At 39.5% G+C, this 144,179-nt stretch overlaps 2 protein-coding genes across 8 annotated transcripts; one reads left to right on the forward strand and one right to left on the reverse strand.

The window, feature by feature from the left end:
* Positions 1-17,098: 17,098 nt before the first annotated feature.
* Positions 17,099-103,778, reverse strand: kat7b (K(lysine) acetyltransferase 7b). Of its 5 annotated transcripts, none has more exons than XM_073071670.1 (16): positions 103,369-103,469; positions 88,817-88,880; positions 76,194-76,341; positions 69,170-69,346; positions 56,518-56,757; positions 50,089-50,171; positions 46,869-46,958; positions 45,091-45,189; positions 44,036-44,146; positions 42,746-42,937; positions 29,500-29,589; positions 27,124-27,264; positions 24,123-24,216; positions 23,145-23,291; positions 21,193-21,299; positions 17,099-18,626 (listed from the first exon to the last, which is right to left on the reverse strand). In XM_073071670.1, the coding sequence occupies exons 2-16, from the start codon at positions 88,838-88,840 to the stop codon at positions 18,525-18,527; spliced, it is 1,845 nt and encodes a 614-aa protein (XP_072927771.1). In that variant the 5' UTR covers positions 88,841-88,880; positions 103,369-103,469; the 3' UTR covers positions 17,099-18,524. The 5 variants fall into 5 exon arrangements, with proteins under 5 accessions (XP_072927771.1, XP_072927772.1, XP_072927773.1 ...); XM_073071671.1 differs by lacking the exon at positions 103,369-103,469 and adding an exon at positions 102,781-102,956; XM_073071672.1 differs by lacking the exon at positions 88,817-88,880 and having other exon boundaries at positions 103,369-103,471.
* A 19,324-nt stretch (positions 103,779-123,102) lies between these two features.
* Positions 123,103-138,863, forward strand: LOC140741457 (glycoprotein-N-acetylgalactosamine 3-beta-galactosyltransferase 1-like). 3 transcript variants are annotated; one of them, XM_073071675.1, is made up of 4 exons: positions 123,103-123,175; positions 128,892-129,087; positions 131,025-131,692; positions 136,978-138,863. In XM_073071675.1, exons 2-4 carry the CDS (start codon positions 128,898-128,900, stop codon positions 137,164-137,166), a joined length of 1,047 nt encoding a protein of 348 aa, XP_072927776.1. In that variant the 5' UTR covers positions 123,103-123,175; positions 128,892-128,897; the 3' UTR covers positions 137,167-138,863. The 3 variants fall into 3 exon arrangements, with proteins under 3 accessions (XP_072927776.1, XP_072927778.1, XP_072927777.1); XM_073071677.1 differs by lacking the exon at positions 136,978-138,863 and adding an exon at positions 136,314-136,915; XM_073071676.1 differs by lacking the exon at positions 123,103-123,175 and adding an exon at positions 125,994-126,123.
* Positions 138,864-144,179: the final 5,316 nt, after the last annotated feature.

Here is a 144,179-nt window from a genome sequence, read left to right on the forward strand (position 1 = left end):
GCTTCCTCACGCCTGTAGGGAAGGAGTAGGGCATGGACAGAGTAAGATCAATGTGAAAGTCTACTGCAAGCAAAACATAATCTGTTGGTAAAATTCAGCAGATTGAGCAGCAGCTATGGAGACAAAGAGCTGGCTGCATTTTGGGTCAAGTCCCTGCATCTTGATTAAGAGTGCAAAGGGAAGAGAGCCAGCATGTAGAAGTGGGAGGGAAGAATGAAACTGGGGCTGGTAGGTGGAAACAGATGGGGGGGGGGGGCAGCAGTGGAGTTGGAGAATACGCAGATGGAGCCAAGTGGGGAAAGGGCAGAAGAAGTTTTGAATCAGAGGCTGGTAGGTGATAGTGGAATCAGAAGAAAAGAAGAAGAAACATATATACAGATGGAAACAAGTGGGAGAATGTTACGAGTAAAGGTAACAAGGAGGAGAGACATGGAAAAATGAACAAAGGGAGGGAGGGAGTAGACCAGTGGGTGTAGGGAGGAACACCGGAGGAGTGGTCTTATTGTCTGTTTACTTGCTCTGTCCATCAGTTACAGAGAGAGAAACTTGCAGCATTCGGGGTAAGTTGGGATGGGGGTTAGTTAGGAACTGGGCTGATGAGAGAGCTCCAGTAGAAGCTAGTCTACAGCCAAATGACCTCCACCTATGATTCTATGACTCAAAGAGTTTGACGAACAGTTTCAACTGGCTTGGTTTCACCTTAGGCAATAATTGCAATTCAGAGCAGCTGACTCTTTCACTCAGTTCAATTTCATTCAGCATTTCGAACCTGAGCCTGAGTCTACAGAGGGTTCCTGTGCTGTGGAAGACGCCGCGCCCCAATGGCTCCAATGACTACAGACCAGTGGCATTGACCTCCCACATCATGAAGACCCTGGAGAGACTTGTTCTAGAGCAGCTCCGGCCTATGGTTAGGCCACACTTAGACACCCTCCAGTTCGCCTTTCAGCCCCGACTAGAAGTTGAGGATGCCATCGTCTACTTGCTAAACCGTGTCTACGCCCACCTGGACAAGCCAGCGAGCACTGTGAGGGTCATGTTTTTTGACTTCTCCAGTGCGTTCAACACCATCCGCCCTGCTCTGCTGGGTGAGAAGCTGACAGTGATGCAGGTGGATGCTTCCCTGGTGTCATGGATTATTGATTACCTGACTGGCAGACCACAGTACGTGCGCTTGCAACACTGTGTGTCAGACAGAGTGGTCAGCAGCACTGGGGCTCCACAGGGGACTGACCTGTCTCCCTTTCTCTTCACCATCTACACCTCGGACTTCAACTACAACACAGAGTCTTGCCATCTTCAGAAGTTCTCTGATGACTCTGCCATAGTTGGATGCATCAGCAAGGGAGATGAGGCTGAATACAGGGCTACGGTGGGAAACTTTGTCACATGATGCAAGCAGAATCATCTGCAGCTTAATGTGAAAAAGATTAAGGAGCTGGTGGTGGACCTGAGGAGGGCTAAGACCCCTGTTTCCATCCAAGGGGTCAGTGTGGACATGGTGGAGGATTACAAATACCTGGGGATATGAATGGACAATAAAATGGACTGGTCAAAGAACACTGAGGCTGTCTACAAGAAGGGTCAGAGCCGTCTCTATTTCCTGAGGAGACTGAGGTCTTTTAACATCTGCCGGATGATGCTGAGGATGTTCTACGAGTCTGTGGTGGCCAGTGCTATCATGTTTGCTGTTGTGTGCTGGGGCAGCAGGCTGAGGGTAGCAGACACCAACAGAATCAACAAACTCATTTGTAAGGCCAGTGATGTTGTGGGGGTGGAACTGGACTCTCTGACAGTGGTGTCTGAAAAGAGGATGCTGCCAAGTTGTATGCCATCTTGGATAATGACTCCCATCCACTCCATAATGTACTGGTTAGACACAGGAGTACATTCAGCCAGAGACTCATTCCACCAAAATGTAACACTGAGCGTCATAGGAAGTCATTCCTACCTGTGGCCATCAAACTTTACAACTCCTCCCTCGGACTGTCAGACACCCTGAGCCAATAGGCTGGTCCTGGACTTATTTTTTTCCACTTGGCATGATTAACTTATTATTATTTAATTATTTATGGCTTTATATTGCTATATTTCTTCACTATTCTTGGTGGTGCGGCTGTAACGAAACCCAATTTCCCTCGGGATCAATAAAGTATGTCTGTCTGTCTGCTTACACTTTTCTAGTTCCCTAGAACATGTCAGATTTTGATCTATCATTCCATGCAGTCACAAGTTATCTATGTGTGTCTTCTTTGGCAAACGTATTGGACAGGGGTATCATGTGGTATGAAAAAGCTGCAGATGATTGAAATCTGAAATAAAACAGACATTGTTGCAAGTCAGCAGCATTTGTTGAGGGGAGAAACACACTTAACATTTCAGGCATTGACATTCAATAGAAATGGAAAATGAGAAAACAAGTGAATTGTGAAGAGGGGGAAATTGATGGAGAGAACAGAAAGAAGCTTGAGGTGCTATCAAAATGAAGAGAGGAATAAGTGCAATTAGAGAGAGGAAAAAGCAAAAGAACTTTCAGAATCTGTGAGATACAGGTGCAGAGCACAGCAGCTGCTAAAATCCAAAAGAAAAACTCCACTGATCAGGTAGCACTTGTGAAGGGAGGAACAAAGTTATTGTAACAAGAGATATTGAGGTCCTGATTAAGAGCAAAAAAGGTGTATAGTAGGTAGGGACAAATGAGGTGTTTATGGAGTACAAGAAATGCAAGAGAACACTTAAGGAAGAAATCAGGAAGGTTAAAAGAAGGCATAAGGTTGCTCTAGCAGACAGGGTGAAGGAGAATCCTAAGGGATTCTACAGGTACTGTATGTTAAGAGCAAAAGGATTGCAAGGGACAAAATTGGTCCTCTGGAAGACCAGAATGGTAATCCATGTGTGGAGACAAAACAGATGGGGGAGATCTGAAATGAATTCTTTGCATCTGTATTTACTCAGGAGATGGACACAGAGTCTATAGAAGTGAGGCAAAGCAGCATCAACTTCATGGACCCTGTACAGATTACAGAGGAGGAGGTGTTTGCTCCCCTGAGGCAAATCAGGGTGGATAAATCCCCAGGGCCTGACACACTGTTTCCTTGGGCCCTACGGGAGGCAAGTGCAGAAACTGCCAGGGCCCTAGCAGAGATATTTAAATCTTCCTCACTGACCAGGTACCAGAGGATTGGAGGATAGCTAATGTTGTTCCGCTATTTAAAAAAAGGCTCTAAACAGAAACCAGGAAATTATAGACCAGTGAGTCTGACATCAGTTGTGAAAAAGTTATTGGAGTGTATTCTAAGGAACCAGATATATGAGTATTTGGATAAACATGGACTGATTAAGGATAGCCAGCATGGCTTTGTGTGTGCAAGATCACATCTAACCAATCTTATAGAGTTTTTCAAGAAGTTACCAGGACAGTGGATGAAGGCAATGCAGTGGATGTTGTCTACATGGACTTTAGCAAGGCCTTTGACAAGGTCCCACATGGGAGATTGGTCAAGAAGTTTCAGTCACTCGCATTCAAGATGAGGTAGCAAATTGGTTTAGACATTGGCTTTGTGGGAGAAGCCAGGGAGTGGTAGTAGGTGGTTACCTCTCTGACTGGGGACCTGTGACTAATAGAGTGCTGCAGGGATCGATACTGGGTCCTTTGTTGCTTGTCATCTATAATCAATGATCTGAATAATAATGTGGTTAACTGGATCAGCAAATTTGCAGATGACACTGAGATTTGGGGTGTCGTTGTCAGCAAGGAAGGCTATTGAAGTTGGATCTGCATCAGCTGTAAAAATGGGCTGAAAAATGGCAGATGGAATTTAATGCAGACAAGGTGAGGTTTTCCACTTTGGTAGGACCAACCAGGGGAGGTTTTACACAGCGAGTGGTAGGGCACTGAAGAGTGTGGTAAAACAAAGAGATCTGGGAATACCAGTCCATAATTCATTGACTTGTGACACCACCTTCAATAGGGTCATAAAGAAAGCATTTGGCACATTGATCTTCATAAATCAATGTACTGAGTATAGGAGATGGGACGTTATGTTGAAGTTGTATAAGATGTTGGTGAAGCCTAATTTGAACTATCTTGTGCAACTTTGGCCACCTACCTACAGGAAAAATGTAAACAAGGTTAAAAAAGTGCAGAGAAAATTTACAAGGATGTTGCCAGGTCTGGAGGACCTGAGTTATAAGGAAAGATTGAGTAGGTTAGGATTGTATTCTTTAGAACGCAGAAGATTGAGAGGAGAATTGATAGATTGATAGATTTTCCACTGAAGTTGGGTGGGACTACAACCAGAGGTCATAGGTTAAGGGTGAAAGATGAGCAGTTTAAAGGGAACATGAGGGGAAAAATTATCATTCAGAGGGTAATGTGGAAAGATCTGCCAGCACAATTGTATGTGAGCTTGATTTCAATGTTTAAGAAAAGTTTGGATTGGTTCATGGATAGTAAGGATTTGAAGGGCTATGGTCCCAGTTCAGGTTAATGGGAGTAGACAGTTTAAATTGTTTCAGCATGGACTAGGTGGGCCAAAGGGCCTGTACTTCTCTATGACTCTCGGGGTGTATGACCTTACATCAGGATTGGACAAGTCTGAAACAAACAGAAAAGGCAACATTTCTGCTGAAATTGTCAAATTCAATACTGGGTCGCAAGAATTGCAACGTGCCCAAATGGATAATGAGCTGCTGTTCCACATGTTCACACGATCTCATGTGGTGCATCTAATTTACAGAAATGTGATAATGTCACAGTTAATCTGGTATATTCAGCCTGTCAGTTGAGTATCTCAACAAAGAGTTTTAAGTATGTTGCATAACATCTCTAAGATTCTAAGGTACTTCACGATCTGTTGAAACATAACTATTATGCTAATTATTGACATTGTTTTGAAGGCAAATAAAAATAATGTCAGATTCTAAACTTTCTTTAGCAATGCAAGGAAAAATATTTGTAAATAATTTCTCAATCAACAACTAGATATCTGAAAGGATTTGAATATTTTGTGCTAACATTAAAATAGCAATTTGTACAAAAGCTTTTCAATCTGATGGAATGTAAACTTATTCAGTTATCATTGACTCCAGGTTGCAGTGTTCTAGATATTGTTCCAGCTGTTGTTTCAATCATGATATGGAAAGTTTCTTTTATTGCATTCATTATAAAGAATTTTAATGATTATATTTTTGAGATTTGGTGATAGCCACAACTAGTGTCTATCAATCCAAATATCAATCTTTGCGGAATTCAATATAATCACTGTAGTCATCCTAACCTCACCCACCCAATACTCTTTCAAGGTAGTAATCAAGTTTTATTTCTACTCATCTCCAGACCTTTCTTTTAATAACAAATCTGTGATTTTTTTGTTACTCTGCATCCAAGTATACAGAGCCCAATTAATCCATGCCATTCACAAGCTTTCTTAGCAATATAGGCCATCTCCTGAAACAAACTGGTTCTGTTTTTAAGAGATGTTCATAAAGTGATTTTGTTCGGATTGGAAAATACACAATAAATCATGCAATATGGTGACCATACCTCTAGTATTGTAGTGAATGACAAGAAAAGCACTCAGGGTGATGTGGGAGAGGAGGGAGAAGATCTTTTTGATGAAGTGTCTTCAGCTTGAAATATTAATGCTTATTCCTATTTTCACAGATGCTAGAGATGTTCTCCTTAAGCTGTATAATGTGCTTGTGAGGCCATATTTTGAGTACTGTGTACCATTTTGGTCTCCATGTTTTATGAGGATGTGAAGGCACTGGAGAGAGCTCAGAGAAGGGTGATGAGATTCATTCCTGATCTGCAGGGTATGAGCTATGAGGAAAGATTGAAATAATTATTTTTTTTTAGTTTAAGTAGATGTAGAATGGGAGGAGACATAATAGAAGTGCTCAAAAATCATTAAGGGCATAATTAAGGTGGATACCAGCTGCTACTTCAAAATTAATCCATCGTCAAGGACACAGGGCCACAGGTGGAGACTGGTTAAACGGAGATTTCAGACTAACATTAGGAAGCACTTCTTTATACAGCAAGTTGTGGACTCATGGAACAAACTACCTAGTTGTGTAGTTGAGAATAGTAACTGAGAGACTTTCAAATCTAAACTCAATTGTTATTTCAACACACAATGTGAATAGGAATTTGGCAAGCTTCATTGGGCCAAATGGTCTGCCCTTGTCAAAAAACTTTCTAATGTTCTATTAGTTATTGGATATTCTCAGCTTTTCCAACAAACATAAAGATAAAAATGGCATTTAATAGGCACATTTATTGAACTTTTTTTTCACATGATAACATGGCCAATGTACCTCACAGAAAAACGAGACAAATTTAATATTTTTAATATAGTTAGTTGTCTATTATTCTGGCCACTCAAGAACTGCAATTATTTTAAGATTTGCATTTAAATTTATGCAGACCTGCTTAAAAATGTGGAAATTTGGGGATTCCAATTCTTCTTTTTAATTACTCTAAGATTTTAAGAGCATTAAAACACTGGCGTTATGGTCATTAGAAAATTGAAGGAGTGGACTCTTATTGGAAAGGCAGCAATTTGGCACTCACAACTTCAATGCAAAAATCAACTGCGGGTTTAATTTTGTCTACAAAAAAATGTCTTTACTGTTCCATTTTTGTCATTCCTTATCTCCATCAGGCCACATCGTGCCTAATTCATTAAGCCTTTTCAGTATCCAAAAGAATACTTAGAGATGGACCTTGAATTTAAAGCAGGGGTTCCCAAACTTTTTCAGGTCATGGACTCCTACCATTAACCGAGGGGTCTGTGGACCTCAGGTTGCGAACCCCTGACTTAAACTCAATATTAAGCATAAAAAACGCTTTAAGACCTGATCTAACCCATCAAAGACTTTTCCACTCAGAAGTAGCTTAATCGTGACCAGCAACTCACAGCTTGTTTCTCAACTTCGCTTTTATAATCTAAAATAAAATCAGCATGCAATTTATGTTTTATTTGTTTAATGACACCAGGTTATTTCCTGGTAAATTCCTCAGAAGCTTTGAAGACCAGGCAATAGCTCAGTTAGATTAAATGCAGCAAAATGAACAAAGTAACTATAACAAAACTTCGAGCATTGTTCTTCTGTGTAAGGAAAGCGTGGTGAGGAATGATACATTTGTGGAAATGTGCTGCATTAGAGTGAGAATACTGCTGAAAAGGAAAAGTATGGATGAATTAGATACACACAATTCATCCTGTATCAACTGCATCTTCAGAGAAGTGTTAAATGTGCCACTTCTACTTTCTGCACATTTATCTTGTAGTCTACATCGTGTTTCCGAATCACAACAGCAAATTTACAATTTAAGCTTAGCTTTGGCTGTTTTGATATATTCTGATCGCATTGTGGTTAGCATAACAGCACCAACGACCTGGGTTCAATTCACACTGCCATCTGTGAGGAGTCTGTACATTCTCCTCTCGGCCACAGGTGTTCCGGTTCCCCCCCCCTCCACCTTTCAAAGATATATGGGCTTGTGGGTTAATTGGTCACCTGGGTGTAATTGGGCAGTGCAGGCTCGTTGAGCTGAAAGGACCTGTTACCATGCTGTATCTCTAAATTAAATAAAATAAAATGTCATTGCAATTTACAAATAATGGTAAACTACATAATTGAAAGGACAAGATAATGATTTAGCATTATTCAGTACTTTGAATGGCATATTATTTAATACAGCAGGGGTTCATCTCTAATCTCTTATTCTGTATCTTAAAGGATCTGAAACCTTTTATGTTCCAGATTGATGGGTAGACTAGAGCTTTTTGGGTAACTCCTGCAGCCAAAGGTCACAGATCACCTTAGCTAATGGAAAGATCACATGATAACCACAGCTGAGAAAGGTTATTTGGCAAATCCATTCAGAATGACAGTATACATAGTTCTCTATTAAAACATCATCTTGCTCTTCAGTGATTCCATTGCTTGCATTTTTACCAAATCTAAGAATTCATTTCATCTGCTATTGATCTTTGGAAATTTATTTTTAATTAGTTTGAACATAATATCCGCTATGTTCCACCATCAAGTTAATTTTCTGGATTTATTTTTCCACTCCATTTGCAATATTGTACATGCCTTTAAATTTATTTTTGAGAAGACTATTCAAGATTAGAATCAGAATTTCTCCAGTTCTTTCTCAGAATTCAAAACTCAAAGCTATGAATCAGGTTTTGATGCACTTTTCAATGAGCATGACCAAAATATAATTCAATGACGTTGAATTTAATCTCCATATATCCTTCCTCAGTACCTGACAGCCTTCTAACTCCACTCCCACACGTCTCCTACCTAGTACTATTTGCCTGTCATCTTTCATTCCTTCACAGCACACCTTGAAATCCTTCCTTGCCACTCCCCTTCTCTTCTCTTTGTTGGTGACATCACTCTCTCAGTCCTAACGTAAGGTTTCAAGCCAAAATACCAGTTTCCTTCTTTGGTGGGAACATCAAGTCCCACAACCCCAGGTTCAAGAACAGTTACTACCCCTCAGCCAACTAGAGGAGATAACTTCACTCACCCCAACACTGAACTGATTCCACAACCTATAGATTCACTTTTAAGGACTCTTCATCTCATGTCCTCTATATTTATTGCTTATTTATTTACTAGACAATAAGACATAGAAGCAGAATTAGACCATTCAGCCTATCGAGTCTGATCTGCCATTCCATCACGGCTAATTTATTATTCCTCTCACCCCCAATCTCCTGATATCTCCCAGCAACTTTTGATGTCTTGACTGATCAGGAATCTATCAGTCTCCACTTTCAATATACCCAATGACTCTGCCTCTACAGCTGACTGTGGCAATTCCATAGATTCAATACTCTCTGGGCTAAAGAATTTCTTCCTCATCTCTGTTCTAAATGATGTTCTTCTATTCTGAGGCTGTGCTCTCTGGTCTCAGACTATACCACTAGACAAAACATTTTCTCCACCTCCACTCTATCTAGGCCTTTCAATATTTAGTAGGCTTCTATTAAATCCTCCTCATTCTTCTAAACTCCAGCAAGTACAGGCCCACAGTCTTCAAACACTCCTCATATGTTAACCCTTGCATTCCCAGAATCATTCTTGTGAACCTCTTCTGGACTCTCTCCAATGCCAGCCTTTATTGTCTATACCTTTATTCCTTCTACCAATGTGCATGACCATGTACTTCCTTCACTACATTTGATCTGCCACTTCCTTCCCCATTCTCCCAACCTGTCTAAATCCTTCTGCATACTCCCTGCTTCGTCAACAGTACTTGCCCCTCCACCTAGTATCTTCGTATCGCCCGCAAACCTGAACACAAATCCATCAATTTCATCATCCAAATCATTGACATCTAACATAAAAAGAAGCTGTCCCAACACCGACCCCTGCGGAACACCACTAGTCACGGAAGCCAAGCAGAAAAGGTTCCCTTTATTCCCACTCTTTGCCTCCAGTCAATCTTTTATCCATGCTAGTACCTTTCCTGTAATACCATGGGCTCTATCTTGTTAAGCAGCCTCATGTATGGCACCTTGTCAAAGGCCTTTCAAAAATCTAAGTAAACAACGTCACTGACTCTCCTTTCTTTATCCTGCTTGTTATTTCCAACATAATATTATTTTGTTTTTGTTGTTTATTTGTATTTCCAGTTTGCTGTCTTTTGCATATTGGTTGTTTGTCTGTCATTGTTGTGTGCAGTTTTTCATTGATTATATTATGCTTCTTTATATTCACTGTGAATGCCATAAGAAAATAAATCTCAGGGTACTATATGGTGACAATAGCCTGATAATAAATTTACATTGAACTTGCTACAAATGATGTTTGACCCACTGAGCTCTCCAGCAGATTGTTGTTGCTCCAAATTCCAGCATCTGCAATCTGTGTCTCTATTGTACTAGTCCACTTCAAGGCATGCCAATTTGGAATGTGTTTTCCTTGTCTCACCTACGGGAGTTCTGTGAGACCCTCTTTCACTGATCCCTATCTGTTTTAACTGCTCTGACCATATTCTTACCAAGACATGCTACTGTAGTCATGTATCCTTCCTCAGTACCCAAAAGTCTTCGCATTCCTGACTAGGCACTACTTGCCTATAACATTATACTTCTCCTCAGTTCACTAATTACCTCGGAATCCTTTCTTGCCATTCTCCTTCCCCTCTATGCTAGTTATCTAACTTCTGCCCTGATGCAAGGTTGCCCCAAAAATGCCAACAATTTCCTTCTTCCCACAAATGTTGTTTGACCTGATTTCCTTCTGCAGATTACTTTTGTTCCAGATTCCAGCATCTTGCCTATAATTTTTTTTATTATTAGTTTTTCTATACATTTTACAAATTAAAAAACCCCAAATCACAATGAGGAACATTAATACAGTGCAAAATTAAGCATACAATGACAATATGCTACAAAGGAAGAGAATTTAACAAAAAAGCACCTAATTGAAGACAAGTAAACTTAGTATCCTCCCCAAGCCCCACAACACAAAAAAAAAACTCCAGACCAACCACAACACAATATAGAGAGTATAAATCAGGACAATCAAACTCCCAGACTGTGAACACACTTAGCAACAGAGGATAATAATGCCTACTACCAGAAAAAAAAGGGAGCTGAAAGCAAGGGACCGAAAAGAAAAAAAAACCCTAGTCAAGAGGAAGGTTATGAAAGTACTCGATAAAAGGTCCCCAGACCTTATGGAACTTTAGATCCAAATTAAGAACTGAATAATGAATTTTTTCGAGGTCCAAGCAGGCCATAATGTTGTTAAGCCATTGAGCATGAGTGGGCGGGGCAACATCTCTCCATCTAAGGAGGATCAAGCGTCTAGCCAGGAGAGAGGCAAAGGATAATATTCGGCATTTGGTCGGACTCAGACATAAATCTGTCTCACTCCAGAAACCGAACAAAGCAATTAAGGGGTTTGGTTCTAGGTGCTGATTCAGAATATACGATAACGTAGTGAAGACATCTTTCCAAAATTTCTCCAAGCTAGAACAGAACCAGTACATATGAATGAGAGAGGCCTCGCCCCTCTTGCATTTATCACAGAGCGGACTAATGTTAGGGTAGAATCGAGATAGTTTAGATTTAGACATATGGGCTCTATGAACAATCTTAAACTGTAAAAGGCAATGGCGAGCACAAAGAGAGGTTGAGTTAACCGATTTGAGAATCGAGTCCCAGCTCTCATCAGATAAGGAGGTATTTAAATCCTGCTCCCAGGCCATTTTAATTTTATCCACAGGGGCCCGTCGTAAGGCTGCTAATTTATCTCGAATAATTGATATTAAACCTTTACCTAGTGGATTAATGGAAAGAAATAAGTCCATAGCATTTTTCGCAAGCATTTCAGGAAAGTTAGGAATTAAAGGAGCAATAAAGTGTCTAATTTGGAGATATCTAAAAAAGTGAGCATTGGGCAGATTGAACTTAACAGAGAGCTGCTGAAAAGAAGCGAAGCGATTATCAATGAAAAGATCTTCAAAATGTCTAATGCCCTTCCTATACCAAACATGGAATGCTGAATCGTACGTAGTAGGTGAAAAAAGGTGATTATGTACGACAGGGCTGGAAACGGAAAAACCATGGAAACCATAGCATTTCCTAAACTGAGCCCATATACGCAAAGTGTGTCTAACAAGAGGATTAGCTATTAATCTGGACAGACTACTAGGGAGTGCAGAGCCAAGAAGTGCAGAGATAGATAATTCTTTAGTGGAGCTCAACTCCATTGCCACCCAGTTAGGGCACTCGGGTTGGCCATGGAAGAAAGACCAAAAGGTAGCACAACGTATATTAGCTGCCCAATAATATAAACGTAAGTTAGGTAAAGCCATGCCACCCTCTTTTTTAGATTTTTGGAGATGAATTTTATTAATTCTAGAGCGCTTATTCTTCCACAGATATGACAAAATAATAGAGTCTAAGGAATCAAAAAAAGATTTAGGAATAAAAATTGGGATAGATTGAAATAAGTATAAAAATTTGGGGAGAACATACATTTTAACAACATTAATATGACCTACCAAAGACATAGATAGAGGTGACCATTGTACCAGACTCTGTTTTATAGTATATGAAAGATTTGCAAAGTTTTCACGAAAGAGATCTTTAAACTTCCTTGTGACTGTAATTCCAAGATAAGTAAATTGATTATGGACTACTTTAAAAGGGAGATCACGAAATGTTAGTTCTTGTGCTTCTTTATTAATTGGGAAAAGTTCACTCTTATGTAAATTAAGTTTATAGCCAGAGATCTGGCTAATGCCTATAAAATTTAATATTCTGATTTATAACTACACTTCTGAATTAGCTAAATAATTGGAAACCGAAGATTATTAGATTTTTCAATGACATTCTTCACTATTTCAGTATCTCAGAGGTACATAGAACAGTACCGCACGGTATAGCCCTTCAGATCAACCTAACTCTTCCATCTTACATAGCCCTCCATTTTTTCTTACAACCAGGTGCCTACTTAAGTCTCTTAAATGATCCTAATGCATCTGCTTCTACCATCACCCACAGCAGTACATTCATGCATTTACCACTCTGTCTAAAATCCTACCTCTGGCATCCTCCCTACACTTCCCTCCAATCACCTTAAAATTATGCCCTTGTGTATTAGCCACTGCCATCCTGAGAAAAAAGGTGCTACCTGTCTACTCTATCTATGCCTCTTATACAAGTCACCCCTCATCCTCCATCACTCTAAAGAGTAAAGCCCCAGCTTTCTCAACTTTTCCTCATAAAACATGCTAATCCAGACAGCATCCCGGTAAATCTCCTCTGCACCCTCTCGGAAACTTCCACATCCTTCCTATAATGAGGCATCCAGAACTGAACACATGCTTAGAAATTTTATCCAACACAAATTCAAAGTATATTTATTAAAGTACATCTAGGTCACCAAATACAACCCTGAGATTTATTTCCTTATGTGTGTACTCAACAAATCCATAGAATAATAACCACAACAGAATCAATTAAAGACCACAGGAGTGAATCTGCAGATGCTGGAAATAAATAAAAAACACAAAATGCTGGCAGAACTCAGCAGGCCAGACGGCATCTATGGGAGGAGGTAGTGACGACGTTTCGGGCCGAAACCCTTCATCAGGATATACTGCAACTAAAATGTAATTATTCATAAATAGGGTTCAAAAGTAATAAATTGTAAGGTTTGAATGTCTGTTTTCCCAGCGTGCTTGAAGGAATAGTTAAAAGTAAAATGAGGTATTGTTTGTAATCATTGTAAGCTTGCTGGGATACAGAGGGGCAATGGTAAATTAAATATCATTTTAGAGTGATGAACTCTACATGGCCAATACAATTTGTTATATCAGGGGTTCCCACCTTGGGGTCCACGGACCCTCCTGATGAAGGGTTTCGGCCCAAAACGTCATCACTACCTCCTACCATAGATGCTGTCTGGCCTGCTGAGTTCTGCCAGCATTTTGTGTTTTTCAGTTAAAGACCACACTAACTTGGGCATTCAGTATGCAAAAGACAAACTGTGCAAATACAAAAGGAAAGAAATAATAATTAACAAGCAATAAATATCAAGAACATGAGATGAAGAGTCCTTGAAAGTGAGTCAGTGAAAATTAGTCCATAGGTTGTGGGAACAGTTCAGTGTTGGGTTGAGTGAAGTTATCCCCTCTGACCTGGTGGTATGGGTCCTGAGGCTCCTGTACTCTCTTCGTGATGGCAGCAGTAAGAAGAGAGCATGTCCTGGATGGTGGGGTCCCTAATGATGGGTGCTGCTTTCTTATGTCAGTGTTCTAAGTAGATGTACTCAATGTTGGGGAGGGCTTGTAATTGCACTTGCGTTTTGGGTCCAGGACAGGTCCTCCTAAATAATAACAGAGGAATTTAAAGTTGCTGACCCTCTCCACCTAATTTGCCGATGAGGAATGGCTCAAGGACATCTTGTTTCCTTCTCCTGAAGTCAATAATCATCTGAAATTGAGTAGGAGGTTATTATGGCACCAGTCAGATTTTCAATCTCCCTTCTATATGCTGAGTCATCGCCATCTTTGATTCAGCCTTCTTACAATGGTGTCATCAGCAAACTTGAATATGGCATTAGAGCTTTGCTTAGCCACGTAGTCAAAAGTGCAACTTCAGTAAAGCTAAGTACACAGATAATTCCATTGTCCTGTCCAATAATTGCACTGTCGTTTGTAATTTACCTAATTGCTAATATCTCTGAATTTAATGAATAATCTAACGTGCCTAACAATTAAAAGTCTTCAATTTTTTTTTAAATTATAGAGCCATACAGTACAGAAACAGACTCTTTGGCTCAACTGATCCATGCCAACTTGTAGTCTTGCCATGCCAAGCAGGGTATGGTTTACTCAAAGAAATCAAGGCTGGTGAACCAGTATCATCATCTTCTGAACTAGTGCAAATTAACACATTTAGAAACAACTTAAGGTTCCCAACCTTTTTTAAAAAAATGCCATGGACCCCTACCATTAACCAAGGGGTCCGTGGACCCCAAGGTGGGAACCCCTGATATAACAAGTTGTATTGGCCATGTAGAGTTCATCACACTAAAATATTTAATTTACCATTGCCCCTCTGTATCCCAGCAAGCTTACAATGATTACAAACAATACCTCATTTTACTTTTAACTATTCCTTCAAGCACGCTGGGAAAACAGACATTCAAACCCTACAATTTATTACTTTTGAACCCTGTTTATGAATAAATACATTTTAGTTGAAGAATATCCATTAATTTTGCAACAAAGTGACACATCACCTAGTATTTTCCTTTCTTCTAACTCAATGAAAATAAAACTTTTGATTTTTACATGTCTCCTCTTTCAATGCCATTAATATACATTATAGCTCACTAAATTGCTGTTAAAATACTGCTAAATATGACAGTAACTAAACTCGCATTATTTCATATCTTTTATTAATATTGTTCAATTTTCTTAACATTTGCATGTTTTATGTACCCAAATGAACCTCATTCCTATTTTAAATCCAGGAATCAAAGAATATTTTTTCTACCTATTAATTTAATACATTACTCTATTTAGAGCTCTGCCAGCTCATTCCCTCACTCAGCTGGAAGAAAACTAAACCCTGCAAATAACTCACTATTTGAGACTGATGAAATGTCATGGCTGGACTTCAAATGTAAACACACGACTTTCACTCTACATCATACAGAAGTACCCAAATCTAAAAAAAAACTTATGGGATTGCATGCAACAATTCATATTATGGATATAACTGCATAATTATGTATTTTATCAACTTACCCAAAAGCATAATATTTCCAATAAATGAAGGGGTTTGGTACTTTACAGTGACTTATTGTTCCAAGATTCTATTTTAAACAAATCCTCAATACACACAGCAACCAGTTAAGTTCACTTAATGCCAATATCCTCACCTCTCTAGCTAATCAATTAAATACAAGTTATCTTGCATAATATTTCCATCCATCATCCTTTGCTCCTCTGTGATTGAACTATTGCTTGGGTGCTATTCAATCTGCTTCTATAATTTTTTCCACAACTTTCTATACTCTTCTTTCCTATGGCATTTTGTCTCCATATAATAAATTGTGCGACTGAATTCATTATCTAGACATGGGGAGGGAGGGGTGGAAATCGCATATTTACTGACAGCTCAGCCACTCTAAATCATGTCTGAGGCACAGGGATCTAGTAGGGAAACTGGTAACTGGCCAGGCGAAGCTGGGCTTTTTCCCTTCACCGCGCTCCAACAACACCCAGGGCACAAACACAGACACAAACTGGCCCAGAAAGAGGTGCAAGCAGCTGTTGAGGAAGTACTTACCACCAGGATGGTAGGAAGGGTGTACTGAAGCAGAACTTCTGGTCCAACATCTGGCATGCAGAACCTCAGGTTGTGTATGGTATCTTGCCTTGCCTAGTGAATCTTTTTGCTTGGGGGCATCATATCCTCTCTGCCTTGGCAGAGGCATCCTAGAACATATCCTCAGTAGCTGTGCAAAAGCCCTAGAAGGATGCCAATGATCAAGTGCTGAAGGCAGTGGTAGCAAGCATCTCCACAGCCATTAACAGTAAACACATCTGCAAACCCAGAAAGCCCATAGCCTTTGTCAAAGCTGAAGACAAACCACAGCCTGTGCCCAAATTTCCAAGAGGTTTGCTTGCCATGGTGTCTGACTGGCAACTGAAAGTCAATCTTAGCAAGCAATTAAAAGTTCTCTGACTTCATCCCATCATCACCAAGGCCTGACATGGTCATTCTGTCAAAACCTTGAAGCAGGCTGTCATAGCAAGACCAGGTTGAGGTGTTGGAGCATAAGAAAGTCAAAGACCAGTAGCTGATAGAGCAGTTCCAGAGACAGGGTTGGGGGGCATGATGTAAGCCTATAGAGATGAGGTGCAGAAGTTTTGCTGGCTGCTTACTGTGCAGAACCTATTCTCTTGGCATTACAGAAACTGCAAAGAAGAGAGCCTTCAGGACCATTGGATCCTGCTCAGCAAACCTTCAGATGGCTATGGATCAGAGCTATGACCCATGGATCAATGCTGCTGGGACCTGATCAACCTTGGCCGGTCGTCAGGGCGAAGGTGTCTGATGCTGAAAGGCTCAGAACACCCAATAACCCCAGGTTATATCACTGATGATTTGTCCCAGTACATCCTGGGATGTATCTCAGCATAATGTTCCTTCTTTTGTCCTGGTTGGTAGCTATTTCTTTCTGCCTTCATTTATGGCTTTCAAGTTGTTTTAATGCAATGTATTCCTGCTGCTACCTGTAAAGTTTGCATGTTCTCCTGTGACTGTGTGGGTTTCCTTCGAGTGCTCCAGTTTCCTCCCACAATCAAGAGACAGTTAGTAGGTTAATTGGTCAATATAAATTCTCCCATGATCAGGCTAGCATTTTTGTAAATTGGGGTATTTTTGGGCGGCACAGTTTGAAGGACCGGAAGGAAGGGCAGCCACTAAATATTTGAATCAATCTGTTGAAAACTAGTGAACTTGGCAATAACATCTAACTTTCATTTCAATTTATAGGTTATTTCCATACAACATAAAGTCATTAACTCTTGAAAACACACTGTACAACATGCTTTATTTATAAGCAGGTACAGAAGGCATTACATCACATTTGGTACAACAAGTAATTAAGCAATGTTCCTCAACTCTAACTTTGGCACAGCAATGTCAGCTGACTAATTGCGTACCCTGGTTCAATTCTAAAGGGCAAAACAGGTTCCCTTCTATTCACACCAAACAAGGCTCCATTTACAAAGATGTCAAGCTTTTGTTTAGAGCTAAGTTAGCTGCCACTGATATAACTTTTAAAGAGTGTTAAGACACCACGTGACAACTGTGCGTACTACATACCAAATACAGCTTCACTTGAAAGTTTATATCTTTTAAGAGTAAGATGGGCCAGTTTTATTGAAATCATGAACCATTCAATACCTTCACCAGCAAAGTATTATTGTCTGTAACAATATTTTTCCATTATAAAGTTTCACATATATAACATGCATTCCCTCATTTGGATTAAGATTTGTTTTCATTACTTAAAGATTTTAATATACATATTCAAGTAAGGAACCATGATTTTTTTTAAACAATAGCCAACCTTTCAATTTTTCTTTCCTTCCCATGGATGTTAAGATGACCACTCTGGTATTGCATCAGTTTACCAAGGGCTTTGAAAGAGTCGAATTATTCAGGTGTTTGAGTTTTGAACACAAAGTTATTAAATTGTGCTTTTTACTGTAATATGATACAAGGCAAATTTTGGGGGAAATTAGTAAGTACAGTTCCCACCTTGAAAACATGATTTTACTTTACAATTCAAATAATTGAAAATAAACAATTTGACAAGTAGCCTCCATACAAATTTGAATGATATTTACAGTACATCAGTTGAAGGTGAGAGCCATGTTGATGTAGCTCCTCTGGTTGATGAAAGGAGTGAACATTATTGTTTTCCAACCATTCAGAAATGTACCAATTCATGAAACCCATTATTTTTTAAACAGCAATCCAAACTTTTAAAACAGACAGCAAATTAAGAACATTTTTATTTAAAATACTAGTAAAAACTTGAAGTGACACAGACACTCTCTCAAAATCCAAAAAGGGATTGCACCACTCTTATTTATTCACCTTTGACATAAAAATCATTTACTTCCATCATTAAAGCTGAACATTTCAGAGAAAACTTTAAAAACACCAACGTTTAAACAAACAGAACTGATTGTTTTGATACATTTCAGATTGTACAACTAAAAAATTCACGCCCATTTGTTTCTCCTAACATGTGTCAAGCTGCATTGTTGGAAGTGCTACCACAAACAACAAATAGGAAAAAAAGCACAATTCTATATTTGCTGGGGTAGTACGCTTTACTATGCCCTCTGCAGGATAAACAGAGGTAAGGCTAAAGATTTGCTATTGGATCTTCTGCTTTGCATTCACTAGCTGTTAGGTGCCTTTTGCTGAGATAGAGCTAATATCCAACTAAGTTCCTTTCGGTGGTGTCCACTTCAAACAGCTGGAATCTATGGTTTTGTTTCCATTCGTTCGCTTTGCTTCTTTGGCCAGCCATTCATCTATTAGATCCTAAAGTGAAACAAAAAAATGTGAAAACTGAAGCAGCAATTATTATCATAGAGGGTTGTTGTATGGCAAGCAACAAGTCAAAAAAATATTAATTATTATGAAAATCAAGTATACTGCACAGTTATCTGCATCCAAGATTCTCGCCTAGCAAGCCTAGAGCACACAAAGTGACTAGATATTGCTCTTCTCCAAATTGAAAATGTGCTGCTTGAGACTCAGTTCAGGTCTTTTGGTGCTCCTGGGGAAGAGAGCAAGGCAAGAGATAGGGAGAGTGGCCAAGGAATTGAAGACCAGCAGGGTTTTAAGACTAAGACCAGTAGTTTTTTTTTTGGGGGGGGGCAATTCTAGGCAACAGATTAACCTCACCAACATCCTTGGCACAACCATGCTATCACCATGGTTTATATATCATTGGTGTCTGTTCCCAAATATGTTAAGTTAAAGTTCATTCAAAAATGCTTCAAAATAAAACTTTTGATATTAAAGTTTGATATTTAAAAAGCTATCAAGTGCACAAGGATGTGCCCAGGTGCTGAGAGTGATGTTAATTACTGGGAAATGTTTGTTATTACATTTTCCAATATTTCAACATTGTAAACAATGTGCAGTGCAATTAAAACCAGACATCTATGCTTAATAGTATTCCATTGGGCATTTTAAAGGTTTGCTCAAAAAAACTAGAAAAATTAACATTATGCAGAATAAAATATGAAACCTATCATTTTGGCATCACTCTAGAAATTCAACTTAGCATTAGTGCAGCAAATCATATAATACATCATTCAGCCGACAAGGCTCTCTGTTAAGCACTGTAGCTAAACTCAGGTCACCTTGGTTGAGGAACCACAATTGTTGGGGATTAATGATTTAGATTTTAGTAATATAATACTAGATTGGAACTGTTGTAAAGCAATTCCTCCCCACACCATCACCCACTCCCTTTATTACACAGAACACTGTTGTCGTTGATGCCACCCCAAACCTAAAAAGACCAAGGCTTGAGCCCATTCCCTTCCCCAGTTATACCAGGCACCTTTCTCAAACCTCAGACATTGCTCACACTTGGATTAGTGGGCACGCAACAAAAACCAATGGCCAAATATTTTACTTGCTTGAAGATTTTTTTTTTGTCTAAGTTTGTTTTGGGCTGGATTCTGAATCAGAATATTGAGTTCAACATCATTCTATAACCTGGTCACCCAAGCCCATGCAGTACCATTCCTGAATTAACCTTTCAAACAAAACTTTAAATTATGGATCCCTGTTACGTACTCGTGACACGTGACAGTGGTACCCTTGTCACGTGACTGGGGTTGAAGCTATACTGGACTTGAGGTAATGGTCTTGTGATGGTGGAGTGACATCATTTTCCCGCCAGTAGAGATCATGTGACAGTTAAAAAAAAATTTTTTTTTTTTTTTTAAACAGGGTATAAGAGGAGAACCCCACCCTGTGGGGAGGGGCAGTTCGTGGCTGGATTTGCCAAGTTGACTTCATGCCACTGCGTGATTTAATGGTATGACGCAGTTTAGTTGAAAAATGAAGTTTTATCTAATGCCTAAAGTTTAAAAGGTCATTGCCAGCAGTTTCTTTACTGTGGAGAGTGAAGATAAAAGTTCGGGAGTTAAAGATCGAGGAGAATCGAATTTCGACGGTGGAATGGTTTCGACCTTGTGTGATCCTCATTCGGAAGGATTTCGTTGACTGTTCTCGTGTTAATCTCTGCGGGATAGCAGGAGATTGAGGACAGTGTGGAAGAAAAGGTCAGTGCCTTTAAGCCGTTACGTTTCATAAAATTTCTTCGTGGGAAGAGTTCGACGCCGGGGATCGAAGGAAACCGACGTGGAAGAGAATTTAAATCGCCTTAAAAAGTCTCTCCTTTTAAATGGACTGAGCATTTTGAACTGTTTTTGCAACATCGCTTTAAGAACTGTTAAGCTGCCGCACAGCAGCTGTTTTTCCGATTACGTTAGTGTTTGTTTACTTTTGGGGGGTTTGTTTTCAGTGTTTAATAAACGTGTTATTTGTTATAAAAACCCTTGCCTAACTCATATATATTTATTGTTGCCTGAATACGTAACATCCCATTTAACAAATTAAGCAAATCTTAGACAAAACACAATATTTAAGAAAACTGTAGGGGCATTCTTTTGATCTCCTGGCCAACAAATCTAATTAAAAATAAAAGTTTAACAGAAAACCATTATCTCACTGCTCTTTACAGGAAATTGACTGCTATATTTGCTTACAATGAAGTGTTTACTTTGGGGCATCTGCAAAAGGCACAAAATAAATGCAAATTCAATCTTTCTTGATAAGCATTTTAACACTAAATATTAATATAAAGTACTTAATTTGCTATCAGAGTTTACTCTAAGGAGAAGCAGAGAAGAGGTAGAGGGAGTTACCAAATCATAAATTTGTTAATATCCATCATTTATGTTCAATTAAAATTTAGTCTGCTGTTTATCAAAATATCAGTGATAAAAATGCCATATTTCAGCATTGCAATTGATAAGAAAAAACTAAGATGAATGTATTCTATTAACAGAACTTCTTTAATTACCTGCCGTTTTAAAACCAAATGTTTTCCTTTCCAGTACTTCAGCATCTGTAATGCCTGAAGGGTGCTGACAATGTCCACAGGATTGACAGCTGTTTCTTGACTTATTTCTGGAAGAATATTGTTTAGTAATTAGAGTAAATCATTGCATTATAAAAGTGGTACTTTTACTATGTATAAACCTTGTTGTATAGATTGTGTGCAAGTTCAATGTAACCTGCTGAAAGAAAATGCTACTCTAATAGCATCTGCCAGCAGCTACACCTTCCAGATGTGTCTTTGTGCTCTGCAATGAAAACGGATTTGCATTGACTCAATACTTAAATTGCCAAGGTAAATTAACTTGCATTGAATATGTATTTTAAATGCATGATTATTTACATTAGCGGGAGGATTAATTTCCTTCCAATTCAACAAAATAGATCTTCTAGCCGTCAAAGTGAGAAATACAATCATTCGACAGGCGGAAGAAGATAAATGAAGTGAGTCCATCATTGGTAAACCAAAAATTGCGGTAATAGGATGGGGTTGTAAATCAATGTTCAATACCGCAGAGATAATATCAAAAATATCTTTCCAATATTTTTTCAAAAGCGGACATGACCAAAACATATGAGTTAAAGACGCGATTTCAAATGGACATCTATCACAAATAGGGTTTATATAAGAATAAAAATGAGCTAATTTATCCTTGGACATATGGGCCCTATGTACGACCTTAAATTGTATTAATGAATGTTTGGCACATATAGATGATGTATTAACTAATTGACTATATTTCATTGGCTTTCTCAAACTATGTTATGTTTAAATTTAGAAAAAATTAGAAGTGATGTATTCGATACTTCTATTAAATTTGAAGAGATATGGAGACCATTTATTCAATATTTTCATATGATGTAATATGACCCTGTTTCAAGCTTATTGGATTTTCCAGCTTTAATCTTATTTATGTTGAGAGGATCGGAGTTGACGACACTGATGATTATGTATTCTTGTGAGATATTATAAACAGCCCTTTTTTTTCCTTTTCCTTTTTAGTTTTTCTTTTTTTTTCTTCATTAGCTATTAGATTAGTAGTTTAGTCAATTTTGCAATTTTTTTTCTTCTTTGTTTTTTTTATATCATATATTATGAAATACCTAGATTTACCTTGTTCATACATATACTGTATGGTCCATGTTTTGGGAAAACTCATTTATACTGTAATCATTGCTTATGTATTCTTTCATGTGTAATGGGAATTTGTATGTTTGTAATCCCTTTATTAATATATCAATTGTATTTTGTTCATAATATTATTAATAATAATAGAGATTGGAAAAGATTATTTACATTAGCAAATTTCTGTTCAGTTTTTTGAGAATGCAGTACATGAAGCTCTATTCACTGAGACAAAAACAAAATATTACAGACGTTGAAATCTGAAGCAAAACAGAAAATGCTAGAAATATTCACATCATACAGAAAACATTTGAGGTTCTGCAGTGTTTTCTATCTTCAAAGATGTTGCCTCTTCACTGAAAACTGTTTCACTAATCTGAAATGAAACATCTACCTTTATCAAATATATTTTCTAAAAACATTCACATTTTAAGATTTACACAAACAAAATTCCTGAAGAACATAGACAATTCAACACATCCAAAAAATGGACAAAGGCAATAAAACAATTGCAAATATACTGCCTGTTCATAAGTTTCTAAGTTTCCCTTATTGATAAAGGGCCAATCAATGAATCATATTTGATATCAATGTAAATCAGTTAGCTAATTTCAAGTAAGGAACTACAATTATCTGCAGTGTTGCTGGACTAAGTATGGATCCAGATGGGGGCAGTTGTGTCACAAGGCACCAAGAAAATTATTTTGTTGTCTTCAGCAGAAAAAAGGAAACAAGACCTAAAACAACAAAACACAATATCCTGTTTAAAAATGTCCACAGATAATATTCACCTTTGATAGAAATTTCTTTGCCCTGGAAGTTATGCAAATAACGTAGTAACACTTCCTTCCAATAGCTGCGGTAGCTGATGAGTCCCAGGTCCGACAGTGGGCGCTCAGGGGAACCAACCTTTTCTTCTACCTTAGACAACAAATAGCCTTTTTCAAGAAAGAAAAATATAACTGAATTAAAAGGATGCATTCATTTTGTAAAATGTGCAGTACTTTTCAAATTCACATGCATTGTACCACGAGTAATTAATCCCCACCTCATATTTAAAGAATCAATGTTCTTTAATAACAATGACTGGCATTAAAAAGTCATGCATCCTTAAAAGCAAGTTTATTTTTGTTATGTATGTGCGTAAAACATGTGGAACTTTTGACAATCTAAGGAATTGTCAGCCTCTACCACATGAAACATAATCTGAATTCATTTCTGATTTCACTGAAAAAAAATCATCCTTGAAATAAACAAGAGAATGGTTCAGATACTTCATCCAGAAAAATCAAAGGTATATCTCCAATCTCGCAATGGTTGGAAAGGGCAAATCAGGACCAAAATACCTGGCTCATATATTGCAACCAATCTATAATAACTTGCACAACATATTCTAATGACACAACAAAAAAAAAAGCATTTCCCCACTTTAGAGTCAACATTCGTTGGACAAAATGGTTGAATCAACCAATACAGCACGAAGTACATCAAATCACTGAACTTAGGAAGAAACCCATGAAATAATTCAATACTACTTGCAGTTATTGGCATATTGGTACAACGGAAAATAGTAGAAATGAACTGAGCCTGCAACTAAACAATTTATTCCCTACTCCAGAGGTGAGTGTGCTCATTGTAGTCACAAAGCTAGATAAAATATCGATTTACATTATGCTTTTGCATCAAACAATGCATCTATAATTGGAGTATAAATCAGAACATTTAACTAATAGTCCAAATAGTTATTGTTATTATACTTCAATACATACTGAAGTCAATAAGCATTTTTCCAAATCCTTGTCTCATATACTGTGGCATTGTCAAAATGCATGACACATTATAGTTGAGGAATGAGTTCTTCTCCTGAAATGAAAATCAAACACACCAGATACTGGTTACTTGAATATTTTCATAGCAGTATTCTTCCAACTTCAATCTGTTAATGGGAACATGTGTGAAAACAACCAATTTAATGATTCAACACTACAGCAAAATTGTTTCCTTTTATCAATATCTCATTCAGATATATGGTATTGATGAATCTTTCTTTTGGCAGCTTAATAGTTTTTAAATTTTAAGAGCAGCAGAACCGACTAAAGCTCTTGCCTTGTTTTGAAAGTGTATTTCACACTCATGGTAAAAAAAAAAACACCATCTCTACCAAGTTTCTGGTTATTGAATTCAGCACAAGAATAACTGTAGTCCCAGATGCCTGTAGTGTTGCAGATCAAGACTTCCTGGAAAAAGGCTAGCATGAATTGAAAAAATAACTGCAACGTTCTGATAAAATAGCATGGTTAGAAGGCGGCCCTAAAACATGGTAAGCTTTATGAAATGAAAACCTTGAAACAAAAGCAGAGATTGGAGATATCAGGAGGTCAGGCAGAATTGCTTGAGAGAGTAAGAGTTTCAAGTCAATAACCCTTAACGTGATAAAACCTTGACGGGGTAGATGCAGGACTCATTTCTCCTGGCTGGGACCTCAATAACAATAGTTATTTTCTTAAGAATGGCATCAGCCATTTTGTACAAACATGAAAAGAAATGTCTTCACTCAGTGTGGTGAACCTTTGGAATTCACTAACCAAGATAGCAATGGAGGCTGTTGCTCCCTATATTCAAGATAGTTTGGTATTGAGATATTGGGAGAATCTATGGATATAGATTTAACATAGTAAAGTAATGCTGAGGCAAAAGAGCAGCCACAATGGTATAAAATGAAAGAACAGCACAAAGGGTTGAATGGCCTATTCCTGGTACTATTTGTTATGTCTTTACTGCATCAATTATCCTGAGAATGCAAATCTAAATCCCACTGAAGCTACTAAATAAGTACTTTTTCACATAAATAGTGCCATTAATAATGACAAAGCTACTGGATTGCAAGTAATAATTTCTTCTTTATCCAGTTAGCCAATATATAACTACAGCTCCATAACACAGATGACTTTTAGCTGCCTTTTAAATCATGTCCAGCAAGACACTCAGTTACACAAAAATAAACAAGACTACAGCTCAGCATAATTCCAACAGCACAGCAAGAGTTATGCAATCATTCCATTCTTCCCATTTTCAAGAAAGAGTTCTTAAAGCTGTCAGATCTACAACAGTCCAGATGTATTCAAAATAATGCAATAAATTTATGAAGGATACTCAAACAAAAATACATTTGTTACAATGACAGAACTAAGATAATTGATGGATGAACTATGATAAGCAGGACTTCCTGCTCTTTATTCCTTTCTTCAGAAATTTCAAAGCTGAAATAAACCACTATTTTTGCTGTCAGTGATGACAGAGTAGAAATAATGCACTGGATTCTTTCAGAATACAAAGCCTATACTGGCTTTAGGCATAACATTCATGCTATTATTTCCCAAATGGCTTGAATAAAATGTGCAGAATCCATTCATGTGAAATGTTTACTCCATTTGCACAAGGTCTCCTGGGTTAGATGTGCTCTGTATGAATCCCCTGATTATGAATCTGAGATACTGTGAATGCACTGACAACAAAAAAAAACATCTCTGAATGAGCTTGGATAGATTTATTCAACATAAATTAAATTCTCTTAGAGATCCTTAAGCTCAACTGTCCTGAGGGGGTCTGACAGTTGTTTCAATTGCTTATGAATTTTATGCTAATATTACAAACACTAAAAACTATTTGAATATATCAAAATGCTTATTTAGATGTTCCCTTGGTAAATAAACCTATTATGCTTGGATATCTTATCTTCCAAATTGCAGATTAATTTTATTATTTATTGTGAAAGCTGGGTAAGATGCAGTAAAGAAACAAAATGAGTTATGAGGCAGTATAATTTCCTCACACAAATCACCACATAGTACATTTTTTAGATAGTTATATAATCTAGGTAGCAGATGCTTTAATATCGATATAATATTAATCTACCTAGTGTGTTCTTCAGCCCAAGATCCATCAATATTCATGTATAACCATAAACATTGCATCAATAACCAAACTTAAGTGAAAGGCTGGCATTAAAATAATGCACAGAAACAACACATCTTACAAACATTTCCTGGAAGGAAGCATTACATGGCTGTCTGATTAGATTCCCCCCCCCACCCCCATCTCTTAAATATTTAGTTGCTTAAATTACTGAGAATGAGCTCACAGCAGGGAAAGTGGATTCAGAAGCAACATTAGGGCCAATAGTCTCAGTGACAGAATTAAAAGATGGAAAAGAATCAGAACTGTATTATGAGACAGAAACAGAAATAAAGGGAGCCGGTGAACGAGATTGTGATTTTAAAAGGATATCAAGAAAATATGCACATTAAAAGAGAAATTCTGAAAATCTCCAAGACTAACATGGTACATAATGGAATGAAATAGAACAATTTTCAATAGCACCCCTATGCTAGAAAGATCAAGTGGCATTGCTGATACACTGTAGAAGTCTTGATTTACATAAGTAGCATTATAACTTATTACAGGTCATTTCATGTGTTTTATTTCATTAAACATAGGGAGATTGATCTGAAGGTGTCACTTTCATGAGGTCAGCAACTAAGCAATTTGGAACAATTTATGATTTATGGGGTGCTTCTGTTTTGTCTCAGACTTGAATGATTTTATGCATTAATAATGATATGGAGATTCAAACTCATCATGATCACTACCAAATTTCCAGCACATTATTTATCCAAAATTTCATTAGCAGTATGCCCAAGTCTTCAACATTTTCTGCAAGTTCATTCAAATTGATAAAATAAAGACACAAAAACTATTAACATCCTCTACCTTGGAGAAATATCCAACAAGATGACATCCTGTATTATCAGCTTCTGTCATCACATAAAACAAGAAAGGCTCTACATCATAATATAATGTCTTGTGGTCCAAAAATAGCTTCGCCAGAAGGCACAGGTTCTGGCAGTAGATCTAGAATAAATAGAAAAAAAATCATTATAACATTTCATTTAAAATTCAAAAAGGCCTACAAGAGACCAAAACTTTCTTCAGCAAGACAGCAATAAGTAAGTTTACTTAGAGGAAGTTCACTGTAGAGGAATTAAAAGCAGATCACTTTAAGTTAAAGGAAATGAAGACAAATGCAGGGATCCTACTATTATCAGATCATTCAAAACTTGCAATCTTTCATACAGGACTTTGCCTTTGCCCAAAGAGCAGTTGTGAAGAGAGAACACAACAATTTTTTGAAATTTTTATTGGATGGAAAGAAAGGTTTAAAGTTCCAACAAGAAAAATACTTAGACACTCTTACCAGCTCCTAATCAAAGAAAACTTCCGCTCCTGTTTATTCAAAGAAAGATGTTCAACTGTAAAAATATCATAGGCTTGAAACTACATTTTGCCCAAACAATCAAGAGCAAAAAGGCGAGTTTATGGGCTAAAAGAAAAAAAAAAGTGATTTTCTTTCAATGCATGTTGTAAAAGGGAATACAGATCAAGTGATAATTCATATCTGATCTGACAACTGAAGGCTGTGAGCTGTGTTGTTATTACTGGAGTTTTTGTTCCCCCCGGTGCAGAAAAGCCAAAAGAAGATGCATCAACAATGTTGCTGGGTTGGTCTTGTGAAGGGCCTGGTGCTGCTCTTAAAATTTAAAAACTATTAAGCTGCTATGGAATTCCCACAGAATTCCAAAGAAATCATTACCTGGTCCCTAGGTGAGTCAAACAAAAATGTTTTTCATTGGATGTTGAGACATAGTAAAACTAGAAGGTGCATAGGTTATATAGCAAAAACATGATTTGTTGATAATTAGCTGAATGAAGTTATTTGTCATCGTTTGATAAAGTATCATGTAATAGGCTCATAAGCAAGGTTGAAGCCCCTAGCACAAAAGGAGTAGGAGGAGGAGTAGTAGGGATAAGAAATTGGCTTAGCTACAGAACAACATGGTAAATAGTTTTTTATGGATTGAAAATAAATAGTGGCATTCTGCAAGAATCAGCTCTGAAAAGAAATACTGGTGTATATCAATCTCCAGGATTTGGGCACAATTTCAACATTTGCAGTCAGCACAAAACATGTATACATAATTGCTGGGATTGCTCCAAATAGTATACATCAATTACCAATAGTTTTTGAAATTAATACTTGGTTGTTGTAAAATAATTTGAAATATTACCGTAGATGTCGGATTATAAGCCGCTACTTTTTTCCCACATTTTGAACAGCTTTGAACACTGCGGCCTTTACTACGGTGCGGCTAATGCATGATTTTTTTTCATGCCGCCAAAAACATTTTGCCTCGTAACAGTAGACCAATAAAATTGATGAGTAGTTCACAGAGGTCCAATGAAATTGTACGATAAATCAAGCGCACTTTCACAATTAAATTATTGTAAATCAGTCATTTGTACTCACCCTCATCAACATGGAAAACACTCGAAGAAAAGCATTGTGCTGCCTTTATGGCAGTTATTTAGTTTATAATATTTTCGCTTAGTAATTCATTTGTTAGTAATTTCTAGTTAAAGTTAGAAGTGTTTTAACTATATTTGTTTTCTGTACTACATCCCGGGATGCTATGACATCACACCCGGTTTCGCTGCGTCTTGTGGGAAATACCGGTTTGCGATAAACGGGAAGGTGGGGGCGAGCGGCATTAGATCTGAGCAAACGCTGCTTTTAAGTTAAAGGCGATCAATAACTTTTCCTGGTAGGCTGCAGTATATATATTTTTTACCAGTCGTTAGGAGATATTGGAATGTTGTTCAGTAAAAAAGTATACGCAACGTAATTTGTGTGTTACCGATACGTATGTATATTTAAAAGTAGCCGCGTTACAGGCACGGTTCGGAAAAAAGCATTTGCAATATGTATTTGTTTATGTTACCATATGGATTTAATTAAAAGTTAAAAAATCCTCACGTGTAATATCTTTCTGTGTAAATATCTCATATTACAACGTGGGACACCTGCGGCCGAAAATCCGGTGCGGCCTAAAATCCGGTGCGGCTTGTACAAGTACAAAATTGATTTTCTTTCTAAAATTAGAGCCAGTAGCTTTTAATCAGGTGCGCTCTGTAGTGCGAAATCTACGGTACTTGATAGAAAAAGTTTTCAATAGATTCAAATATGAAGTAAAATGAACACAATCATTCACTTGCTGAAACTTTCATTTTATTTTTAAAAAAGCACAGTACCTTATTTTTCTTTCCATCCACTTCAAACACCGATATATTTCCTTTTCTATAGATTTCATCCCCTGGAGGATGCTTCCATACACATTTTGCCTGGAAGAAATAAAAAAAAAGAGCAATTAAGGCTAGACACAGAATAATATATTTTTCCAGAGAGAAATGAATTAATTTTATATTTTTAAATACTTTCTGCCTAACACAAAACCCAATGTGAAATTCGATGTTTAGAGACCAGGATTCAAACCTACTTTCATTTTCAGTAATATTCAGAGTACATAACTTTCCCAAAATGAATGAAGTAAATATTTTCAGAATAGAGTACAATTCACCAGAAGTGTTCAAACTACTCAAAATTTGGCTACATAAAGCTACAGGTATTTGTGGAAAGACTGTATAGTTCTACAGACAGATGCATAAAAAAAGTAGTAAAATCATCCAGAAAAAGGCTGACAACTTTAACTTAATTGAAATACGATGCCCCATGACAGGCTTAAAAATAAAATTCAAGAACCAAGTTCCTTTTGTTCAAGGGTAAAATATTAGGACAGGTAAAGGTCAAGATACTTTAAAATAACTAAAATAAAACTCAATGACAGACCACACCACGGAAGCAAGTGCAAGAGCAACCAAGAGCAAAGTTATACAGCACAGAACAGACTCCTCAAACAACCAACAAGCACTCAAATTACATTAATCCTATTTAATTTTCCCTACACTCCATCAACATCCACCAATTTCCATCATTCACCTACACAATGGAGGCAATTTACGGTGAACAACTGATACACCAATCTGCACATTATTAATAGGTGGGAAGAAACTGGAGTAGTCAGAAATCCATGTAATTACAGGGATAGTGTACAAAACCCACACAAATGCAGCAAAGAGATCGGAACTAAGTCTGGGTAACTGGAATCGTGAGGCAACAGTTATACTAGTTATATCACTCTTGCAGCTAAACAAGAACAGAAGAGCAGTAGGCCTCAGGCTCTTCAAGCCTGCTCACCATTTAACACTATAATGGCAAATCTATGCTGACCTCAACTACACTTCTGTGCCATTTCTCCATAACCCTCTATTCCAGGGGTCCTCAACCTTTTTTGCACTGCGGACCGGTTTAATATTAACAATAAGATTAAGATTATTAAGGGATTGGACGTGCTAGAGGCAGGAAACATGTTCCCGATGTTGGGGAGTCCAGAACCAGAGGCCACAGTTTAAGAATAAGGAGTAGGCCATTTAGAACGGAGTTGAGGAAAAATTTTTTCACCCAGAGAGTTGTGGATCTATGGAATGCTCTGCCTCAGAAGGCAGTGGAGGCCAATTCTCTGGATGCTCTCAAGAAAGAGTTAGAGCTCTTAAAGATAGCGGAGTCAAGGGATATGGGGAGAAGGCAGGAATGGAGTATTGATTGTGGATGATCAGCCATGATCACATTGAATGGCGGTGCTGGCTCGAAGGGCCGAATGGCTTACTCCTGCAACTATTATCTATAATATTCTTGCGGACCGGCCGACAGGGGGCCGGGGGGTGTTAATCACGACCAGAATATAGGTGATAAGTCAACTACAAGTGGATAATACACTCAATTTCGTTTCTAAAAGGGTTTATCTAATGAATTTAATATTAAACACACAGCACATATTTTACTCGCATGAATATAGTGTTAAGTCAATTCTATGTCACTTATAAGTCAATAGCATCATAACATTTTAAGTAACGTTTGGATATTAAACACAGCGCATATTTTGAACATATAAAATCATTGCAACACACCAATATAGCTGAATCAGTGGGAGCCCTGGGCAAGACAGTCCCATCGAGGGGTGATGGGAGACAGCAATACTCAAAGGGGGTTCCTTATGTCCAGTCTATTCCGCAATTTAGTTTTCGTTGCATTCATTGCAGAAAACCCTACTTCGCAGAGATATGATGTTGGAAATGGAAGCAATGTTTTCAGTGCTTTCGTGGCCATCTCAGGATATTCAGCCTCGACTTTGATCCAGAATGCCGGCAGAGATGTCAAACATACTTTTCAGCCCACCGTCATCTGCAAGCTCGAGGAGTTGATCTTCTTCCCGCGCTGACATGGATGACTCAGCGGGCACATTCACAAATGGGTCACAGACCCATTCCTTTACACGTCTTGAATCATTTGCGGTTGGGAAGTAACGCTTGAATTCTGTTGACGGCGAAGATAGGTGATTGCGCACCAACTGTGAGAAGGACGGTGCAGTCTCAGTCTCTCCCAGAATCCCAGCTAATGTTGGGAACATGTCAAATATGCCCCCGTCCACTCGCTGTCCCCACAGTTCCAGTTTGGCTTTGAAAGCAGACACCTTATCTGCCAACTAGAAGACAGTTGTCATTCACCCCTGAAGTGACAAATTGAGTTCATTGAGCAGGTTGAAGGTGTCACACAGATAAGCGAGTTTTGCTATCCACTCCTTGTCACATGGTGACTCGTTAACCATTCCAAAAGCTGTGCTTCGATGTCCTCCGCTATGTCATCGATTCTCCTTGAAACTGCGGTAGCTGAAAGAGAAACCTGTGCCATCTTGTTAGCTGCAGCTCTCCCAACAGTTCATGGCACACGTCCTTGGCAGCAGGCAGAATCAATTCTTCAACAGTGAAAGGCTTCTTAGCCTTAGCAATACGGCTAGCCACTAAGTACGATGCTCTCAGAGCAGCAGCATTTGTGGAGGTGGTGGCTCTCAGCACTTGCTCCTGTCCCACTTGCTGTATCCAGAGATACCGGCCACGTGACAGACGCACTGCCACCTGGCTGGTCGGAGGACACACCACATGCCAATCAACATTTGGTCCCTCCCAACTAATCAATGCACACCTAAATTATTGGTCACCTTAATTGGATTATCTCGCACAGCCCCATGCTATAATAGGTGAGACTTGTCCCTGGCTCGCTCTCTCTTACAGACCACCTCATTGAAGGTAAGTGCATTGATTTATGTTTGGGAAGGTCTATCGTTTGTCCTGGTAAGGGAGCCGCAGCTATCCAAGATCAAGGGGGATAGCTGTTGTAGTGCTTTTCCCTTGTTCTTTGTATGTGCAACTGTACCCTGTCCCCATACCGCTTCCTGTGTATTGTAGTTGCTTGTGTTGACCCGACTTCCCCTTGTAAATAAATTCCTTATTATTAAAACTGTGTGTGTCCAGGCCTCTACTGTTGAGACTCAAAGAACCAGTTATTTTCCATCACAACACTTGCTCACGTTTTTTTCCGCTCAAAAAAACTCAACAGGCTTGTCTTTAAATGCAGGGTGCTTGGACTCAAGGTGCCGAAGCAGTTTTGAGGGCTTCACTGCCTCATTAGACAGCTTGTCTCCACATATCACAGGGGGCTTGGAATGTGAGAGTCACCGGTTGCATTAAAGCCATATTTTATGTATGACTCGTCACATTTCCTGTTGAAGGAAGCTTTCTTTTTTTTTTGCAGTCTCGGCCTCAGCTGTCTCTGCGTTATCATCATCATTAGGCCTTTTATATCCCCTACCACCTCTTCCAAAGAAACTCTCAAGAGAAGTTTGTTTTTTACTCATTGAGTAGTTGTAGGTTAATAACCGACTGATGATCTCGCGTGCATTCAAGTTCAACAGGGAATGAGGAAAGGTGCAGCTGACTCACGTCGTTTCATATAACCAAATCATATCATTCCCTCGCGGCCCGGTAGCACATGCTTTGCGGCCTGGTACCAGTCCGTGGCCCGGTGGTTGGGGACCACTGCTCTATTCCTCTCTCTGAAAAATTTATCCAAATCCACTTTAAATACTGCTAATAATTCAGCTTCCATCATTCATTCCAACACAACCCATTTTCAAGTTAATATAAAATTTAAGAAAGTATTTAAGATAATTTTCTATTTATTTCTACTAGCAGTCAATTGTGAAATATATTCTACAAAAGAATAAACTCTTCTCGGGCTTTGAGTTTATTTGTCATACATGCCAGGGAAGCACTTGATCCGTTTTCATATTCTGCAGAATATAAAATGAAATAAATTCCTAAGGTTCAACTTCGTACATTACAACTCTACTTCCTTTACTGATGTTTAATTCAACACAAACTTTTTATGACAGATGAACAAATGCAAAACTTGACTGTTTCTCTTTCCATAGATGCTGACTGACTTGCAAGGTGTTTTCAGCATTTTCAGTTATTATTTTACATTTCCAATTTGCTATTTTCTTTAAATTTTCATTTACTGTTGAATTACTGCTACTTCTCTTCCAGGAAAGACAACCTTTCAGAAGTTTTGCTCTGCTCTGCTGGGATTTCCATCTGTCCAGTTCATTTTGTGTTCTTAAGGTTCACAGACTAAGATGATGACCATCTCTTTTCACAGATGCTGCCCGATCTGCTGAGTTCTTTCAACATTTCGGTTTATTTTATATTAAGTGTTTCTTTTTTTTGTAATTTATTTTTTATTGAAGTTCATCAAACAAACATTTCCATAAGATGCATTTCAGACATTGTACATATATATCATATAAATCACAAAATCTCCATAAAGTATTTATCTGGGGTATACACTTATAGGAAAGAGTGGAAAGAAAAAACAAGCAAAAGGAAAGAACTATGTACAAGTAGGGAGTGATTTTTTTTTTAAACAACAGATTCATTGATTTGTGAGAATAAAATCAGGCCTATGAGGCATTATGTAGTTAAACCATTTTTCCCAGTATGAATCAAATTGTTCCAGCTAATGATTAACAGATGCTGTTATCTGCTCCATTTTGTAAATGTCCATTGTAATTTCCATCCATGTATTTAAAGTTGGGCTCTCCTGTGATAACCATTTCCTAGTAAGTCTTTTTACCAGCCACCAACAATATATTCATTAAATATTAATCTCTTTTCAACCATTCTTGAGGTATATATCCAAAATATATGGTCTTACTCTCCAAGGGTATTTCACATTTAAAGATGTCTTGTAGGGCATTGTGTATCCCCCTCCAATAGTTTTTGATAACAGGGCAGTCCCAAAAAATATGACAATGATTTGCATTTTGATTTCCACAATTTCTCCAGCAAACAGGGAGGTTACTATCATAATGGGATTTCTGAGAGGGTGTAATAAAATATCTTATCAAGTTTTTCCATCCAAACTCCCTCCATTTCTGTGAATTGGTACACTTCCATTGATATCTCCATATTGTTGTCCATTCTTCCTCAGATATAATTATCCCTCCTTCCTTCTCCCATTTTGTTTTAATGTATGAAGTCAAATGTGTTTTAAGATTTGACAACCCCTTATACATGCTTGAAATTATTCTACTACCATCATCTGAATGATATGCTTTTCTAAAGAGCTCTATCAAGCTTGTATTACACTTTTAAGCGTCTTATAGATAGATAGATAGATAGATACTTTATTCATCCCCATGGGGAAATTCAACTTTTTTTTCCAGTGTCCCATACACTTGCTGTAGCAAAACTAATTACATACAATACTTAACTCAGTAAAAAAAAATATGATATGCATCTAAATCACCATCTCAAAAAGCATTAATAATAGCTTTAAAAAGTTCTTAAGTCCTGGCGGTAGAATTGTAAAGCCTAATGGCATTGGGGAGTATTGACCTCTTCATCCTGTCTGAGGAGCATTGCATCGATAGTAACCTGTCGCTGAAACTGCTTCTCTGTCTCTGGATGGTGCTATGTAGAGGATGTTCAGAGTTATCCATAATTGACCGTAGCCTACTCAGCGCCCTTCGCTCAGCTACCGATGTTAAACTCTCCAGTACTTTGCCCACGACAGAGCCCGCCTTCCTTACCAGCTTATTAAGACGTGAGGCATCCCTCTTCTTAATGCTTCCTCCCCAACACGCCACCACAAAGAAGAGGGCGCTCTCCACAACTGACCTATAGAACATCTTCAGCATCTCACTGCAGACATTAAATGACGCCAACCTTCTTAGGAAGTACATTCGACTCTGTGCCTTCCTGCACAAGGCATCTGTGTTGGCAGTCCAGTCAAGCTTCTCGTCTAACTGTACTCCCAGATACTTGTAGGTCTTAACCTGCTCCACACGTTCTCCATTAATGATCTCTGGCTCCATATGGGGCCTAGATCTCCTAAAGTCCACCACCATCTCCTTGGTCTTGGTGACATTGAGACGCAGGTAGTTTGAGTTGCACCATATCACAAAGTCCTGTATCAGTTTCCTATACTCCTCCTCCTGTCCATTCCTGACACACCCCACTATGGCCGTGTCATCAGCGAACTTCTGCACATGGCAATATTAACATATTGTCGCATCTGTAAATACCGATAAAAATCTTGTTTTTCTAATAAGTGTTTCTCTTTAAGCATTTCAAAACTGATCAGTGTTCCTTCTTTCAATATGCTGCAAAGAACTGTTATTCCTTTAGCTGTCCAGTCCTTAAATCTAGCATCCAATTTATTTGGTGTAAAATCAGAGTCATATGCACACCATTTAAGAATTGCAATATCTCCCTCTAGATTATATTCTTTTATAGTGGTTTTCCATATTTTGAGAGTCAATTTCACCCATGGGTTATCAATAGTATTTATGTACCTTTGCAGGTTGTTATCAGCCAAAATTGCTTGTATGGGGATGGGAAGTACCCGCTCCTCAATGTTTTTCCATTGAGCGTCATATGATGGGTTGCACCAACATATCACAGCTCTCAACTGTGCTGCAAAATAATAATCTCTAAGAGAAGGCAAGCCCCATCCCCCCTTTTCCTTTGCTAATTGCAAAGTTTGAGACGAACTCTAGGCCTTTTACCCTGCCAAATATACCTTGATAGCATCTTGTTCCATTCATTGAATTGATTTTGATTAATCTCTATTGGTCGAGTCTGAAAGAGATATAACAGTCTGGGCAGTATATTCATTTTAATAGACTCAATCCTTGAACTGAGACTGAAAAAAGGAATCGGGCTCCATCTTGCCACATCTTCCTTAATTTTTTTATATAGAGGCTGATGATTACATTCTGATAATTTTGCCAAATCTTTTGGCATAATGATGCCCAAATATTTGAAAGACTGTGAGCCATGCCCAGGGGTATCGACTTTCAATTTCTCTTGGTGGGCTATAGTAATATGAAAGTAATTGGGTTTTATCTATGTTGATCTTGTATCCTGATAATTGACCATATTGTTCAAAGGATTGCATCAAGTTAGGTAAAGAGCATGTTGGTTGCCCTAGGTAGATCAAAATGTCTTCCGCATAACAAGCCAATTTATGCTCTGTCCCTTTAATAGTAATTCCCCTGATACCTTCATTTTGTCTGATGTATTGAGCTAATGGTTCCAGATATAACACGAAGAGTAGTGGTGACCATGCACAACCCTGTCTCGTGTCCCTTTCTAAGGTAAGACTATCTGATAAATATCCAATGATTTTAATCCTAGCAGTAGGATTGTCATATAGTGTCTGTATAGTTTTAATAATCGTCTTGGAAACCAAATCTATGTAAAACTCTGTAAAGAAAATTCCAATTAACTGAATCAAATGCTTTTTCAGCGTCCACACTTATCACTATTGCTTCGATTTTATTTTTTTGTACATGATCCATAATGTGAAGTGTCCTTCGTATATTGTCTTGAGCCTGGCGTTGTCGTATAAAACCTGTCTGATCATTACGTATTAATATGGGTAGAAACTCCTCTAATCGTTTGGCCACGATGGAGGTAAATAACCTATAATCTACATTAAGAACGGATATTGGTCTAAATGACCCGCATTCCATTTTATCCTTGCCTTCTTTTGGTATAGCTGAGATTATCACTTCCTTCCAACTGGGTGGCATTTGTGCCTTTTTTAGAGCCCAGTTCAGTGTGGGGAGTAAAACAGGAATTAACTCATTTTTAAAATCTTTGTACCACTCTGCTGTATACCCATCTGATCCTGGTGACTTGCTTAAGTTAAGCCTACTAATTGCAGCTTTTAATTCAACTTCAGTTATGTCAGTAGCCATCCTTCTATTTTGTTCTTCGCTTAAAGTGAGTAACTCTACAGAATTCAAGGTGGTGTCAATTTGGGTTATGCTTCCCCCTGGAACTTTGGAATATAGCGTTTTGTAAAACACTTCAAAAGCTTCTTGAATTTCACTTAGCTTATTTTTTATCATTTTCGTTCTTGGGTCCCTAATTCTATGAATTGTATTTTATGCTATCTTTTTTTTCCCCAGTTTCCACACCAGTATTTTCATAGATTTCGATCCACTTTCATAATGTCTGTTTCAGAAACATTAAGTTTTTCCTGATTTCTTGCGTAGGCAAATTATTTATTTCATTCCTAATTCTTTTAATTTCCCCTAATGTATCCTGTGCCAAATTCAATTTTTATATTAAGTGTTTCATGTGTCTTTTCTATGCTTTGCCAACTGTAAACAGCAAGTTCCATATTTATAAGATATCAAAATTACAGCAGGCTCAGACACTCCAGTTAACTTTTTTTGACCAGGGTAGCAGTGGTGTAGCTGGAGCTTTCTGTGTAGTAACTTGAGCACGACCAGGTTCAATCTTGACTATTTGTGCTGCATGTGTGCGTCTAAGTGCTCTACTTTCCTTCCAGATCTCAGGGCCTTGAAATTTAATTAGTTAACTGTCATTGTACAGGTAGTCCCCGAGTTACGAACGTCCGACTTACAGACAACTTGTACTTACGAACCGAGGAAAGAGAACACCATCCACCATTTTAAGTCGGATCACGACGCCGTCCGCCATTTTAAGTCGTTGCCATTGACACTGTGTTGAGTGTTTAACTTTGTATTTGGCTTAAATTTTTCTTAGTAAGATTCACCCTGACCCTGCCCCCCACTCCCCGTTCCGGTTGGCTGGTGAGATCAGCGAGTTAGATCCAGTGACAGACCACTCCCGTGCCAGGTTGATGTCGAGCTTGCAACTCGACCTCGTAAAAAAAAACCACTGCCACCTCCAGTTTAAATTCCCACGCGGAATATTGTGGAGGAACAAATACCCAAAACCAGCACAGCCCCCACTTGTCCCATTTAGCCTGTCTCGGTGCGGTGGTCCTTAGGACCCAGTGGATATCGGGAGCTGGCGCAGCTCGGGACCTGCCGTCCACAGTGCTTCTGTTCCATTGACGGGAAGCAATCGTGATTGAAAATAAAGTGGAAATAATAAAGCGTTTGGAAAGAGGTGAAACTTCATCGGTCATTGGAAAAGCGTTAGGCTATAGTCGGTCAACGATCGGAACTATTTTAAAGGATAACGGATAAAGTGAGAATAATGGAGCATGTGAAACGCCCTGCCCCGATGAAAACTACAAATATTACTAAGTAACAATGGTTTAATTATTGGAATACATATGTTTCTTAAGTGTTTTATATGCATAGAAAGGTAAAATGTATACTGTATACTAAGACAAACGTTTGATGAACTAACGCTAAATAATACCGGATGTACTTGTTCTGACTTGCGTACAAATCCGCCTTAAAGACGGTCTCGGGAACAGAACTCGTACGTAACCCGGGGATTGCCTGTAGTGTGTATGCAACATAGCGACAATAGACTACAAAGAAAATTAGAAGGGAAGTGGGATTACTTTGTTAGCTGATATGTACCTAGAAACATACAAAACCTGCAGCACAATACAGGCCCTTCAGCCCATAATGCTTTAGAGATTACCTAGGGTTACCCACAGCCCTCTATTTTTCTAAGCTCCATGTACCTATCCAGGAGTCTCTCAAAAGACCCTATTGTATCCGCCTCCACCACCGTCGCTGGCAGCCCATTCCACGCATTTATCACTTTCTGTGTAAAAAAAACTTACCCCTGACATCTCCTCTGCACCTACTTCCAAGCACCTTAAAACTGTGCCCTCTCGTGTAAGCCATTTCAGCCCTGGCTATCCACACGATCAATGCCTCTCATCATCTTATACACCTCTATAAGGTTACCTCCCATCCTCCATCACTCCATGGAAAAAAGGCCGAGTTCACTCAACCTATTCTCATAAGGTATGCTCCCCAATCCAGGCAACATCCTTGTAAATCATCTCTGCACCCTTACTATAGTTTCCACATCTTTCCTGCAGTGAAGTGATCAGAACTGAACACAGAACTCCAAGTGGGGTCTGACCTGGATCCTATATAGCTGTAACATTGCCTCTCGGCTCTTGAACTCAATCCCACTGTTAATGAAGGGCAATGCACAAAGTCAACCTGTGCAGCAGCTTTGAGTGTCTGTCCTATGGACTCTGATCCCAAGATCCGTCTGATCCTCCACACTGCCAAGAGTCTTACCATTAATACCATATTCTGCTATCATATTTGACCTAACAAAATTAACCACCTCACACTTATCTGGGTTGAACTCCATCTGCCACTTCTCAGCCCAGTTTTGCATCCTATTGATGTTCGGCTGTAATATCTGACAGCTCTCCACACTATCCACAATGCCCCCAACCTTTGTGTCAGCAAATTTACTAACCCATCCCTCCACCTCCTCATCCAGGTCATTTATAAAAATCACCAAGAGAAGGGGTCCGAGAAGAGATCCCTGAGGAACACCACTGGTGACCAACCTCCATGCAGAATATGTCTACAACCATTCTTTGCCTTCTGTGGGCAAGCCAATTCTGGATTCACAAAGCAATGTCCCATGGACCCTGGCTTTTTACCTGATGGCTTTTTCGGTCATAAGGAAATAAACTTCAGAAATTCTTAATCAAATAAGCAATGGAACTTTCACATTAAAAATCATTTATGAAACGGACTCCATGGTAGTGCAGCAATTAGCTTGACTCGATTACAGCTCGGGGCAAAGTTCAAACTTCAATTCCAGCACCGTCTGCAAGGAATTTGTTTGTCCTCCCCGTGGAATGCATGAATTTTCCCCAGGTGCGCTGATTTCCTCCCTCAGTCCAAAGACATATTGGGTAGGTTAATTGGTCATTGTAAATTGTCCTGCAGTTAGGTTAGGGTTATTCGGGCTTGATGAGTGTTGCAGGATGGCGAGGCTTGAAAGGGCCAGAAGAGCCTACTCCACACTATATCACTAAATATAAATAAATAAATCTCACTTGTCACTGCAATCTTTCCAATGGCAAGTTCAAATTTACCTCCTTTACATCGAACCCACATTTCTCAAATGAATAGGAATTTTTAATAGGAGATTTGTCCAATAGGATAGTTAACTCCAAGCCATTGCACTGAAGTATTAAGGATAAAGCAATTGGCTTGTACCACAGCAGAGGCTGATAAGAGCATTTCTCACACTAATGCCCACAAAAAGATCCTATGAAAGTCTAAACAGTTGTGACTAAGCCGAGAGATTTAGAGCTCAAGCTTACACAAAATTCTGTGTTACAGGTTTCCCCTGCTATCCGAAGGTAGAACGCTCCTATGAAATGGTTCATAAGCCGGAATGTCGTAAAGTGAATAAGCAATTACCATCTATTTATATGGGGAAAACTTGTGAGCGTTCCCAGACCCAAAAAATAACCTACAAATTCATGCCAAATAACACATAAAACCCAAAATAACAGTAACATATAGTAAAAGCAGGAATGCTCTGATAAATACACAGCCTATATAAAGTAAAAATACTTTTCTGCAATCATTGCAGCACTGTCTAAAGTAGCGTATAATCTCACCACGTAGTGGAAGCAGTCTCTCCAGTAACCTTTAAGCTATGAAGCTGCCAAATCAAACCAAATAACACATAAAAATACACAGCCTATATTAAGTAGAAATATGTACGGTATATTTTCACTTACCGGAATCGGGAAGACAGCAAACACATTGATGATGTGTGTTAGGCTGAGTTGTCGGAGGTGGGGTGCTCGGCAATTTATTTTCCAATAAATTGCAGTTCCGTCACAGTTAAACACTTGCTTATACAAATAACCACCTTCTGTAATTATATTCTTCAGTTCTGCTGGGAACTTTTTGGCAGCTTCAGTATCAGCCGAAGCACTCTCTCCAGTAAACTTTAAGCTATGAAGCTGCCCTCAACTCAGAAACCGATCAAACCATTCGTGACTACGTTTAAATTCCACTTTCACATCACCATCGTCCAGTGCTTTTTGTTTCAGCTTATTAAAAAGACTGACTGATTTCTCCTTGGGTATAAGATAACTTAATGGAACACCACGCTTTGTACACCCATCAATCCACTCAAGCTATAGATTTTCCATTTTATCCATTATTGGATGCCGACTAAGAGAGGACATTTTGCTACGAGCAGAACCAACAGTAACATCGGCGGCTTTCCAGATTCTTTCCCTCCGTGGATAAATAGTGCGAATGGTTCAACGTGCGGACAATGTCCTTACTTCATTCACCACGATCGAAACGCTTAATTATGTCTAGTTTTACGCTAAGTGTAATACTCTTACAGGCTCTTTTTAGGCTTTTCCGATACCTTAGAACTCATCTTGCTAATGGATGCACAAAATAAATCGACATAAAGCACAGATGCTCAGAGGCAGGTGTTTAAGCAATGGCAGCTAGAATTCAGTTCCAGGGAGGAGCTTGGCTGCTCAGTGCGCGCTGCCTTTTCTCGTAACAGTGAAAACACCTTCTGTTAGCGAAAACAGGTAACTAATGTAGGTCTTTCGTAACAGCGAGGTGTCATAAAGCGAATGTTCGAAAAACAGGGGCCACCTGTATTTACACTAGAGATTGCTACAATAGGGGGAAAATTCTGCATTTGTACGATGCTTGCGTCCAAATCTATAGCCCAAGGAGTGGGGCTGTCGAAGTCACTCTGCCAATGTTGTCATGTGCTGCCCAAGTCCAAGAAACAACCTCAATGAAATACCAACCATACCCACAGTGCAGCTAATTTTATTAAATTCTACCCTACCTATATGAGTTATTTGCAATAACCAAATTGAAATAACATTTAAAAAAAATTGAGATGGCATGTTTTTTTGAAAATCTACACTTTTAAAGACTGACATGACATCTAGAGATAGTGCTCAATGTAAACGAGAAAGTTACATGAAGATAGAATATTAAAAATATAACTACCATATTACATAAATCAACCATCACATTTAGTTACATACAAAAACTCATTTATACTGAGACTAGGTTGTAATGAAAGTCAACATCTTAGGATACAAGTAATTTCCGAATTGCTTACTGAATTGTATTCCGTTTCATTCAGATTTTATTTTCATGCAGTTTTTATAACTGCAGCAAAACTTCAAATTATCAAAAAATTATCTAATAATTAATCACTTGATGAACTTTAAAAGCATTTTTGCTACCAAATGACCTACCATATGCCGCCGAAGGATGGTCTGACTTTTCATGTACTTAAGACAGAACTCACACATGTATAGCCTCCCTAGACGAGCATATTCTTCAGGATATGGAGAATGGTACCAGGTATCCAGTTCATATCGGCCAAACACAATGGTCTTAATCATGTTACTGCCTTCTGTAATTTGCCCTTGCAACCTCAGTTTCTCCTACAGGATAAAGAGACAATTGAAGCAGTATAATAATACTCAAGTGATCAGAGTGATCTACAACATTGGTTTCATATTTTATTTGAAAAAGAACAAAGCCTAATGTCATTTATTCATTATATTGCAGCAACAATTATTAATAATTTTTAATTTTTACAACATTTTAACTCCTTTGTGATTTCAATTTCAGCCTTGTTTTTTTTTTCTAGGAATAAAGAGCAGCGTTCAACCAACTAAATACGGACCAACATATATTATTACATCAAATACAATTGTTCAGCCCAGAAACAAAGAAAACTACTGTTCACATTTGTCTTTTCATCAATGCTGCCATCCAGTGGTAGTATCAAACTCTCAGGCTAAAAACACTTGGAGACCAGGCCCAAAGTGCAACTTTGTGTATGTCACATCTTTATCATGAATCATTTTTGATTTTGAGCATCATTAATTTAAAACCAACCAGTGTCATATTATGGGCACCCATAGTGGCTAGGAACTGGGCAAAAAAATTTAAACAGTTTACAAAAAGTAATGACAGCACTAAATGTCATTAGATGCAAATCATAGTCCAGAGGGTAAAAGGACACCTGTTTTTGTGATCATGCTCTGAAATTTCTAAGAATAAATTTTAATATATGTGCGAATACGAGGTCCACATTGTTGCAACATTAACAGCATAAGTAACCTTCAACAGGCATTACATCTGTTACTGCTGAAATTATATTTTTCTCAGCTTTGACTTGTTATTTTGTATAATTTAAACTAAAACACTTTTTAAAAAAATAAACTTATAAAAATAATCTTACTCAATTGTTTTGTTGTTAACTCTTCACCCCAACTCAGATCACTAATATCCCCCCACCCACCCCCGGAATAACTCTTAAATTAAGATTTTTGAAAACTGAAGTCCGCAATATCAGAATAGTTTCAATTTTTTGCATTTTAAGAATAAATTTAAGCATCAAACTAAAATTCAAACATTGAAATGATTCTAAATATATTTCAAATGCACAATACTACAGTTATTTTTATTTATGTTGTTATTCTACTTCAATATACCACAGGTAAAGTGCAAAATAAACTAGAATCACATCATACCAGATCCTCTGAGGCGCGTGCTTGAGCTTTACGGAATAATTCCAAATCAAAATCAGATGTAAGATTGTCCAAAAGGGGCTCTCTTGTATTTCCATGTAACTGCCGGTGCTCCTGTAGAATTAAAAATAAACATTTGCAAATAAAATAGTCATTAGACCAAATCAGATATACTACTGCATGTAAAGAAAATAAAAACAAAGCTGAAATTACACAAATATTTCTACAAAGTAACATACAGTACATAATCTTGAAAGTATATTCTACAATTAAGGTAGCATCTTTGATTTCCTTGGGAGCTGTACATAAAAAGTTGCCCCTCTCTAGCACCATTTTGAGATAATGAAGTATAAAACACGACCAAGGAATTCTGCAAGTATATAAAACCTTTCAAGTTAATGTACATGTGCTTGTCTAACAAGAGTGAAACTTGTGATGGACATCAAAGGTAAAAGGGCAATTCACAAAGGATGCCACTAAAACCTCTTCTTTCTTGTGATTTCAGAAAGCAGACATGTTCCAGCATAGGCTTTTTTTTCCAGTGCTGAAGCCCAGACTGTTCTCTGGTGCCCAAGTCCAGGCTAGCTTCTGTCAGCTTGTGTAATTGGCTGCAAATCTCCAAAAGAGAACTGCCTAGGTCCTGGTCAGAAATCAGGAGTATCAAAATGTATCCTCATTCGCTCTGGTTAAGAATGCAATTCAAGAGTGGCTGCACAATAGATGTAGAATACCAATTTTTAAATAATTTACTGGTTGAGGTAAAAATAACAGGGTAGAGCAAAACAATAAAAAGGAAAAACCATCAAAGCCATACATAAACAAATTAAATTAGTCCAGTTCATTCTGAGTATGATTAATGTTATATAGTATTTAACTTTTGCATATAATTATCTCAACCACACCAGAAACATACCCAGGTCTCATATATAGAAACAAATGTGACCCTGCATCAGTCCTGATGGATGGTTTCATTTTGCTTCAGTGTGCTGCCTAGCCCTCTTACACCTTTCAGTAGCTTGCTTTTTTTTCGCTGTATAAGTTTGGAACAGTAATTTTACCATATATTTTTCTTTTTGCTCTTTGGTTAATCCTGAATTTCGTTTCTTCCTAAGTTCTGCCACCTTTTCTTTGTATCTCAATTGTTTCTCTGTCGGAGCCTGTAGACAAGAAGCAAAATTGAGAATAATATTTATCTAAGCCTACCTTCAATATTTAGTGCATCAACACAAGGTGAAATTCAATTTCTAGACACCATATGTACATGGATGTACAAGAGTCATAAAGCACTACAGTACAGAAACAGTCTCTTTAGCCCATTAGTTTATGCCAAACTGTTAAGCTATCTAGTCCCATCGACCCATGCTTGGACAATAGTCCTCACCTCTTTATATTTAACTTTGGATCGTTGGAATAATGAAATATATAGCTGTATTCCACTTGAAAAAATTACATACAATCTAAGAAATGAATATGATATATGTTTGAAAATATGGCTCCCATACCTACAAAAGATAGGATTAAATACATAGGTCCTTTGAAGATAAAATTATAAAGTAATTGGGGAAAGTAAAAATAAATATTAAAATTATTTTGAACTCCATGGAGCATGTGGGAATCCTCCGATATCCAGGCAATCTTTCTCTCTTTTTTTTCTTTCTTTAGATAAGGGTTGGGGGGGGGGGGTTAAGGGGAGGGGGGAGGGTTAATATTATTTTTCTCACTATTTTATCATCACATTTATTCTTTGTAATTTTCTAAAATTTAATAAATAAATATTTAAAAAAATAGTCCTCACCTCCCATCCATGTACTTATCCAAACTTCTTTTCATTGTTGTAATTTAACCTGCACCCACCACTTCCGCTGGCAGTTTGTTCTGCACTCACAGCATCCTCTGAGTGAAGTTACTCTTCAGGTTCCCCTTAAATACTTCACCTTTCAACCTTAACCTATGAACTCTAGTGTTGGTCTCACTCAACCTCGGGGGAGAAAGCCAGCATGCAGCTACCCTATATATATACCCTTCATAATTTTATATACTTTCAGATCTACCCTCATTCTCTCCCAGCCAGCAAAGATCAGATTTTTATTCCAACTTCTAATCCTGTCCCCTTGACACACCTTTCTTTCAAACCAAGATCAAACACACATCACCCATCCTTTACTGTCTGTTCCCTCTGCAAATTCCCCCACAGATATATTCTCTTTCTCTCCAACCATTTTATTTGCATTTGTTTCAATTTCTAGTTCAGTCTCAACTAAACCTAATTTTCAATCATGACATTGTTTTCCTATTTTCAATCCTACGGTCTGAAATTTACAAATTCTGAACTGAAAATACCCCCAACTCATCTCAGCAAAAACTTCCACCCCTTCATAAATATCCTGACAACACCAATCCCCATATTAGCAGTATTTCCCAACACCCAGCTAGGTCATCCTTCCATTCTTCATCACAGTATATGGATTTTCCATTAATTACATCTATTTGTCTGGACTTCAATAATTATTTATTTAACTCTTGCCTTTTCACTCTATTACTGCCTACTTGTGTTTTTTTACCATTTGCTCTTCCCACCTAAGTTTGTTTCCCAAAACTTGAACCCCCTAGTTGTTCCTCCTTATCCAAGCTTCTCTGATCTCATTCACCTTTAACTCAAGTTGCTTACAAATATTTCCTCTCCTTTTCTTCCTAATCTTTCCTCCTTGTAGAGAAATCACCAACTAAGGAGAGGAGTTCTTAATTGTAACTTCCTGATTACAAATATCCAGATTTGTAAATTTGTTGCCATATTTTCCATACATGTCTAAATGTAGTGATCACAATGAAAACTTACCTGATGTCTGGTTGCATGTCTGTTATTTTCATCTTGTCTTTGTGATAATGCTCTGTCATCAATCTGCCTTTCACGCTGCTGAGCTCTAACCTAAAAAGGAGAGTTAACACCAGAACGTAAACAATTAGATAAATATTGAACTTATTGAATGGGCTAAAACAGCTTGATTCAAATTTAATAGGCACAGTCTATTCTACTATCTACAGTTGCAAGTAAAAAGTTTGTGAGCCCTTTGTAATTACCTGGTTTTCTACATTATTTACTCAAAATGTGGTCTGATCCTCATCCAAGTCTCAATAATAGACAAACACAACCTGGCTAAACTAATAACACAGAGACAATTGTACTTCTTGTCAACACTGAGTACACCATTTAAACAATCACAGTCTAAGTTCAAAAATGTATGTGAACCTTTGGGGAGACGCCTTCTACAAAAGCTACTGGAGTCAGGTGTTCCAATCAATGAGATGAGATTGGAGGTATGGGTTGTAGAGGTGCCCTGCCCTATAAAGACACACAAAGTCAAGTTACTGACAGAGCCTGCCCTTCTCAAGAAAGATTTGTTTATGTGCACCATTCCTCGATCAAAACAACTTTCAGAGGACCTTAGAAAAATTGTAGAGATGTATGAAGCTGGAAAAGGCTACAAAAGCATTTCTAAAGACCTGAGCGTTCATCAGTCCACAGTAAGAGAAGTTGTCTACAAATGGAGCAAACTCAGTACTGTTGCTACTCTCCCTATGAGTGGGCGTCCTGCAAAGATCACACCAAGAGCACAACGTGCAACGCTGAAGGAGGTGAAAAAGAACCCAAGGGTAACAGCAAAAGACCTGCAGAAATCTCTAGAACTTGCTAAAGTTTCTGTTTATGTATCCACTATAAGAAAAACACTGAACAGGAATGGTGTTCATGCAAGGACATCACAGAACTAATCAATGCTCTCCAAAATAAAAAACAATTGCTACACGTGTCAAGCTTGCAAAAGACCACCCTGGATGTTCCACAATGCTTCTAGGACAATGCCCTGTGGACAGAAGAGACAAGAGTTGAACTTTTTGGCAGAAATGTATACCACTATGTTGAGGAAAAAGAGCACTGCACAGCAACATCTCATCCCAATTGTAAAGCATGGTGGAAGGAGCATCATTGTTTGGGGCTGTTTTGCTGCCTCAGAGCCTGGACAGCTTGCAAGCACTAAAGAACAATGAATTCAAAGTTGTATCAAGACATTTTATAGGAGAATGTCAGGGTCACGGTCCTTCACCAGAAGCTTAATAGAAGTTGGATAATGCAACGAGACAATGATTCAAAACATAAGAGTAAATCAACAACAAAATGGTTTAAAGAAGAAAATTGTGTTTTGGAATGGCCAAGTCAGAGTCCAGACCTTAATCAATTGAGATGCTGTGGCATGAACTGAAGAGCATTCCAGAAATACTGATGAACTGAAACAGTTTTGTATGGAGGAATGGTCTAAAATTCCTCCTTGCTGTTATGCAAGTCTGACAAACAGCTTCAGGAAACGTTTGGTGGAGGTTATTGCTGCTAAAGATTGTTCTACCACTTATTAAGTGCAAGGGTTCACATACTTTTTCCACCCTGGACTGTGAATGATTAAACAATCTCCAATCTTCCAGCCAACTTTCCACACCCATGCTTTTTCTCCATCCTGCCTCTTCCTCATTAAATAATTACTCCCCTGAAAACACCTGTTCTCCCATTTTCACCCATTCTTTTTTTTCTGGAGAGGTTTGGAGGGATGACCAACTATGAATTACGGGGATAAATACAATATTGAATCTACAATACTCAGCACTTATCTTCAGCCAGATTAAGGTACATTAGCCTACATTCATAGAACATAGAATAGTACAGCACATTACAGGCCCTTCGGCCCACAATGTTGTGCCGACCTTAAAACCCTGCCTCCCATATAACCCCCCACCTTAAATTCCTCCATATACCTGTCTAGTAGGTCTCTTAAACTTCACTAGTGTATCTGCCTCCACCACTGACTCAGGCAGTGTATTCCACGCACCAACCACTCTGAGTGAAAAACCTTCCTCTAATATCCCCCTTGAACTTCCCTCCCCTTACCTTAAAGCCATGTCCTCTTGTACTAAGCAGTGGTGCCCTGGAGAAGAGGTGCTGGCTGTCCACTCTGTCTATTCCTCTTAATATCTTGTACACCTCTATCATGTCCCCTCTCATCCTCCTTCTCTCCAAAGAGTAAAGCCCTAGCTCCCTTAATCTCTGATCATAATCCATACTCTCTAAACCAGGCAGCATCCTGGCAAATCTCCTCTGTACCCTTTCCGATGCTTCCACATCCTTCCTATAGTGAGGTGACCAGAACTGGACACAGTACTCCAAGCGTGGCCCAACTAGAGTTTTATAGAGCTGCAAACGTGAAAAGAGATCATAAGGTCAAACTAATAGGAAGAATCTTCAATAACTAAAGGAAAATCACTAATGCAGACATAACTGCAACTGTTGTAAACCATACAACAGTTAAGTGGACCCAACAAACTTCTGCTTTGTTTCTACAAATGGTTGCTACAAAAAGCAGCAAAGTTTTAGCCCTCCCACATAAGAATCCTGAGTTTGTTTTGGCAGTAATTTTCTAGTTCTGAGAAAATGGAATCCAAATAATGCTAGCATCGTTTCTACCACTGACTCAAACATTTTGGATTAGCTGAACTGTTCATATTCTTGAAGTCAGCCTGATACTCTACCTTATAGATGCATAATTTATTAACTGCAGATGTCCCAGCAAATAGTTTCCTTAAAAAATATTGTAACATACCACTTGCAGAACTAAAGAAGCTCAGATCATTCTTCAGCATTTGCAAAACTAGCCATTATACACTCCATAGAACTTTAAATATTACACACAAATTTTAAAAACAAAGCCATTTCCTAAAAGACAAAAAAAGGACCTGTTCAAAATTTTCATTGCGCAACACAGATCTCACAGAACTTAGTTTTGGCATTAAACTTCACTAGACTGCTTAAACTCCAGATATTTTTTAAAAAACTGTCAGCCAGTATGCCAGATGAAGTGCGATCATAATACAAACCAGGAGCAAAGGAATTAGAAAAACGTCAAAGTTACTGAAATGAATTATCTCAACACCCCCTTGTTACCAATCAAAAAGCAGTATTTTCTTTAAGCAGAATTATCTGAATGTTTCACAATATAATGTAGAATCTACATTACCTTACATTCATCTGCAGATAAATTATGGTACAATGGACAGCCAGATATGGAGAAGTGTCTTTCATGTTTTCCAGTCAAATGGCCTACGTTTAACCAAATGAGCAAAATGAAAATCATATACAAGAATGTACTTCAAACTACATTTTCAGATTTTAAAATCACCTACAAATTAAAAAGCATTTGCCTTCCTATTAAAATTACACCTGCAGATATATATAATCAGGAATATTGTCAGTTTCAGATCAACACCTGTGCAGAATTCTCTTCCAAAACATTAAAGAGAATGATTCCCATCCACTCCCCAATTTGTTTGTCAACTTCATTTTATTTTCGAATTACACTCGTATCGAAATCAAACATTAAGTGGCTACAATATTTGAGCACATAATCTAGACCAATACTTCCATGTCATGCAGAGCTGAAGAGGAGATATTCTGGAAGCAATATTCAACAGCTGCCTCTTGGAATAACTGCAAGAGGCCTTATGATTATATTAGAAATGCAAAGGAGTTCTCATTTTGTCCTTTCTCAACTTCAATAGAATAAATTACTTGATCAAATATTGCTTTTTCCCATTTATTGCACATTGTCAAATGTCACAAGTAATTTGACTACACCAGTAATTACACTGCAAAAGTAATTATTTGTTACAAAATAGTTTGAGATACCTCAAAGATTGGAGAATGTTATTTTAATATTCAAAAATAGAACTATTCCTAATCCAGAATGTAATGTTCAGGAAAATTAAATCACTATATTCAATTCTCCCAGATCATCTATTGGAAAACATCCTGTGTGGGCTTGTTCCAAAGTTGCATAACTTTACATATATAATCAACTGTACTGAAACTGACATCAAACAAGAAATGAAAACATAGCTGAGGCTCCACCAGGTGTCAGTATAGACATTAATACAGATTGCAGGCTACAAAACTCAACTGGAAAGGAAATTTTCATTAATTACTTGCATTCATTTCAAACACATCATCTTTGCCATTAGTCACACTAAATGCATAGCCAGACTTAGTACACTGCTTTTAAACATAAACAAATCCAAAAATCTGGGAGCAATTCAAAGGCACAGGATAGATACCCCCTAAATTAGAATTCTAAAGGCAGAATTACACGACTGTGGCCGACAGGAGAAGTCAAAGTCAACATAAAAGCCAAAGAAAGGGCATAATTGAGAAAAAATTAGTGGGAAGTTAGAGGATTGGGAAGCTTTTAAAAACCAATAGAAGGCAACTAAAAAAAAGTCATAAAAGGTAAAAGATGGAATACGAAGATACACTAACCAATAATATTAAAGAGGATACCCATAGTTTCTTCAGGTATATAAAGTGCAAAAGAGAGGAGACAGTAGTTATCAGACTGCTAAAAATGTGGGAGAGGTAGAAACAGGGGACAAAGAAATAGTGTACAAACTGAATAAGTATTTTGCACCAGTCTTCCCTGTGGAAGACACTAGTGGTATGCCAGAATTTCAAGTGTGTCCGGGGACAGAAGTGTGTGAAGTTGCCATTATTAGGGAGAAAGTGCTTGGGAAGCTGAAAGGTCTGAAGGTAGTTAAATCACCTGGACCAGATAGTTTATACCCCAGGGTTCTGAAAGAAGTGGCTTAAGAGATTGTGGAGGCATTAATAATGATCTTTCAAGAATCACTGGATTCTGGAGGACTTGAAGAGTGTAGTGACATTTGCAATTTTCAAGGAAAAGAGGCTAAAATTATATGCCAGTTGGTCTGACCTCAGTGGTTGGGAAGATGTTGGAGTCAATTGTTAAGGATGTGGTTTTGGACACTTAGAGGCACATGAGAAAATCGGCCAAAGTCAGCATGGTTTCCTTAAAGGAAAATCTTGCCTGAAAAATCTGTTGGAATTCTTTGAAGAAATGACAAGCATTTTCAGAAGACCTTTGACAAAGTATCACATGAGGCTGCTTGACAAATTAAGAGTTCATGGTATTACAGGAAAGATAATAGCATGGATAAAGCAGTGGCTGACTGGCAGGAGGCAAAGAGTGGGAATAAAGAGAGCCTTTTCCGGTTGGCTGCCAGTGACTAGTGGTCTATGTTGGGAACGTTTCTTTTTACATTATATGTCAATGATTTGGATGACGGAATCTATGACTTTGTGGCTACGTTTATGGACAATATGAAGATTTCTGGAGGGGCAGGTAGTGTTGAGGAAGCAGAGAGGCTGCAGAAGGACTTAGATTAGAAAAACGGGCAAAAAAGTGGCAGATGGAACACAGTGTCGGGAAGTGTAAAGTCATGCTCTTTGGTAGAAGAAATTAAAGCATAGACTATTTTCAAAATGGAGAAATTTAAAAATCTGAGATACAAAGGAATTTGGGAGTCCTTGTACAGGATTGGTTAATTTTCAGGTTGAGTCGGTGGAGAGGAAGACAAATGCAATGTTAGCATTCACTTCAAGAGGACTAGAATATAAAAGTAAGGATAGAACGTTGAGGCCTTACAAGGCACTGGTGAAGCCTCTCTTGGAGTACTGAGAGTAGTTTTGGGCCACTTATCTAAGAAAGGATGTGCTGACATTGGGGAGGGTCAAAGGAGGTTCATGAAAGTGATTCCAGGATTGAAAGGCTTGTCATATGAGAAGCGTTTGATGGTCCTATACCTGTACTCACTGGAATTCAGAAGAATGAGGGGGGAATCTCATTGAAACCTATTGAATGCTGAAAGGTCTCGATAGAGTTGATGTGGAGAGGATGTTTCCTATGGTGGGCGAGTCTAGGACCAGAGGGTACAGCCTCAGAATAGAGGAACATCCATTTAGAATGGAGTTGAGGAGGAATTTCTTTAGCCAGAGTGGTGAATCTGTGCAATTCATTGCCACAGGTGGCTGTGGAGGCCAAGTCATTGGTTGACAGATTCTTGATTAGGTAGGGCATGAAGAGTTATAGGGAGAAGGCAGGAATTTGAGGCTGAGAGGGAAATGTATCAGCTGTGATGAAATGGCATAGCAGATGATGGGCCGAAAAGCCTAATTCTGCTCCTATATCTTATGGTCTTATAGTCTAATATTTTTACTGAATAAAACAATGTGTAAATCTTTCTTATCATGGGACATAGAGAAATAAGCTGAAAGACAGTTTAATCACATCCACTCATTGTTGCTGCCAGAAATCTGAGGAGATCCGAGGTGCACTATATTTGATAGACTAATTTAAAGTCGGCTAGTTAAAACAGGAACAACAAAACTTTTAAATTAAACAAAGATTTTATTCTTGGCCTGGCTGGTGGTGGCAAGAGAAAGGACTCTACAATGGCAGAGGGGGCCTTAAAACCATGCAATGTGAGTGCAAGTGCTCAAGACCTTAAATTGACTGAATAAAATTTCCTTGTTAATATTCCAACAGTGATCTTACTTCATGAATTGAATGATTGACATTAACAATCTAGAAAGGTCCAGTTATAACTATAGCTAAGCTGAAACAATTGACAACTAGGCCCATAGACAATAAAATTAAGGAATAATTACTGGGTTTGACTTCCACCCAGTATCTGGCTATCAACATTGGAAGTATTCAAATAGAAATATCAGATAATGAAGAATTAAATAAACATACAGTGGATTCAGTTAATTGGGAGTTATCAGGATCAGTACATTTTGGCCGAATTAAGCGGCTGCCTCAATTAGCTGAAGTTTCATGGAAATAATTAAAGGTATAAAAACTACAAACCATTGTTTAACTGAGTAATGAATTATGTATTTAAATGAAATACAGAATAAATTAGAACACTATCAATACTTGTTCATTCGTGATGTGCCATGTTGTATGATGTGGGGTTTCCATGACCATGATTGTTCTTGGCAATTTTTTCTGCAGAAGTGGTTTGCCATTGCCTTCTTCTGGACAGTCTTTACAAGACAGGTGACCCCCAGCCATTATCAATATTCTTCAGAGTTTGCCTGGTGTCAGTGGTCACTTAAACAGGACACGTGATATGCACCAGTTGCTCATACAATTATTCATCACCTGCTCCCATGGCTTCACATGACCCAGATTTTTGGGGGAGGAAGGTGCTAAGTAGGTGTACACCCAGCCGAAGGATGACCAGCAGAATAGCAGAGGGAAGGAGCATCTTGCACTTCATTTGGTACAGATGTATCTCCACCCCACCACCCAGTAATACAAGACTGCATTAGTTATTGAAGAGAGGAATTCATACAGTGTGTGCTGCCATGCTCCTTTGATTGATTGTAAATAAACAAAATCAGCACAAACACCTAGTGCAGATAATGGACTGCCTTCGTACAATGCTATAGAATGCATCCTCCAAACCTTCACTTTCATTGTAACAATCAAGATGATCGTCAATGCCTTTAAATTCTTTGTCATTCCTAACTTGCTGAAGTAGTGAAATTGTTTCAATTTTCACTCCAGGCTTTTTGAACACAAGTACATGCAGCTTGTGCTATTTAAAAACTGTTCACTCTAAGCATGGTGTAGAGTCTAATGGCCACACAAGTGCATGCGTTTGGCACAAGTTAGAAACCGTTCAGCAACAGTAAGCTGCCCCAATTAAGCAGCAGTGTCCCAAATAAATAAAGGGCATCTAGATTGCTATTTGTTCTGTAAGAGTTGTTCCAAATAAGTGGCTGCCCCAATTAACCGGAATTCAGTGTATGGATTTGGTTAATTGGGACACATCAGGGTCAGTACATTTTGGCCAAATTGAGCAGCTGCTCCAATTAGCCAACATTTAATTGAAATGGTTAAAAAAGTATTAAAAAAAACAAAGTATCGCTTAACTGAGTAACAAATTATATATTTAAATGACAAACGGAACAAATTAGAACACTACCAATACCACTAAACTACTATAAAATCGTATTTGTTCCTAATAGGCGAATTCATCTCATGTACGCTGCACTGTTCTTTTGATTGACTGCAAATGAACAAAATTAGCACAGACGCCTACTGCAGATAATAGATTGCCTTCATACAGTGCTATCAATTGCATCCTCCAAATTTTCATTTTCATTATAACATTTAAGATGATTGTTGATACCTTCAAATTCTTAATAGTTCCTAACTCTCTGAAGTAGTGAAATCACTTTATTTTCACTTCCGACCATTTCTGGTATCTCCAAGCCTGAATGCTTGAAACCACAGTGAGCAGTTCTCAATTGCTATGCTGCTTATTTCTCGTAAACTATCAGTGCCAAACAGACGCAACTGGCGGTATTTAAAAACTGTTCACTTCAAGCACGGTGTCATGCCTAACAGCCACAGAGGTGCACATCACTGACGCTTGTCAGAAATTGTTCAGGAACACTCTCCTGTCCCAATTAAGTGACATAGCGCCCCAAATGAAGGGAAACCTGGCTAGTTTCTTGATTAACACACACAAAATGCTGGTGGAATGCAGCAGGCCAGGCAGCATCTATAGGGAGAAGATCTATACGGAGTGCTTCTCCCTTGAATTTCCAGCATCTGCAGATTTCCTTGTGTTTAGTTTCTTGATTACGGTAGTTATTTTTCCTTTAAAAAGATTTGTCCCAAATAGCAGTTGTCCTGATTAACTGATAGTCCAATTAACCAGAATCCACTATACTTAAAAGGTGCATTCCCAAAGTATCAGCGAACCACACCTACCAATAATTGACACCAGCTTAAGTAACAAATATTGGATAGGGAAGCACAATTGGAAATCAGTTATACAGTACAGAAACAGACCCTTTGGCTCACCAAATCTGAGACAGCATTCAAGCACCCACTTACACTAATCCCATTTTTATTCTTCCCACAAGTTTAAAAAAAAATCTATGAAAGATTTTAAAATCAATGTTATATGGGCCTGTATTAAAGATAAATTAACATCAAGTATATATCCTCACAATGGCAACCCAATATCCTTTACTTGAAACAAATTGAAAACAGATGACAGATCAAATGAAATATATATTTGGAATACAAAACATTTATATCTAACCAATTCTATCTCATTATAATCTAACCAATATTCACTTCTGAGGCTGGAGTTTACAAATAGCAGTAGTTATATTTGCATTAAGCAGTGATGTTTCAACAATTTAACATAAGCTCATAGACCTTATAAATATCAAACACGACAATTGGAGGAGAATGCCCAAACTGTGTTGCAGGATTCCAAAAGTGGGTAAGAAACAGATCAGAGAGTAGATATTAAAATTTCACAACCATCCTTCCAAGAGTGGGGAAAATGTCATTTGAATTAGTTATCCATCTAAAGTGAGAAAACATTTATGAATAAGCCTCTTGTGAATGAAGCTTAAAATGGGAGCAGATAAACATTTCACAGTTACACAACAGAAGATGTTATCCACTCACTATTTGTAACCCAGTTATTCCATTCATGGAGTTTTCAATCAATGCATTGGGAATATTGTTTAAACACTCAATATACAATGGAAGATTTCTTACCTAATGAATTACAACCTGGAGTAGGACACTTCATATTGAAATTATAACTCTCATGAAAACGCCGGCGCTTCGGTCTATGTGAAAGGTCACTTCCAGAGTCTTTCATAGAAGCATCTTTTGCTATGCTTTCATCATGCGATGCATTTGGACTTGAAATATCAATATCGGACTCAGATGATGGAGCATTTCCTGTAGGTGTACGTGGGGGAGATTCATCGTGGTCAACTGCAGTTTTGGTATCTAAAATAGCAGTTTCAAAAAACACAAATTAATAAGAAGTCTCTAATATTTCATGCATCCAATTTTGAAAAGCGCTGGACTAATATCAATATAAATCTTTAAAATTATTTTAGAAAAATAACATCAGGGTATTAAGACATTATCGAGACTAGTAAGTGTAAAAGAGGGGAAAAAAATGTAATATGGAGGTAATATCCTGCTTGTCATCTAAAAGCTATTCTAAAGGATATACTGAGAAGGGAAAAGCAGTTCCACAATTCAGAAAAAACTCAGGGCAGAGAAAAATATACAGAATATTTTTTAAGAACTGCGACAGCGAGATAAAACTTCTAAAAAAAATTAGAGCAGAAGTTATGCAATTTGGAAGCAACAAGATGAATAATTAAAGGAACACGAACTATAACATTAAAAGAATAAGGTATTAACGTTTCAATGAGAGTTTAGATACTTTCTAGCTTGTGTTCACCACTTCAACGTTTTTGCTTCAAGCTGTGTAACTTTTATGAATATTCCTGGAACACAACATTCCTACCTCAGGGAATTTCATTCAAGTTTTAGTTATCAGACCAGCAAGTTCAGTTCAGTACAGTACCGTAGATTCCGGATTTTAAGCCGCTACTTTTTTCCCACATTTTGAACAGCTTTGAACTCTGCGGCCTTTAATACGGTGCGGCTAATACATGATTTTTTCATGCCGCCAAAAACATTTTGCCTCGTAACAGTAGACCAATAAAATTGATGAGTAGTTCACAGAGGTCCAATGAAATTGTACGATAAATCAAGCGCACTTTCACAATTAAATTATTGTAAATCAGTCATTTGTACTCACCCTCATCAACATGGAAAACACTCCAAGAAAAGCACTGTGCTGCCTTTATGGCAGTTATTTAGTTTATAATATTTTCGCTTAGTAATTCATTTGTTAGTTAAAGTTAGAAGTGTTTTAACTATATTTGTTTTCTGTACTACATCGCGGGATGCTATGACGTCACACCCGGTTTTGCCGCGTCTTGTGGGAAAAATGCCGGTTTGCGATAAACGGGAAGGCAGGGGGCGAGCGGCGGAGCCAAAACGCTGCTTTTAAGTTAAAGGCGATCAATAACTTTTCCTGGTAGGCTGCAGTATATATATTTTTTACCAGTCATTAGGAGATATTGGAATGTTGTTCAGTAAAAAAGTATACGCAACGTATATTTAAAAGTAGCCGCGTTACAGGCACGGTTCGAAAAAAAGCATTTGCAATATGTATTTGTTTATGTTACCATATGGATTTAATTAAAAGTTAAAAAATCCTCACGTGTAATATCTTTCTGTGTAAATATCTCATATTACAACGTGGGACACCTGCGGCCGAAAATCCGGTGCGGCCTGTACAAGTAAAAAATTGATTTTCTTTCTAAAATTAGAGCCAGCGGCTTTTAATCAGGTGCGCTCTGTAGTCCGGAATCTACGGTACATTCTTAAGTGGGATGGTGAGCAGCCAGAAGTTGTGGTACACGTTGGTATTAACAACGTAGATAGAAAAAGGGATGAAGTCTTGAAGAGAAAATATAGAGAGCCATGTAGGAAGCTGAAATTATTTTGTGAAGGTATTGTGCTTTAGTGTAACTATATGTGCTGTATTGTAACTACACTCAGTGGCCATGTTATTAGGTACAGGAGTGGAACCCGGTGAGGTGTTCTGCTGCTGGAGTTCATCCACCTCGAGGTTCAACACATTCTGCATTCAAAGATGCTCTTCTGCACAGCACTGTCATGAAATGTGGTTATTTTAGTTGCTGATGCCTCCCTGTCAGCTTGAACCAGTCTGATGGTTCTCCTCTGATTTCTCTCATTAATGAGGCATTTTTGGCCCACAGAACTGGCGCTCACTGGAAGTTTGTTTTGTTTTTCATACCATTCTCTGTAAACTCTAGAGACTTGTGTGTGAAAATCCAAGGAGATCAGCAACTTGAGATACAGGTGTCCCCCGCTTTATAAATGTTCGCTTTACACCACTTCGCTTTTACAAAAGACCTACATTAGTAACCTGTTTTCGCGTTACAAAGAGGATTTTCGCTTTTACAAAAATTTTTCCCATATAAATTAATGGTTTTTCACTTTACGCCATTGCGGCTTAAGAAAGGTTTCATAGGCACGCTCTACCCTTGTGGGGGGGGGGGGGGGGGGGAAGAGAAGACACCTATACTCAAATCACTCCGCCCGACATCTATCATTCCACAGTTAAAGTTACTAAGATCCCACTTCTTCCCCATTCTGATGCTTGGTCTGAAAAACAACAGAACCCACTGTCTGCATGCTTTTATGTATTGAGCTGATGCCATAATATTAGCTGATTAGATATTTGCATTAACAAGGTGCACATGTACCACAAACTGACCACAATGCATGCGTGTTGTAAGTAACTTCACACAGCACATATACACGGTCTTCTGCACCTTGGCCCGAGAGGAACCATGTTTCATTTAGCTGTGTATACGTGTATGGGTTGAATGACTATAAACTTGAACTTGAAAAGTAGGGTAGTAACTTCTGGATTGCTTGGTTTGCTGCCCATGCCATGCGTTTGAGGGCAAGAATCAGATGTCCTGGCATTTGAAAAATTGGTGCAAGGGGGCAGAGGTTCAGATTTGTGGATACTGGCATCTCTGATGAAGCCATGACCTGTTCAAAAGAGTTGGGTTACACCTAAACTTGAGGGGAACTAATACCCTTGCAGGCAGATCTGCTCGAGCTGTTGGGGAGAGTTTAAACTAGTTTGGCAGGGGAATTGGAACTAGAGTGATAGGTTTAGAGGATGGAGTAGCTGGTGTAGAGGTAGCCAGTGGGTAGAGAGACTGTGGAAAATATAGGCAGAGGATAGCAGAGAAATTGCAGTCAAGTTAGAAGGGTTAAAATGTATCAACTTGAATGCCAGAAGTATCAGGAACTAGGGTGTTGAACATGGATCAGTATTTGGAACCTCGACACCATGACCATTAGAGACACAAGGGCAGGAATGGCTGCTGGATTTAATAGAGCTTAGATATTTCAAAAGGGACAGAGAGAGAGAGGTAAAAGTAGTAGGAAAATTACATTGCTAATCACAGTACCACAGCTGCAGAAAGGGAAGATGCCATTGAGGACTGTCCACTGAGTCAGTGTGGGTGGACATCAGAAACAGTAAGGGAGCAATCACTTTATTAAGAGTATACTACAGATCTTCCAACATAACAGAGACACTGAGGAGCAGATCAGGAGGCATATTCTGAAAAGGTGGTAAAATAACAGGGTTGTTGCCATGAGCAACTTCAACTTCCCCAATATTGATTAGCACCTCCTTACTAAAAAAAAGTATAGATGGAGTAGAAGTTGTTGGCTGTGTCCAGAAAGGATTCCTGACACAATGTGTAGGCAGGCTGACTAGAGGAAGTAGCCATACTGGATATGGTACGAGGCAATGAACTTGATAGGGTGACAAGAAATCAATCTAGAAAAAAGTATGAAGTGATACACTTTGGAAAGTCAAATTTGAAGGGAGAATACAGAATATAGTTAATGGCAGGATTTTTAGCAATGTGATGGAAACCAAGGGATCTTGAGTTCACGTCCTTAAATCTCTCAAAAGTTGCCTCACAGGTTGACAGGGTAGTTAATAAGGCAAATGGAGTGTTGGCCTTCAATAGTCAGGGGACTGAGTTCAAGAGCCATGAGGTAAATGGTGCAGCTCTAAAAAACTCTGGTTGGATCACACTTGGGAATTTAGCATTGAGATCTAGTCCACTCATTAAAGGAAGGATAAAGAAGCTTCAGAGAGTGTGCACAGATTTACCAAGATGCTGCCTGGATTAGAGAGCGCGTTCTGTTAGGATAGATTGAGTGATCTAGCATTGTCTCTTTGGAGACAAGGATGACGACAGGTGACTTGATAGAGGTGTAGAAGTGGCTAATATGAAGGGACATAATTTTAATGTGATTGAAGGAAAGAAAGGGGGATGTCACTGGTGAGGTTTTAAAAAAAAGTGGTGAGTGCGTGGAACTGTCAGGAGTGGTGGGTGGTTGTAGAGGCAAATATATTAGGTTCATTTAAGAGACTCCTGAGCACATAGATGAAATATAAAATGGAGGACTATGTAGGAGTGAAGGGCAAGATTGACCTTGGGGTAGGTTAAAAGGCTGGCACTACATCATGGGCAAAAGTGCCTGTACTGTACTGTTCTAAGTAAAACAAGGAACTGAAAATAAAAGTATTTGGAAAGAGAAAAGTATGGTTGCTCTTGGCATGTGCTGGCTAAATTTGAGACACCAATGGACTGAAATTTTAAAAGAACTTTAAAAGGTTCTGCACATGGAACCTGTACTAGTTTGGCGCAAGAGTCCCTTTCAGTAAAATTGAATTGTGTACAACACCAAAGCACTAAACACAATGGACCAGAATTACCAGATGTGAAAATATCAGAAGTGAAAATGCCATGAAGGCATTTCCTTCTGCCATTCCAAATAGTAGTCATACACAAATGAGTGACCAGGCTGGGTTTAGGTTAAGAGGCCCAAGGAATTTTTTGTGAGGTGCTGAGTGAGTCTTCTCATCAATACTTAGTACATCATTTATACAATCACAGTCTAGGTTCAAAAAAGTATGTGAACCTTTGGGGAGACGCCTTCTACAAAAAGTACTGGAGTCAGGTGTTCCACTCAATGAGATGAGATTGGAGGTGTAGGTTGTAGAGGTGCCCTGCCCTATAAAGACACACAAAGTTGGGTTATTGACAGAGCCTGCACTTCTCAAGAAAGATCCACTAACGTACACCATGCCTCAATCAAAACATCAATCAGAGGACCTCAGAAGAATTGTAGAGTTGCATGAAGCTGGAAAAAGCTACAAAAGCATTTCTAAAGAACTGAGTATTCATCAGTCCACAGTAAGAGAAATTGTCTACAAATGGAGGAAATTCAGTACTGTGGCTACTCTCCCTGGGAGTGCGCACCCTACAAAGATCACACCAAAAGCAGAATATGCAATGCTGAAGGAGGTGAAAAAGAACCCAAGAGTACCAGCAGAAGACCTGCAGAAATATCTAGAACTTGCGAAAGTTTCTGTTTACGTATCCACAAGAAAAACTGAACAAGAATGGTGTTCATGGAAGGACATCACTGCTCTCCAAAAAAAGAAAAACAATTGCTACACGTGTCAAGTTTGCAAAAGAGCACCTGGATGTTGCACAATGCTTCTGGGACAATGTCCTGAGGACAGATGAGACAAAGGTTGAACTTTTTTGGCAGAAATGCATACCACTATGTTTGGAGGGAAAAACAGCACTGCACAGCAACATCTCATCCCAACTGTAAAGCATGGTGGAAGGAGCATCATTGTTTGGGGCTGTTTTGCTGCCTCAGAGCCTGGACAGCTTGCAAGCATTGAAGAACAATCAATTCAAAATTGTATCAAGACATTTTATAAGAGAATGTCAGAGTCACGATCTGGCACCAGAAGCTTAATAGAAGTCGAATAATGCAACAAGACAATGATCCGAAACAGAAGAGTAAATCAAGAACAGAATGGTTTAAAAAGAAGAAAATTCGTGTTTTGGAATGACCAAGTCAGAGTCCAGACCTTAATCAATTGAGATGCTGTGGCATGACCTGAAGAGGGCTGCTCATGCCAAGTATGAGCACGCCAGAGTCACGGTGTTCCTTACAGAAAGCAGAAAAGGGTTGTGCGGGGAAAGATGTGACTGCTGACGGGATCACATAGCTGATGAAAATTACAAACAGATGGAATAGCCTTTTTTATTTCTTCCAGAGATATTAGTAAAGTAAATTAATGCAGTAGACAAGTTTCAAAAGATCTAGCTGGACCAGTGGCTTAATCAATACAAGCCAATGTGGGGAAAGTACAGCACGAATACAGCATTTTTAAATCAACATGGAGCACTAGATGATTTGGACAAATATGGTTACCATGACACCATGAACCTTTTCTACACAATGAAAGCATAAGTTAGATGGTTAGATATATGCTGCAGGCAGAACAATAAGCTACATAAACCGTTACAGTGAAAGCACAAAAGAACAAAACATTTCTTTGACAAGGATGGTGACTCTTAAAATAAGTTTTTAATTCTCAGATAAGCCAAGTGTAAACAACTCTCTGAAAAGGTAAGATCTGAATTTGTTGGCAGCTGAATTAATGGAACCTTTTCCTATTGAAATTACAGTACAAAAAGCTATTCCTCTCACTGCATTGCCTTGATTACAAAAGGCAGTACATTTTAAAGTGAGCCTGAAACAAGATTAAACATTTCAATCCACCTACAATAGGAGCAGAACAGAGGAAGAAAACAAAAAGAGGTACAATGGATCTGCATGCTAAGTATTTTAATAAAATTATTTTATGTTCACCTGCAATTCAAAAATTATATCCTTGATATACAGGTAGTTCCCGAGTTACGAACATCCGACTTATGGACAACTCGTACTTACGAACTGAGGAAGAACGCTGTCCGCCATTTTAAGTCGGATCGCAACGCCGTCTGCCATTTTAAGTCGTTGCTGTTGACACTGTGTTGAGTGTGTAACTTTGTATTTGGCTTAAAGTTTTCTTAGCAGGATTCACCCTGACCCCGTCCCACCCCCCCACCCCCATTCCGGTCGGCTGGTGGCGCTGGGAGATCAGCGCCAGGCTTGAGAACAGAGGTTCCTGAGTTCAATTTAGTGACAGACCGCTCCCGTGCCGGGTTGATGTCGATCCAGTGACTCTCATACCATCTGTGCTGGGTTGATATCGAGCACGCAACTCAACCTCATAAAAAAAACACTGCCACCTCCAGTTTAAATTCCCACGTGAAATATTGTGGAGGATCAAATACCCAAATCCAGCACAGTCCCCACTTGTCCCATTTAACCTGGTCAGTGCGGTGGACTTTAGGACCTGGGGAATTCAGTGCGGTGGTCCTTAGGACCCAGTGGACCTTGGGAGCCGGCGGAGGTCGGAACCCGCCGCCTGCAGTGTTTCTGTTCCGTTGATGGGAAGCGATCGTGATTGAAAATAAAGTGAAAATAATAAAACGTTTGGGAAGAGGTGAAACGCCATCAGTCATTGGAAAAGCGTTAGGCTACAGTCGGTCAACGATTGGAACAATTTTAAAGGAAAAGGATAAAGTGAGAATAATGGAGCGTGTGAAAGGCCCTGCCCCGATGAAAGCTACGGTGACGAGGTCCTGAAAGGCAGGTTTAGGGAGACAGGCACCAAGCTAAAGGACAGGACCTCCAGGATAGCAATCTCAGGATTGCTACCAGTGCCACGTGCAGGCGGGTTTAGAAATAGTAAGATAGCACAGATCAACATGTGGCTGAAGACATGGTGCAGGAGGGAGGGCTTCAGATTTATAGATAATTGGACAGTTTTCCAGGGAAGGTGGGACCTGTTCTGGCGGGACGGTTTACATCTGAACTGGAGGGGTACAAATATTCTTGCAGGTAGGTTTGCTAGAGACTCCAGTGGATTTAAACTAGATACAAGGGGGAAGGGGAACCAGAGTGCAGGAACAGATGTATGGGAGAAGGAAGAAAAAGATAATAAAGTTGTTTGCACCGTTGGAGATAAACAGAGAGGAAGAGGTGGAGAATTTCTTAAATGCATTTATTTTAATGCTAGGAGCATTGTAAGAAAGGTGGATGAGCTTAGAGCATGGATTGATACCTGGAAATATGATGTTGTAGCTATTAGTGAAACATGGTTGCAGGAGGGGTGTGATTGGCAACTAAATATTCCTGGATTTCGTTGCTTCAGGTGTGATAGAGTCGGAGGGACAAGAGGGGAGGTGTTACATTGCTTGTCAGAGGAAATATTACAGCAGTGCTCTGGCAGGATAAATTAGAGGGCTCGTCTAGGTAGGCTATTTGGGTGCAATTGAGGAATGAGAAAGGTGCAGTAACACTTGCAGGGGTATACTATAGACCACCTAATGGGGAGTGAGAATTGGAGGAGCAAATTTGTAAGGAGATAGCAGATATTTGTAGTAAGCAAAGGGTTGTGATAATGGGAGATTTTAATTTTCCACACATAGACTGGGAAGCCCATACTGTAAAAGGAATGGATGGTTTGGAGTTTGTAAAATGCGTGCAGGATAGTTTTTTTGCAGCAATACATAGAAGTACCAACTAGAGAAGGGGCAGTGTTGGATCTTCTGTTAGGGAATAAGATAGGTCAGGTGACGGAGATATGTGTTGGGGAGCACTTCGGGTCCAGTGATCACAACGCCATTAGCTTCAATATAATTATGGAGAAGGATAGGTCTGGACCCAGGGTTGAGATTTTTGATTGGAGAAAGGCTAACTTTGAGGAGATGCAAAAGGATTTAGGAGGAGTGGATTGGGACAATTTGTTTTATGGGAAGGATGTAACAGAGAAATGGAGATCATTTAAAAGTGAAATTTTGAGGGTACAGAATCTTTATGTTCTTGTTAGGTTGAAAGGAAAGGTTATAAGTTTGAGAGAGCCATGGTTTTCAAGGGATATTGGAAACTTGGTTCAGAAGAAGAGAGATATCTACAATAAATATAGGCAGCTTGGAGTAAATGAGGTGCTCGAGGAATATAAAGAATGTTAAGAAGAATCTTAAGAAAGAAATTAGAAAAGCTAAAAGATACTAGGTTGCTTTGGCAAGTAAGGTGAAAATAGATCCAAAGGGTTTCTACAGTTATATTAACAGCAAAAGGATAGTGAGGGATAAAATTGGTCCCTTAGAGAATCAGTGTGGACAGCTATGTGTGGAGCCAAAAGAGATGGGGGAGATTTTGTATAATTTATTTTCTTCGGTATTCACTAAGGAGAAGGATATTGAATTGTGTAAGGTAAGGGAAACAAGTAGGGAAGTTATGGAAACTATGACTATTAAAGAGGAGGAAGTACTGGTGCTTTTAAGGAATATAATTGTGGATAAATCTCCAGGTCCTGACAAGGTATTCCCTAGGACCTTGAGGGAAGTTAGTGTAGAAATAGCAGGGGCTCTGACAGAAATATTTCAAATGTTATTAGAAACGGGGATGGTGCCGGAGGATTGGCGTATTGCTCATTTTGTTCCAATGTTTAAAAAGGGTTCTAAGAGTAAACCTAGCAATTATAGGCCTGTAAGTTTGACGTCAGTGGTGGGTAAATTAATGGAAAGTATTCTTAGAGATGGTATATATAATTATCTGGATAGACAGGGTCTGATTAGGAACAGTCAACATGGATTTGTGCGTGGAAGGTCGTGTTTGACAAATCTTATTGAATTTTTTGAAGAGGTGTTAATATTGAAGTAGTAAAATGGATTCAACAGTGGTTGGATGGGAGATGCCAGACAGTAGTGGTGGATAACTGTTTGTCAGGTTGGAGGCCGGTGACGAGTGGTGTGCCTCAGGGATCTGTACTGGGTCCAATGTTGTTTGTCATATACATTAATGATCTGGATGATGGGGTGGTAAATTGGATTAGTAAGTATGCAGATGATACTAAGATAGGTGGCATTGTGGATAATGAAGTAGGTTTTCAAAGCTTGCAGAGAGATTTAGGCCAGTTAGAAGAGTAGGCTGAAAGATGGCAGATGGAGTTTAATGCTGATAAGTGTGAGGTGCTACATTTTGGTGGGAATAATCAAAATAGGACATACATGGTAAATGGTAGGGCATTGAGGAATGCTGTAGAACAGAGTGATCTAGGAATAATGGTGCATAGTTCCCTGAAGGTGGAATCTCATGTAGATAGGGTGGTGAAGAAAGCTTTTGGTATGCTGGCCTTTGGTATGCTGGCCTTTATAAATCAGAGCATTGAGTATAGGAGTTGGGATGTAGTGTTAAAATTGTACAAGGCCAAATTTGGAGTATTGTGTACAGTTCTGGTCACTGAATTATAGGAAAGATATCAACAAAATAGAGAGAGTACAAAGGAGATTTACTAGAATGTTACCTGGGTTTCAGCACCTAAGTTACAGAGAAAGGTTGAACAAGTTAGGTCTTTATTCTTTGGAGCATAGAAGGTTGATGGGGGACTTGATAAAGGTAATTAAAATTATGAGGGGGATAGAGAGAGTTGACGTGGATAGGCTTTTTCCACTGAGAGTAGGGGAGATTCAAACAAGAGGACATGAGTGGAGAGTTAGGGGACAAAAATTTAGGGGTAAAACGAGGGGGAACTTCTTTACTCAGAGAGTGGTAGCTGTGTGGAACGAGCTTCCAGTAGAAGTGGTACAGGCAGGTTCGATATTGTCATTTAAAGTAAAACTGGATAGGTATATGGACAGGAAAGGAATGGAGGGTTATGGGCTGAGTGCAGGTCGGTGGATCTAGGTGAGAGTAAGCGTTCAGCACGGACTAGAAGTGCCGAGATGTACAAATCGACGTACAAATCCGACTTAAAGACGGACTCAGGAACAGAACTCGTTTGTAACCCGGGGACCGCCTGTATTTTCCAAGTTTTAAAAAAAAAACAAACATTTACCTTTAAAAGTAAATGTTATGCTGCAGCTGAAAATAACTCAAGCCTTTTTGGATTCCTCTTAACCACCTTCCCCAATCTTGCAATTAACCACCATTACAACAGACCTTTAATATATGCTTTTTTTAATTAACAAATAATGAAAAGAATCAATTCTGCTTTAACAATATGGTCTTAATTATGATTATTCTGTGGAATAAGCTTGCATCAAATGCCAGCAAATACTTTTAAGCAAAATGATGGAAATGAAACATTATAAAGAAATGGCACTTGTCTGGACAGTTGTACTTATATCTTAAGTGCAAAAATACTTAGTGTTTAGCATTATCACTGAAACAGGTACCCAACACAAAACTGGCCAAAATCCATTGTGGACACAGCATTAGAGTGATTTGTACTCAGAAACAAGTGCAAAAAAAAACTTAACATGATTTTGTATAAGAGCTTAGTCAACAGCAATCAGAGGAGTCATCCCTTAATGCAACACTCTGCAACATGATGAACTCTTTCTTCCATGGAAACTACATATGCTCAAAAGGAGGAGAGAAACAGCTCCAATATGCACTCAAAACTACATTACTTGTCAATGAAATCCATAACAAAAGGGAGATCCTGTGTCAGGAGGGATAGTTGTAATGAGGACAAGAGACTTAAAGGGTCAGAATTAGAGGAAAATGTCAGAAAGTGGCTGCTTTACTAGCAAGAATCCCTGCAAAAGAGAGCAATGCAAGAAATATAGCCACTTGCTCACAAGTGTACATAGGCTTACATCCAAGAAGTAGAGACTATCCCCTTCCAATAGAAGAAAAAAATATTTTAAGAGAAGGTTTGAGATGCCACCAATGAACAACTATAGAAGCAAGCCAGTAAAGTATTTGAAGTAGGTATTATTTATTCATTTATTTCTTTGTGTGATGTCAGTGAAGGTATATTTGCAAAACAGAATGTGAGAAATATGTCAGTCATCTAGACTCCTCTCCTCCTTCCACGTGTTTACTAGTTTGCAGTATTGATGGTAATAATCAGTTATAGGTAAAAGTGAGTGTCATGTGGTTAGCACCTAAAAACAGGTGCTTTGCTATAACCTAAAGACTGTCCGTTCATCTCTTCCTACTAATCCCCCTCCTGGCATTTATCCCTGCAAGCAACAGAAATGCTACACTTACCCATTCACCTGCATTTAGGGCCTCAAGAGGTCCTTCCAGCTAAGGAAACATTTCACCTGTGAATGTTGTCTATTTTATCCAGTGCTCCCAAAGCAGTGTTCTCTACACTGGTGAGACGAGACATTGACTGGAGGACCGTGTTGTCAATCACCTCCACTCCATCCACCAAAAGTGGAATTTCCCATTGGCCAACCATTTTAATTCCTATCCCCATTTTGACATGTTGGACCACAGCCTTCTCTTTTGATATGATGAGGCCATGCTCAGGGTGGAGGAGCAACACCTCATATTCCAGCTCGGTGGCCCCTAACCTGATGTTATGAACATTGATTTCTCCTTCTGGTAATTCCTCCCCCCCTTCATACCTCTTCTCACCTGCATATCACCTCCCTTTGGTGCCCCTCCTCCTTCCTTTTCTCCCATGATTTATTTTATCATCAAATTCCTTTTCTCCAGCCATTTATCTTTCCCACCCACCTGGCTTCACCAATCACCCTCTAGCCGATCCTACTTCCCCTCCCCCCCACCTTTTTATTCTAGCATCTTCCCCCTTCTTTTCCAGTCCTGAAGAAGGGTTTCAGACTGAAACATCAACTGTTTATTCATTTCCATTGATACTGCATGATCTGCTGAGTTTCTCCAGCATTTTGGCTGTGCTGATTTAAAGACCATTATTTGCTATTTAAGATTTTTTTAAAATAACAAAACAATGGAATTGTGTAAAGTTAATTTTTTCCACTCACAAATATGGACCAGGAATCATTGCATGCAATTGTATCCCTTATTTTACCTTTGTCTGAAAACTCAACTGGATGCTCCGTTTCTGATCCAGATGAGCGAGTCTGTCGCAGAGGGTATTTCTTCGGTGTAACTGGAGTTGTCTGCTGTTGGCTACGTGTCACCCTTCTTGTCGCATAAGCAGGTTCATCTGAGGTATATGATGGTATCTGGCGTACTGGACTGGAATCTGTCATGAGTTTGAGATTTAAAAAATCAATATTTTAGACTTAGATTTCCAATAAAATACAACAGCCCTTATAAATTAATAAATAAACTGAAATAGCCGATAAGTGTTTTACTTATCACAATAGAGTGATCTGAGAATTTTAAAAAATCTACCAATTTTAAGCAAAAAATTGAAGGAACTCAGCTCAGTGGATCACACTGCCGCCCCATAATTGACCAGTTTGAAAAGAAGTTCAAAGTATCTTGCTGACTGAACTTATGCAAATTAGAACACTGGAGAGAGTGCTTAATTTGCTCCGATTTCATCTAGCAAACAGTTGCCATGCTATACATTACTTTGAAATCCAGATTACTGCCACAAGATTTGAGGACATCTCTGGTAATCAAACGACTTTATGCAACCACAAGCATTTGTTTCTTGTTATTCTACATGTTACAGTAGTATAACATTGGTTTAGCTTTTTTTTAAAAAAGCTGAATAATTCCAAAGCATTTGTAAGCAATCAGTTCTCAAACTACTAGTACAGTATTCCCAATGCCTGTTTTGAAAATCTGCTTTCCCCAAAGATACCCACTTTTCGCCCTCTTCGCAGATAATGATAACATCCACAAATGTATGCTTTTTGCCACTTCAAAATCTTCCATCACACGTAACATACACTCAGTGACCACTTTATTAGTTACACCTGCTCATTAATGCAAATATCAAATCAGCCAATTATGTGACAGCAATTCAATGCATAAAAGCATACAGGCAGGGTCAAAAGATTCATTTGTTGTTCAGACCCAACATCAGAATGAAGAAGAAATGTGATCTGTGTCTTCGACCATGGAATGATTGTTAGCACCAGACGGTGTGGTTTGAGTATCTCAGAAACTGCTGATCTTCTGCAATTTTCATGCACAACAGTCTCTGGAGCCTACAAAATGAAAAAGAAAAAAACATCCTTTGAGGAACAGCTCTGGGGCGACACTGCCTCAGTAATGAGAAAGATCAGAGAATGGCTAGGCTGGTTCAAGCTGGCAGGAAGGTGACAGTCACTCAAATAACCACACGTTACAATGGTAGTGTGCAGGAAGTACCTAATAAAGTAGCCACTGAGTGTACACAAACAGCCAAAAGGTATGAAAAATAAATGAACAACTTTAATGTCACTGTCAAGAATTTACACAGCAAAACTATACCAATTCATGCCGACGATGAAGAGCAATTAAATGATTTTATAGAATATTTTTCTCTCAGCATGGACTATGGCGTCGAAAGGGCTCGTTTCTGTGCTGTAGTGCCCTATGACTCATCTTCCCATTAAATACTGCAATAAATATGGAAATGCAAAAGATACATAATACAAATAAAAGCTTAAGATACCATGACCTCATTACTGTGGAAAGGAGGGCAAATAGTACAAGCGTGAAATTAAAAGAATTAGTACGGGAAAAGGTGCATGAAAAATTACTGGCAAGTAAAATCAAGAAAAGCAGTTATTTTATATATTGATTAAGGCAGAAGGATAGCAGTTGCTTGCCAACACTAAACAGGATTGATAAATCCAAAACAGGGCACACCCAGCAGTTTACTAAATTGGTGGAATTACTTGAGAGCTCTCTAGTTAAGGTATGTGCAAAAAAGCAGTCTGACATTTTAAAAAATATACATATTAGGGCTGAAGATGATAACCCAGAGAAGCACTTAAGAAAAAAATTAAGAACTGACCATTATTTTGCAAACATTGACGATAAACTAATACCGGTAGTTATAGAAAGATGTATATAAAATTGTGAGCGGCTAAGATAGGGTAGTTAAGTCTTTTTCCCCCCCAGGGTGAAAATGCCAAATACCAGAAGTCATAGGTTAAAGTGAGAGGGGTTAAAGTTAAAGGAGATTTGCAAGGCTAGTTTTTTTTCTCTCCCAGATGGAGAGTTCAAGTGCCAGGATCACATTGTCAAGGGATATGGTGGAACAAATACAATATCAAAATATAAGCGGCATTTAGACAGGCATAGGAACAGATACGAAATGGAGGGAATATAGATAGAACATGCACAAGCAAATGTGCAGTTTACATTGGTGTCACTCCAGCACAGAGGTAGTAAGTCAAAAGGCCTATTCCTGTGCTGCACTTCTGTGCTCTATGACACAGTATGGAAACACACCTTCAGCCCAACTAAACCACACCAACCATCCATTTACAATCAATCCAACATTAATTTGTTTATTCTCGCTACATCTGTTCAAAATGGCACCAGCAGCCAACGCAACTACTGGTGACGTCCTGCAGAAAATTCACAAAACTGCCTCTACTTCTTCTCAAAATATACTTCTACTATTAATCTGTGTGCAATTGGAGCTCATAATTTACATTCTAATAATGGCTTTTTGGGCTGACAAAGTGATCTGGCATTTTTGCTGACTCCGAGGGAATCTGGTGTGGTTGAGAACGGAGTTTACGGCCTAATGGCAGAGCACAAACCCACAATCAGCTCCATTACTCACCAATCTCACGATCAAAGCGTCAAGCGAGATTAAAATCAACGAGGATGAGTGCGGAAGGCAAGCAGGTGTTCAGCGCCATCTGCCTGCATTTCACCAGTCTCCCTCTCCCTCACTGCTGCTGGAGGAAGGTGCAGGAGTCTTGGGTCTTGGGCAAGGTTTGTGGATTGGGCTCAGTTTTTGAAGACTGAGCAGTTCATGTTATATGCATTTCTGGTTATACCTTTTTTATTGCAATTTTGCGCAATTTTGATCAGGGCACTTCGACGCGAACTGGCTCTGCGGCCTGCAGTCAACAAATGACAGCGCTAAATTGAACTGTATTGAACTACACTAGACATTCCAAGACTGCTCCAAGGACTTTGCGGTTTGATATTGAATATATTGTGTACTATCCGCTTGTTTTTCTTTGCCATTTGCGCAACTTGTTTTTTTTTGCGCACCGGGTGTTTGATGTTTTCTTTGAACAGGTTCCACGTTGTGTTTCGTGGTTGCCTGCAGAGGACAAATCTCAGGGTTGTATACTGCATACATACTTTGATAATAAATGTACTTTGACTTCGATTCCCATCAACTCTCTCCAGATTCTACCACTACGTACATACCAGGGGCAGTGTACAGCAGTCAATTACTCTATCAACTAGCACAACTTTGAAGCCACCAAAAGAAACAAATGCAAACTGGAGACAACAGCTAAAATCTGGATTGAATCTGTATCTAGTGCTGAGGCAGCAACTCTGCTAGCTGCACCACTTTTCCACCCAATATGTACATGGCTGGAGAACTGGAAAATGATCATCAGTGTACGATTATTTAAAAGGAACGAATGAAGTTAACTGAACAATTGCAGTTTTGTCAGCCTAACACAGGCAACAGGAAAATTCCTGAAAGAAGTTTGAGAGACAATACATGCCATCATTTAGAAAGATACAGAATAATTGCACAAGGTTGGGAAATATTTGTTATCCCAATCAAATGGAGCTAGTAGGGGCGAGAATAGATGAAAGTACAGATGAACAAGTGGTTGAAGTGTTTCAGATTTCTAGATCATTGGGATCTCTTCTGGAGGAGATGTGACTTATTGGAAAAGAAGAGGTTAAACCTGAATCTGAGGGGATCCAATACCCTTGCCAGCAGATTTGCTAGAGATCTTGGGAGGGTTTAAACTAAGTTGGTAGGGGGATGCAAACGGGAGTGACAGGGCTAAGGATGGGGCAGCTGGTATACAATTCCATGCAGTGTGTATTGAGACCAAGGATGAACAGGCAGAGGATATGGCAAAATTGCAGTTAGTGGGATGAGGTGACATTGGGGGCAAAAATTTGAAATGGGTGATGAATACAGGACTGAAGGTGTGATATTTGAATGTATGCAATATATGGAATAAGGTAGATGATCTTGTAGCACAGTTGGAGATCGACAGATATGACGTTGTGAGCATCAACAAGATGTGGCTGAAAGAAGATCACAGTTGAGATCACATCCTTAACATCCAAGGATGCACCTTGTATCAAGAAGACAGGCAGCTGGGCAGAGGGGGTGGAGTGGCTGCTGGTTAAAAATGAAATCAAATTCTTAGAAATAGGTGACAAAGGATCAGAGGATGTAGGACCCTTGTGGGCAAGAGTTAAGAAATGGCAAGGGTAAAAAAAGACCCTGATGGGAGTTATATATAGGCCACCGAACAGTAGCCAGGATGTAGGATACAAATTACTATGGGAGATAGAAAAGGCATGTAAAAAAGGCAATGTTACAATAGTCTGGGGGGTGGTGGATTTCAAGATGCAGGCAGATTGGGAAAAATCAGGTTGGTACTGGATCCCACGACAAAAGAGGCAAGAATGGATATTGGACCACTGGAAAATGACACTGGAGAGGATGCAAGGAAATGTGGAAGACACTACCAGTATGCCAGAAATTTGAGAACATCAGGAGGTAGAAATGAGTGTTGTTGCTATTACGAAGGAGGAGGAGCTTGGGAAACTGAAAGGTCTGAAAGTAGATAGGTCACCTGGACCAAATGGACTACACCTCAGGGTTCTGAAAGAGGTATCTGAAGAGATGCTGGAAGCATTAGTAATGATCTTTCAAGAAATCACTAGATTCTGGAATGGTTCTGGAGGACTGGAAAATTGCAAATGTCATCCCACTCTCTAAGAAGGGAGGCAAAGGAAGGAAATTGTTGGCCACTTAGCCTGACTTCAGTGGTTGGGAAGATGTTGGAGTCCATTGTTAAGGATGAGATTTCAGGCTACTTGGAGCCACATGCTAAAATAGGCCAAAGTCAGCATGGCTTCCTTAAGGGGAAATCTTGCCTGACAAATCTGTTGGAATTCTTTGAGGAAATAATAGGCGAGGTAGACAAAGGAGAGTTTACTTGGATTTTCAGAAGGCCTTTGACAAAATACCTCACGTGAGGCTGCCTGTCAAGATAAGAGCCCATGGTAGAACAGGGAAGATACTAGCATGGATAGAGCATTGGCTGATTGGCAGGAGGTAAAGAGTACACACACACACACAATGCTGGAGAAACTCAGCAGGCCAGGCAGCATCTATGGCAAAGAGAACAGTCAACATTTTGTGTGTGTTGCTTGGATTTCCAGCATCTGCAGATTTTCTCCTGTTGTGATAAAGGGGGCCTATTCTGGTTGGCTGCCGGCTCTTCTCACATTATATGTCAATGGTTTGGATGATGGACTTGATGGCTTTGTGACCAAGTTTATAGATGATATAAAGATAGGTGGAGGAGCAGTTAGTACGGAGGAAGCAGGAAGTCTGCCCACAGATTTGGACAGACTGGAAGAATCAGCAGATGAAATATAGTGTATGGATGTGTACAGTCATGCACTTGAGTAGAAGAAATGAAAGAGTTGACTATTTTCTAAACAAGGAGAAACTTAAAAATCAGAGGTGCAAGGGGACTTGGGAATCACACAGGGTTCTCTAAAGGTGAATTTGCAGGTTGTGTCAGTGGCAAGGAAGGCAAAAGCAACTTTAACATTCATTTCCAGAGGACTAGAATACAAGAGCAAGGATATAATGCTGACGCTTTACAAGGCATTGGTCAGACCGCATGGAGTATTGTGAGCAGATCAGGGTCTCTTATCTAAGAAAGGATTTGTTGGCATTGGAGAGGGTCCACAGAAGGTTTACGAGAATGATTCCAAGAATGAAAGTGTTAACGCGCAAGGAGCTCTGGACCTGTACTCACTGTGGAGTTTAAAAGAACGAGGGGGAATCTTACTGATAGCTATCAAATATTGTAATATCTAGGCAAGAGTGGATGTGAACAGGACGTTTCCTATAGTGGGTGAGTCTAGAATCAGAAGGCACAGCCTCAGAATAGGACATCCCTTTAGAACAGAGATGAGAAGGAATTTCTTTAGCCAGAGGGTGATGGATCCATGGAATAAATTGCCACAGACAGCTGTAGAGGCCAAGTCATTCAGTTTATTTAAAGCAGAGGTTGATAGGTTCTTGGTTAGTCAGGGCATCAAAGGTTATGGGGAAGAGGAGGAAAATGGGGTTGAGAGGGATAATAAATCGGCCATGATGGAGTGGTGGAGCAGACTCGATTGGCCAAGTAGCCTAATTCTGCTATGTCTTATGGTCTTATGTTTGCCAACAACTATATTATTTGAGATAATAATAGTAGCTGATAAGAGCAGTACATTTAACGGAGCATACATTTGACATACATTTAACGGAGCATACATTTGACATTGTTCCATTGTCAGAATGAAAAATTTGTAAACTGGATCCAAAATTAGTAATGGGTTGCAGTATGCTTGTAAAGGGGTAGATAGTGGTAGGCAGCAGATCTCATTATCCAGGGGAGATAGTGGACAAAACAAATACAATAGCTTGTCACAAATGAATTATCAATGATTTATACAAATATCAGAATCATAAGTAAAAATTATAAATCATGCAGATGAAAAAAAAACCTATGAACTAGTTAGGTGAGCAAAAAAGTGGCAAATTGAATTTAATTCCAGAGAACTCGAATGGGCCAATAGGAAGAATCTCTCCTCCTTTGGTTAACAACTATGAACTACAGAATTTAAGCAGTTACAAGTAGGATTACAGTGCAGTTGAAAAAACAAATACTTTCAGGCAAAAGGCATTTGATGCATGGAAACTATTTTTTGAAAAGATGCTGAAAGGAGAACCGAATATCTAAAGTGCATGGATGCACTTTAAAAAGTGCACTTTTTAAACTTTGCCACAGACCGAGAATTAATAAAACTGATTACTCATTTTTGACCAGCAGGGAAATAGCAGCTACATATCTGGCCTTTCCCTCCACTGTGAATTCACTCTTACTTAATTTTCCCTCAATATCTTGCAGCAATACCTTGAGAACCCTGGCTATTCCGTAATGAAGACCTGGTTAATCTGGTAGACCTGCGTGGCTGTCCATCACTCTCAGAGCTATCTGTATGATCCAGATCAGCAGAAAAGTCTGAATCTTCTGTGCCGTCAGAGCTGCTACCCGCCTGACGCTGGAACAGAATACATAATAGATTAACTCTTAAAACCATCAACATACACTACCAAAATACATTTATACTCAAGAGTAATTATTAACTGTTGAAAAGGTAAAAATTTGGCAAGTTAAATTAATATTGATTTTTAATGAAAATTTTGTGCAACAATAATGTGCAAGTCTTTTAACTTTGTTGGCCCAAAGTACAATCCAGCACAAAATAGTCAGATAAAATTTTCACCTCATTTTTAAATTGTCAATCACTTTTATCACTTTCCAACATAACTACATCATGAAATTCTTCATAATTTGACACATATTGGCAAATCTGGCCAAAAGGCTCAAACGATGAAAAATACCATGGTTTACTGTTGTGAAAAAGGGATCACAGTATTGTGAGTTCACAGACAAGCTGTTCTAGTAGAAAATTAACTTAATTTTATATTTAACCATTTAAACCTACATTCACTGTACATTCAGATCTTGATGTGTACATTAGAAGCAAATAATAGAACAACCTGTTTATTAGTATTTGTCCTCCATATGGCGAGAGCAACATTACATCCTGATGAAGAATCTCAACTGTTTATTCCCCTCCATAGATGCTGCCCTGACCAGAGTTCCTTCAGCATTGTGTCATACTCATCACTAAATGCCTCATCTTCTGAACTTCTCCAGTTTTTGACAGTTGAACTCATCTGTTTCCTCCCAAAAGCTTTCCTCTTAAACTAGCTCAATGCAATTGAACTCAATTTATTTTTATCTGTTTAACTATAAAATATCCATTAACTGGAGCTCTTAAGAGACCTATATACATCCATGTACACTGCTGGCATGATTTGTTACTTTTCTTACTGCACTGGACAGACCATTCAGTCTATGCTGTGCCAGTCTTGATAACATTTGATACTAAATATCCTCCTGTGTATTTAAGAGATATCGTACAGTAACGTGCCCTTCTGCCCAATGAGCCCACAATGCCCAATTACAGCCATATAACAACTTAACCTACTAACCCATACATCTTCATTTCACACTCCTAATAATTCTATTTGAACTCCAGGCAGTTTCAGATATGCAATTATAAATATTTCAGGATAATTTCCATCTCAGTCCATGAAGAAATAACACTGCTCCATGAAGACTCCTTTCAAAACTCTGAAGATAAATTAGATCATTGCCCTGAATACCCATTACTTACCCCTAGGGCAACTACCAATGGATTGCAATTCCTTAAGCAAGCCCAACAACAGCTTTGAAACTACACATCCCATTCTGACCTTGTTCCTGAACACTCCTCCAACACATTCCTGAAGCCGAAGTCCACAACGGAGGCTCTTGAGCTCCATAAACAATCTCTGAATCCCATGTGCCCTGATTGTACTTAAAAATAACTGCTACATTGCTTGCATATATCCAGCCCTCTATTCCCACATATCCTGGAGCAAGCCTATCTCTGACAATTTACTTGCTAGTCTACCCAAATGCCTACATTCTTCTGCCTTCAGCCCTCACCCCCCCCCCCACTATAGAGACTCACGCCTGCATATGTTTTCCCCAATAAAGATTGAAAAAAAATCCTCCCACTTTTAGTAAGTACTTTATCATATATTTTGCATAAATTTTAAAATGTCTTCAAATACTGTTAACAGAGGCTACTCCAAAAAAAGTTTGATATTATTTGTCATCTGTCAAGAAATTATCCACAAACTTTTGCAAACATTTTTACATCAATTTTTTAAAAAGAGATTGATTTTAAGATAAAATAAGACATCTATGTTCTTGAATTGTTTTGCCATGCGAAGTTATAAGGGGTGACCAACACTCTTAACAATATGCACATGCACCGAGAGATACTGGCTGAATCCGATAATATCCAGACATAATGGCTCATTTTGATTATAAATTTAAAACTGTACTTCATTAGGTTTTATTTGTTTATTGGGATATAGCGTGGAGCAGGCCGTTCCAGCCCTTTGAGCCACGCCACCCAGCAACCCCCGATTTAATCCTAGCCTAATCACAGGATAATTTACAATGATGAATCAAACTGCGAAACAGTACATCTTTAGACCGTGGGAGGAAACTGCAGCACCCAGAAAAAACCCACGTATTCCACAGGGAGGACGGAGAAGCTCCAGACGGCGCTGCAATAAGACTCTGAACTCCGACGCCTCTGTAGTGCCCATGCTATTTAAAGATGTAGAACTTTATATGATATCAGAAATGATGAATGGGGAAACTACTACACCACAAAATATTTACTTCTAGAATGCCTCAAATCAACTTGAGAATGAGGCCCAACTTTGAAATACTAACAAAACAAAGATGGATCTCTTGCTTTCCTCGTGCCTGAGTCACATGTTCACTGTGCTAAATTATTAATAAGGGAACAGTTATTACCTTTCAACCTAAAACACCACTGGGCTGGGGAGGGGAAAATATGTCCAATGCAACACACAAAAAAATGCTGGAGGAATTCAGCATGTCAGATAGCATCCATAGAAATGAATAAACAGGTGACTTTTCAGGCGGAGGTCCTCCATCACGACTGATGAAGAGTCTCTGCCTGAAACGTTGACTGTTTATTCTCTCTATGGATGCTGTCCAACTTAATGACTACTTGCAACATTTTGTGTGTGTTGCTCTGGACTTCCAGTATCTGCAGAATCTCATGTTTAAAAAGGCCAAAACTCCTCTTTAACAGCTGTTATTGAAAGCCCATGTAAATGAATATTATGAAATCAATTGATCATTGTCCATTCACAGTTAAATAGCCTAATTACAAAAGTGAGCCACAGAAACGAATAATGATTACAGCAGGCATCAAGAACCCAGCAGCACCATATCAAAAGGTCAGCAACAAGGATAATTCAATAAACAAATCAAAAGAGAGAAAATTAAGATCAAAAATAACTTTGTCTCTAAAATTATCAGATTATAGGCATTCTTAAATTAGCCATTCAATGTAGTGCCCCAATCTATAAAGCCAATAATAAAATGTTGAACTACTGCTCAGAACAGAGTATTAAAATGAAAATATAAAATGCACAGATCAGGAAACAAAGGAAATAGTTCAGTTTCTTGACAAAATTAGAAAAGTGGAAGGTGATAGGGATAAGAACTCTGGAAAAAAATGGAAAGCTTGGAATTATACTAAAAATAATTTGGCAATTGGTAACAAGAATCTTCCACACTGTGAGCAACATATGAAACAGACTTCCACAGAAAGCACTGGAAAATGAAAATCTGACATCATTTAGATATAAACTGGATGCTAAAATTAACAGCCTTCATCATCCTTCTTGAGTTTCAAATTAATGTGGGTTAAATAGCCCTCTTCATCCTGAATTACTCTATAGTTTTGGTGACTGTAAGAGTATACTTATCAATGAAGAGAATCTTTGGGTAGCGGAGGAGTTTCTCTATTCCACAAAATTATTCATTAACTATTATCCATAAAATGGTTAAGATAGACCCAAATAAAAAGCAATTAGTTAATATTGAAACAAAAATTATCCTAATTAATTTCCTAGACAGTGTAATCAAGACCACAACTAAGAACACAACTACCCCCTCACCCCCAATCAGTAAATGGTTCTGGTTTGGGTGGCGGGGTGGAGATGCATCTCTACCAAAGGAGGTGTAAGGTGCTTTCCTCCCTCCGTCAACCTGCAGGTCACCCTTGGGGCTTAGCTTCCCGATCAGGGTCACGTGAAGCCATGGAAGCTGGTAATGGATGGGCATACGAGCAGCTGGTGCATAAAACAAGTCCTAATTATGCGACCATTAATGCAAGGCAAACAATTTCTGAAGAGCATTTATAATGGTTGGGGTCGTCCATCTTGTAAAGACACTGCTCAGAAGGTGGCAACGGCAAAGCACTTCTGAAGAAAAACTTGCCAAGAACATCATGATCATAGACAGTTTCAACACTTATTGCAGAGTGACATCTTCAGTTAGGAAACAGTATGATAGTATTGCATGATTTTTTAAAAAGCATGAAGTTTTGCTAAATGGAATAACTCTTCTCATGTTGAAACAATTGCACACAATAAAATTACACACCTCTTCCTCAATTCATTTTAAGTCAATCAAGGAAAAAAGAGTAAATGTATAAAATTGTTTTACTTTTTCACTTTTCTTTAAGTAGTATGCATAAACTGTTCTGTTAGGATGAAGTTGACCACAATTGAGATTACTAGCTGAGACAGCTAATAACATTGTAGGAATTAATGCAGAACCTTATGGATCAGAGCATAAAATTAGATAAATGCACAATACTGTATATACATTTAAACTGAGTTAAGTGCAAGGTTATCTATTGTGAACTAAAACCAATAGTTCTGTAGTTGTATTTTAAAAGGATGAAAAGTTAAGAACGTCTGATAAATATCGAAGGTGATTGCAAGTTCAAAGTCATTTGGGGATTCATGTAAAGAGCTTGCTAAGTTAATTGAGAGGAAACCAAAAATGACAACAATCTAAGGGGAAAAACAAAAAGTTTTATTTTTGCTACTGGACAATTCCTCTGTTCCACATACAGAGAAGTACACAAATTTTTAGGCACTACAGTAAAAGACATTCAGTACTGCACAGATGAACTAGAACTTTAGTAGCTGTCCAAGAGTTGGTGGAGGTTAAAAATTAGAATTGATTGAGAACTTCAGAATTTTCAAAAGAATTTATGGCATATATAAAAGAGAAAATTTACAAGTGGACATCAGGGAGATGATCCAAACCAGAGAAAGAATGAATTAGTAGAAAAAGTCTTAGAAACAGTGATTAAGCTTAATTACTCCCTCCTAAAAAGCAAAAGATGTCTGTTTAAATGCACCAGTTTTCTTAATTAAAATATAAAATATTGTTAAACATGGGTGAAAACACTTTGAAGCAAAATTAGATAGATTAGATTACTGTTTGTTTCTTGCACTTATTATATAAGTGCAAGACATTATATTTCTCACTCTTTTCAGGATATCTGAAAATGCATTACATAATTAAATACTTTAGAAGCACTGTCATGTCTGATGTACAAGACATAATGATTTGTCCAAAGCAAGTTTACACAAACAATTTGATAATTAACAAATAACCTGAATCTTGGATGAATATCATCCAAGCTTCAGGGGATAATAATATAATAGGATTCCTTCAGTGCCACCCAAGAGAATATGGAGCCCTTGTCTCATTAAAAAGAAAATCTTCAACAATGCAGCACTCCCAACATTACACTGAAGTGTCCAAATGGATCTTTCACATTCAAGGCTCTGGCTTGGGACTTGAACCAGTAATGACTGAATCAGATGTGAGAGTTTAAATGGTGAGCTGAATGGCAAAATAGGTTTGAGATGAATGACTTATTCATTCCGAACACGTGAAATTGTATCAGGAACTGGAAATGTAAATCAAAGGGTGAAAGAATAGATGAATCATGCATAAAACATTCCAGCAGAGCAAAATATGGGAACAGTAAAGCAGGGAAGGAAATAAATAAATGGAAAATATTCTGTAGCTTAGAACTGTTTTAAGGGGTAAGCAACAGAAATTCTACCACACCATTTGAGCAAAATGACTGGAACTGCTTTCCAAGAGGCTCTTTCAAAAAGCAAAGTATTGTTGATTTGAAAATCTAAAGTAAGGACAATTCTAGAAAATGCATCAGGTAGGTAGCAGCTAAGAAAAAGAATAGAACGAACATTTCATGTCAATGACATAAATTAACCACATTTCTCCCCAATTTGCTTAGTATCTCCAGCATTCATTTAATTTTACATCAAGATAACATGCCAAACAATGTCACATGCCACTACACAAGCAGGTTAAAAATTGTAGCCTGATAATGGATGAAGCAACATATCCGTATGTTCCTTTTCCTGCCACACAAATAATAATGTGGAGTTACTTTCTGTATTTACTTGTAAAGATTTGCTAACATTACAACTATGAGACTTTGCTGGAAGAAAATTCAGGATTTCACATCTTTTTGCGACAAGCTCATAACAGACGACTCTCTTTTTTCTCTCTCCATTAAGTGTAGTTTGCTGCTGTTAAACTAGATATGCATCTTCTATTGTAAAGCATTAATTACAGTATTTTGCAATATTAATGTGCCCAGCTAGATTATTAAGGATCAGTGATCTCCTCATGCAAGATGTCTCCCTGATTGCTACATCTTAGATGTCTTCACACCCTTTTCATGATATCTGAAAATTGAAGTACCACAGAGTACCAGTAGCTGTTCCTCTCAGGTATACTACAGTCAATACTGTTGGGGGTGGGTGGAAGAGACAAATTGCAAGGGTAAAGCTGCAGCAACCAGGGGTCTCTGGCACTGAGCTTGGCTCTGCGGCTCAGAACGAAAGGGAGAAGAGAACAGTGATGATACCAACAACATAGATCAGAAAAGGGATGAGATTTTGAAGAGAGAACATAGGAAGCTATGTAGGAAGCTGAAAAGCAGGACCACATGGGTAGTAATCTCCTGACTGCTGCCTGTGCCATGCACCAGTGAGGGTAAGCATAGGAGGATTTGGCAATTGAATGTGTGGCTAAAGAATTGGTGCAAACTGTAGGGTTTCAGATTTCTGGGTCATTGGGATCTCTTCTGGGGAAGGTACAACCTGCACAAAAGGGACAGGTTACACCTGAACCCGAGGGGAACCAATATCCTTGCGGGCAGGTTTGCTAGAGCTCTTGCGGAGGGCTCATAAGACATAAGGGCAGAATTAGGTCATTCAGCCCATCGAGTCTGTTCTGCCACTTTATCATGGATAATCCCGGATCCCACTCAACCCCGTACATCTGCCTTCTCACCATATCCTTTGATGCCCTGACCCATCAGCAAACGATCAACTTCCGCCTTAAATATACCCATGGACTTGGCCTCCACCACAGTCTGTGGCAGAACATTCCGCAGATTCACTACTCTCTGGCTAAAATAATTCCTCCTTTCCCTGTTCTAAAAGGTCACCCTCAATTTTGAAGCTGTTCCCTCGAGTTCTGGATACTCCCATCATAGGAAACATCCACCTTATCTAGTCCTGTCAACATTTTGTAGGTTTCAATGAGATCCCCACACAAAGCTGCCAAATGCTCGTATGTTAACCCCTTCATTCCCGGAATCATCCTCGTGAACCTCCTCTGGACTATCTTCAATCTCAACAAATCCATTCTGAGATACGGGGCCCAAAACCGTTGACAATACTCCAAGTGCAGCCTGACTAGTGATTTATGAAGGCTTAACATTATCTCCTTGCTTTTATATTCTATTCCCCATGAAATAAATGCCAACATTGCATTTGTCTTTTTTACCACAGACTCAACCTGTAAATTAAACTTCTGGGAGTCTTGCACGAGGACTCCCAAGTCCCTCTGCACCTCTGATGTTTGAACCTTCTCCCCGTTTAGATTATAGACCACACTATTGTTCCTTTTACCAAAAAGCATTACTGTATCATACATTTCCAAACACTGTATTCCATCTGCCACATTTTTCCTCCCATTCGTCCAATTCAGAAACAGAATTATCATCACCGGCATGTGATGTGAAATTTCTTAACTCAGTAGCAGCAGTTCAATGCAAAACATAATCTAGCAGAGAGAAAAAAATAATAAAAATAATAAGTAAATCTATTATGGTATACATATGTTGAATAGATTAAAAAACATGCAAAAATAGATACACTGCACATTAAGAAAAGTGAGGTAGTGTTCAAGGGTTTAATGTCCATTTAGGAATCATATGGCAGAGGGGAAGAAGCTGTTCCTGAATCACTGAGAGTGTGCCTTCAGGCTTCTGTACCTCCTTCCTGATGGTAACAGTGAGAAAAGGGCATGCCCTGGGTGCTGGAGGTCCTTAATAATGGACGCTACCTTTCTGAGACACCGCTCCCTGAAGATGTCTGGGTACTTTATAGGCTAGTGCCAAAATGGAGCTGACTAAATTTACAGCCCTCTCCAGCTTCTTTCAGTCCTGTGCAGTAGCCCCCCCATACCAGACAGTGATGCAGCCTGTCAGAATGCTCTCCACAGTACAACTATAGATGTTTTTGAGTGTATTTGTTGACAAGCCAAATCTCTTCAAACTCCTAATGAAGTACTGTATAGCAGCTGTCTTGCCTTCTTTATCTGCATTGATATGTTGGGACCAGGTTAGATCCTCAGAGATTTTGACACCCAGGAACTTGAAACTGCTCACTTTTTCCACTTCTGATCCCTCTATGAGGATTGGTATGTGTTCCCTCGTCTTACCCTTCCTGAAGTCCACAATCAGCTCTTTTGTCTTACTGACATTGAGTGCCAGATTGTTGCTGCACCACCACTCCACTAGTTGGCCTATCTCACTCCTGTACACCTTCTCATCACCACCTAAGATCTACCAAAAATGGTTGTATCGTCAGCAAATTTGTAGATGGTATTTGAGCTATGCCTAGCCACAGAAGTCCTACTGCAATCGCATTGCTTCCTCAGCACTACCTACCCCTCCCACTATCTTTGTATCATCCGCAAACTTTGCCACAAGATCATCAATTCCATTATCCAAATCATTGACAAACAATGTGAAAAGTAGCGATCCCAATACTGACCCCAGGGAACACCATTAATCACTGGCAGTCAACCAGAAAAGGCCCCTTTTATTCCCACTTGCTGCCTCCTGCCTGTCAGCCATTCCTCTATCCATGCCAGTATCTTTCCTGTAACACCGTAGGATTTTATCTTGTTAAGCAGCCTTGTGTGTGGCACCTTATCAGATGCATTCTGAAAATCCAAGTAAATGACATCCACTGCCTCTCTCCTTTGTTCACCCTGCTTGGCTTAAACTAGTTTGGCAAGGGAATGGGAACCAGAGTGATCGGACAGGTCAGAGGATGGTGCAGGTGGTGTAAAAAGTTAATGTAGCAAGTAAAGAGACTGAGGGAGGATTGGCAGTGCACTCCGCAAAACTGCAATAGGTAGCATGGGTTGAAATGTATCTACTATAATGCGAGAAGTATCAGGAACAAGAGTGAAGAACTTGGAGCATGGATCAGTACATGAAATTGTGATGCTCTGATCTTTACAGAGGCTTGACTGTCACAAAGCAAGAATGACTGCTAGATGTTCAGGGGTTTAGATGTTTCAAAAGGGACATAAAAGAAGTGGTGGAATGGTATTTCTAATCAGGTACAATATCACAGCTGATTGTCTACTGAGTTAGTGTGGGTCAAAGTCAGAAACAGAGAGGAAGCAATCACTCCATTGGGAGTATTCTATAGATCTTCCAATAGTGACAGAAACACTGAGGAGCACCTTAGGAAGCAGATTTTGAAAATGTGGAAAATAATAGGGTTGCTTTCATTCGTGACTTCAACTTCCCTAATATTGATTAACACCTCTAGTGCAAAAGGTGTAAATGGGGTGGAATTTGTTAGGGTTGTCCAGGAAGGATTCATGACACAATATGCAGACAAGCCAACTAGGAGGGGCCATACTGCATCTGGTACCGGGCAATGAACCTACTCAGGTGACAGATCTTTGTGGGTAAACATTTCAGAGACAGTGACCACAACTCCTCAACCTTTACCATAGTCTTGGACAGGAATAGGAGCAGACAATATGGGAAAGTATTTAATTGAATCATCATGCAATGAGACAGGAATCTTGAGTGTGAATTGGGAACTAATGTAATAAGGGAAATGCACAACAGAAATGTGGAAGATGTTTAAGGAGCACTTGCATATGGTTCTGGATAGGTCTGCCCATTTAGACAGGCAAAGGATGGTAGGTTAAGGAACCATAGTTAACAAGAGACGCGGAACATCTAGTCAAGGGGAAGAAAGAAGTTTACTTAAGGTTTCGGAAGTAAGGATCAGACAAGGCTCTTGAGAGTTGCAAGGTAGCCATGAAGGAGCTTAAGAAGGGACTTAAGAAGAGAGCTAGAAAGGGACTGGGGAAGGCCTTGGCTGGTAGGATTAAGGAAACCCCTCCAAGGCATTCTACACATACATGAAGAATAGGAGGATGATTAGAGTAAGTTTAGGATTAAGGATAAAAGAGGAAATGTGCCTAAAGTCAGAGGTAGGAGGAGGTCATTAATGAATACTGCTTTAGTAATCACAGTGAGATTGATGAACTGCCCTTGACAAATGACAGTGTCGAACAGGATAATATGCTGGAACATGTCAATGTTAAGACTATGTGCTGGAACATTTGAAAAACACTAGGATAGATAAGATCCTGAGGCCAGTCAGGATATACCCAGGTTACCATGGGAAGCAAGGCAAGAGATTGCTACGCCTTTGGCGATCATCTTTACATATTCTCTGGCCACAAGAGTAGTACCATTGGATGGCAGCAAGTGTCATTCTCGTGTTTTAAAAAAAAGGTCAAGGGAGTCTTACAAGATTCTTAGAGACAACATTTATGAGCATTTGGAGAACCATAGTCTGATTAGGGATAGTCAGCATGAGAGGGGCAATTCATGCCTCATGAACCTAACATTCTTTGAGGAAGTGATGAAACAAATTGATGAAGGTAGAGCATCGGATGTAGTATGTGGATTTTAGTAAGGCGTTTGACAAAGTTTCCCCATGGTAGGCCCATTCAGAAAGACAGGAGCAATGGGATTCAGGGAAACTTAGATGCAGTATATTGGAACATATTCTGCCTGGCAGTCAGTAACAAGTGGTGTTCCACAGGGATCTGTTCTGGGACCCCAGCTCTTTGTGGCTTTTATAAATAGTGGTGGATATGTGGAATGTGTTAGTAGCAGATACATTAAGGACATTTAAGAAACTCTTAGATAGGCACATAGATGAAAGCAAAATGGAAGGCTATGAGGGAAGGAAGGATTAGATTGATTTTTAGAGTAGCTTAAAAGGTTAGCTTAGCGCAATGTCGTGGGCCAAAGTGCCTGTACTGTGCTGTACTGTTTGCTTCTATGATGACAATGTCCTGCTAACAATTAAAACTGGTTCAAGGTAAACAAAAACACACATTTATAAAAACAACACACATAAAATGCTGGTGGAACACAGCAGGCCAGGCAGCATCTATAAGGAGAAGCACTGGCGACATTTCGGGCCGAGACCCTTCGTCAGGACTAACTCAGGTACAGAAGGGCCAAATCTAGTAATGATAGCTCTGACAACCTTGTGTCTCTGGTGGTGAAGCTTCACAAGATCATAACCTGAGAGGACCGTTAGTCCTGACGAAGGGTCTCGGCCCAAAACGTCGACAGTGCTTCTCCTTATAGATGTTGCCTGGCCTGCTGTGTTCCACCAGCATTTTGTGTGTTGTTGTTTGAATTTCCAGCATCTGCAGATTTCCTCGTGTTCACACATTTATAAACTTCTGTACAGAAGGTAGCTGATACAAACATAGTAAAATTTAGATGGACAAGAGGAGAGTAGACAAAAATAAAGACCAAGATTTAAAATTCAGCAATGTTCAAACCAGAAAAGCCACCAAGTCTATTTTAGATTCATGCAGGAAGCAAGGTTGGAAATTACATGTTACACATGTTTAAAATAAGAAGGGCCAAATCTAGTAATGATAGCTCTGACAACCTTGTGTCTCTGGTGGAGAAGCTTCACAAGATCATAACCTGAGAGAAAAGGAGGTAAATTGAGGAAACTGATAAGCACATGAAACCTTGCATTTTACAAATGATGGCTCTCAGTTCAAAAGCAGCATCAGTGTACCATGGTCAAAACAGTGGTTACAGATCAGCTGGACAATTTAGAGAATGTCATAGCCTCAAAAAGGATGCAAAAATTTGTTTGAATGGTATTAGGTATAAGAAGCTTTAAATATGTAGAAAGACAAGAGGGGTCATATTGCCCTTTTCATAGCAAACAAATTTAGTAATATCTTCAAGATTCATGAGTTTTAATTGTGTAAATTGAAGGAAATTGGCCATGGCAGAAGGAGTGAAAAACAGATTTAAAATTGATTGGCCAGTACATTTTGCAGCTTTCAAAAAGGAACCATACAAACAGTCGAAAACAGAAAAAAAACAGACCAACGGGAAAAAACATGGTGTGATCTAACTGAATAGCGCTCAAGGAATGAGCGAGATATGCGATTATAGACTTCTGTGCTTGTGCCCCAAAATCCCACGATTCCGTGGAACTAAATGCAGATGCCCTCAACACCCAAATAGTATAGTATTAATGCATTTACATAAAGAATTTGATTTGTAGCGCAACTGTAAATGTAATTTCACAAAACACTTGTGTAATGAATTTACACCATTAATTCTTAATTCAAAGATATTTAGTCTGATATTCAAACAGACTGGCACAATCCTAATCAAAAGTATACATTTGGAATTTTTGGTGTTTATTTTATTCCAACAATTTAAGAGTAAGCATCATTAAGTAATTTTAGTAATAGTTCTGTTTCCAAATTACTACTTTAAAAAATATGAAATTTAATTCCTTTACTGCTGCATTTTTAACCCTGCTTCCCCCTTCCCCAAACACATAGATAGACACAATTGTCCATACCTGCCTCCTTCGATCACTGTCCATTTACTCACTAGGCTTCCACTTCACCTTGTTAGGATGCTTCCTGAGGGAACACAATCGGCATGGTATGACTGCAATAGTGAAAACATGCCCCATACATGGTTCCTAACTCTGCATGAACATATAAACTAGAGGAGCAGATATAGGGTTATTTGATCACAGTGATGATGAGAACAGCATGAGGGAAAACTATTGGGCATATTTTAACATACAAATAAAGACTGTTAGACATCAGAACACAATTCCATTCCCAGAATATAAGAGAACTTTGGAATAGGCTCAAGGTTTATATAGAAACAGTATTTCATCAAATTCCATCAAGCAAGCACTGAATCTAGCTCTGACTGAAACAGAGATCATGTCACACAAAAGATAGGTACTGCAATTCATTTTCAGGATGAGGGCAATTGCCAGAAGCAATTTTACTTTCATAAGTCCGCATTATGACTGCCCAAATAATTTTGCAGTTTTCTTAAGTCATTTACAGGATATGAACATCAGTCGCCACTGCTCTTTCTTAAGTGTCCTATTACCATATTGCTAAGATTCTAATTTCCATTATTAATGCAAAAATCACACGCTAAAGCTAAATAAGAGATTTATCAGTTAAAACTCTCATGCTATTTCCATGATGTAGAGTCCCAACTAGCTCTATTACTAAGGAAACTGTTGTGAACACAGGTAAATAAGCATAATAAGTAAAATTGCAACAGTTTTGAAGTTTCAGTATTGGAAAAGTTTGAAACAAAATGTTCATCACCATTAACAGAAGACACAACTCATGTAATTAAAATAAACTTCATGCTGGGAGGACCAGAGAGCATTTACATAATGCACAAATTGGGGGCAAGGAGTTGGGAAATCAGAGACAGGAGAAATGTCAGAAGTAAATCAAAAATGTATACTGGAACTTTAAAGTTGATACCCCCCAAAGAAGGCAAATGGCACTATAATGTCAATTAGTTTGTGAATAGTAGAAATGAAGGATCACAGACAAATGGAAAATTCCAGCTACAAGCAAATAATAGAAGTGATCTAAATTCCAGCAGCAAGTGCAAGAACAGTAAGATGAATGTTGCTGAGTTAAGATGTGCAAGTATTTTCAATGAGAAGGAAGATCTGCTTCAAGTATGTTGATATTCTCCCTTTATGGAATTATTAAACACACAAGGTAAAAATATATATCCAGAATCATGCTATGATTAGCAAAAACTTAAGAAGCAAACCAAGCAGGAAAAATAGTATCAACAATCATTAAGGTAAAAAGATGAAAGAGCATTCTCAGAATATTGCAACTTCACACAAGGATGGTTGAGCAAAAAGATGCAAGAAGAAAAAAAGAGATTAGCAATATTCCAAAAGCAACAGGATGGAAACAACTACCCTTTGAATAGTCCACACGGAAATAATGGCATTGCTATCATGCCAGATGTATGTTCTTAAAGGAATAACTAAACATAAAATACCAAGGATAACTGCTAAACAAAAACATGCAAGGCAGCAGTTGTGATAAATACAGTCGGCCCTCCTTATCCGCGAGGGATTGGTTCCGGGACCCCTCGCGGATACCAAAATTCGCGGATGCTCAAGTCCCTTATTCAACTTGTCTCAATGCGGTGGACCTTAGGACCCGGCGGCAGAACTCTAAATCCGCACTGTTTCTGTTCATGAAAATAATCATGATCACGACTGAAAAAGTGGAAATAATAAAGCGATCGGAAAGAGGTGAAATGCCATTGGTCATTGGAAAAGCGTTAGGCTATGTCGATCAACGATCGGAACAATTTTAAAGGATAAAGTGAGAAAGGCTCTGCCCCAATGAAAGCTATAATTATTGCTAAGCAACGCAGTGGTTTAATTATTGGGTTTTTGATCCTCCACATCAACCCGGCACGGATGGAGAGCCCACTCGGGAGCAGTCCATCACTCGATCGAACTCGGGAACTTCCTTACCCAAACCCAGCACTGAAACATACGTTCTTCAGTGCTTTATTTGCATAGAAAGGTAAAATATGTACTATATACTAAGACAAACGTTTGACTAACTGACACTAAATAAAACCGGATGTACCTGTTCTGATTTACTTAGTAAGAGAACTTCCGATTTCTTTTGATTCCGATGCATGATAACCCACGCACATCCTCCCGTATACTTTTAATCATCTCTAGATTACTTATAATACCTATTACAATGTAAATGCTATGTAAAATGGCTGTTATACCGCATTGTTTCAGGAACAATAACAAGAAAAAAAAGTCTGTACATGCTCGAACAACAAGTGCTGGAAGAGCACTTCTGGGTTTTCACGATTTGCGGTTGAATTCGCGCATGCATAATTTGCGGATAAGGAGGGCTGACTGTAGTGATAAATAGAGGTATCAGTGTATTGAACAGACTTGTTTGGTGCCCAAGTTCACCAAGGATTACAATGCAGGTTTCACTATTGTCGCATCACTTACTACGTAAAAAGGATGGAACCAGGGAACAGAATACAACTTTATTACAATTTACTAGTGGTCCTCAAATTGGATTCTACAGGGTGTTACAGATATATGGTAGAGTTTACAACAAACTTCTAACAAAATCTGGGTATACAACTTAAACAAAAATATCAGAGTATGAAATTGCTGGCAAATACAGAATTTACTATCCATCTCAAATTGCCCATGAAAAGATAATGGAGAGCTGTCTTCTTGACACTCAACAGACCTTCTGGGTAAAGTATCCCTTCAGTGCACTTCAGCCAGCAATTCAGAATTGTGACCTCACAATGATCAAGGACCAGAGATATATTCCCAAGTCAGGATGGTGTGTGATTTAGAAAGAAACCTGCAGTACCTGTTACCCTCATCTTTCTTGTTGGCAGAGGTTGGTAATTTAGTTTATTAATGTCTCACATACCAAAGTGCAGTGAAAGGCTTGTCTTGCATACCATGCATACAGATTGATTCATTGCAACAGTACAGGGTAAAACAATAATAGTGCAGAATAAAGTGTTGGTTACAAGTGCAGCACAAATAAACCATAAAGTGCAAGGTCAAAACAAAGTAGGTTGAGATCAAGAATCGATTTTATTGCACTAAGAAACCATTCAATAATCTTATAACAGCAAAACAGAAGCTGTCCTTGAGCCTGGTACAAGCTTGGTTTTTTAAAAATTGTGACAGTTCATAATATTGCCGTGGTATTCCAGATCCAGAGAAATGAATGCTTAGGGTGGTTGATGAGAATGCAAATCAAGCAAGTTTTCTCCAAAATGGCAGAGTTTCTGACCCATTATTAGTGCTGCACTCATCCATGCATTCGGAGAATATTCCAACAGATTCCCGACTTGTGCATTGTCAATGAGGGAGACTGAGGAGTCAAGACATGGATCACTCACTCATGGATACCCAGCCTCTCACCTCCTCATAGTAACTTGCTGTTCTAGTGAGTTTACTGATCAATAGTCACTCCCAGGCAACTTTTGGAGGACTTGAATATCAAGAAAATGTGGATGAGCAGATACTCCCCCTTTTTCATTCAAATTTTCAGCAAACATTCCCACTTCAGCTTCATTATGGAGGCAAATCATTAATGAAGAACTGAAGACACCTAGCCAAAGATCACTGCCCTAAAGAGTTCTTGCAGTTTTGTCCCAAGATGAAGAGATTCTGCAGATGCTGGAAATCCAGCAACAAACACAAAATGGTGGAGGAGCTCAACAGGTCATGGAATTGAATAAACAGTCGAGACCTTTTATTAGGCAAAAGTAAGCTTGCCAATTGCTAATGATGTAATCAAATGTACATGCTTGTCAAGGTGAATAGAATCCAGAAATTCCCCAGACCAATTTTCTGATGGGCAGGACTTCCTCAGGAAATGGATACCGCTGCATTAAAAAGCATGCACTAAATAAATTGCATGTTTAATTGCATGTACATTAAAAGTCCAGTTTCTAGGCGGTTTGAAGCTTTCAAAAACCCACTTAAACAAGGTATATAAATACACAATAGAGCACAAAATACTTTAAATTTCATAAATCCAGTTCAGTAATGAGAAAGTGGTTATGTAGTTTTAAATTATCATTTATTATTTAAAATTGGGGAACAGTGAGGAGAAACTGATAAAAATTCTTGGTTTAAATCATTATTGATTTCTCACCTACAACTTTAATTTAAAAAAATTAAGTATACTAAGTGTAAATACATCACAGAATTCAATCAAGATTTTTACAAATTACATTTTGAAATACTGTCCAATAAAACTGTTTCAAAAAGGGTTGATAGGTAGCTTGAGAAAAAGAAACTCAGTAACTAAACAGCTGCAATTTGTAACACAATGTGGCCAAATCACACAAACTACCCAAAGCAGAAATTCTTAGCCAACTTAAATTACTACAAAAGGAGGAATCTGCTAACTAGAGCTACAGATCAGAAGAAATTATGCTCCAACACAAACACAAGAGATTCTGCTGATGCAGGAAACCAGTAACACACACAGAATGCTGGAGGAACTGATTAAGGGTCTCAGCCCAAACCGTCAAAAGCTTATTTCCCTCCTTAGATAACTGCCTGACTTGCTGAGTTCCTCCAGCATTTTGCAAGTTAAACCATGCTCAAAAAGTCTACTACATAGGGAGTACAACATGGATAAATGCAAGGTCATCCACCTTGGAAGAAAAACAGAAGATTAGATTATTATTTAAACAGTGAAAGATTGCAGCATGCTGTTAAGCAGAGGGACTTGGGAGTGCTGTTGCACACATCTCAAAAAGTTGATTTGCAGTGCAACAGGTTATCAAGAAGGCAAATAGGATTGTGGAAATGTAGTTTACTTACAGTAACAAAATGGCATTTTTGTCTGTAACAAAATGTACCAAAGGACTTTGCTTATAGTGTTTGTGCAACATTTTGCTGCTGGAACTCAAGTCCTTGACAAACTGCAGACCAGCAGATGCATTACTGGAAGAATGCCAAATACAGTACACTGATTAAGCAGAAGGACAGAATGCACCCTTTCCTTGAACTGAGGCATTGGTAGCTACACTTATGTATAAAGGAATTACTGTGCTGTTTGTTTTGTTTTTAGGCTATCATCGGCACTTGTGCGGTGATGGGCTCCCCTTGCTGCAAGTAAAATAAACACGCTTCTAATTGATTCACTCCAAGTTCATTGTTGCTTGTTATAGGCCATAGTAAAAAGGTGCTTAACAGAACTTGGGAGGTTTCACCAAGATCACGTGTTTAGGTTTTGGGAGCTGACCAAAGGGGATTCCGGTGACTGCCTGCTCCTGGGGAAACTCTGGCAGAGGAACAATCACCAAAAAGCAAGATTACTCTTTGGCCTTTCCAGGTAAGTAGCAAATATGAGTTATGCCCCCTCCCCCATTCTATACAAAGTTCAAAGTAAATTTTATTCTCGAAACATATATAGGTCACCACATACAACCCTGAAATTCTTTTTCTTGTGCACATACTCAGCAAATCTATAGAATAGCAACTATACAGGGTCAATGAAAGATCAACCAGAATGCAGAAGACAACAAACTGAGCAAATGCAAATATAAAGAGCAATAGATAACAAGAAAGAGAGATAATGAGATAAAGAATCCTTGAAACTGAGATCATAGGTTGTGGGAATATTTCAATGATGGGGCAAGTGAAGTTGAGTGTAGTTATTCCCTCTGGTTTAAGAGCGTGATGGGTGAGGGGTAGTAACTGTTCTTGAACCTTGTGGAGCGAGTCCTGAGGCTCTTGTACCTTCTACCTGATGGCAGAAGTGAGAAGAGAGCATGAGCTGGGTGGAGGGGATCTGTGATGATGGATGCTGCTTTCCTATGACAGTGTTTCATGCAGATGTGCTCAATGGTGGGGAGGGCTTTACCCATGAACGTGCTGGGCCAAATCCACTACTTTTCATATAGGATTTTCTGTTCAAAAGGCACTGGTGTTTCCATAACAGGCAGTGATGCAGCCAATAAATATTCTCTCCATTACACATTTATAGAAGTTAAAGTTTTAGATGTGATGCTGAATCTCCGCTGACTCTTAAGAAAGAAGAGGCGCTGCCGTGCTTTCTTCGCAATTGCACTTACGTGTTGGGTCCAAGGCAAGTTCTCTGAAATATTAACACCCAGGAATTTAAACCCTCTCCACCTCTGATCCTCCGATGAGGACTGGCTCACGTCTGGTTTCCCTTTCCTGAAGTCTATAATCAGTTCCTTGGTTGTATTGACATTGGTGTCATAACAACCCCTCACTCACTCAGCCAGATTTTCAAACTCCCTCCTACATGCTGATTCATCTCCTTTGATTCAGCCAACAACTGTGGTGTCATCAGCAAACTTGAATATAACATTGGAGCTGTGCACGGTCATAAGTGTAAAGCGAATAGAGCGGGGGGCTAAACACACAGTGCAGTGGTGCATCTGTGCTGATGGAGATCGTGGAGGAGATGTTGTTGCCAATCAGAACTGACTGGGGTCTGCAAATGAGGAAATCCAGGATCCAATTGCAGAAGGAGGTATTGAAGCCAAGGTCTTGGAGTTAATTAGTAAGTTTTGAGGGGACATTGCAAGTTGTGCTGTCTATTGAGCGTATCAGTTTCTCTCTCCGCAATTCCAATGCTTTTGGCACAGCAAATAGAAATGTATGGGTATCAATGATTAGATTTGACTAGTAAAAGCATTAGGGACACACCAAATAAAATCTAGCGTCAGGGACACACTAGTAAGGATAATAACTGGAATAGGTGGATAGTCTACTAATGTCCTGAAATCAGGCCCAGTGGAGGTTAGCATAGGGGATCAGGATTTATGTCATAATTTTCTACTTTCTCTGGACATGCCTGTAAACTTACGTAGAAGAGATTCATTGTGTAAAATAAAAACTACTATTACCTACACTACTGAGGGACCTAATGTGTGTATACCAGAGAGCCATTGTGGATTATTCCATTTCCGGAGTAGTCAACCTATTTTGCATAAGTGGCAGGTTACTCAGTACCCACTTATCAAAGAGTCCGAATTTTTTTATATATGAGAGTGCCTTAAAAGCGTCCAGAGATTTCTCTAGATTCTGTTTAGACCTACAACTTAGTGACACTGTTATCTTCACAGTATGGGTTATTATGACTCAGCTGGAAATGACCATTTTATGCATCAGAAATTAGACCTTATATTGCTAAGGAAATTGGTCTCTATATTTTTGAAATATAGATGGGTAATTCCAGTATTGCAGCAGCAAAGCAACTCCCCCACAAGGTTCAGTTAACAATACAAGATTGGGAGAACAGGGAATCGCACCTAACTCCAGCAGTTTCTAGAGGTAAGGCAGCAAAGGACCTTGGACCAGTGGTCAAAGGTCTGCAAGGACTGCCACAAAAAACCTTAAAAAAAGCTGTAACCAACATGATGGCCTTTGGTGCCTGTGGCTCCTTCAGAATTGTTACCATGGATTGCCTGCTGTGCTCACAAGTTCACACATGCAAGAGGGGATTGATAGATCATATAAATCAGACATATCCCTAGTTTATCGCAGACTGTATTTTACAGAATCCAGGGAAACTAGTGAAGATGCAAGGGTCTCATACACCACCCTTTCATGTTTTCACAGATGGATTTTATACAATTACCTCCATGTGAAGGCCATACAGTGCCTATAAAAAATATTCACCCCTCCCACCCTTGAAAGTTTTATTGTTTTACAACATTGAATCACAGTGGATTTAATTTGGCTTTTTTGACACTGATCAGCAGAAAAAGACTCTTTCATGTCAAAGTGAAAACAGATCTCTACAAAGTGATCTAAATAAATTACAAATATAAAACACAAAATAATTGATTGCACAAGTATTCACCCCCTTTTAAAAATAACACCAAATAATCACTGGTGCAGCCAATTGGTTTTAGATGGAGATCTGTGTACAGTCAAGCTGTTTCAATTGATTGTAGTATCTGGAAGGTCGAACGGCTGATGAGTCAGTATCGTGGCAAAAACTACACCATGAAGACAAAAGAACACTCCAAGCAACTTCGTGAAAAAGTTACTGGAAAGCAAGTCGAGGTGGATACAAGAAAATTTCCGAGCCACTGAATATCCCTTGGAGTACAGTTAAGTCAATCATCAAGAAATGGAAAGAATATGGCCCAGCTCTAAATGGACAAACAGGCAATCCTCAAAAACTGAGTGACTGTGCAAGAAGGGGACAAGTAAGGGATGTCACCAAGAAACACATGATAACTCTGGAGCAGTCATAAGCTTCAGTGGCTGAGGTCAGAGAGACTGCACAAATAACTGTTGCCCGGGTGCTTCACCAGTTACAACTTTATGGGAGAGTGGCAAAGAGAAAACCACTGTTTAAAAAAAACTCACATGAAATCTCAGCTAGAGTTTGCCAGAAGGCATGTTGGAGACTCTGAAGTCAGCTGGAAGGTGGTTCTATGGTCTGATAAAACCAAAATTGAGCTTTGTGGCCATCAGACCAAATGTAAGCCAAACACCACACATTAAAAAACAAACCATCCCTACCATGAAGCATGCTGTGGGGATGCTTCACTGCAGCAGGCCCTGGAAGGCTTGTGAAGATAGAGGGTAAAATGAATGCAGCAAATTACAGGGAAATCCTGGAGGAAAACCCTGATGCAGTCTGCAAGAGAACTGCAACTTGGGAGAAGATGTTTCCAGGAAAACAATGACCCCAAGCATAATGCCAAAACTACACAGGAATGGCTTAGAAACAACAAAGTTAATGTCCTGGAGTGGCCAAGTCAGAGTCTAGACCTGAACCCAATTGAGAATTTATGGCTGGACTTGTAAAGGGCTGTTCACTCATGATCCCCATGCAATCTTACAGAGCTTGAGCAGTTTTGTAAAATTGCATTGTCCAGATGTGCAAAGCTGTTAGACTTATCCAGACTCAAGGCTGTAATTGCTGCCAAGGGTATAGCTACCAAATACTGCCTTGAAGGGGGAGAATACTTATATAATCAATTATTTTGTTTTATATTTGTAATTAATTTAGATCACTTTGTTGAGATGTTTTCACTTTCTCTGTTGATCAGTGTCAAAAAGCCAAATTAAATTCACTGTGATTCAATGTTGTAAAAGAACAAAGCATGAAAACTTCTCGGGGGGGGGGGGGGGGTTGAATATTTTTTTAAATAGGCACTGTAAATATGTATTGGACATTATTGATGTTTTCCATGATGAGTTGAAGTATTTCCTTGTAGAAAGAATGATGCAGTTATAGTAGCTAAATGTATATTAAAGGAAGTCATCCCGAAAATTCAGCATCCCTTAGAAACTGTCCAGCGACTACAGTACCCACTTTACTGAGAAGGTAATAAAAGCCTTGCTGATAGACCAACATTTCCATTGTAGCTACCATCCTCAGTCATCAGGCTTAGTAGAAAGAATGAATAGAACCACCAAAAACAAGGAAACTAAATTGAGATGGGAACAGATACTACCTTCGGTCCCTATGACAATCAGGTCCAGAGCCAATAGGACTGCTGGATTGTCCCCATACAAAATCATAATGTAGCAGCCATCGTGCCTGACATTTGATGCACCCCTGGGAGTTAAGCAAATGGGCATACATAATTTGAATGAAAGCATGCTGGTTTATTGTGAATCTTTGACAAAATGTATTACCAAGTATCAACAACAGGTGAAGGAAGCACAACACATGATGGAAGACACTATGTGTCTCGACAGAGAGCCTGGAGATTACGTGGTTGTCCAGATATTTAAGAGGAAAAGTTGTTTACAACCTTGGTTTGAAACACCATTCCAGGTACTGTTGGTGACTAATACAGCTATCAAGGTCAGAGAGAAAGTATTGTGGATACATACCTCACACTGTAAAAAGACTTCTGAGCCAATAAAAATGCAAGACACCTCAACACTGCCCTGCTCGCACTGGCAATGCTGGAACTGACAAATGCCCCGGCATATATAAACAGTGCCCGTGCGTGATTGGTGCAAACAAGTAGTATGGGGAAAAGAGATTAAGTAGGGGATCAGTATCACAACTATTATACTCTGGGACACTGGGAAGATGGTGGACAACTATTCTGCATTATATAACAATGGCTGTTATTCTTTTACAATTTTTTTTGTGAAGTAACAGGACGAAGAAAAAGATATTAAGGAAGGGATGGGTACTCGTTGAGCTGGACGGATGAAAATGGAATTTTGGGTTGGGATTTGAAACTGCATCACTGCATTATATAAATGCATATGCATATTTCAATTACTGTATTTGGTGAAATGTAGTGTCACAAAACAAAGCATTGTCATCAAAAGGAGGGAATGTGGAAATGTACTTGCAGTAACAAAATGGCATTTTATCTGTAACAAAATGGAACCTGTATTGTACCAGTACTTTGCTAATAGTGTTAGTGTAACATTAATCCTATGGAACCAAGTCCTTAACAAACTGCAGACCAACAGATGCATTACTGGAAGAATGCCAAATACACTGATTAAGCAGAAGGACAAAATGCACCCTTTCCTTGAACTGAGGCGTGGGTAGCTGCACTGATGTATAAAGGAATTACTATGCTGTCTCTGTTTTTTTGGAGACTATCGCCAACGCTTGTGATGATGGTCTCCCCTTGCTGTAAGTAAAATAAATGGGTTTATGATCGATCCACTCTAAACTCAGTGTTGTTTGTTAAAAGACGCTGCCAAAAGGTTCTCAACAGAATGTTGATCTTCATTGCCAAAGGGATTGAATTTACGAGCAGGGATGTTATGATGCAGCTGTACAGGGTACTAGTGAGGCCACACCTGGGTATCGTGTGTAGTTCTGGTCTCTTTACTTGTGAAAAGATATACTGGCTTTGGCGGTGATGCAAAAAGGTCAACAGGTTGATTTTGGAGATGAGAGGGTTAGCCTATGAGGAGAAAATGAAATGGAACTATACTTGTTGGAATTTTTTTTTTAAATTACCTGGGCAGGGGAGGGTTGGGGGAGAAAATCTTATAGGAACATAAGATTAAGAAAGGGATAAATAAGAGGTAGAAATTGTTTCAACTGGTGCTTGAGACTACTACTAGGGGACATAGCCTCAAGATTCTAGGGAACAGATTTAAGACAGAAATAAGGAGAAACCACTCCCCCCCCCCCCCAAAGAAACATGAATCTGGAATTCTCTGGCAGAGAAGCTGAAGACACAGTTAAGACAGGGTTTTGCATAGCAGGAGAATTAAGGGAACAAGGCAGGTAAGATGGAGCTGAGTCCACAGCCAGATTAGCCATGATCTTTTTGAATGGCAGAGTAAGCTTGACAGGCCAGATGGCCTACTCCTGCTCCTATTTTTTATGTTCTTATGCATCACTCTCAAAGTTGGTGTTTGATTGCAGTTATCAAAGCACACATTCAAATTCAAGAAGCAAAAAGGGTGCTAAGACATGATATATGTATACAAGGCCAGGTGAAAACCAAAATCACTGAATCATTTTAGAACTGTCAATTTCCATAAACATTGGCTCATCCACAAAACTGGCTCACCCCATGGCAGTGGCTCACTAAATCTTTACAAACTTACATGCACCAACAACTTAAACATCAACTTACTAGTTTAAATATCTTCACAGCATTGCCATATCCCCAATTTAAGGTTTTCTGGCCTTGACCTTCAGTTCAACCTTCCCACTTTCATCCCACCATTGGCATGCATCTTTCACTTAGCCACATGCTCTGAAGTTCAAACTAAAACTTATGTGCCTCCCTTTTTTTGAATTAAAGTCCACCATTATGACCTTCTAATTAGTTCCTGTCTTTGCATCTGACTCTGTCAGATTACATCTAAATGACTTGCTGCTGTAAAACACAATGAATAGCATGTTGTTGAAAATGAAAGGAGGAAACAAGTACTGTATAAATCCCAAAAATATTAGAAAGATAACAAATTATTTATATTAGCTAGCCTTAAAATAAGGATTCAAATTAAAGTGCAAGGATAGTTCAGGTTTAAAAATGGTTCAACCCCCGAAATCAAGATTTATTTTACTGGGGGAAATTATATGTTGTTGCCATATGGAGGTAGAATTTAAGAAAAAAAAATCAAAGAATACCTTTCTGATACCTTACTCTAATATATATACTGTACAAAGGAACACTAGAATGAGATAGTAAACAGCATTCAGGCAAGAGAAAAAAAATCAAGAATGAGGACTGGTAATGAATTATAAACTTAAGTATATGATTTTGTTAAAGAGTGTGGGGTGGGAACCTGATTTTAGGTTGACTAATTACATAGTCTTTACTTCAGAGAACTGGCATTACAGGGAGCAATCAGCTTGGCACTTTCTTTTGCATTAATCAGTTTGATGTCTGGTAAATACTATGTAAATCACACTGTTTCCGAATTTTGAAAGATATTGAGAAATAAAGAAAAAATGCTCCTAACTTTAAAAGCATCCCCCTATAGCTTAAGATTGTAAAATTACCTTGTCAAACTGTCTTTCAACAACATATCCTGACTTGCAAGAGCTTCAGAAATATCAACCTGTTTCAGTTTAAGCAATGTCTGTTCTTGATTTTAACACAATGAGTTTTGGGCTGAATCACTGGGAACTTTCACAATGTTGTTTGCAGTAAAAAGTGTTACTCCATAAACAGAGTGAAAGCATCTCAGTTGTAACCACATTCTTCTCCCAATCACCCACGTAATTTAAGTTCAGCCACTAAACTTTTACGGACCAGATTACCTAACCCACAAGCTTGGAAATAAAATCAAGTTTTAGATCCATTCTGAAACAAGTAGCACCAAGAAACCCTATGATCTGCAGTATTATCCTTCAATAAGAATTAAAGCCGTGACAACTTGACTTAAATCACACCATGACAAACAGTAATACATTCCATGGTAAAATATCACATCCAAGTTCATAAATCCAGAACCAGTCAAAGTTACAACACACAAATGACATGTGCACAAAGGATGAATTCCAAACCAATGCCAAAGGTAACCATTTACCAATCAGAGAATGGCAGCAGTCTAGAAACCATACTCAAGAGACTGGCAGAAGTAGAAACCTTCAAAAGTCTTTACTTTTTAAAGCAGTTCTTAGATGTATTGTTGAAAAGCCCTGACAAACAGGGCTATGAACCTGATGCTGGAAAGTGAGAAGAAACTGTGTAGTTTTTCTTTGTTAAATATTTTTGATTCCATGAAACCATGGCTTATTCCTTCTTCAAAGCACATTAAACACCTGGAAAACCAAGCTCCTTCACTAATCAACCCTTAATGTCTATGAAGTGACACATTATCCCATATTCTTTGGTCCACCTCTCAGTAAGCATACACAGTGACGAAAGAATTGTTGCCTCCATCACCTTTGGCTATCAATAGAAGAGTGCACAAAGATCAAGACCTCAAAGCCGTCCCAGTTTCCCACCCTTACACACAGTTCAAAGAATATTAAAAACACACAAAGAACAACATGAGCAATGCCACTACAAATTATTTCATAGATCATGAAGCATAATCAAGATTGCTCAGGGCAGAACTGTAATAAAAATATGGTTGATGCCAAAGATGAGAAGCAAATGCAAAGTTTGCAAGAAAAATCAGTGGAGATAATTGCCCAGAATTTATTTTGCTCATCTGCTTGTTATCTGGAACTTCATCTTTTAAGTGGGACAGGGTATATGCAGAATGTGCAACCAAAGGGCTTTTAACCCTACAGTGCCTTCCATTATGTGCGAACAAGTAAAAGAGAAAGAATGCTACACAAAAGAACGCTAAAATTAGTGGCAGAAATATATCCACTGATTGCCTATGTATAACTGTATTGAATTAAACATCGGATAACATTGATAGGTAAATCACATCAAAACTTCACGGTCACGAAAAGAGACTTATCAACTTGCATCAAAAAGGAAGTTCAATGTACTAAATGTTAAAATAACTCGAAACCTGGATCCCTGTTTTAAATTGCAAATTACCGGATGTCCGTCGCTGACAGCCTTGCTCCAAGGTTATCAGCTCATAATGATGACTACATACACCAACCGCAACACGTCAACTGCACGCAACAAAACCTCGCATTCTAACGCAATGCTTTGCGTTGCTCAGATTCGAGAGCTGCTTCGTGCACCGCTCAGGCCGCCCCAGCCCCCACTGCTCAGCAGCTGCCACTTTTTTTTTGCACGAACCGCTTTCATTCCATCAAAGCCCGAGGACGGAACAAATAAGCTCCCCCTGAACCAATCAAGTGGCGAATTCCGCGCCGAGAGACAGCTGTCCCACTAATCGGAAGAGAGAAAGGGCGGGATTGACGGCAGCAGCACATTCGCGGGCTCAGGACGCAAAGGCAGCGCTTTCTGGTGCTTTCCGTGGGCCTAGAGGCTGCGAGGCCCAGGGACCCTACTTTCCCACCGGCGGTTGGGCAGCGCGGCGAACGCACCGAGGATTCCGCAAATCGAAAATGCGCCAAGCCGAGGATGGGTGGGGAAACGCAGCGCTCGGAACGGCTGGGGTGCCCATCGGCAGGGCGGTGGTGTGTGGGACGCGATGGCCTGCGCGACGCCCACCTTCCTGCGCGGCATCCTCTGCTACCGCTTCCACTCGCACACTTGGCCACTGCTCACGCCGTTGACCGTTGTTGTTTTCTACCACTTCCGGCACACAAGCGGAAACCAACCACCCCAAAATTCCGGGTGATGTATATTCAGTTTTTGCCCTGAGCATTTGGTTCCTGTTTCACAATCAGGTGACGGAACAATGGCCTGGGTCTGTTGCAGAAATCTAAATCACAAATTAAAATATACTTTCATTTAGTATGCCCATATGTTGTAATCCATTATATATTAAAGGAGCAAGTTTGAATCCTGCAGTGGAGAATGTTGTTCTTCTGCTGGTTATGCTTTTGATCATGAAATTCCAATTTGCAAATTAGTCACTCGTTTTTACTGTTAGACCATATTAATAATGTGTCATTTATTAAGTCACAACCATTTATTTTGAATAAAAGCTACATTCTTCCTATAAATGCTGCATTTTGTGTGTGTGCTTATACAAAGTGTGCAGGGTACCACAGAACATAGAAATCTACAGCACATTACAGGCTTTTCGGCCCATAATGTTGTGCCAACCACATAACCTACTCTAGAAACTGCCTAGAATTTCCCAACCGCATAGCCCTCTATTTTTCTAAGCTCCATGTACCTACCTAAGAGTCTCTTAAAAGACCCTATTGTATCTGCCTCCACCACTGTTGCCGGCAGTGCATTCCACACACCTACCACTCTCAATCAGAAAGAGGTGGGAATCCCAGAACAGATCCCTGCAGAACACCACTGGTCACTATCCTCTATGCAGATTACAAACCATCTACAACCACCCTTTGCCTTCCGTGGGCAAGCCAATTCTGGATCCATGAAGCAAGGTCTCCTTGGATCCCATGCCTCCTTACTTTCTGAATGAGCTTTGCATGGGGACCTTATCAAAAGTCTTACTGAAATCCATATATGCTACATCCACTACTCTACCTTCATCAATGTGTTTTGTTACATCCTCAAAGAATTCAATCAGGTTGTAAGGCATAACCTACCCGTGACAAAGCCATGCTGACTATCCCAGATCAGATTATGTCTCTCCAAATACTCATAAATCCTGTCTCTCAGGATCTTCTCCAACAACTTGCCCACCACTGAAGTCAGACTCACTGGTATATAATTTCCTGGGTTATCTCTACTCCCTTTCTTGAACAAAGGAACAACACTTGCAACCTTTCAATCCTCCGGTACTTCTTCCATCCCTATTGATGATGCAAAAATCATTGCCAGAGGCTCAGCAATCTCCTCCCTTGTTTCCAATCACAGTAGCCTGGGGTATATCTCATCTGGACCCTAACTTAATTCTTTTCAAAAGCTCTAGCACATCCTCTTTCTTAATGTATTTACACTAAAGCATTTCAGTCCACTGTAAGTCATCCCACAATTGCCAAGATTCTTTTCCCTGGTAAATACTGAAGCAAAGTATTCATTAAGTACCTTTGCTACCTCCTCCGGTTCCATGCACACGTTTCCAATGTCGCACCTGATTGGTCCTCTTCTCACACAGCTCGTCCTCTTGCTCTTCACATACTTGTAGAATGCCTTGGGGTTTTCCTTAATCCTGTTCACCAAGGCCTTCTCATAGCCCCTTCTAGCTCTCCTAATTTCATTCTTAAACTCCTTCCTGGCAACCTTGTAATTTTCCAGAGCTCTAACAGTACCTAGTTTCTTGAACCTTTTGTAAGCTTTTCTTCTTAACTAGATTTTCTACATATTTTGTACACCATGGTTCTTTTACCTACCGTCTTTTCCCTGCCTCAATGGAACGCCATGCAAATGTTCCCTGAAGATTTGCCACGTTTCTGCTGTGAATTTCTCTGAGGACATCTGCTTTCAAGTTCCTACCTAATAGCATCATATTTCTCCCTACCCCAATTAAATGTTTTCCCAAATTGTCTGCTCCTGTCCCTCTCCAGTGCTATGGTAAAGGAGATCAAGTTGTGATCACTATCTCGAAAATGCTCTCCCATCGAGAGTTCTGACCACCGACCAGGTTCATTTCCCAATACCAGATCAAGTACAGCCTCTCCTCTAGATACATATTGCATCAGGAAACCTAATGAACTCTACCCCATCTAAACCCCTAGCTTTAAGGAGCTGCCAGTCAATATTAGGAAAGTTAAGAATCACCCATCACAATAACTCTATTTTTATTGCACTGTTCTAGAATCTGCCTCCTATCTGCTCCTCGATGTCTCTGTTACTATTGGAGGGGGGGGGGGGGGGTTTGTAAAAAAACACCCAGTAATGTTGTTGCCCCCTTCCTATTTCTGACAATACCTTCATTACTTCCACCATTTCTACAGCAGTGATACTATCCCTGATTAGCTATGCCATGCCCCCATCTCTTTTGCCTTTCTCCCTGTTCTTTTTGAAACATCTAAAGCCCAGCATACTCAGCAGCCATTCCAGCACCTGAGACACAGTTACACATATTGATCCACGCTTTAAGTTCATTCACCTTGTTAATGATACTCCTTGCATTAAAATAGACACATCTCAAACCATGAGGCTGAGTGCATCTTTGCTCTAACATCTGCCTTCCTCACAAACTCCCTATCAAATGTAAACACATCTCTGCAGATGCTGGGGTCAAAGCAACACACACAACACGCTGGAGGAACTCAGCAGGTCGGGCAGCATCCGTGGAAACGGACAGTCAACGTTTCAGGCCGAGACCCTTCATCAGGACTGAAGAGGGAGGGGGCAAGGACCCTATAAAGAAGGTGGGGGGAGGGTGGGAAGGAGAAGGGTGGTAGGTGCCAGGTGAAAAACCAGTAAGGGGAAAGATCAAGGGGTGAGGGAGGGGATAGGCAGGAAAGGTGAAGAAGGAATGTAAGGGGAAAGCACTATGGGTAATAGAAGAAGGCGGAACCATGAGGGAGGTGATAGGCAGCTGGAGGAGGAGGCAGAGTGAAAGTGGGATGGGGAAGGGAGGGGGAGAGAATTACCGGAAGTTGGAGAATTCAGTGTTCATGCCAAGGGGCTGGAGACTACCCAGACGGTAGATGAGGTGTTGCTCCTCCAACCTGAGTTTGGCCTCATCATGGCAGTAGAGGAGACCATGTATGGACATATCCGAATGGAAATGTGAAGCAGAGTTGAAGTGGGTGACAACCGGGAGATCCTGTCTGTTGTGGCGGACGTACGGACTGGAGGTGCTCGATAAAGCGGTCCACCAATCTGCATCGGGTCTCACCAATGTAGAGGAGGCCGCACCGAGAGCACCGATGCGACAGATGACCCCCAACAGACTCACAAGTGAAGTGTTACCTCACCTGGAAGGACTGTTTTGGGCCCTGAATGATAGTAAGAGAGCAGGTGAGGAGGTGCGGCCTCCTCTACATTGGCGATGTAGTGCTTTCCCCTTACATTCCTTCTTCACCTTTCCTGCCTATCCCCTTCCTGCTTCCCCTCACAGCCCTTGATCTTTCCTCTGATTGGTCTCCCAACTGGCACCTACCAGCCTTCGCCTCCCCCCACCACCTTCTTTATAGGGCCCCTGCCCCATCCCTCTTCAGTCCTGATGAAGGGTCTCGGCCTGAAACATTGACTGCTCGTTTCCATGGATGCTGCCCAACCTGCTGAGTTCCTCCAGCATGTTGTACGTGTCTTTCTATAAGCTGTCTCTACTTGTGCTCCAACCTCCCCATCCTTGGCCTCTTTACTTCAGTTTCCAAACCCCTTCAAATCTAGTTTAACCCTCCCCAATAGATTAGCATACCTCCTTCCCAGGATATTGGCTCCCCTCCAGTTCAAGTGCAAACTATCCCTCTTGTACAGGTCACTCCTTCCCCAGAAAAGGTTCCAATGATCTAACAACTTGAAACCCTGTCCCTAGCGCTATTCCCTCAGCCACTCATTCATCTGTGCTACCTTCCTGTTCTGACCTTCACTAGTTCATGGTACTTGGAGTAATCCGGAGATTACCATCTTGGAGGTCCTGCTCTTCAGCCTCCTTCCTAACTCCCTAAACTTACTGCGCAGGACCTCTACCCCTCTCCTGCCTATGTCATTGATATCAGCATGTACCACGACCTCCGGCTGCTCACCCTCCCCTTCAAGAATATTCTGCAACCGCTCAGAGACATCCTGGACCCTAGCACCCGGGAGGCAACACACTGTCCTGGTGTCTCTTCTATTGCCACAGAATCTCCTGTCTGTCCCCCTAACTATTGAGTCCCCTAATGCTCTGCCTGAATTCACCCTACCCTTCTGAGGCTCAGAGCCGACCACAGTGCTATTGGTCAGGCTGCTGCTGCCTTACCCAGATAGATCATCCCCCACAGCAGTACCCAAAGGGGTATACCTGTTGCCGAGGGGAATGGCCACAGGGGGATCCTGCACTGACTTCCTTCTCCCTTTACCTCTCTCTGTGTTTACCTATAAATTCTGCTGAATTTATTCCCTGAATTCTGCACTCTGGGTGTAATCACCTGCTCAAAAGTCATATCTATCAATTGCTCTGCCTCCCGGATGATCCTTAGTTCATCCATCTCCAGCTCCAGCTCCATAATGCAGTCTTTCAGGAGCTGGAGTTGGCTGCACTTCCCACAGGTGTAGTCATCAGAGAGAACATCAGGTTCCATGAATTCCCACACCCTACAAGAGGAGCATTCCACTGCCATATCTGCCATCCTGTCTGCACTGTTCTATGGGCAACCCTTCTAAAGGGTTAACTAAAGGATAAAGCTACCCTTTTTACCTGTTTCTTTGACCTCAGCCTCTTCTCGTTGAAGCCTTGCATCAAAAACTCTAAGTTCCCACTCTGACGATGGCTGCTCCGCTAGACCCTCTCTCTCTCTTTTATGGTTTAAAAAAATTAAGAAAAACCTCCACACAAGGAGAAAGAACTCGCCGCGTTTTCCAATATCAACTGTGTTGGCTTGAATGAGGTTGCAAAACATTACACAACTATCGACTCAAATTCCTTTGAAATATCATATACAGTTATTACCCAATTTACAGATTTTTTGAATTTTTCACTCTAGAGTCATTTGTCCTGCCGTGCCTCTGGTGACGCCAAATAAAAAAAACTATATTCTCAGTCCTATTGCCCTTGAGAGGGCCTTCCATTTCTCATGAGCTTTGCTCCTATGGTCAAAATATCATCTATACTTACTTGTTCTGTGATGTGGAATATCAGAATCAAATACAATGACAATATAAATTGTATACCATAATTTGGCCTGGTGATAGATCTTCTTCAGCCTATCTCCCCTACTGGGGCCTAGGTTGTCGACAGTAACTCGCCAGAGTCCTCTGTCCTGGGCCAGTCTGTCACGTTGTCTACAGGTGTTGCCAATCATTCCTCTCCCAGGGCTGAGGTCTTTGGAGTTTCTGTTTGTAATTCTGTAGCACTGGGTTTTTACAGGATGGGTTTGTTAGCCCTATGCCCAGCCCTCCTCCTTTCAGGGTCAGATTCCGGACCGTCCATGGCAGAATTTTATTTATAGTTCAAGAAGGTCAAATAACTTTTTATTGTCTTGGGTTAAATCATTTTAACCAGGCCTTTTTTTATTTTCCTATAAAAATAAAGTGTGTGGGATATACACTTTCATTAGCAAGGCAGATATTATGGTACAACTTTGTAAAACATTAGTTAAGCCACAACTGGAGTACTGTGCAGTTACTGCTCACCACACTTCCTGGAGATTCACCAGGATTTTGCCTGATCTCAAGCATTTTAATTATGATGAGTAATTGGATAGCTTGAATTTGTTTTCCTTGGAAGCTGAGAGGGGACCTGATAAGTGCATACGAAATTGTGAGGAGCATTGACGGGGTGGATAGTGGGAAATGTTCCCACTTAGCAGAGCATCAAAAGCTAGATGGTATAGGGTTAGAGTAAGGTTCAGAGGAGTCAAAGGAAGATTTTTTCCCCTCAGTGGGTAGTTGGGGTCTGGCATACACTGAGGAAGAGATTTAAACATTCAATTAACTCACTCAGAGATAGAAGGCTGTGGACCAATTACTGATTTGTGAATTTTGCCTGTTCAGTCCATGTTGCAGGTCTGCTGAGCTACCACACCAAACTCCAGCTTCGACAAAAAAAAACAATTATACACAGTGGATCCCTTAATATCTAGACAATAATGGACTAAAAGAATGAGCCACATCTTAGAAGACACCATTTTATGGCTTTGTGACAGATTGATTGTATCTTACTCTATTGTAGGGATCAGTTAGCTGTGTATATAGCATAACTTCCACCATCTAGTATGCATGTCTCCTGCATTGTCGTGTCATCAGTTGGTCACCTCATTTTTAACTTTACCTGGTTCTCCTCCCATCATTGTCTTTCACACTTGTCACTGACCCTGGATTGGTCCCCCTGGCATGATTGTAATAACAGTACAAGTAAAATGCCAGGCCATATGTTTGCTAATAATAATGAGGTAATGATCTTGGGCCATGAAGCCATTGTGCCCAGAAATACCCAGAATTGAGTAAGAATCTATAAATATTCTGAATTAACTTAGTGCCCTCAGAAATGTGAAGACATCAGCTTCAATCACTCGACCCAATATTATTTTGGTTGCATGTGTCAGTGACAGGAAGATTAGTGAGGAGGAGGTCCAAAACACTCTTCCTTCATGTTTGCTCTCTCCATCTATTCCAAGCCGCATCCACTGAGTCAAAGTGCAACTTGTAAAGAAGAGTAGGCCATTACACCTAATATGACTGCTCCAACATTTACTAAAATTGCAGTTGAACTTTTACCTCAGAGTTACCTTCCTGTACAAGCCCCACATCCCTCAACCCCTTAATATCTAAAAATCTACTGAACCACCCCTTCTTAAAGACATTAATGTCCCCTCATTCTGTGATCACACCACTCTCGGTGCTTCTGAGAAGTGTTCAGCATGCAGGAGTGCTGATTCACCAGATCAGGGAAGACTGAGGGTGATAGTTAACAGATTTCTTTGGAAATGCTTGACCTGACACACAGGATACAGAACCAAGTTTAAGGACTCCCAGGACCACTCCCACACAAATATATACTAATCAGCTACCCACCTCCACTGGGTAAATACTGTCTGTGCAGCAGATTGAGGGTTGCCAATGGAAGAGTTTGTGACTGTAACCTCATCAGGCTGGTTCTTACCAGGCACGTTGGGCAATTCTCCCAATTTCAACAGGTTTTTATATGTGAGGAGAACCTCATGGGGCAAGTGGCCTGTGCGCATTTTTGTCATTTCAGTTTCCAACAGTATGACTGCATTACATCCAGTTTTACTTTTTTGTTGTATGTTATATTTAGTTGTCATATTTGTCTCAGTACTGTGACTTTTTAGTCCAGATTAAAATCAACCACTGAGTCAGGTTATCGACATTTCCTGAAGAACATGTGAATCGGAGAGGCATTTATGACCATCTGGAAGTTCCAACATCATTAGAATTGATAAATGCTTTTTCAAACTCTAGGTTTATTTAAATTAATTAAATGTACATTCCATCAGCTGCCAAGGGAGAATATGATCTTGTTATTCTTGATGATTAGCTGGCATAAATAACACAATTTTATGCCGGTTTAAAAAGTTCAAAGTTCCAAGTAAATTTATTATCCAAGTATGTATATGTTACCATTCACTACCTTGAGATTCATTTTCTTACAGGCTTTACAGGAAAAATAAAGAAATATAATAGAATCTATGAAAACTATACAGGTTATTAAGAAGGCAAATGGAATGTTGGCCTTCGTTGCTAGAGGGATTGAATTCAAGAGCATGGAGGTCATGCTGCAACTATACAGGCTACTGGTGAGGCTGCACCTGGAGTACTATGTGTAGTTCTGGTCTCCATACTTGAGGAAAGATATACTGGCTTTAGAAGCAGTGCAGAGGAGGTTCACCAGGTTGATTCCAGAGATGAAGGGGTTAACTTATGAGGAGAGATTGAGTCGCCTGGGACTATACTCTCTGGAATTCAGAAGAATGAGAGGGGATCTTACAGAAACATACAACATTTTGAAAGGGATAGATAAGATAGAAATAGGAAAGTTGTTTCCATTGGTAGGTAAGTCTAGAACTAGGGGACATTGTCTCAAGATTCAGGGGAGAAGATTTAGGAAGGAGATGAGGAGAAGCTGTTTTTCCCCAGAGAGTGGTGAATCTGTGGAATTCTCTGCCCAGGGAAGCAGTTAAGGCTTCTTCACTAAATATATTTAAGATACAGTTAGATTGATTTTTACATAGTAGGGGAATTAAGGATTACGGGGAAAAGGCAGGTAGATGGAGCTGAGTTTACGGACAGATCAGCCATGATCTCATTGAATGGCGGGGCAGGCTTGATGGGCCGGATGGCCTACTCCTGCTCCTACTTCTTATGTTCTTATAAACAAAAACTGACAAACAACCAATGTGCAATGTGTTATCTGTATGCTAGGATGAATAAGATGTATAAAAGGCTCTCGATTACTGTCCTCTCCAAAATTACTATCTGATGTAAACAAATGAGTTAGAGTCATACAGCTGTTTGGACCTTGGAGTCTATGTTGACCATCAGTCACCCACCTCCATTTTCCTCACATTCCCAACAACTTGTCCCAGATTCCTTCACTGCCCTACACACTTAGGGAGAGTGACAGTGACCAATTTACTTACCAACCCACAAGTCTTTAAGATATAGGAGGAAACCAGAGCACTTGGAAAAATCTCCATTCTATACCGACTGTATCAAAGGTCGGGACAGACTTGGATCTTCGGCTTTATTGGCTGTGCCATTATCAATGTGACCCACTTTCATCTCAGTGACTCTTGCCACGTATGTTGCACTGCAAATATGAAAATCTTATTCATGTACAAACACGAGGAAATCTGCAGATGCTGGAAATTCGAACAACATACACAAAATGCTGGTGGAACACAGCAGGCCAGGCAGCATCTATAAGGAGAAGCACTGTCGACGTTTCGGGCCGAGACCCTTCGTCAGGACTAACTGAAAAGAAAGATAGTAAGAGATTTGAAAGTAGTGGGGGGAGGGGGAAATGCGAAATGATAGGAGAAGACAGGAGGGGGTGGGATGAAGCTAAGAGCTGGAAAGGTGATTGGCGAAAGTGATACAGAGCTGGAGAAGGGAAAGGATCATGGGACGGGAGGGGGGGGGAGCACCAGAGGGAGATGGAGAACAGGCAGAGTGATGGGCAGAGAGAGAGAAAAAAACAAACAACTAAATATGTCAGGGATGGGGTAAGAAGGGGAGGAGGGGCATTAACGGAAGTTAGAGAAGTCAATGTTCATGCCATCAGGTTGGAGGCTACCCAGCCGGTATATAAGGTGTTGTTCCTCCAACCTGAGTGTGGCTTCATCTTGACAGTAGAGGAGGCCATGGATAGACATATCAGAATGGGAATGGGACGTGGAATTAAAATGTGTGGCCAGCGGGAGATCCTGCTTTCTCTGGTGGACAGAGTGTAGGTATTCAGCGAAACAGTCTCCCAGTCTGCGTCGGGTCTCACCAATATACAAAAGGCCACACCGGGAGCACCGGCCGCTGTATACCACACCAGCCGACTCACAGGTGAAGTGTTGCCTCACCTGGAAGGACTGTCTGGGGCCCTGAATGGTGGTGAGGGAGGAAGTGTAAGGGCAGGTGTGGCACTTGTTCCGTTTACAAGGATAAGTGCCAGGAGGGAGATCGGTGGGAAGGGATGGGGGGGACGACGAATGGACAAGGGAGTTGCGTAGGGAGCGATCCCTGCGGAAAGCAGAAGGGGGGGAGGGAAAGATGTGCTTGGTAGTGGGATCCCGTTGGAGGTGGCAGAAGTTACGGAGAATTGTATGTTGGACCTGGAGGCTGGTGGGGTGGTAGGTGAGGACAAGGGGAACCCTATCCCGAGTGGGGTGGCGGGCGGATGGGGTGAGGGCAGATGTGCGGGTAATAGGAGAGATGTGTTTGAGAGCAGAGTTGATGGTGGAAGAAGGGAAGCCCCTTTGTTTAAAAAAGGAAGACATCTCCTTCGTCCTGGAATGAAAAGCCTCATCCTGAGAGCAGATGCGGCAGAGACGGAGGAATTGTGAGAAGGGGATAGCATTTTTGCAAGAGACAGGGTGGGAAGAGGAATAGTCCAGGTAGCTGTGAGAGTCTGTAGGCTTATAGTAGATATCAGTAGATAAGCCGTCTCCAGAGATGGAGACAGAAAGATCAAGAAAGGGGAGGGAGGTGTCAGAAATGGACCAGGTGAATTTGAGGCAGGGTGAAAGTTGGAGGCAAAGTTAATGAAGTCAACCAGCTCAGCATGCGTGCAGGAGGCAGTGCCAATGCAGTTGTTGATGTAGCAAAGGAAAAGAGGGGGACGGATACCCGTATAGGCTTGGAACATGGACTGTTCCACAAAGCCAACAAAAAGGCAGGCATAACTGGGACCCATGCAGGTGCCCATGGCTACTCCTTTGGTTTGGAGGAAGTGGGAGGAGCCAAAGGAGAAATTATTGAGAGTAAGAACTAATTCCGCTAGACGGAGGAGAGTGGTGGTAGAGGGGAATTAGTTAGGTCTGGAATCCAAAAAAAATGCGAAGAGCTTTGAGACCATCTCGGTGGGGGATGGAGGTATTTCGGGACTGGATGTCCATGGTGAAAATAAGGCGGTGGGGGCCAGGGAACTTAAAATCATTGAAAAAATTCAAAGCGTGAGAAGTGTCACGAACATAGGTGGGAAGAGATTGAACAAGGGGGGATAAGACAGTGTCAAGGTATGCAGAAATGAGTTCGGTGGGGCAGGAGCAAGCTGAGACAATAGGTCTACCTGGACAGGCAGGTTTGTGGATCTTGGGTAGGAGGTAGAAACAGGAAGTGTGGGGTGTGGGAACTATGAGGTTGGTGGCAGTGGATGGGAGATCCCCAGAGCTGATAAGGTTGGTGATGGTATAGGAGACAATGGCCTGGTGCTCCTTAGTGGGGTCATGATCAAGGGGTAAATAAGAGGAGGTATCAGAGAGTTGTCGCTGTGCCTCAGCCAGGTAGAGGTCAGTACGCCAGACAACAACAGCTCCCCCCTTATCAGCAGGTTTTATAGTGAGGTTGGGGTTGGTGCAGAGGGAACGGAGAGCAGAGCGTTCGTAAGGAGGTTGGAATTGGAACAGGGTGTGGTGAAGTCGAGACGGTTGATGTCCCGTCGGCAATTAGCAATAAAGAGATCCAGAGCAGACAGAAGACCAGAGCGGGGTGTCCATGAAGAGGAGGAGGGTTGAAGATGGGAGAAGGGGTCATCGGTGGGTGTAGGAGAGTCCTTGTCAAAGAAGTAAGCTCGGAGCCGGAGCTGGCGGAAGAAGAGTTCAGCATCATGGCGTACGCAGAACTCACTGAGGTGTGGGCGAAGGGGGACAAAGGTGAGGCCCTTACTGAGGACGGAGTGCTCTGCCTCAGAGAGTTGAAGGTCAGAGGGGATGGTAAAGACCCGGCACGGATGAGAGCTGGGATCGGGGGGTGGGGGAGGCTGGTGGTGTCAGTGGAGAGGGGAGGGTTGCAGTGAGAGGAAGATGGAGCCTCTGAGGGCCCAGGAGCTGACGATGGGATCTGAGGGAGAGAGGATTGCAGAGTGGTGGTAGGGGAAGGGGAGACGGGAGTCACAATCGCAGCATGTGAAGACCCGGCCTGGAGTTCAAGGCTGGAGTTGCAGTTGGAGGTTGTGCAATCGCTTTGAAGCTGTCCATGGTCGTAGGAACCCGCGTTGATGGTGCTGGAGTCCGGGTTTTCAATATGCCCTGGGTTGCAGGGGCAGCCGAGATCGACGACCGGGCCCGGGGCCGCGATACGAAGTCCATGCTCTGGGGTCTGCAGATGGAATCTTATTCATGTTTTTGTTAGAATTAGACCTGAATATTCCAAAGGTCACCTGCTAGTCCTCACATCTGCCAGACTCCACAAGTTTTGTTGCTCATATTCCAATTCCCTTTCACCCTGTGCTCCCTGCATAGATTGGTTCACAGTCCAAGCTGAGATCAGATTTAAATTTCTAAACTTAATTTTTTTGATCACGTCGTGCCCCATACTCAATCAATTTCCTTCAACCAACTCCCTTCAAGGTTTGAGTATCCAAATAGTTCCGATTTCCTCCACATCTCCAAACTGAATCATTCCACCCCAAGACTATATGCCTAGCCCAAGTTCCAGAACTCCCACTTAAGTTTCTTTGCATCCCTACCCCCTCTATTTGAAGACCGTCCTTAGAAAATTAACCAGTTTTAATATACCCACGAGACCTGGAGTCAAACTTTGTATCATGACTTCTGTGAAGCATTGTGGGACAAACTATATGTCAAAGGCATTATGTAAATGTAAGTTGCTGTCATGAGTTATTTTATGGCAAATACTGTGAAAATTGTATCTATCTTTGTATCTATCAGAGGACAGATTGAAATGACAGTTCATCAGATGACAGAATATTTTTAAAGCTCTGGAATAAGGATACACAGAAATCTTGACAGTTTTTAATTGCTTTAAAAATAGAATAATAATAGCACCCAAATCTTTACCCAGAATTTCTGAAAGTCTCACAAGAATTACAAATTCTTGAAATATTTCAGTACCTGAATTCAGACTGGCAATTCAAATTTGTGTTTAGATGCCCTCTGCTGGTTAATTTAAATTAATGCAGACTAACATTGGTGAACATGGGCAGACATGTTGGAAGCGAAAACCAACCAATTTACTGTCAAAGTGCAAATCCGAAATCCAAAGCAACAGAAACTTGACAAATGTGTTTTCTGAAATTCCAAACTGGAATTCAGCATTGCAATGACAAACTTAGGTTGTAAGCAAGCTACCATCATTTTAGAAAAATAAAAATAAAGTACTGGCATAAAAGCTAACAGAAGCAGAATCTTGTTTAAAGTCGCAACAAACCATACATATTCAAACTGCTTTCACCTTGATTGGAAGTAGTTCTATAAATTAAGACAAAAACTCAGCTTTTACATGACTTTACATGAGCCCGAAACCCAGCTCACATCAGTCTGGTTTGAATGAGTACAATGTGACTCATGTTTCTAGCAGCATTCTTACTGCTGATAGCAGTTCTTTCTTTGATAGCACATGGTTTAGTTAGTGCAAGTGTGAAAGTGAAAGACTTCCAAGCATACCAAAGTTTCTTTGACAGATTCAACTTGGAAGGATGTGTGTTTGGTTTCTGATGTGCATTTTCCCCTATAAATACATTGAAATTTTAATTTATTTTTCAAATATATTAAGGAAAGAATTATTTTTTCTTTGCTTTTAAGCTGGTACAGAGCAAAGGATAAGCCCCCCCCCCCACTAATACACCCCTATCATTTTTCCCAACACCAAAAGTAACATGACATTGGATTTTCAATTCTCAACCTCAATAGGTATAACCAGTGTATTCTTGTTTACAGTACGAGTTTGTTTAACCCTTAAAACTGATTTTTAAATTGATTTTCAAGTAGATACTAGCAGCTATTAAATATCCATAACTATCCTATATTTAAAAATAATAACTGACGTAAGTTTTATAGTGCAAAATCTATTTTGCTAATATCTCAACTAAATATACAGGGGCGATTAAATGAAAAGTCTGAGCAATGATAAGCTGCATTTTAATGCAAGATTGTTACACATAAACTACTCATATGATGCTTATGGGCAAACCTTATCCCATGCTGCTATTAATCATAGCATCACACAGCACAGAAACATGTCTTTACACTCACCAAGTCTTCTCCAACAACCCAGCACCTACTTACACTTACCCAACACTCATCCCATTTTATTCTCCCCACATTGTAAGAGAATTAATACCAGGTTTTACCCCTCACCTGCATACTGGGACCAATTTACTGAGGCCAATTATCCTACCAAACCGGTTCTCTTTGAGGTGTGGGAGAAAACCAAATCATCTGAAGGAGTCCTATGTAATCAGAAGGAGAGCAGATTGTATATTCCTCACAGACAACATCGGAGGTCAGGATTGCAGCTGTGAGTCACATGCTTTATACTCCAAAGCTGCTCCAGTATACCACCCATCTCTGTAACTGCAGCTATACTTTTGTCACTGCTCACTATCGCCAATTACCATGTAACCACTCACCCTTCAAAAAAAGGGCGATAAACAGGTAATTATGAGCTTCATTTTAAGAGGAGGTCACTGAGCATGTTCAGAAATTCAAATTGCTAAGAGATAATCAACATGGTTTTATGATGCATGGTTAATGTCATAAGCAGAATGTTTACAGATGTACTTTTATGAACAGGAGATTCATTAGGCAGGAGAAGTAAGAAGCATGGAGAGCAATATATATTCAAATTGGAAAAAAGTAATAAATGATGGCTCCAAACAATTGGGTTGAACCCTCAACCATTCAGCATATACAATATATCAGAATGTTGGACATCTCTATATCCATGTTTACCAATGGCCCAAAGTTACATGATCTTGTAACTAAGGTAGATAGCTGCAATGAATTCATGCTACAAGTGTTTTCATTATAGTGCATCTGACCAGATATTTTTAACCAATAAAAGTGAGCAGCTAATGTTTTTAATGGCAGAGAGCTAGAACTATAGCAATCTGATGTGATTTGAAAGGCTGTGTAGATACAGTACCTATAAGAAGTATTCTTCCCCCTTGGAAGTTTTCATGTTTTATTGTTTCACAACATTGAATCACAGTGGGTTTAATTTGGCAATTTTTACACTGATCAACAGAAAAAGACTTTTTCTTTCACGGTCCCGACCGTTAATTCCTCATATTTTCCTAATTCCCTTTTCCTCATGTACTCCTGGGCTCCTTGATGTGGCACCTGATTTTCATCAAAACCTGCAGCATAAATACCCCAGCTTTGCATCCACTTATCAGCAGATCGTGGTTTCAGCCAATGTGGAAATTCATGTTCCCGGCTGCTTAGGATTGTGTATTCTAAGTTTTACTTCAGTACCGAGGTTTGCCCGTGTAACTCTGTCTCTCCATGTGAAGATAAGTATTGCCTGCCGCCTGTCTCCTGTTTGCCATTCAGCTCCAGCCACGCTCACACCCTCGTCTGCATCCCAACTCTATCACCGTGCCAGTGACCTGCGTTTGGGTTCATCCGTTCTCTGCAACATTTTCATGTCAAAGTGAAAACAAATTTCTACAAAGTGATCCAGAATAATTACAAATATAAAACACAAAATAATTGATTGCATAAGTATTTACCTCGTTCAAGTCAGTGTTTAGTAGATGCTAATTACAGCCTTGCATCTGTGTGGATAGGTCTCTATCAGCTTTGCACATCTGGACACTGCAATTTTCCCCATTCTTCTTTACAAAACTGCTGAAACTCTGTCAGATTGCATGGGGATTGTGAGTGAACAGCCCTTTTCAAGTCCAGCCACAAATTCTCAATTGAATTGAGGATTGAGGTCTGGACTCTGACTTGGCTACTCCAGGGCATTAACTTTGTTGTTTTTAAGCCATTCCTCTGTAGGTTTGGCTTTATGCTTGGGGTCATTGTCTTGCTGGAAAACAAATTTTCTCTCAAGTCACAGTTCTCTTGCAGACTGCGTTAGGTTTTCCTCCAGGATTTCCCTGCAGTTGGCTGAATTCATTTTACCCTCTACCTTCACAAGCCTTCCAAAGCCTGCTGCAATGAAGCATCCCCCCAGCATGATGCAGCCACCACAATGCTTCACAGTAGAGATGGTGGGTTTTGATGATGTGTGGTGTTTGGCTTATGCCAAACACAGCGTTTAATCTGATCGCCTAAAAGCTTAACTTCCGTTTCATCAGACCATAGAACCTTCTTCCAGCTGACTTCAGAGTCTCCCACATGCCTTCTGGCAAACTCTAGCCAAGAATTCATGTGAGGTTTTTTCAACAGTGACTTCCTCTTTGCCACTCTCTGATGAGGCTGCGACCGGTGAAGCACCCGGACAGCAGTTGTTCAATGCACAGTCTCTCCTATCTCAGCCACTGAAGCTTGTGACTCCTCCAGAGTTGTCATAGATCTCTTGGTGGTTTCCCTCACTAGTCCCCTTATTGCACAGTCACTCAGTTTTCGAGGACTGCCTGCTCTAGGCAGATATACAGCTGTGCCATATTCTTTCCATTTCTTGATGATTGACTTACCTGTACTCAGGTAAGAGATATTCAGTGACTTGGATACAAGAACATTTCCATCTCCTGACTTGTGCTTTTCAATAACTTTTTCACGAAGTTGCTTGGAGTGTTCTTTTGTCTTCATGGTGTAGTTTTTGCCAGGATATTGACTCACGAACAGTCAGACCTTCCAGATACAGGTGAATTTTTACTACAATCAATTGAAACACCTTGACTGCACACAGGTTTCCAAACACAAATCTCCATTTAACTAATTATGTGACTTCTAAAACCAATTGGCTGCACCAGTGATGATTTGGTGTCATATTAAAGGGAGTGAATACTTATGCAATCAATTATTTTGTGTTTTATATTTGTTATTAATTTAGATCACTTTGTAGAGATCTGTGTTCACTTTGACACGAGTCTTTTTCTGTTGATCAGTGTCAAAAAAGCCAAATTAAACCCATTGTGATTCAATGTTGTAAAACAATAAAACATGAAAACTTCCAAGGGAGGGGTGAAGTCTCACATGTCAAAAGCTAGAATATAAAAGCAGGAGGGGGGAAAAGTTCAGCAATTCTTTGTATTGTCTGGAACACTGCAAAATGGGAAGAAGATATTGACCTTGAAAGAAGTGCCGACACAAAGCATTGAATTATTGCTACTCAAAAATAATTACATTATGAAGAGAGACTACACAAGTTAGGCATCTTTTGCTTGGACTATTAGTTAGATTTTTTTTTAGGATTTTTAGATTTTGGCTTTGATAGATTTAAGAAAGCTCTTTGTTTTTCTTTTGCAGTAGAAGGTAAAGCAAGTTTGATCTTAAACTTGATCTTCATCTTAAGGCCAATCAAGAACCATTTAGAAGATGTGTTTCTTGAATACCAAACCACAAGGATCTCTATACAATTGAAAGCAGATTATTGGAGATTTACTCTGCTTATGCCAAGTTATGTTTTAACTGTAACAATGCAGTTGCAGGCTATAGTCACTGGAGTGAGTTTCTAAATTCTCTAAACTCCACAAGTATCTCAAAGTTCAAAGTAAATTTACTATCAAAGTATGTATAATTCACCGTATACTACCCTGAGATAAATTTTCTTATATAAAACAGTATATTATATAAAGCTAAGCATCCTATATCATCAATTGAAGATGCTTACTATCAAAGATAATGTACTGGACATACAGTAAGGCCCGTATCTATAAAACATAAAGTAGAAAGATTCCTCAAATGTATGCTGCTGTAATACCTTTCATCGTAGACGGGCATATTGCCAACCATGATTACATGATAGGTACATGTTCCTGAAGGAGGAAATATTTGCATTTGTCTTCATTGTTAAGTTCAGAATGGATAACCCATCCCAACCACCAGTCAATGTCCCCACAGTCATAGAAGCCATTCTTTAGCCAACTCAATTAAGGCCACGCAAAATAATTTTTAAAAAATGGCTCAACCTTCAAATGTAGCCAAGGCTTCACATAAACTGTTACAATACTGTGTATCTGCAACATTAACATCCACCCAACAATGAGCAGCGTGACTCAACTATGTTGCAGTCACATGCAGAGCAAAGATGGTTCATCCAATTACTGACCCATCAGTCTCCTCTTGATCGTCAGCAAAATCATGGAAAACCCCAGAGACAATACTATCAAGTGACACTTACCAGTGTCTTGTTAATTAATGAGCAGTTAATACATTATCAGTTATTCAATGTCATAATTCACTACAGTGTTTGCTCAACATGGAAAAGATGATGAATTCTGGAGGTGAGATGAGAAAAAGCTTGCCATAATTGATGTCAAGGAGTCAGAGAAAATTTGTAATCAAGGAAAAATATCTCTTTTAGCTGGTGTCATACTTAACACAAGATGCTGGTCTAGAATGCGTATATCCTACCCATTCAATCCAACTGTCTCAACCCAGTAATTATGTTCCTCATTAACATCCTTCCAACCATCTTCAGAAAATGCCATTCAAACAGCTTTCCATGCATTTTTCAAGTACTTAGCTTTTCATAATGCATCCACACTATTGAACTTGACAACTCCAGTGCAAAGTTCAAAATAATTTTATTATCAAAACACCCATGTCACCATATACTACCTTGGGATTCATTTTCTTGTTGCATCAATTGTAAATAAAATAAACACAGCAAAATCAATAAATAAAACTGCACATAACAAAGATGGACAAACAACCAATGTGTAAAAGACAACAAATTGTGAAAATTATATAAATATAAAATAATGAATAAATAAGTAATAAATATCAAGAACAGAAGTCATCAGAATTCCTTGAAAGTGAGTCTATAGTTTGTCAAAACGGTCCAGTGTTGAGGTCAGTGAAGTTATCCCCTCTGATTCAAGAGCCTGTTGGTTGAGGGGTAATAACTGTTCATAAACCTTTTGATGTGGGACCTGAGTCTCCTGAACCTCCTTCCTGATGGCAGCAGCAAGAAGAGAGCATGGCCTGGATGGTGGGGGTCCTTGATGATGGATATTTGACAGTGCTACTTGTAGATATGCTCAATGGTGGGAAGGGCTGTGATGGACTGGGCTGTATCCATTACTTTTTGTAGACTTTTCTATTCAAGATGTTTCCATACCAGGCCATGATGGAATTAGTTAGTATACTCTCCACTGCACATCTACAGAAGTTTGCCAAAGTTTTAAGTGACATGTCGAACCTTCATAAACTTCTAAGAAAGTAGAGGCATTGCTATGCCTTCTTTATAATGGCACTTACGTGCTGGACCCAGGACAGGTCCTCTGAAATGATAATGAGGAACTTAAAGTTGCTGATGCTCTCCACCTCTGATGAGGACTGGCTCAGGGACCCCCGGTTTCCTCCTCCAGAAGTCAATAATCACCTCCTTGGTTTTGAGTGAGAGGTTGTTGCTGAGTCCCTTGAGTTTAGCTTCTATTAATCTGGTAGTGAGAAGTTTTCCTTAAACTCGCAGTTAGATTTATCGGCATCCATTGGAAATTATAAACTGTAGCTTTGTGTTCCCAGCAAGTGGTTCCATATCTGCTCTATTAAGTTCTGAAGATACTAAAGTATCTTGTTAGGTCAAGAGCCACAGACTGTTCTACTTTCACCCTTCTGAGTTTTTTGTACTTTCCAAGTGTAGGCACCTCCTTTTATAATAAGGGGACCATAAAATTCACCATACTCCAAGTATAGTCCAACCAATAGCAAATAAATATTCAAATGCTCTGCTGCAAATGAACCCTTGTTAGCCTGTATTACTTTAATGTGCACCTCTGTGGGCTGCTGCTTCTATACCAGCTGGACACTTGCTTCCACAGGAGGATATGGCCATCTTTATTCTTCCTGCCAAATCTTCCATTCTAATCTCTTCCATCCGGTGCCACCCGCTTTACACCAGCAAAGGGTTTGCACTTCCGAGTTCGTTCCTGATGCTCCAAAAAATATTGTGTTCTCAAAATGCTGCACAACAACGTCAAAAGGAGAGAATGTGTGATCCAAAAATAGGAATATAGTCCATTAGCCATAATGCTATAGTCCGGCTTCACCTTGAGGCTCATCAGGTGCGCCTTTACAAGCCAGCCCGCCTCTGGTGGGGTGAGAGATAAGGACTAGTATGACTCAGCTGTCATCTATAAAATCCCCAGCAGGTGTGTGGATTTGATTACAAATTAAACAATACCATCGAGGTTCTCCCGGTGTTGCAAGATTCCGAAGACTCTCTGTGAAAGTTTAAGTAGTAACAGGTACAATGAGGAAAATGTTCAGTAATTAATCCAATGGCATTAAGCAGTGGCTTCGTCGGGAAATGTGTTTACTTCTGGCTTGAGGTCATGAATAAAACGATGGATTTGCCTAAATAACCTTGGGAACAGGGCTGGACTCAGTGAAACTAGGCAAAGGGCAGATTAATTTGGCAGCTGTGCTTTCTGCTGTATATGTTTTAATTCTGTTTCCACTAAAAGGAGGAAACAATATTTTTTCAAAGGAAATTGAAAGGATCAGGGAGAGTTACTGATTAGTTATTGCCCTGAGAGGGTAGGGTGTGCTGCTGCCTTGAACGAATGCAGTCTTACCGATGAAGGTACTCCTGCAATGCTCCTTGACACAGACTCCCCACATTTAGACTCACGGATGCAATTTTTTTTCCAATTCAGAATGGTTTTTAACTTGGAGGGGATTCTGTGGCTCTCGCGAATCTTTCACCCTTGTTATTCCTGGTGGTGCATTCAAATGGTGTTGTCAGAGCAGCCTAGGCAAGTAGGTTCAGTGTGTCTGGTTGACTGTACACACTGTAGTAGAGGAAATTACCCCAGGTCTAAGTCTTGCTGTAAACTTTAATGATCAGGCGGCTTTTAAAAAAATTGTATGACATTCTGAAAGAAGGTTAAACAGCCTTGCATTTGTAATGTTGGTGAAACAGCTGGTATGCACAAATGTTCTGAGACCAAAGAGCCTATTCTGGCACAATCAAGGTGATACTGTTTCAACTGGCATAAATGTAGGCTTTTTAGGAAGTAGTTTTACAGCAAAATACCTTTAAAAATTATCCTTGGACTCATGATTCCTGAGTGAACTTTTCATGGCATTCTAAGTTTGCAACTTGGCAAACTCTGGCACCAAAACTCGATGTACGTGGATAGTAATTTCCTCTCATATGGTTTTATATATTTTGAAAAGTTCTGTTTCAGTTAATACTTTAGTCAGTTATCACTGTATTTCAATATTTATCTAGTGCTCTGATGTTTCAAAAGTGAAGTAAAGCATTGTTTTCTCATCTGCTGAAAAATTCCTTAATGTGTTTGATTACTCAAGTGTCTTTGATGTTGTGATAGCTACAGGGCATTAGGGATTTTCCATCACCTCTTGCTTTACTGCAGCAGACTTTGGAATTATTCATGCTACAGACTTTATTAGATCCTTGTATTGATCTTTATCATGGTCTGCAGAAGGAACAGCACTTTGCAGCTTACGACGATTCTGGTCCTTGGAGGATAAAATCTAGCCTGTTGTTGGAGCACCTGTGCCCCTTCAGCCATAGCCATTCGGAGCTCCTAATTGCCAGCCATTTTAATTGTCCTTCTCATTCTCAGACCAACCTGCCTACCCCCAGCTTCCTGCACTGTTAGGTGAGAACAAGTGTGAACTATAGGAACAGAGCCTCATATTCTGCCTGAGTCATTAACAACCCAACAGCATTGAACATTGAATTCTCGCACTCACTCTCTCAAGCACACCTCTCCCAGTCTCCGATCACCCTGTTTCCTTTCCCTCCTTCACCTACTCCATCTGCCCTCCCACACACTACTCCCACTGAGTTCCTTTTCTTATTTGGATCCGCCTTTCACTTTCCTTTCCTATCAGATTTCAATAATCCCCTCCTATTCTTTACTACTTCCACTCTTCCATCTACCACCACCTAGTCTGAATTCTCCTGTTGTTTGCCAGCTCTTGCTTCACACCCTCCCCTCACCATTTTATATTGGCCATCTCTCCTCTTTCAATCCAAATGAAGGTACTTGACCCAAGCTGCCAGCTGTCCATTTCCCTCTACAGATGCTGTCTCCCTGCACGTTGTTACTGTTGTAGTACAAGTTGTTTATTATGATGTCTTTTGTTTATCCTACAACTCATCCTCAACATTAACAGCTTTGGTTTTCACCTACTTACCGACCGGCCAACTGAGTGGAACAGGCCCTTCTGGCACTGCTCAGCAATCTCCCGATTCAACCCCAGCCTAATCACAGGACAATTTACAATGACCAATCAACCTACTGACCGCTGCGTCTTTGGACTGTGGGAGGAAACCAGAGCACCCAGAGGAAATCCATACGGTCACAGGGAGAACGTACAAACTCTTTACAGGCAGTGGCAGGATTCAATTACCATTTATCCTCACCTCCACATCTTTCTCTCCATCTTATAATGTTTAATGATACTAGCGATTTGTTTGCTCTGTACAGTCAGATAGTTTGTTCAGTAAAGAAAGTGATAGTTCAGTCTATCCCAGCATTTAGCAATAAAGCTATAAAGGCATTTACAGTATATTCATGGTCATGACCTGGCAAAGAGGGCGTGACCAGCAAAGTATTTGGCAGCTGAGCATAAACAGCACAATAGAAGAATTTGGAGGAAGCGAGAAAAGAGGATTCATGACTAAAAGCTAAAGTGACTTTAATGTGTTACCCTTTGGTGCAGATAAATGTACTCAACTTCATACAGAAGGAATTCTCTGTCCTCAGTTAATTTGATTGGTTTAGATATTATTTCATCCACTGAAAATGATTTTTTTACAATGAAAAGAGACTAAATTCTAGATATCTGAAAATTCACGTCCAATTTGCATGTGCAAATATGTATAATACATACAGTATATGAGATATACTGTATGTTAATATAATATGAGATATACTCTATGTACATGTGCCATGCCATTTAAGATGGTTGCATAAATTTGATGCGCTTGTTTTGTCAGATCTTCATGTCTCTCCATGGCTCTTCATTTCCCCTGCACCAGCCACAGTCAGAATAACACATTGGAGTTAACACATTGGATGTAGAGAATGGACCTTGAGAAAAGTGGGAGACCCACAACAAACTTGATGTCAAATAAGATTTACCTGTGAACTAGCAGCTTTGGGGACCAATTTGAGACCACAATACCATTGGAGCATATAATGGCATCTCACCCTGAGTGAGTACCAACAAGCGTGGATGTGGGTGAGAAGATCAGCCAACACAGCAAAGGAAATACTGTGACCTGGCTGACATGGCTGAATTTGAACAGGGGTTTCTGGTTTGTTTGTCCAGGTCTTTGACACTGTGAATGTTCCCTTACAAGTGTTAATCAGTTGGGCCTTGTAATTCAGGGTAATTCCATAGCGAAAGCAGGAAACATATCTGTGTTCAGTTCTTGCATTAGCCAGGACAAAGGTTTAGCCCCCATTTGAGCTCTAGAAGCAGAATACAATTCTCATTGTTACTTCTGAAACTATTACAAAATGAACACCGCTGCCTGTAAGGAATTTGTATGTTCTCCCCATGACCTTGTGGGCTTTCCCTGGGTGCAGTTCAAAGGCGTACTGGTTGGTAAGTTAATTGATCATGGTAAATTGTCCCATGAGGAAGCTAGGATTACGTCAAGGGGTTGCTGGGTGACGCAGCTCAAAAGGCCTATTCCACACTGTGTCTCGATAAATAAATAAATTGTAACTTAGCTAAATGCAATTTTTTGCCCCAGAAAAGTAAAAATGGGTGGCTATAGGAGCTCACACTGATATATTTAGTGCATAAACGATCTAAACGGAACATAATTCCTGAAACAGGAATTTTGCATGTAAACTAAGAGTTAGTGTAAGGCTCAGCAAAGAAGTTGAAAGGATACAACTCATTGTATTAAATGATTTCCCATATGTACCCTGTTTATATTTTTGTTTTTGCAAACCAAGTAATGGGCTCTCCTGGCTTGTCCCTGTAACCTTTGACATCCTTACTATTTGAGAGCCTTTGTTTTAAATATACCTAATAACTTGGCCTCCACTGCTGTCTGCAATATTAGGAACATGATAAAAGAGGTGTTAATAAACATTTTAATGGAACGTAGAGTTGTTGAGAAGGTAAATTCCCAGACTCTGAGTTAACTTGTGGGTGGTAGGGTAGTGTAGTGGTTAGTGAAATGAGGGGTTAGCTCAAGGCGTTCCAGAGATCGGATTTCAATTCTGGCACTGCTCTGCAAAGAGCACATCCTCCCCATGGAATGCGTGAGATTTCCCCGGGTTCTCTAGTTTCCTCCCACAGTCCAGTGATGTACCAGGTAGGTTAAAATGGTCATTGTAAATTGTCCCGTGATTAGATTAGGGTAAAATCAGAGTTGTGGGGCTAATGGGGCAGTGTGGCTCAAAGGGACAGAAGGGCCTACCCCACACTGTATCACAAAAGAAATAACCAGAATGATGGAAACTTTAGATTGGCTTCAATGGTCTGAGAGTGCTGAAGTGCAAAGAAGCTGGTGAGAAATTCTTTCTACCTGCCATCTAGTATACAATGTTGGAAGGTGTATTAGTTTTCATTGAGGGTTGTATGAGGCCTGACTGATAACTTTCAAGATTAATTAACTCTCCAGTAATGGTTGTCAAATCTCAAACAGAAGGCAGGTCAGTGACATTTTTTATTTACTCAATCAGGTATTTTGAGATCCAGTAAAAGTGACCACAAACCGAATTGTCCGGCAGAGAAAGCAGGATCTCCCAGTTTTAATTCCACGTCCCATTCTCATTCTGATATGTCTATCCATGACCTCCTCTACTGTCAAGATGAAGCCACGCTCAGGTTGGAGGAACAACACCTTATGTACCGGCTTGGTAGCCTCCAACCTGAAGGCATGAACATTGACTTCTCTAAATTCCTTTAATGCCCCTCCTCCCCTTCTAACCCCATCCCTAATATATTTAGTTTTTTTTCCCCCTCCTTTTTTTTTCTTTCTCTGTCTGCCCATCACTCTGCCTGTTCTCCATCTCCCTCTGGTGCTCCCTTCCCCCTTTCTTTCTCCCTAGGCCTCCCGTCCCATGATCCTTTCCCTTCTCTAGCTCTGTATCCCTTTTGCCAATCACCTTTCTGGCTCTCAGCTTCACCCCACCCCCTCCGGTCTTCTCCTATCATTTCGCATTTTCCCCTCCCCCTTGTACTTTCAAATCTCTTACTATCTTTCCTTTCAGTTAGTCCTGACGAAGGGTCTTGGCCTGAAACGTCGACAGCGCTTCTCCCTATAGATGCTGCCTGGCCTGCTGTGTTCCACCAGCATTTTGTGTGTGTTGCTTGAATTTCCAGCATCTGCAGATTTCCTCGTGTGTACAAACCGAATTTCACGATTTTAGGGTTAAGCTAGCAATCTGACTTGTCAAGTCAGGCCAGGGTGTATGGAGCTGTTTACAGAAGGTAATGTCATATTGGCTTTGCTATTGTTATAATGGAGCTTTAATCTAATGAGATGATATCTTTAATTTGAATGTTTCCAGTGTCAGCATTGACTCTCCTAATGGTGAATCACAATCAAAGTAGTTAAACATGCACGTGCAAAACTCTTGTTGCTGACCATTCTCTAAAATCAATCCTTCAGTTAATTGATTTGTTGATATTACATTACATTGCACAGGTAACTTGTCCAGTGTGGGTAAATATTACTGTGAATATATGTTTAAAAGAAATTTAAATATTTTTGAATGTACAGGTACATTTTTCTTTATTTTTCCTTCCACTTCCAACTTCACTAATAATAAAGCCTTGCCCTTTGAGTTTTAAGCTGTTAGAAAGCTAACAGTTAAATGTACAATTTTGGCCTTGAGCAAGTCATATTGAAATCTATTTTGCATAACTGTCGATAAAGTAGTGCCCTGGTAAGATTAAATGGAGCTTAATTCATGGTCTTTCTCAAATTAAACAGTGATTTGTTTTTGTCGTTCTCAGAAAACGATGGCAGTTTCAAGATCCATGAGCTCCTTTATCAAATACATCGTTGGAATTGTCATGGGAATTTTCATTTGCTCTTATATCATTAACATGGCCAAATTACATATGCAAGGCAACACTCAAATTAATCACAATCGTTACAGCTTCCATTATTACAGGTTCCGTGGAAAAGGAATGATGAATTATAGTTCAAGTAAGTAACTAATCTGTTATGTGTCACTGAAATAGATAAGCAATGACTTAGCTGATCATTTTACCTCTATTAGTCAGCAAGGCTGCTGCAATTCAATTTTTATTTAATTTCTTTTTATCCTGAACATTTATTCTTCATTCTTCTGAAACAGACACTTCCAAAATTCTCAAGTCCTCTTTGAATTAGTGAATCATAGATTGACTACAGTCAAAAGGAGGCAATTTGGCTGATCAAATCTACGTTATGTGGAACTACTGATGTCTTTTCAGGTTGAATCTAATCAACCCTAGATACTTAGTTATCTTCCTTTACTCCCTCCCTTGTCTAGAAAAGTTGCAACATTTGCTGAGCTAGCCAAAGAAAAAATGAATAAGGAATTTTTCTGTGCTTATTCTCAATGTTTCAGTTTAAAATCACATTCCACAGAACAATACAAAGTATTTTACATTTGGACAACTCTGAGTCACTATCGATTCCTAACTGGCTCACTCATTTCAGCTGCTTTGAGATCTCCCATAGTCTGGCATATTTATTTGCATATCCCAAATTATTATGCCATCAAAATTTATGAAGGATGAGTTGGTAACCAAGCCAGTTAGTTTCCTCTAATCAAATAATGACCAAGAAGCTTATGGTTGGAGTCTGTGAGAGCCGAGTTTACATCACTGATAACAAAAAATAAACTGCAGAAATTGAGGACAGAAACAGACAGACACGGGGGAGACACAAAAATGGGACAGAAAGGAGGTGAGAGAGATTCAGAAAGTGGTTGGGCTTTGTTCTTTCTCTATTTCTCTCCACCTCCCTCCCCATCTCTCTCTCACTCTATCCCTACAATTCTTCTCTCCTTTATTTCTTCCATCTCATCTCCCAAGCCCTTCTTTCACCCAGTTTCTGTTTATCTCTTTCTGTCCATTTTTTTCTATTTTTACCTCATGTATCTTCTCCTTCCTGTTTTCCTCCCCAAACTCAGACCCAATCGGAAGCTGTATTCTTACTTTGCAGCTCCTGTCACCTTGCAATCTCACCCAAAATAAAGCATATTTGTTGTGCATGCTAGGCAGTGAGTGGTGAACAAATTAGCTGATAATGGGCCATGTGACCAGTAGCCAGTGGAAAGGTGATGAAAATCAGGATCCATAAGAGGCACGATTGAATGACAAGGATAATAAGATCAGAGGAGTTTACACAAATAGGAGGAAACTGACAGAGGGGATTGAAGGAGGGTCTCGGCCTGAAATATTGACTATCTATTCACTTCCATTGATGCGGCATAAACTGCTGAGTTCCTTCAGCATTTTGTGTGTGTTGCTGGGGATTGAAAATTGTGAAGTTTAAATTATATTAGTCTCGATTTTAAGGTGCAATATTTTTCCGTGGACCATTTAAAACCAAAATCCAGATGTTTACTTCTGGACCATTAAAATATTACTCTTCTATTGTTGTTTCATGCAATTAAAATGTATTTTTTTGCAAATGTATTATTATTCAAGATTAAATCATAATGTAACGTTGTAGTATTAAATGTTAACAAACACAGAATTTGATGGATATTTTAATGCATATTTTAATCTTATTGCTGTATTTTAAATTTTGATTTTTTTTTGAGGCAGCTGAATTTCTCAAGGTTTAAGCATTTGAAGGCTTTGAATAGGATGGGCTCAGAAAGAGATTAGCCTAAAATGTGTAAATGGCTATTAAATGGCTATTGATATCCAAAGCCAACATACATGTGCATTTTGAATAACTGTGCGATTACCACAAACTCCAGAAATTCCCACTCTCCCACATTAGTTTCTCCCAAATGATAATAGGTGGTCATCACTGAATTTCCAGCATTAGCAGCACTTTGCTTTTCAAATGACATTTATACCATAACCCACTGTTGTCAGTTTGGATCAAGTGATGGAGTTGCAATGTGTTTTTATTGTTGGCAGAAATAAATCACTCAGTAGCAGATGACTTGCATGAGAAGGTGCGCATCCTTTGTTGGGTGATGACTTCGCCTGTCAACCTGGAAACAAAAGCCAAGCATGTCAAAGCCACCTGGGGCAAGCGCTGCAACACTCTGCTGTTCATGAGCTCGGAGAGCAATCCAGATTTTCCTGCAATCGGACTGGAAACCAAAGAGGGCAGAAAACAGCTGTACTTGAAAACCATTAAAGCCTTCCATTATGTGCACCAACACCATATCAATGAGGCTGATTGGTTTATGAAGGCTGATGATGATACCTATGTCATTGTCGAAAATCTCAGGTTTCTTCTTTCAAAGTACAACCCCGATAGGCCTGTGTACATGGGCAGGCATTTTAAGATGTATAACAAACAGGGCTACATGAGTGGAGGATCTGGTTATGTTTTGAGCAGGGAAGCATTGAAAAGATATGTGGCAGCCTTCAAAAATGACACCTGTCGTCATACTTCCCATATTGAGGATGTGGAACTGGGAAAATGTATGGAAATACTTGGAATTGCTCCTGGAGACTCCAGAGATAACCACCTAAGAGAATCATTTTTGCCCCTTTCACTGGAGAATCTTCTGATGAGAGGTCGTTATAACAAAGACTTCTGGTTCTGGAAGTTCACCAATTACACAGCTAAAGACGTAAGTCCATTACTCATAGCATGTCTTTATATAGCACCTATTAATGGAGCAAAATATCAAGTATAATGAGGACAAAGGACCCATTTAAGTGAGCTGTGGCTGTTATCTATCAGAACTTGCAGTCTAATCAATTTATAAACAGCTGGGGTGAAGGGCACAACCTAGCAAAGGTCAGGCACATGTGAACGTGCATACACACGCACACACGTCTGCATACATGCTCAATCAAATGCACAAACACACCACACACACAGGCACTCAGATACAAACAGCCAGGCATGCATACACCCAACTTGTGACCCCACAGTCCCAGTAATTCTCCTAAGTTACGTCAAACAGGTGGGTTAGAAAAGTGCAGGTCAAATCTTCAGAGGTTCCAGGTATAAATCGCACATCAACCCTCTCTGTCTTCACCATATTATTAACTGAGAGTGTGGAATAAAATCAGGAAATTCTGGAAACACTTGGCAGGTTAAGCAAGATAAATGGTGTCTATGTTTCAGGTCAAAGATCCTTGAACAGAACTTTGAAAGAAAAAAGTTTTAAGCTGCAGAGTGGTTTAAGAGGGGTGGGTTGGACAAAGGGAATATCTTTGGTGTGGAATCAAGTTTGCAGCTAGTAACTTGTTGATGGAGTCATCTGACTGATGGATTAATAAATGCAGCTGGAGAGAGAGAAAACAAAGGGAACACAACAAGTACTGTGAAATACAGGTCAGATTAATAGGAAGTACCCGGACAATCAGACCGTATCAGCAGAGGGGGAAAAACTTAGTTAAATTTACAAGTGGTTAACCTATAGCAGAACTGACCAGATCCGATCTGTACAGAGAAAGCAAGTTACCTGTGTAATTGTTAAACTCGATACCAAGTCTTGAAGGGTACAATGTGCCCAGAAGAAAGATGAGATAATGTTCCTCAAAGCTTTTACTGAGTTTCATTGCAACAGAGCAGAAGCCACATACAGATAGGCTATTGCCCTCATGTGAGGGAGAATTAAAGTAACAAGCTTAGGGTTGTCCCTGACGATTGAATAAAAATGCTTTGTAAAATGATCACTCAATTGGCATGTGCGTGACTTTCAATTATTTAAGATTTCAAGCATTTTCAGTTTTGTTTTTATTTTCAGCCCTGACAATTTTTATTTCTTAACCCAGAGACTGCACCCATTTATCATGCTTGCTATATTGCCCTGGGGGAGATCAACAAGCGGATACAAACCCAAGATAGAAAATAGAGGCCCAGTGACCTACATAAATTATCAAAAGCCATCCCGTCACAAAAACAGCCTGGACACGATGGGGAAAATGGCCAATTGTGGGTGCTCTTCAAATATTGGCTACCCCGTGGAAAGTTTGGATTGTGAGCTTTGAAATCCTCCTTTTTACTTTCCACAACTGGCTTGGCAAAGTGCTACAGTGACATTCTTCCCTAATCTAGCTAACTAGTTACACTTGAACAGGATGAGAGCCCGCCCAAAATATTTCAATTGGCCTGAGACCAGTGTTTTGAAATGGGTTGGTGATGTGGGCAGGCAGGAAGACCACTCCATTCCAGATTCATAAGTACACACCAGAAATTTCTGGCAGCCTCTCCTCTGAGCCATCAAAGAGGCTGACTTGACCTTGTTTATGGAACGCGTTTCACTCCTGTGGGAAGCAGCCAGCTTTCTGATTGATTTGGCATGGGAGCCTAACCTTGAGTCGCTGCAGAGTGCAGATTTTACAGAGAGAGAGAGACAGACACACACACACACCTCTTTAGCTTTACAGTGATGACAATCAGTTAAAGGGCCAGGCACTGGCTTTGATTGTAAAGGACAGTTTACATTTCTGTAACAAAGTACAGTATAGTGGTTACCAGAGTCCTGTGGATATACTGTACCAGTTGTACTTCTCAAAGACAAAGAAAGCATTTGTTTCTCAATGACATCACAAAGACAGTAATTTGAATTTCAGTAAGTCCATGTATGTGAATCCAGCAAACTTTCATGCAACATTCCAATGTTGAAATGATAAACAGGTTGATTGGAAGTGGATTTATTTTTTTATCTGCTGGATGTATTAAAAACAATTTGCATTGTGATACCTGGCAATATCTGTACAGGCTTTGCCAGCCTTACTTTTAAAGTTGTCCATTCATGCAAAGCATTCTCCTTCAGTGTACAGTATTTATGGTCAGCATTGGGTTTTGACAGGATATGATGCCATGCTCAGAGGTTAATGCAGAACAAGGTTGCAATCTGAATGCCTCAGAAGATTTTTAGGGATCGTTGCAGAATGTGATTTAAAATATAGCTGCTTCCTTTAAATGGATTTATCCCAGACTCTTAATGGATCATCCAATGATCTAAAATCCTGCTGGAATAATTTACTGTAACATGGCCCTGATATTTACCATTGGTGGGAGCTTGAGTTAATGGTTTATCTGAAGGATGTCAGATCTCCTTGTGACTACACTTTTTGAAGAAGATAATGATATTTTATGAAGTGAAGGACCATGCTCTTACCTATACATGGGATGTGAGGTTAATGATATAATCCAGATAGGCCAATTGGAGGTTTAAAATTCACTTATGGAAATGTTCTGCTTGGTTGCTATTCCAAAACCTGTGGAAAATAAATAAGAAAAGTTTCACAGCAGGGCTTGGTGCAAGATTAGACAAACAGAACATCATTTATACCACACCTTTCATGACATCAAGATGTCCTAGATACCTACAGAACATGGAGCAGTACCACGCAGGAACAGGTGCTTCATTCCATAATGTCTGGGCTGACCGTGTTGCCAAATTAAACTAATCCCATCTGCCTGCACAGGATCCATATCCCTCCACTCCCTACCTGTTCATGTGACTGTCTGACTGCCTCTTAAACAGCACCATCATGTTTGATTCCACTACCACCCCTGGCAGTCTGTTCCAGGCATCTAAAGCTCTGTATAAAAGAACTTGCCTCACACACCTCCATGAAACTTTCTCCCTTTACTTTGAAGCTATGCCCTCTTGAACACTTTGGAAGCACTGACATTATTGTAATGTAGGTAGTAGAACATCTCTTTTGTGCACAGCAAGATCCCATAAAGATTCTGAATCAATCACCATGTAATCTATTTCCGTGGTATCTGTTGAGCAATGAATATGGACCAATGGTCAGCAATCCCTTGTTCCTCTTTGCAGTGTTGCCAGTGGATCCTTTGCTTTCACCAGAGAGGATGGCAGGGTCTTTGTTCCATCCTCTATTTCAGCCAGAACATCTCCGATTGTAAGGATTGTCACTCAGGATGTTGGAAATAACCAACAGACCAGGCAGCCTCTGCGGAGTAATAATAAGAAATAAAATTTTAGGTCAATAACCTTTCGTCACACACATTGTGAGGGAAGGCAGAGAGAATATTGGAAAATCAAATGGAAGATCCACTTAGCAAAGTATGATCGTGCAAAAGTATCAAATATGATAGCCTAAAAAAATCAAAATCAATGAAATTAATATTGTTCAGCAGAAGTGTGAAACTATTTTCTTATCTGTGCAAAACAATACATTGGTCGAGTTGATGTCTATAACTTTCAATGAGAGAAGTCCTGGCTGATTTTATTGTAAAGGCTAATAAAAAATACTTAAATCAAAAATTGGACCTACATTATTTTACTAGAGTATTACAGTATTTTACCTGTGGCATGGCCCTTGTAAGAAGCAGATATAATTTATCACCATCATTCTTGTTCATCCTGTAGTTCAACAAATCACCAAGTGTTTATTGTATTTTATAATCTCCTGAGTTTACAGCCTTCAGACTCATTTGGTGGCAGCTGGCAAACAAAGAGTTGTCAGCAAAGCAAATATTACACATAGAGGGATAGATTTGTGAGTATACTTTGGGCTGATTATGGTGTCATGACCCTGGAATGAAAATGACTCCTGGCCACTGAACAGATGTAGTGAGAGGCGTTGGTGGTACTTATCAATTTTATTTCCTTGAAAAGTTATTCCTATTGTGGAATGTTTCACATTTAAAACTTATCATGTGAGCCATATATTTAATCAGTGATCAAAACAAACTGCACAAATGTCAGCTGTCGCAGTTTATAACTGATCCATTCTGATCAAAGGATCCAGGGATTGGGCTGTGCCTGAAAGTTGAATTGTATATCAATTGAATACAGAACAAAAATTCCTGCTGCTTGCAGTGGTGGTACCCTACATTTTCTTAGACTGACACCATCTTGGCTGCCACATTATTTCAAGAACCATTTTGATAAGGAATGTCCTCAATTTAAGCTTTGGCTTCTACAAAATTATCTAAGATCAGACAGACTAATGATGTTCGAACCCAATGAGGATAAGATTTTAACTTTTTGTTCAGACAATGGAAATTAGAAATCTGCAGTAGAAATCTCCATTGAAAGAATGGGGAGTTCCCTTGATGTCTTAACCAACATTTTTCCCTTGATGAAAATAAAATTGTAATCAATGAACTTTGTCCCATTTGGGGGGGGGGGAACAAAATAAATCATTCAGTTATTCATTAATTAAGTGAAGTAAAACCTGTACTTCAAAGTAATTCTTTGTGAATAAGGAGTATCAAGATCTAAGATAAATGCAAATCTTTTCACTCATATCCAGATCTATCAATGCATGAAGGTAATGAAGCTTATTGGAATGACAGCAGTGCAGGGAGGAATGACTCGGGTCAGGAAGTTATGTGGTGATACCTTTTGAGTAAATGTACAAACCAGATTGACTGAGAATGGGAAGTTGTATGAAGTATGGGTGATAGGTTATCATGTGATTATCTCCAAACAGATTTAAAATCAATTATAAAATGATAGTGACCTGTGCCCTTGACACCAGTACAACCTGTCATCTTTAGAGGGGAAAATTGTCTCGGGTTGCTCGAGACTTCCACTGTTTGTAATTCATGGGGAACTCAGTTTTGAGATGGATTGGTATATTTAAGGAAAATGTTGTGCTCAGAGTTTATAATAACCTGAAATACTTGAATATTGAAACTTGAATGACAATTGTTTAATGCTATTTAACCAATAGTATTGTAATGTATCAATTCAAGTTGTCAGTCCCACCCAATTCGCAACCTCAGCAACAAAGTTAGTAATATTTTGGAATTCAGTATAATGTTTTATAACTCAAATTTCTTAAATTCTGCTTTGGAAAAAGATTTTTGTATCTGTGTAAACATAATAAAAGTGATGTGTATGTTTTAGAAACTTGTGAGAATGTTGTTTTTCTATGCTTTTGCTGGTGACTAATACTTTCCTTTATTTCCCAGGGGCCTGAATGCTGTTCTGACTTGGCAATTTCCTTTCACTATGTAAAGCCCAAGTTCATGCATATTCTGGAGTTTTATATTTACCATCTGCGTGCTGCAGGTTACAAATACAGAAAAAGTACTCATTTCCCAGACCCACCCAAGGTGTTAGAACTGCCCAAAGAAGGGAAGAGCAAGTTGAGAAGATAAAATGATGGCACAGTGTCCAGGAAGCATGTGCCAATGCCATTTCCATCTTCACTGAAAGTATGTCCAGTTGAGGGAGTGACATCATTTTTACATAAACTTGTGCCATGTCTTTAATATAGTAAAGCATTTCAAAGTGCTTCTTGGGACATCTGTCAAATAACACTTGACATCAAAACACACGAGGAGAAATGGGGCCAAACACTTGGTTAAAGAAAAAGGGAAGGAAGAGCAGCTTGAAGGAAAAGAGTGAGATGGACAAATTTGGGAAGGAAATTCCAGAGGTTGAAGCTTTGAATTGAATGCATGCTTACCGATAGCGGAGGAATTCAAACTGACAGTGCATGAGCTCATTTTTGTATCAATATGAATCATTTAGATGGCTTAATTTCAGAAGCCTTCTCTCAGATGGGATAGCTATCAGCAGGTGTCAAAACTCTGCCACTGTTCAGGGGATGTTTCATCTGGCAAAGGGTCAAAGTCCATGGCTGTAACTTTGCTGGTGCAACCACCGTCCTTCTCACTTTTGAAGATCTTGGAGCTTCCACAGTGGAGGATGTCAGGCAAATTCAGACTCGGGTTAAAATAACATCTGACTGTATTACGAAAGTACAGCAGATTATTTTACTTGCTACTGAGTGTTTCAATATTTGCAAGGAATCTCTTGGATTTGATCAGTAATTGTAAGGAACACTCAGATGTGCTGAGTAGGGGATACAGAACAGATGTATGTTTGCACAGAGTCACTCAGAATGAGTGAGCCCATGTATTGGGTTGGTATCTGCAGGGGCCCCAATCAGAGAGGCATGATATTTGCAAGGTGTAACAGAAAATAATAGGATTTAAACTTGCATTCTCACATATCTTCTTATACCATAGATGGAAGCCATTTCACCCATCAAGTCCATGCCATCTCTTGGATAAATCCCTTCAGTTCCATCCCCAATTATCACTCATGTGCCCATCAACTCCACCCTGATTCTCCTGTCATTTAACTGCCCAGCATGGCTTTGGGATAAGGGAAGAAAATGGTGTACCCATGGGTTTTCACAGGGAGAACATGCAGACTCCACACAAACAGTACCCAAGATCAGAATCAAACCTGGGTTGCTGGAACTGTGCAGCAGTTTGCACTGTGCTGTCCTCAAACAGTCAATATTTCCAAGGCGTACTGCAGAATATCAAAGAATAAACATAAGGCATCTGTGCCCATAGAAGGCTATTTGGCCAACTAAAATGAAATACCTAGCCTAATTCTGCCTTCTAGCAGTAGATCCCATGCCCTGTAGAGATGCAATTTTCAGCCTCTTCTATTCTTTCAGGCAATTAATTTGAAACTTCCACTTTATTCTGGTTAAAAAGAAAATGCATTAATCTCCTATTTAATCTTTCTACTAATTACTTCAATTTTATGCCACTTGGTTTGTTTTCAGTCCTGCCAGGATAATAGGTCCTTCCAACTTACTCCATCAAGGCCATCTCTTTTCCAGGTCAAACAGCCCAAACCTGATAAACCTTTCTGTGTAGCCAGAGTTTCTGCAGTCTTAGCAACAACCTCTCTACTCCCTTTCCAGTGTGACAGCAATTGTTCTGTAAGCAAGTGACATTCCTAAAGTTGGAAGGGAGGTTGTTGGCAGAGTGGGGAAATCCAAAGTTACACATATTTCATTTTTAATTAATCAAAATGGGGGGGGGGGGGAGAAGCAAGCAAAAGCCATTCCAAATGGTATGTATACACATTCAAATATTTAACAATTAGAAAAACACTGTAATACCTCAATTAAGTGTCAATTAACTAAATTACAATGACCTTTATCTCCATTCCATGATGTTAGTGCAACTAAAACCAAGATAAATGATAATGTGCATGCATAGAGTCAGTGAGTGAGAGCAATATACGTTAGTTAATAAGGATTAATTTTGGGTGGTAGCCAGTTTTGTGTAATTGCTAAATGTTTAACTAGTTCCGATACTTGAGGTCTTCCTTTTAGGGCAGAGGCAAATGATCTGGCTGATGTATCTTTATTACCAATTAAACATCTTGACAAAAAACTTATTTTGCATCATCTTTTGAGCCTGCTGTCTTCTCTATAATCCAGTAGTGCATCAGTACCTCATCGTTTTATGTGGAGAATTTCATTATCTTTCTGGGACTGAATTACACAGAAAACGTGCAACAAAAAGATTTCATCAAATCACTTGTTCATTTTGCTGAAAAATTGCATGTTATTCTGAACAGCTTACACCTTATAATTCACTCCCATCTCCATTAACATCAGAGCCTTCCCTTTTGACTTGATGGTTTTGACACTTTCTGGTATGCAAGCTCTCAGCAGTTCACAGATGCCCAACCTCCGTTATTTGATCATTGAGGAATGAGACATCTCAATAGAACATAGTCCCTTACATAGACACTTACAAGACAAAGGCACATGTCTCACTCATGGTTACACTCGTGTTTTAACACTTATACTCACACTTCTACATACATTCACACTCTCATACATAAACGCATTGGCACATGCATGCATTCCGGGCTACCCACATATATACACTGATAAACGCACAAAAATGTACATACACATCATCACTAACTCACAACCACACATTCTGTCAGCACACACCTACATACAGACTTAGATTCACTTAAACAGGATTTACAAGCTGCAGGAATCCTGGGCAGGGCACACAATTAAAATTAAAGTTATGACACATTTCATAATCCTTTCCTCTAAATTCTGCAGCAATGATATTTCATCAGTTGCAACTGGTATTTGGCAGAAGGCGATGGGAAAAAAACATTATCACGTCAATTATGTTTATTCTGGAACCATCACTGCCAGCACTTTTAATTTGTTTCACATGTGCTCAACTCCTGACACTCAGCAATGCATGATCTGACCCAGCGATCTCTGCCTCTTGAAGAAAGTCTTTCATGATTCATCTCTACAAATCTATCAAAAATGCTTGAAGATTGCTGCTTGTTTACTTGTGGTATGAACACAGCTTCCTGCAGACTGTAAACAAACACTGAGACACAGTTCTGCAACTTGTTCTAAAATGGGACAGTATTAAAAATAAGTCAAGCAAGGGTCCTGCAGTTGAAAGCAAACATCTAGAGCAAACTGGTTATGTGCTTCAAAGGGGTAGAAGGGCTGACTCCATAAATATAAAGATTAACTAAGTGGAATTGAAGGATAGCAGTTTTTAAAATAGTAAGTAAAACTTGAGGTGATTCTCAATTCCCCTACTTTCTCAATGGAAAATAGTAGCAGATGAAACTGATTTGGGGGATAAGCAGTGACAGTATGAAATGTTTTACAAAGAAAGCAAATGATGACACTTTGTTCTCACTTTAATAAAATACACACATGATATTTCCCTAAGACTGGGTGTGAATCAATTCCCAATATCTGCACTGTTGTAACCATTTATAAGAATCAGAATCTGATTTATTATCATTGGCAATCTGTATGTCATGAAATATGCTGTTTTGTGGTAGCATAAACATTACTATAAGTTATAGAAAGTAAATAAATAGTGCAAAAGAGCAAAAGCGACACAGCATTCATGGACCATTCAGAAATCTGATGATGGAGGAGAAGAAGCTGTTCCTAAAACATACAGTGTGGGTCTTCAGGCTCCTATACCACCTCCCCGATGGTAGTAATGAGAAGAGGGCATGTTCCCAGATAGTAAGGGTTCTTAACAGCAAAGATAATGATTATGACACTATGGAGATGGCAGAAGACTAGTTAAGTTGCTAGACTAGTATCCAGAGTTTTGGAATGGAGATTTAGGGATATAAGTTCAAAACTCTCATCAATAGCTGGGAATTCATACTTAAGTAAAATATGGAATTTTAAAAATCACTACTGAAGCTGCCATTTGCTGTAAAAACCCATCTGGTTCAAGGAACAAAATCTAATGTACATACTCATCTGATCTCCAAATCCACAGCTTTGAGGTTGATTCTTAACTACCCTTTAGAATTGGCCTTGGCAGTGATGTCCTATTCCATGAACAAAATTCAGTGATCTAGGCTGGAGGCTTGGGTTGGTGAAGTAATGTTCAAATATTTGCTGGAATTCTTTTTTCTTTATTGGTATCTTCTTGTTTTGAAGGAAGATGTTTTAGATCACTCAGAACACATTAACAACAGATCTTAATACCCAAATAGTTGGGTTTGTCCTTCTAAATACTCCACAGTGAATGGCAGAAATATTAGGGAAGCATAGCCATCGCTTGAATTCCATAGTTTAGTTTGTGTCTGACAAAGCTGGTGCTTTTTTTCATTGATTTATTGTCTTGTTAGATTAATGGAATTAAAATATTATTGTTATTTGACATTTTGTGAAATTTCTATTTTTGATAATCACCACTGTGATTATAAATTCTTCAGCACATCAAAACACACATCATCTTGACTATCTGGCATTCTACTGCAATGTCAAGGGAGAGAAGGTTCACAAGAGTAACAGTAGTTAAAAAACAAAACCACTGGAAATCTGCAATGGGAACAGAAAGGAAACATCCAGCATTACCTGTGGTGAATTTTAACAAGAACTGTTTCCAGCATTTTCTATCGTTTCGTGAACTCGGGCTAGCATTTTGCTTTCATAATAATAAACTACAGTTAATAACAATATTATAACAACAGTATCCATTCTAACTTAAGAAACAACAGGTAACATTATTGATGGATGCTCAAACTCCGTTTTACTATTAGCTCAGATGAATTCTTCTTCCTTTCTTCTGGTCCATTATTTTATGTTTTCAGGTTTATGTGCAGTTAGTTCACCTTACTGGTACACATGGTTGATGGTTGAATGTGTTGTATTATTTAAATATCTGTAGTTCCCATTACTCTCACTTGGTGGAGCACAATTACATACAGTGGATTAAATATTGTATCCAGCATCTCCAAACTAAATCTGCAGTCTCCTGTGTCTCAATTTCTGCTTTTTCTGGCTGAATATGGAATAATATGTTTTCTTCATTGTCCTACCCTGAGGGATAATAGCAGAGGAACATTATTGGAGACACAGGAGAGTACAGATGCTGGAATGTGGACCAACAGACAATCTGCTTGAAGAACAGCATCTGCATCAGGTTCTCAACCTGAAGCATTGACAATTCCTCTCCCCAGCCCACCCCCATCACTCATTTTCTGTTGCAAATGAATATAATTGATCAGAGAGAGAAAAAAATCCCAAAGAGAATCAGTGACAGACTCTTCTTTAACTTTTAACATTTTCACACCAACTTTTATTTATTAACCTCCTTCTAAGTAAGTTAAATCGTCAAAAGCTCAACTCCCAATTGCTATTGCTGCTCCTGGAGCCACCCGTTCAGGTCTCCCTCATATAGCCCACTCTGGGAGGAGTCAATCCTTGTAACCTGCTCTGGCTCTAGAAGAGTTTGGCATAGAAACTGTCTGCACTTCTCACTGCATCTGTAAAGCAGCCAATATAATCAAAGACCCTGTTCACCCAGACATTCTCTCTTCTCTCCCCTCCCATTGGGCAGGAGATACAAAAGCCTGAAAGCACGTTCCATTCAGCTCAAGAGCAGTTTCTATTACACTGTTAGAAGGATATTGAACAGTTCCCTAGTATAATAAGATAAATTCTTGACTCGTCATGGCCCTGCACCTTATTGTCTGTCTGCACTGCACTTTCTATGTAACTGTAATACTTTATTCTGTATTCTTTTATTGTTTTTCCCTTCTACCTAAATGTATTGATGTAATAAAATGATTTGTATGGATGGCATGCAAGATCAAGTTTTTCAGTGTACCTTTGAATGGACAACAATATGGAGGTATCAATGGAAGTGTACCAGTTCACAGAAATGGAGGGAGTTTGGATGGGAAAACTTGATAAGATATTTTATTACACCCTCTCAGAAATCCCATTATGATAGTAACCTCCCTGTTTGCTGGAGAAATTGTGGAAATCAAAATGCAAATCATTATCATATTTTTTGGGGCTGCCCTGTTATCAAAAACTGTTGGAGGGGGATACATAATGCCCTACAAGACATCTTTAAATGTGAAATACCCTTAGAGAGTAAGACCATATATTTTGGATATATACCTCAAGAATGGTTGAAAAGAGATAAATATTTAATGAATATACTGCTGGTGGCTGGTAAAAAGACTCTTACTAGGAAATGGTTATCACAGGAGAGCCCAACTTTAAATACATGGATGGAAATTACAAAGGACATTTACAAAATGGAGAAGATAACAGCATCTGTTAATCATAAGCTGGAAAAATTTGATTCATACTGGGAAAAATGGTTTAACTACATAACGCCTCATAGGCCTGATTTTATTCTCACAAATCAATGAATCTGTTGTAAAAAAAAATCACTCCCTACTTGTACATAGTTCTTTCCTTTTGCTTGTTTTTTCTTTCCACTCTTTTCTATAAGTATATACCTCAGATAAATACTATGTGGAGATTTGTGACATATATGATTATATGATATATATGTACAATGTCTGAAATACATCTTATGGAAATGTTTGATGATGAACTTCAATAAAAAAATAAATTACAAAAAAAAACTTACATTTGCTTCTACACAAACTCCCAATGAAATATAGCTGGTGGATGCCTTCTTTGTAGCTGCATCAATATGTTGGGTCCAGGACAGGTCCTCAGAGATGTCGACACCCAGGAACTTGAAATTGCTCACCCTTCCACTTCAGATCCCTCGATGAGGACCGGTGTGTCTTCCCTTGTTTTACCCTTTCTGAAATCTGCAATCAATTTCCTGGTCTTACTGGCGTTGAGCGCGAGGTTGCTGCTGCGACACCACTCAACCAGCTGATCTGTCTTGCTCCTGTACGCCCTCTCGTCACCATCTGAGATTCTGCCAATGATAGTAGTGACCCCCGTGTCTCTGAAACGTTGAGCCATGTACCTGGTCCAATGTTGTCTCTCTTCCTGCACCTCCCCCCCCCCCCCCCCCACCTCTCTGCCAGCTCATTCCAGACACGATTTACT

This window comes from Hemitrygon akajei, chromosome 18 (genome assembly GCF_048418815.1).
Source record: "Hemitrygon akajei chromosome 18, sHemAka1.3, whole genome shotgun sequence".
NCBI lineage: Eukaryota > Metazoa > Chordata > Chondrichthyes > Myliobatiformes > Dasyatidae > Hemitrygon > Hemitrygon akajei.

Excerpts from the sequence above, each read along its gene's own strand:
- kat7b (XM_073071670.1), bottom strand. The coding sequence starts at position 88,840 with ATGGACAGTGATCGAAGGAGGCAG. Across the intron at positions 50,172-56,517 it reads TCCAGGTTGTAATTCATTAG|GCCATTTGACTGGAAAACAT; the intron begins GTAAGAAATCTT and ends GGTTAAACGTAG. Across the intron at positions 21,300-23,144 it reads CAAAGAAATTTCTATCAAAG|AAATAAGTCAAGAAACAGCT; the intron begins GTGAATATTATC and ends ATATTCTTCCAG.
- LOC140741457 (XM_073071675.1), top strand. The coding sequence starts at position 128,898 with ATGGCAGTTTCAAGATCCATGAGCTCCTTTATCAAATACATCGTTGGA. Across the intron at positions 129,088-131,024 it reads AATGATGAATTATAGTTCAA|AAATAAATCACTCAGTAGCA; the intron begins GTAAGTAACTAA and ends TATTGTTGGCAG. Across the intron at positions 131,693-136,977 it reads CCAATTACACAGCTAAAGAC|GGGCCTGAATGCTGTTCTGA; the intron begins GTAAGTCCATTA and ends TTTATTTCCCAG.